The sequence below is a fragment of the Lytechinus variegatus genome, chromosome 6 (assembly GCF_018143015.1).
Source record: "Lytechinus variegatus isolate NC3 chromosome 6, Lvar_3.0, whole genome shotgun sequence".
Classification (NCBI taxonomy): Eukaryota; Metazoa; Echinodermata; class Echinoidea; order Temnopleuroida; family Toxopneustidae; genus Lytechinus; species Lytechinus variegatus.
The window spans coordinates 15281217-15404501 of record NC_054745.1 but is presented as its reverse complement, the minus strand read 5'-3'; the positions used below and the strand labels follow the sequence as shown (position 1 = coordinate 15404501).

The 123285-nt window shown below is 37.1% G+C and overlaps 3 protein-coding genes and 1 pseudogene across 3 annotated transcripts; 3 read left to right on the top strand and 1 right to left on the bottom strand.

Moving 5' to 3' along the window:
* Window positions 1-16196: 16196 nt before the first annotated feature.
* LOC121417081 lies at window positions 16197-18703 on the top strand (annotated as a pseudogene).
* Window positions 18704-31225: 12522 nt separating this feature from the next.
* LOC121417080 (autophagy-related protein 101-like) lies at window positions 31226-44637 on the bottom strand. The gene is made up of 8 exons (XM_041610646.1): window positions 44620-44637; window positions 39338-39416; window positions 38350-38427; window positions 36653-36736; window positions 35904-36002; window positions 34293-34407; window positions 32584-32750; window positions 31226-31931 (listed from the first exon to the last, which is right to left on the bottom strand). Exons 2-8 carry the CDS (start codon window positions 39365-39367, stop codon window positions 31848-31850), a joined length of 657 nt encoding a protein of 218 aa, XP_041466580.1. The 5' UTR covers window positions 39368-39416; window positions 44620-44637; the 3' UTR covers window positions 31226-31847.
* A 10824-nt stretch (window positions 44638-55461) lies between these two features.
* Window positions 55462-65535, top strand: LOC121417078 (calmodulin-like). The gene is made up of 6 exons (XM_041610645.1): window positions 55462-55568; window positions 59050-59083; window positions 59767-59910; window positions 61854-61974; window positions 63186-63301; window positions 64517-65535. Exons 1-6 carry the CDS (start codon window positions 55566-55568, stop codon window positions 64540-64542), a joined length of 444 nt encoding a protein of 147 aa, XP_041466579.1. The 5' UTR covers window positions 55462-55565; the 3' UTR covers window positions 64543-65535.
* A 15871-nt stretch (window positions 65536-81406) lies between these two features.
* Window positions 81407-102578, top strand: LOC121417077 (drebrin-like protein). The gene is made up of 8 exons (XM_041610644.1): window positions 81407-81633; window positions 90451-90582; window positions 92488-92643; window positions 95143-95298; window positions 96631-96762; window positions 98351-98512; window positions 99351-99509; window positions 102254-102578. Exons 2-8 carry the CDS (start codon window positions 90528-90530, stop codon window positions 102451-102453), a joined length of 1020 nt encoding a protein of 339 aa, XP_041466578.1. The 5' UTR covers window positions 81407-81633; window positions 90451-90527; the 3' UTR covers window positions 102454-102578.
* Window positions 102579-123285: the final 20707 nt, after the last annotated feature.

Sequence of the window (123285 nt, the reverse complement as noted above, 5' to 3'; positions counted from 1 at the left end):
TGGATTTTGCAGAATCCACCTTTGTGAATTCGGGCCATTATATCCGGGGGAGGGGGGCACTTACATTGACGAGTGGATACCATGCGCGACCCCCCAAAACAGGTAAAAAGGATGTCTTTTTCAAGATAGGGCCGCACGTACGTTATGTACGTAACTTGATAAGGGTGTCAAAAACACAAAAATAATGAAAAAAGGGTATCTATTTCGCTAGGAAAATTACGTGTTTAGGGTCGAATTTGCGGGGATGATAAAACAAAATTAAAATGTTTTATAAAGGATGTCCTTTTTGCCCCAACACTTCGTGTTTAGAGTCCGATTTGCGCGAGGTGTAGAAGGTGGGGTTGTACTAAACCAAATAAGGTAAAGCCGACGACCAAAGGACCCGTAACAATAGATCATTCCTGTACTTGTTTAGGGGTTCATTTCAGGGAACATTTACCAAGAGTATCGTTTTGTTTCCAAAACTGGTTAAGGGTAGGGTTTGACACGCCAATATTTGTTAAGGGGTGCATTTTCAGAATATGAAAATTACGTGTTTAGGGTGCTTTTCGAGACCCCATGGTCGCACATGGTATCCACTCGTGAATGGTAGTGCCCCCCCCCGGGCATTATATAAAATTCTGAAACTGAAATAGATAAATCAAAACAAATCAAATTAAAACGCGCAAATGTTGACTTTTTAAAGAAGATCCCCTCTCTTCTACCTTTATTTTTTTCACTCAGATGATAAAAAATAACACATGCATTTCTGGCCTTATGCATCATTAATTTTGTAGCAGTTAATTGTATCGGGTATCATTAGTTTCTGCTCCAGTTATTTTGCACACACCCATTGATCTGTATTACTAACAAAATACTAAAACATGAGTGCACATTCCTCTCCTCCCCTCCCCTTTTTTTCTAGTTCCCTGTTTATTGTTACTTCCTGGAATTGTATCTTATTTTAGAACCATATTCATAGAATGTCGGACTATAGAGAATTAATGAATATTTACCAAATGAATGTTTTTTGTTAAAGATGAAACAATAATTCTATGTGTTATTTTTTAAAAGAAAAGAAAATGATTAACAAATCTGAGTTTGAAGTATCAATACAGGTTTGCATTTGACGACTCCAAAAGGATCAACACCCCTATCATCGCTGTATATACGCAAGGTCCATTAGCTCAGTCTGTAGAGCATATAGTGCTATCCTATATGGAACAATAATGCATTTTTTCAGACACTAAATTCGTCCATTTGCCAACTCGTCTACTATCATTTGGTCTACCATCAGTTCGTCCACTCACCACATGGTCTACTTTCATTTATTCTGATGCCATTCCGTCTAATAACCTGTTGGTCCAATAGCCATTTAGTCCATGTAGCATTTGGTCTATTTAAACTAACGTGTTACTTGTGCAAGGAGTGAAAATGAAATGGGTATTAGACCCACTGGTTATTAGACGAAATGGTAATAGACGAAATGGTGATTAGACGAAGTGATGATTGGACCAAATGGTTGTTAGACGAAATGTTGATGGACATAATGGCATTAGATTAAATGAAGGCTGACCATGTGGCGAGTGGACGAGTTGGCAATTTACCATTGGAAGTGAGGTTCGGTGGAAAGAAATGAAATCTCAATAAACACACACACACACACACGCGTGTCCATGTAGTCATTCCACAATGACAAAGTGTGGCACTTTTCACTCCATGGTTTATTCATTGTGTGTAAGAACAACGTTCCAATTTGTCATAGTGAAATGACTTCGTGAACACAGTATCCGTAGAGGATTTAAAATGTGATAAAGTGAAAGTGGGGCACTTTTCAACTCTGTGGTAAAGTCGGATGAGTGAAAACTTTGTCCCCATTTACCACAGCGGAATGACTGTGAATCCGGCGTGATGAAACACCAATCAAATGTTCTTTTTCACACTGTGTCCATTAAGACATTCCACTGTGATAAAATGGGAGCACTTTTAAATTCTGCGTTTAAGTCAATGTGTGTGAAATCGTTCCGATTTATCAAAGCGCATTGATTTTGTGAACACGTAAGATGAAAAGAATCAAATTATCACTTTTCGTACGTGTTTTTAATCCACAGTCATTCCTCTGTGATGAAGTGGGGCACTCTTTTACTCTGTGTGAAAAGATGTCCCCCGATGTGGGATGACTATTTTAGTGTATAACACTGTGATTTGGGAATCCCATAGAAAAGGGATGTCTCTTTTTTCCAGCATGGACAAGCACACACACACACACGCACATACATCCACCCCACACCCACTCTCCATCCTTCCAACAACCCAAGAAAGTCTCTTCCTCCTACCATCCGCTATTTCATAGAAAACGAGGGATGTCCCCTTTTTTCCAGCATGGATGAGCACACAGACACACACGAATATAATATCAAGAAATTATCAACACACACACACACACCCTCCCTCACACACAAACACTCACCCGCACCGCACACACACTCACACCTTCCCTCACACACACATAGACACACCCTCTCTCTTCCCGTCTCTTTCCCACTTCAAGAGAAAGTTTCTTTTAATCAATATTGCTATCCCCTCATCTCGAAGTCATATTTCACATTCATATGATTCTTCATATCACACTTCTGTTCCACAAGTTATACCTTGTCTTGCTCACTCATTGTTTCATTCCGTTTCTTTGTTTCGTTCTTTCTCTCTCTATCTCTCCCCCTCTCTCCCTTTGTGTTTTGTTCTCCCTCTTTTTTTATTTCCCATCTCCCTCTATTGCTCTTTCCCTAACTCCAATCCATTTTCCTCCACCCTTCTCTCTTTCAGCCCCCTCTCTCTGTCACACACACCCACATGGCACACGCACACACGTGGATTCACCCTCCCATCTTTTTCTCCCACTCCAATTCCATATCTCCTCTGGCTGCTTTCCTTCTCATGTATACATCTCTCATTTCCTTACTGATAAAGCTATCACACACCATAAATGCTTTTAAAAGTTTTTTAAAGAATACAATGAACGATGGAAATTTAGTTTTGCATTAAAATAATTTAATCTTTACATTTAAATATTATTACATTTCAGATAACCAAACAGGGAATAATCTCCTCTTTACACTTATACATTTTTACCTTCAGATTAACAGAACATAATACGGAATCATAATAAAGTCATCTGATCCCGTTAAAACATAACCCATATAAAAATATATATATTCCATCTTAATGTTAGCATGAATTGCATATCTAAAAGCAAAATGATCATTTTCATTTCTGTGCTGTTGTTCAATTACTCCTACATAAAATGCAGTGAATAAGCTATGCTGGCATCACCTAATTTGTTTTCTGATTAAAAATGAACATGTGTATTGAATAAAGTATGGCCGTTAGAGGAAGTGGTTGGATCTATGGGTCCCAAAGTGATGCCGGAATCAACTATTTTTCTGAGGATCGCAGCCCCCGAATGAAAATTGTTGCATTCGCGTCACTGAGGGGACCATAGTTAAATCAAACCTCTGATTCAAGGATATATATATTTGGTTTATATACGTCATTGGTACATCATAATCATTAAAATACAATATAAAAAATGATCTGATTTCATTACGAACATAAAGGAATCCCAGCTTTTGAGTGAGAAATCGTTCAATAAAATTTGACAAAGTTGTGGTGATTGCATGTGTACACGCATGATGTTAGGATTCATGGCATTTTTGCCGAATTTGTGGCTGACATTTGTTGGAATTATCTTTGGTCACATGACTGGGTTTAGACCAATAACGTGTTTAGATTATTAGAATGACGGATATGATATACTTTATGAAATAGACCTAAGTATTCATATCTTTACAATTGACTCTTCATTCAATACCTACGAACATAATTCCTGTACCGTATCATTTCTTACATAATTATTTCAATACATGCTTTTCTGTAAAAATGTGAAATAATTAAAGATTTTGATATTATGAAGGAACAGAGAGAACAGGATTTGATTTCTTCAGCTCACACATTATCAAATAAGCCTTGTTATCATCAATATGTCTCTGAAAACCCCCCATAAAATTGATATCTCATACATATTGCACTGTACACAAATTAGCAAATATCATACACAATATCATGGTTCATAAAACTTTGAGTAAGAATTTACATACAATCACAAAAATAACAAATATTCTGCAAAAATGTACATTATCTATAATAGACATGGTTCCATTTCTCATAAAGCCGGCACATTGAACCAGCGCAGCGTTACGCCCTGAAGCCTTAGGTTATTTGGGAGTTATTTTTAGAGTGACCCATGAAAACATAAAATTACACCCAAAATCAGCCCAAAAAAAGTCTAATTTTGCCACAGGATTGACAGCCAAAGTGAGCAACCACACTGGCTGACAAGCCAAAGTAGATGGTATTTTATGAATAAGAAAACGTCCTCTTCTATCGGGGAGGGGTAATCCCCAAATTGCCTGCAAAAAAATAAAATAAAAGTACACAACCCCCATCCAACCCTGCACAACATTGATCTCAAATGTGCAACAATTATGCTAAATTGTATCAAATCATTCTTAGAATGGTAGATTCCTTACAAGAGGGGTAAACACCAGCTAATTCTGACAATTACTGTTTTACAAATAGTAAAATAGCATTCAGCATCTGTAACACCACGAAAAGTGGACGCGAACTCTGCATGTTCTATCCGTTAAGATTAATAACATTTGAAATTGTATAAGCTTTGGTAAGTGGTCAATAATGTGAATCATATACTGAATTAGATCAATGATAGCCAGTCTGAAATAACATTTAAGATTTAATGGAGACCTTACCCATATAATTCATTTTATCAATGATATTAAAAAGTAGTTATGTGTTCCTTTGTTATTTTGTTTGCCCCTCTTCCTTCATTGCACCTCATGAATTCCATATGATCATTATAATTGAGTATCATCTCACATTTCAATCATACAAGAGTGCATGCAGTGAAACAATCAATACTTGTCAATATTTGACTTTGATTTTTTTTAAATCTTGCACTCACTTTCGGTATTATTTTTCAATAAGTACTGAATAAACCCAAGGTAGTAAGAACTTCTATCCTTAAGCTGGAATATTTGGTGGACACACTGTTTCACTTCATAATATTGATACATCTGAGGACCCGATCAGCCCAGTGCTGTTCCAGTAAATAATGGATGAGATGTTGTGTAACATATTAAAATGGTGCCAGGGCCGAAATGGACAACGTTCTCATCGTTGGGAAGGTTTGAAGGTGCACAATCGGGTAACTGTTTCATACAGACTTGTTGTAATAACAATGCACAGCATCTATAACAAATGTACGATCAGCCAATCAGATTAAAGGATTTCAGTAGCTTATAACTGTTGTAAATTTGTTTAAAGACATGTATATCAAGTTTATGAAAGGAACTCTAGATCCTAGAGTAAGCTGTCATCAACTGAGTGTACTCTGAAGCTAGTCTTCAGCAAGTGTCAAACGGGCAATCAATGGTGAAGTTTGCAAGAAAACTTCTCTAAAGGAAAACCTCCTGAGAATGAAGATCATCATAAGAACAAAGAATAGGGGGGATGATGATATATGTTGTGCATAGGTCATTGTGACTGGTATAGCTAGGATTGAAAATGATGAACAATGGAATTCAATACAGCAGAGCAATGGAAAACAGGCAGAATATGCTAGACAATTACAGAGAGAGGCAAACATACCGAATATTACGAGGCGTTCATAATACTGAAGTGAGCCATCTTCGGCGTAAAATAATAAGGTTGAGATATGAAAAACGAAATTATGATTTCGGACTCGATAATTTCGGGCTTGGTGAATGACGTTGTGATGGAATGGACATGGGGGGTGATTTTGGAATACGCTGAGAGGAAAGAGATTGGTACCTAAGGACAGGTGGTGGAGAACTCGGGCATCTGCATTGCTTAACGGATTATTGAAACGGAATCAAGCTTGTCCTTGACTGTTTACACCCCATCGACTTAGAGCTTATAATACAAGTAAGACTATGCAAATTTTGTACTCCGCAGTTCTCGGTCACTAACGTGATTGATACACGTTACTCTATGAAAACTTCGTACTAAGCAGTTCTCGGTCCTTGAATTTGAGTTCATCAATTTAATTCAAATTTTACCGTGTCATAATGATTAACAAATCAATCTATGAGACCTGTTTTTTTTCTATGGTTCTGGAAACCCTGATGCATGGTTGGACTCATTTGAGTGTTATGCGAATTTCACAGAATGGAATCCGGACAAAAAGCTGAACGCTTTCAAAACGATGCTGCAGAACAGGGCAGCGAGATGGCTGGAGGATCGACCACCCAGGGAGGATGATGTAAACGAGGACTAATATGAGTGGTTAAAGGAACATTTTCTCGAAAAATTTCGCGCCTCGGGAGCGAGCCGATTCCGTCTGCATAACGAATTGATCTCCACCACTTGTCGCGAGGTACCAATCTCTTTCCTTTCAGCGCATTCCAAAATCACCCACCATGTCCATTCCATCACAACGTCATTCACCAAGCCCGAAATCATCGAGTCCGAAATCAAAATTTTGTTTTTCATATCTCAACCTTATTATTTTAAGCCAAAGATGGCTCACTTCATTATCATGAACGCCTCATAATACTTATAATAAATGTGGCATTGAGGAAATTAAAGGATTACAAAAATACAACCGAGTTGCAAAATTACAGAGTAATCGTCATTTCCAAAAAGAATTTGAACAGCATCAATTTGTTTGACCCAAGGACAAAGAAACATTCCCTGAAATACTTGTAATACAATTGCCAATTACCCCAGCGGCCTGTTGCAGAAAGAGTTGCGTTTAAACGCAAGTCAAAAAATCAAACGCAAGTCCCAATTGCGCGCTGTTGATTGGTTGAAAATCAAGTTGCGCATGATTTTTAGAGTTGCAATCGATTGCAACTCTTTCTGCAGCCGCCCCCAGAGCTGTTCCAGTGAATAATGGACAAGATGTTGTGTGAAAAAAAGGGCCAGTCTAGAGCAGCATTGGGCGACATTCTAATCGCTGGTAAGAATTTGAAGGCCCACATCACTCATATTCCTGGAGAAAGTTGTCCCCAAAGCCACTGAGTGTACTCTGAAGCAAGTCTTCAGCAAGTGTCAAACGGGCAATCAATGGTGAAGTTTGCAAGAAAACTTCTCTAAAGGAAAACCTCCTGAGAATTAAGATCATCATAAGAACAAAGAATAAGGGCAATGATGACATGTGTTGTGCATCAGCCATCGTGACTGGTATAGCTAGGATTGAAAATGATGAACAGTGGAATTCAATGCGGCAGAACTATGGAAAACAGGCAGAATATGCTAAACAACTACACAGAGAGGCAAACATACCTTACAAGAAATGTGGCATTGAGGAAATTCAAACTCAACTGTGAAATTACCAAGTAATCGTCATTTCCGATAAGACTTCAAACAGTATCATTTACGTTCGTCCAAAGGACCAGTTAGCATTCCCTTTAATTTCATTGGCACAATGATCACATGATCTTGTGAAATCACTAAGTGCCTTCTACAACAGATCATACTTCTGCACAAAGTGTCTGACAGTGACAGGAAACAATATCAACTAAAGTGCAAAAATGTGTGCAAGCTCTGGCACATTACAGACTGCACAGCACCTCAGAGGCGGCGGAACGTCAGGCTCATACAATGAAAGTGGAGGGGCACCTATTGTTTGGCAGACAAAACATGCCCCTCCACTTTTATTGTCCGAGCCTGGTGTTCCGCTGCCTCTGCTGCACCTGCCAAGAATGACAATCTTCAGCATTGCGATAGTCACAATGTGTCGCATAGTGTGGAGGTATACAGCTTCTGTGAGAGAATTAGTGATGGGAGAAGGAATTACATGACTGGATGGAGGAGCTTAGTATGACATGCACCTGAAACACCGTCCAGGCAAGAAACATGTCAATGCCGATGCTCTGTCTAGGGTCCAATTGCCCAAGGCTCTCTCTGAAGAGTATCCTTTGGGGTGTGATCTGCAGCAACTCCCATGCGGAGGCTCTGGGTACTGCTCCAGGCCCCAGAAAACTGGGCCACATTCAGCATGGTGGTGGACGATGTTGTGCCTTTCGCAGGCCGGGCTGCAAAGGTGGGATGTTACAGAAGTTGACCCCATCAAAAATTGCATCACCATCACGCAGCAGCATGAGGACTTAATGTTCAGCATAACTTCATGCCATACACCATCGGCTTGATTCCTTCCAGAGGTGAACCTTCACAGGACATGCAATCCAATATTGCAATAAGATTAGCTGATCTATGTTGGCCAACAAGAATATGCCTATATTCAACATGCTAGAAACAAAGGTGAGGAATGGGTTGGACTATATAAGGTGGGTGGGTTTTGGAGTGACAACAAAAGGTGTTTTTGGTATTACTGCTCAAAATGTTACCATAGCAACATACCCTGTCAATGTGGCAATGTAATGTAAATGTAATGTAATGTAAATATGTAATGTCATGACATGTCATGTTATGTAATTTAATGTAATATAATATGGTTTCAAGGGTGTAGGTGATCTACAATATAGATACTTGAAAAGAATTTCCAGAAGTGGATTACAGTGCCATATTCAAGACCAGAATCATTTAGAGTGGAAGGAATGCCACCCAACAAACCTTTAAAAAATCCTGGCCAATATGGGAAGGAGGCTCTTCTTACCATCCTTCAAAATATTGAAAACATATTTTTATTGGAGAATCATCGAGGATCACAATATATACAAACAATTTTTACATGATTAGAAAACAAAATCAATAAGGCAGAATAACAGCAAAATGGTGCATTGATCAAAAGCGAAGTTCCGAGACAGAAAAGGATGGCCAGTGATACAGACCTTAGTTTACAAACCTCCAGAAAGTCACTATTTCACTGACATCGAAGACCTACAAAAAACAGGTAAACAACGCGCAGCTATGGCCGGAATAAACAAAATCGAACGGCAGGGCGATTCACAAATGCAAATTTTTTATTACCAGAGTACAGAAACTGAGAAAAATCCAGTACGTTGACTTTAACATCTCTCTATCCCAGAATCAATAAGTGAAGGTTCTTATCCAGCAGGACATTCACACATCAATTCATATTCTCAGGGCAATTCTGAATTAGCTTTGCAAAACAGTTTTGAACATTTCACACAAGCCAGTGAACCTACAACCTAAAATGCATTGTATTGTATGAAGCTAACTTGATTCAATTGATGTTGAATTCATACCAGGAAAAGCATTTCCAGGAGGAAAGCACATGACAGTGCCTTATTCAAGACCAGAATCATTTACATTGGAAGGAATGCCACCCAACATCCCATTAAAAAATCCTGGGCAATATGGCAAGGAGGCTCTTCATACCATCCTTCAGAATATTGAAAACATACAATTCCAGTGGGCTTACAAATGCCAAGTTATATAAACAGTGTACGGAAAAGGAGAAAAATCCAGTACATTGACTTTAACATCTCTCTATCCGAGAATAATAAAGTAAGGTTCTTACCCAGTAGGACATCCACACGTCATCAATTCATATTCTCAGGGCAATTCTGAATTAGCTTTGCAAAACAGTTTTGAACATTTCAAACAAGCCAGTGAACCTACAACCTAAAATGCATTGTATTGTATGAAGCTAACTTGATTCAATTGTTGAATTCATACCAGGAAAACCATTTCCAGGAGGAAAGCAGATGACATTGCCTTATTCAAGACCAGAATCATTTACATTGGAAGGAATGCCACCCATCATCCCCTTAAAAACCCTGGCCAATGTGGCAAGGAGGCTCTTCTTACCATCCTTCAAAATATTGAAAACATACAATTCCAGGGTAAGGGGTTCTCACTTATTGCATAATACCTTTTACAGTGGGCTTACAAATGCATATTTTATATTACCAGTGTACAGGAAATGAGGAAAATCCAGTACATTGAATTTACATCTCTCTATCTCAGCATCCATAAGAAAGGTTCTTATCCAGTAGGACATCCACACGTCATCAATTCACATTATCAGGACAATTCTGAATTAGTTTTGCAAATAGTTTTTAACATTTCACACAAGCCAGTAAACCTACAACCTAAAATGCATTGTATTGTATGAAGCTAACTTGATTCAATTGTTGTTGAATTCATACCAGGAAAAGCATTTCCAGGAGGAAAGTGGATAACATTGCCTTATTCAAGACCAGAATCATTTACAGTGGAAGGAATGCCACCCAACATCCCCTTAAAAAACCCTGGCCAATGTGGCAAGGAGGCTCTTCTTACCATCCTTCAAAATATTGAAAACATACAATTCCAGAGTAAGAGGTTCTCACTCATTCCGTAATATGTTTTACAGTGGGCTTACAAATGCAATTTTTTGTTACCAGAGTACAGAAAATGAGAAAAATCCAGTACATTGACTTTAGACTCTCTATCCAAGAATCAATAAGTAAGGTTCTTACCCAGTAAATTTTCAGAATAATTCTGAACGCTATTGGTCAGTCCAAAGTCATATCAGCCATAATAAGGACATAGTAGGAGAGGAGGCCAGTAGGGCATATGATACTAGGAAGTTCTTTCAGCTAAGTGGGAATTCTATGTAATGTAATGTAATATATTTCCTGTAATGTTATGTAATATAATGTAGTTTCAAAGGTGTAGGTGATGATATGATTCTGTTGCTCCATGTATTTCATGATAGACACCTTGGGATTTCCAGTCAATTACTTTTAATTAAGTCCAATGTAATATCCCATGATAGACAATTTTTTCTGAAAATTACGAAAGGCCACAAAATCCTATGAAAATCTCATGTTATTTGAACTACATGTACCTGGTTATTTCACGCACTTTGGTGTTGTGTCTTGTTCACAATTTTCTTTCTCTTAGGAATAAGACTACGTGTTGAGGGCTTTGGCAAGTTTCTTGTATGTGGTAGTACAGTTATGGACTCCCATGCCAGATGTACCTTCAAGGAATTTACTCATTTTAATGGAAGTGTGGGGTGCCCCTACTGTCTTTCGCCAGGGGATACGATACATACAGCAGGAGGCGGTTATACCCATGCATATCCTTACAAAGCAAGTAATGCATCTGGTCACATCCTCGGAACCTGTGACCACGCCATCCAATTTGCATACAGTGCATGTACCAAACCCAGGGGAAAGGAAAGCCAGTTGGAGTTTCAAGGTCATGGTTGTTGAACTTTTTTTCTGTCCCAAAATTCGACATCATAAATAGCATTGCAGTAGACTACATACATGGGTTAAGTTTAGGTGTGACAAAATGTTTGGTATCATTGTGGTTTGACACTAGCTCCCATGCAGCAGAATTCTCCATTTCTAAGCTTGTAAAGAAAGTTGATAAGCGATTACAAAACATTCTACACCCAGCTGTATTTCCAGAATACCCAGGGCTCATTCTAGGAGTGACAAAAAAACTGTATCATTGTGGTTTGACACTAGCTATCATGCAGCAGAATTCTCTGTTTCTAAGCTTGTAAAGAAAGTTGATAAGCGATTACGAAACATTTCTACACCCAACTGTGTTTCCAGGTTACCCAGAAAGATCAAAACACACATCAAAGTTTGGAAAGCATCTGACTTAAGTTTGTTTTTACTACTTAACTCTTTGCCTTGTCTGTGAGGTATATTAACTGATGATTATTTGCAACATTTCTTGTCACTGTATGAATCTACATTTATTTCATTGTCTGATTCAATGTCAAGTGCATCTCTGTTACAGGCAGAGAGCATGTTGAAGCACTTTTGTCTTCAAATAGAGAGCCTCTATGGCAAAAGATATATGACACAGAATGTGCACAGCCTTCTCCGTTTTGTAGAGAATGTAAAGGCTTTTAGGACCACTTTGGGCCAACTCACGTTTTCCATTCAAAGATTTTCATGGGGATATCAAAAATATATTTCATGGTACAAGGGGCATTTGTCCACAGGTAGTCGATGCTGTTTGTTTACAGCAAATAATTCCCAACTTTGAAGCATCCTTTTCTGTAGGTTCAAGCGCTTTTGCCTTCGAATATAGAGAGCCTCTATAGCAAAAGACATGACCTGGAATGAGCACAGCCTTCTTGATTATGCAGAGAATGTAAAGGCTTTTAGGACCACTTTGGGCCAACTCAAGTTTTCCATTCGAAGATCGTAATGGGGATATCAAAATCAAAATTATATTTCATGGTACAAGGGGCATTTGTTCACATGTTTTCACTGCCGTATGTTTACAGCAAATAATTCCAAACTTTGAAGCATCCTTTTCTGTAGGTTCAAGCGCTTTTGCCTTCGAATAGAGTGCCTCTATGGCAAAAGACATATGACCTGGAATGACCACAGCCTTCTCGAATGTGTAGAGAATGTAAAGGCTTTTAGGACCACTTTGGGCCAACTCACGTTTTCCATTCGAAGATTTTCATGGGGATATCAAAAATATATTTCATGGTACAAGGGGCATTTGTCCACAGGTTGTCGATGCCGTTTGTTTACAGCAAATAATTCCCAACTTTGAAGCATCCTTTTCTGTAGGTTCAAGTGCTTTTGACCCATGAATTACAGCCTAAATTGGGTGATTATCTAGGAGAATTAACTGATGAGTTGGATGGTAGGCACATTTCTACATTTCTTTCAGGGAGACCCCAAAACAATACGTATCAATTAAACAATGGCAAGACTAGTTGTAGAGTAAAGGGGAATTGCACTCAATTATGACAATGGACAATAAATCGATTTCGATGCTATGAAAAAATGATCCCGACAATGGGGACAGATGATGAACACAAAATAACTGTCACCGATAAACTATCAAATAACAAAAGATGTGAAAAGGAAAACGATCGAGACAAAGGAATCCCATAAAGATTATGGGTAGAGTTTGACAAATCTTATGTCAGACTCTTTCACATGTTGGTACGCATGGTGTAGCATTTTCATCCATACAACTGTCCTTTTTTTTCTCACAGGGAGGGTTAAGTTTGCAAACATCTTCCATGCCCGTAAGGCCGTAACCATCCCAAGTATCAGGCCACAGAGATCGTGGAACTCTTCAACTACTCTCTGGTAAGGGAAGAGAGAGGCATGTACACCAGGGTATATCCCCTGATCATGTAGAGAACTACATGTACAGTGTAGTGAAGGAGGCAGTTTTGAAAAGGTATGACCTACTGCCAAGGCATATAGGGTAAAATTTAGGGATCACTATGTTAGGAAAGACGAGACGTACTTAGAATACTCAGTACAGCTGACCGACTTGTTTAGTAGGTAGCTGGAGGGTGCAAATGCCGCCTGGGATCAAAATAGGTTAAAACAAGAGATCCTCAAAGAGCAGATGCTCACAAAGGTCCCCTATGATCTAAAGGTATGGTTATTGGACCACGAACCTGATACTTTGGAGGAAATGGCTAGACTCGCTGACCAATAAATGACTAGTAGAAAGACTAAGTCAGGAGGGGGAAAACCAGGGGGTTGAAGTTTGACCACAACAGATGCATTCGAGGCTGCAATTTTACATCCGACCTCACTGTACATTGGTTGGCTGGAGTACACTGATCGATAGTAGCAAGCATTGAAGGGCGTCAACGATCGCAACAATGAGTAAGTTTAATCTATGTTCCATTATGACAAACCTAAAATATTACAAAATACATGAAGGTCAATAACAAATGGCACAGATTTGAATAAATTTGGAAACATGATTTAATATCACAAGTTCTGACCAATATTTCTTACTCCTTCATTGAATAATTGTGGGGCAGGCTGTGACGAAGCAATTCTCACAGTAAAATAATATTCTTTCTAAATGATAGGAGTGTACCTAAGATTGATTAAAGTCCTAATACAGTATCCCAGTCCACATGCCAGGATTTAAGTTTGTCGAAGGGGAAGATATTGATGTGTTTTTTCGGCCAGAAGAAATTTGGGCATACTAATTAGTCCCACTGCTCTCTGGTAAGGGAAGAGAGAGGCATGTACATCAGGGTATCCCCTGATCATGTAGAGAACTACAGTGTAGTAAAGGAGGCAGTTTTGAAAAGGTATGACCTCCCTGCCAAGGCATATAGGGTAAAATTTAGGGATCACTATGATAGGAAAGATGAGACGTACACTGTACTTAGAATACTCAGTACAGTTGATCGAATTGTTTAGTAGGTGGCTACAGGGGTGCAAATGCCGCCTTGGATCTAAATAGGCTAAAACAAGAGATCCTTAAAGAACAGATGCTAACAAAGGTCCCTTATCTAAAGGTATGGTTATTAGATCACGAACCTGTCACTTTGGAGGAAATGGCTAGACTTGCTGACCAATAAAAGACTAGTAGAAAGACTAAGTCAGGAGGGGGAAAACCAGGGGGTTTTCGCCCAATGAGAAATATTGGAAGACACATTTATTGCCTTTATAATAAGAGTAATGCAAGCAAACCCCGATGGTGCTGGAATATACAAGGGAACTGTGCTGCGAGTCCCGAGATTTACTGATTTTACCAATGTGTTCCAGTCACCCCTATTAAATGAGGAACTTATGAGGAACATATAACCATGGACAGGTTTTACACCTCACTGGCCCGCATTCTGAAGTCGGGTTTAACTTAGACTCAGGTTTAAAGTTGTGGTTTAGTATGGAGAGCCAATTGCTAAATAAATCGCTAACAGTAGAGAAATAATATTTCACCTCACTTTGGCTCTCAGATTATTCATAATTGTGTACATGTAGGAAGTATAAGTAGATGATTGTCTTTGCCATAGAAAAATCAGGAAAGAGCACAGTAAATATAAGAAACTGAATAGAAATTTTGCCACTTTTGGCTTTCCATAATTCAAGCACAGAGTCAGACCATGGTCTAAGTTAAACCTGACTTCAGAATACGGGCCACTGTCTTTAGCAGACTGGCTCTTCACCGAGGTCAACATGACGGTAGTGGGCACTATGATGATCAACAGAAAGGGCATACCTGATGACATCAAACCAACATCAGGGAGGGAAGAGTTCTCGGACGAAGCATACTGGAACGCAGAAAATCCACAAAAGAGTCTTCATTCGTACGTTGTGCGAACCAAAAACACCGGCCCCCGCAATGTACCTGTTCTGACTACCATGAAACAAATCCTTGGAACCACCAGTTCTATTATATAATTCTCATTCAATCTTATTCCAATCAATAAAACAAACATTGAATTTCTCCATGATTCTTTTTTATACATTCATTTTTTGGTCTTTTTTTCAAAATTTGAACTTGAACTGAAGAAGTAAGAAGGTAAAGAGGTGGATTCGTAGCCGCTATCGGCAGTTGTGATTTTTTTTTAGTTTTAGGTGAGTGTATTGTGCAAATATTCATGTCAATGTTACATTGACAATGAAAAAAAATGATCAAGACAACATGGAGAGATGATAAACACAAAATAACTGTCAATGATAACTATCAAACAACAAAAGATGTGAAAAGGAAAAACGAGACAAAGGAATCCGATACAGATCATCAGACAGAGTATGTCAAACAAATTTGTCGGACTCTTGCACATGTTCGTACGCAGGGTGCAGAATTTTTGTTCATACACCTGTCCTTTTTGTCTCTCACAGGGAGGGTCAAGTTTGTCAAAATCTTCCATGCCTGTAACCATAACAAGTATCAGGCCACAGAGATCATAAAACTTGAAATAATAAATGTATACGCTTTTTGAAGACTTCAGTTACCATACACTTTGTATTGTTTTCATATTTCTTTTTTTGGGGGTGGGGCAACCTGACTAACTTCTCAGAAAGTAATATTGTTTGTTCCACAAACATAATGTGCCAACAAATTACATTGTATTTTTCTATTTGAATTTTGCAGGAAATACTGATATGTTGCATATAGGAAAGTCGTACGATGGCGCTGGGGATACCTTGGGAAAGATATAAGAGTTCAAAAACCTGCCTGCATCCATTTGAGGATAATGCGAGCTTACCCTGCCGCAGCTGGGAGGTACAAAGGAACTGTGTTGAGTGTCTTGAGATGCTAGTTTCTTGATTCATGAACTTTTGCGGATGGAATGTTCAGAGAAACTGCACCTACAAGAAGAACTTGCAACAGAGAGGCAAGAACGATTATCTATTGAGGAGCGAGCTTATGCTTATAAGGGAGATGCCAAGAAGTTAATGACTGAGAAACGTAACCTACATATATATGGTACGTGTTGGTCCTTAAACCAATGAACAATGGAAAAAGTCAGAGACAAGCTACAAATATGAATTGAGAAAATCTACAAAACTGTCTGCAGAACTGCAAGAGGTTTCAAAATGGAAATCATGCGAGGTTTCAAAATGGAAATCATGCAAAGTTTCTCATAGACTTGTCACAAAAACATGGCATCTGAAGAGTGAAAAGGAAAAATCAAGTAAACTGAAAGCTCAAGTAGACAAATTAAGAGCATGTGCAAAAACTTAGTGAAAATCTAAAAGAAAAGAAGACAAACTAAGCATACCCTACTGGAGCTGGGAGGTACAAAGGAACTGTGTCGAGAATCCTGAGACGCTACTTTCCTTAAATCAGTGGGTGAAAATTCTGCACCCACCATCGGCACCGGATTCAAGGCCGAAGACTTCTGTGAGTCGAGTGCCCCGGTAGCGACTCCAGGAATTCCCAAATCATCGGACGGTTTTCCTGTGGGGATAATACCCCACCACTTTCTGAACCGTCCGGAGTTAATTTCAAGAATCCTGTGAATCACAGAACCTTGGAGACCCTGTGAAGCTCCATTTGATTTTATCACTTTGATTAATTACCCTATATCGATAATCATGACTTCATCCAACACCTCCCAACAAACCCTACAACAGACTGACTTCCTACCATCCCGTTTCTCGGGTGATAAGCTTGATAGGGACAACTCGACTGCGCACTTCTTGACTTTTGACGACTATCTAGATGCGCATGACATTAACAAAGCCGACCCCGACCAATTCCAGACAATACTGCGAACGTTTAGATGGACTTTACAAGGGCAGCCGCGACTTTGGATTGACGGACATCCATTTAATACATATAGCGACCTTAAGGATGGGTTCATAAGACGGTTTAGTTCGCTAAATTGTCATATAGCCATGTGACGGACTTCAAAAATATGACTATGACAAATGACGAGAGCGCAGACGCGTACTTGCAAAGGTTGAAAACAACAGCAGCCTACATCGATTATGGGGAAACCCAGATTAGGCATAAGTTGTCGGATTCTTTGCCGTCGGACTGCCGCGCGACCATACTGATGACCGCCCCCGACCTGACCTCAGAAGAAATAGCGGCAAAAGCCCAACTATACTTAGACCTCAATCACAGACAGACTAAGCCGACGAAAGAGTTATCATTTTCTGCTCAGGAGGAAATAGATCAATTAAAGGAGCAGGTACACTATTTAAACCTCAAAACAGACAGGGACAATGACAATAGGCCGAAATCCCCCCCCATGACCCCCAACCCCACGACAACGCAGTGCTAGTCGTAGTGCTGGTCACAGCGTAAGCCCCAAAAGACGACGTGACATCAGTCACCATAGACGAGACGACAGGCGCAATGACGTGCAAAATAGACGCGGTAGGAGCCCCTTATCAGTCGGACGGACAAACCGACCACCAACACTTCCTAGACTTACATCCAACTACTATGGTATCCCTGGTCATATTTGGCGAGAATGTCGAAAAAGACTTAGGGACATGACAACCCCACCACCCCCCTTCCCTGACTATCATGACTACTATGCCCCTGCATACGGTAGCTATGCCAACCATCAATACTACCCACCACACCAACAACAGCCCCAATATCAACAACCTCACCACCAACAACAACCTCACTACCAACAACAACCACGTCCACAGGATTTTTAAGACGGGAAAGAGCCAATAGCGCTCATTGTTCTTTCTCCCCGACTAAGAATAGGCCTGACAATGACATGACATCTACTCATTTAGGGATTGACGAAGTTGAGTTACAATTAACCGGAACGCAGCTTTACTAAGGGACGACTGCCAGATAGGACAACTGCACTGATTCTTTTTGACAGTGGTGCATCCAAATCCATCATATCCGGACGACTATTGAAATCCTCCCCCTATCTCTCTAAATGGACACCAACCAAAGTACCAGAGAAAGTTTGCCTATGTTCCTACAACCTTTAAGGTCCTCCGTGGAAAGAACGCGTTTACGAGCCGAACAACAGCTCATGGCCCTCAAATTCCTTGCGAGGGAGCTCATACAGAGTGACCAAATGTCCACCATCATGGAGTGGGTTAATAACATGACTGCCAAAGGAAGGCGGTATGAATGGAATCTTCCCGACCTTGTTCGGGAAGAGATAAGAAGTATGTGGTGCACAATGCAAGTGCCAGCTGGGATTCACCATCCACCGTTTTGGTAATATTCAATTCTCACATCGTCACATTATCCAACTGGCAACAGTCTTGAAAAAGGCTAAAGCAGAACTACTACCAACCATGTCATGTAGTCCCAAACAGAGCATTATAATTTACTCCTTTCTAGTTTGCTGTGCAAACCTTTCAATCAAGGAGAGTTGTGTTAATATGGTGCCTTCGGGAAGATTCCATTCATACCACCTTCCTTTGGCAGTCATGTTCTTAACCCACTCCATGATGGTGGACATAAAATACTTCTTCTCACTTGGAAAGTGTATAATGGTTTGGCACCAAAATATCTACAAGAGCTTGTCACGCCTTATGCACCAGCTAGAAGCCTGAGATCATCACACCAGCAACTTCTTAAGACTCCCAAGACACGTGTAGCATATGGTGCACGAGCTTTCTCTGCCTCAGCACCTTCTCTCTGGAATAATTTGCCATTAAATTTAAGAATTATACAATCACTGGAGACCTTTAAATCCAAACTGAAATCTTATCTTTTCTAACAGTATTAGTTATTGGCACTTTGACACTCATCCAAACTTTCTCTTTCTTTCTTTTCTTGTGCGCCTCGGAATAGAATATTTCTAGATAGATGGCGCTATATAAATGCCTATTATTATTATTATTAGAGTCTCTACCGTTGACTTAGAAGGTCCCTCTCATTTGAAGGTGAAATACAAGTTGTATGCGTGCTGTGAAGCACAACTTATTGATCGCAGTTTCACCCCCCTCCCTTTAGAGACAGCCGGCCAAATGACACAACCAGAACGTTCCATTCTGATTGAGGGGGTAATGCAGACAAGAAAAAGGATAAACAAAGTGTGTGGAGTCTATATCCTTACCAGTGGCAGTGGAAGAAGTTTTTTAAACAATTTTGATGACTCATGACCAACACACTTCATATCATAGATGCTGCAGATTGGGAGAATAGGGAGAGGAGATAGGTGAAATCATATTGTTATTATAAATTTCACTCTATTTCTAATCCATGGAGAAAAGGGATGACATAATCTTACTCTACAAATTTAACAGTATTTTTTTATTTTAATTTTTAGCCACATTTGAAACAATTCTGTATTCATTTATAGATTTTTAATTTTTATTATCATTATTTTTAGTATCACTATTATTAAAATTCTGATTATTACTATCATTATTATTTTTTCCTTTTTTTTTGGGGGGGGGGGTAGTATACTAAATCTAATAATAATCCTGAAGTGTAATTATCATTAGGTTACAGGCGAGATGTAAAAGAGGTCTAGTAGCACGGTAACAAAGCCTCTAGATTTCTACTTGTTTCTTTTCACTTGATTTTCTTCAAAGTTTAAGTCATTAATTTTTGGTCTTTCTTGTCATCTGCCACATGTTGTAGTCCTGAATTTGAATCATGATGATTTTCTTTCAGTTTAAGATGTCCACTTTGCCAGTGAGGAGGAGCACAAGGAGAATGAAAGAACATAATTTAACCGAAACTTGAGCAACAGCCAACAACTGACAACACATTGCTACAGAGGAAACTGTCAACTACAGAGCTGCATCCATTCGAAGTAAAAGTATCCAAGTACATAGATAAAAAAAATACTTGTTAAAGAACTTGACACTTGGGTTGAAGCCAGGAATATAGTTGATATTCCCAATTCATTTCTCAATGAAACAGAAGAACAAAAACAATAAATCATTGAACATTTGAAGATTGCAGACAAAGGAAGCTTACAGAGCCAGAGGAATGTGAAAAGTATTTTGAACACAGAACTTCCAAACCAGGAAAACATACATGTACTTGAAGAAAAAGCATCACTAGGATAAAAGAAGTTGGCCCTTAGAGTCCGCTATTGTTTCTCTATTAAAGGAGAATGTCATCTACATCATCAACATGCTTGAAGCAGACTTAAAGGGGAAGTTCACCCTGAAGAAAACTTTGTTGTGAAAATAGCAGAAAAACTAGTAAAAAATATTGGTGAAGGTTTGAGGAAAATCTGTTAAAGAGTAAGAAAGTTATTAGAGTTCGAAATTTTGGATTTGTGACGTCATAAACGAGCAGCTGCCCCATGTGTTATGTAATATAAAATGTATGAATTTCAAATTTTGTATGGTTCCAGATGACTTAATTTTGTTTTCTTTTCATGATCGGGTGTGAAATGATTTGTCTATTGATATACAAAAGTTACAGTGAAAACCATTTTCAATTTTCTGAGAAAATGACATTTCATTGATTTTTTACCATTCGCTATGTAGGAATGCTGTCTGACGTCACAAATCAAATAATTGAAATTCTAATAACTTTTTAATTGATGAATTTTTCTCAAACCTCCGGCAATATTTTCTATTATTTTTTCTGCTATTTTTACAATAAACTTTTTGTCAGGGTGAACTTCCCCTTTAAAGAGGATGGAGGAGAGGAACAATCCTCTACCTGTCAGTCTACAGGTTTTGAATGCTCTAAATTTTTTATGTGGTTTGCGAGCGATTGATTCTTATAATCCTAAATATTAATATCACCAAAAAGATAATTGTGCTTTAATAGCTGCATATTTTAAATGCTAATAAATCTTCCATAGACTTTTATCAAGTGCCATTAAGAAGCATTAATAAGAAAATTACTGTTGATAGAGTCATTTTTATTTCATTCTTCAAATCAAAACATGCACCAAAAAGATAATTGAGCTTTAATAGCTGTATATCTTAAATGCTAACAAATCTTCCATAGACTTTTATCAAGTGCCATTAAGAAGCATTTAAGAAAATTACTGTTGATAGAGTTATTTTTATTTCATTCTTCAAATCAAAACATGCAACACCATGACTGGTGTTGTACACTGTAAGGACTTTAGTGTCTTTTTGACACTGAAAGCACATTCAATCCTCTACAACTTGGACAGCACTAGTTTTCTTCTTGACAAAGAATACTACATGCTATACGAATCCAGTGAAGAAGCAGCACATGTACAATGGTGGAGTTGGTCAAGGTTCACTGTGCACGTTTGCGTACTTCAATTTCTAGTTAACAACCCCCTCCCAGCCAAAAAAAATAAATAAATCAAATATAAATGAGTCAAGCAGAGTAAAAGCAATAGATAGTTTGCTATCGATTAAGCTATCGTTTAAGCTATCGGTATCGTTTAAGATCGTTCAACACTTTTGACTTGCAAGACATCACATCAAAAAGAATATATGATATTCTTGTAAGTATGAAATCGGATATACCCCAAGCATTTAAAAAACTTGAGGAAAAATATAATATAACAAAAAAGGATATATCTGATATTTTTCTAAGACCACGAAAATCGACTCTGAACAGCAGACTCAGAGAATTTCAATTTAAAATATTACACAATATACTATACACAAAAAAATATTTATTTAAAATGACAACAGATGATTTATGTTCATTCTGCAGTAAAGAAGAAGAAACATATGATCATATATTCTTTTCATGTGATAAAATAAAAACTATATGGATAGAATGTGGGAACATGCTTCAACTCCCTATCATTACAAATATAGATAAAAAAGGTGTACACGTAGGCGTGGAAGGGTCAACTAAAGGAGAGGCTCAATTATTAAATCACATAATAATCCTCATAAAGTATATGATTTTAAAAAATAGTAGAAACACAAAAGATCCACCGACCCTTAACCATATTAAGGAAAAAATACAAGAAGATAGACTTGAAGAAAGAAAACTAGCTGAACAGAGAGGTCTATTAACAAACCATTTCAGAAAATGGGACAAGTTTATTTTCTAGGGATGCTGAGGCTAAGAAAGTTCAACCATACAGTTAGACTGAAATGGAGGGTAGGGTTAAGGGGAGGGAAGCAGGTCGCGCTTCCTGGGCTTGGATGGGATGTGGGGGGAGGGGCAGTTGGGATAGGAGGGCTTTACTTTGTTTTACTCATTCAGTTCAATTGCGTCACTATGAATTATTTTGTTATAACTATTTTGTTCCTGATGACGCGAATGTTATATTCTGTATTTTTTTTTGTACAATTCTTTTTTGTATTATGAATAATTATTTATTTGACTTTGTGAACAATGTTTTGTTAATTTACTATTGTATGTATGATTTTGAACTGAATGTTTTAATAAATACTACTTCAAAACAAAAAAAAACACTCGTTCAACACAAAAAAAAACACTCACGCGTGTTTCCCATAGGCTATGTAATATAGAGCTGTGCGTCTTGATAGTGCGTCTTGGCGAGAGCATAAATAGCGGTGTAGCACAGAGCGAGACATCATTTTGGTTCTAGCTCCATAACCGTGCAGACCGTTTGCTCTATGCCTCGCCAACTTGTACTTGAGTTTATCAATTATGCCTTTGGTTTTATATTGTGTCGGATGTTTCCCCATTGTGTTTCACTGTACCTCACAATCAGACAGCGTGTTATAAATTATTGGAGCAAAAGTTTAGCTTGGGTTATTATTGGTTTTATCTGTATATGCTAATTGGTAAGTCTAAATTTGAAAATAATTTTTTTGAGCGAGTGTCTGTTGAATAATGGGTTTGATTGAAGTTGCCAATTTTGATAGTGAAATTCATTTTGTAGACAATTGCATGTGGAAAAGTGACACTCGTGTGGAATATGAATTATGTGATGATAAATCTTATTGCATTCGTAGGGTTTTGCTTCGATTGGTAGAAAATTGGAGTGGGGATTATTGTCGCATATACTATACTCGTGAAAAAGCTTTTGGTTATTGTTGGGAACCTTATGGCATATGCAATTATGTTCAAAAAGAAGAAGATAATAAGGTGATTGTCTGTGAGCAATTGATGTTTACTGTTGGTCCCTGTGATGAAGAATAAAATATATGTTTTTTATTTTTGTGTTATAGCTTTGAGCAATCAACGCCATCTTGAATAGATCCAGCATTTAAACTTTTTTGGCTTTATATTTGTGAGATCTTTTATCGTAATGGATCGTGCTCGTTTGGATTTGTCATCCCCCTCTGTAAATAGGGTAGTTGTAAGACCCTGTGCAAGTTGCTTAGAGGCCCGAGAGAGGTATAATCGGTGGGAGTGTGTGGACCATGCTAATGGGCTAGTGAGTGAAGAAGAAGAGTGTACCCCTGGTCCTTCTGGAGCCCCTGGCCGAAAACTTTGCGTTCGAAACCAAAGTGGTCAGATTGTAAGCCTCGCTGAGGTTTTAAAGAACCCGGCTTTGAATGATGTTGCGAGTTCCCCTGCGAGCCCTACCCCTAGCACCAGCAGTGCAACAAGCAGTTATTTGTTTGAGATGGGGTCTCCCTCTAGGCATGATGATGATGTGAAGAAACTCATAGACGAGATGTTTTTTGACGGTGTTTCTAAAGAGGATGTTGTGATAGATGATAGTGGTGTTGACCATAAGAGATGTGGTGATGATGAGGTGCGATCAAACGATCCCTATAGAGAAGACTATGTCACTTTACAGCAAGCCCAGGATATGTTTGACGAGTGCTATGGGGTGAGCTATGTCGGTTTGTTTGAAAAGCTATCCGAAAAACCTGGGTTTCTGTCATGGGATAAGTACATTGCGGGGCAAATGGCACACTTAAAGGCCCGCCCTGAGAAGATGGATGAGTGCAAGAAACTTGAGGAAGAAATGGTTGAAAAGATAGAGAGCATGTTCCAGGGAATGAAAGATTGGACATGGTGGGAGGCTACATATGGAACAATCTATGACGTGGATGAACATCTTAGCAAGCGTGCCGAAGTTGTGAGAGAGGCCCAAGAGGTCATGGGGCGAATTGTAAGCCGTGGGGGTGATCTCCGGATGTTGCACGGTTACCTAAAGTACAAACCTAGAGCAGAATCCATTGCAAAAAAGATCGAAGCTCTAAACGTGAAAAATCCAGCAGAAAGAGATCTGCTTGTGGCGAACGTTGCCAAAGAAAGAGAAATCTCATATCTAAAAGGTGTGGTGGAAGATCTTAACGGTAAATACCGTACAATGAGCACCTTGCTAATCCCCACCCTATTGAACGTCATAAACAATCAAAACATGCTGGATAATGAAAAAGATCGGCAGCTCCAACTAAGTCGTCAGGATGACATCTGGCTGATGTTGGCGGTGATGCTGGAGGCTACACGACGTCATCACACCATCAGCATGAAAGAGAGGGATGAGTACAAGGCAAAGGTCACAGCTCAAGAGAAAGTGATAAACGACCTCGAACACCTAGTATACCGTCGGGACGACGACAACAACCCACCAGAATCCAGGCCGCTAGTAGAAAGATGTGATGATTGCAAACTTCTAAAACTGATCGAACATCCAGACATCGTTAACTTTTGGACGCCTCTTGCTGAACGTGGTGGGTAACAGTTAATTTTTTAATTATTTTGTTTAAGTATTTTGTTTGTAAAAACAGACACAGAGGTGACTTTTGTTTGTTTATTATGTGTTTTACAGAAGCCTCAAGGTCCGAAACGTCTGCCCCTCAACAGCCCCTACCTTACCCGAGGACATCCACCCCTGAAGCCGGGCGAGACACTTCGGAGCTTTGTTATGTCGAACCAGGTGCTCCAGCTGTCCCCATCATGTTAGAGTGTCCGGAGATCTACGAGGAATGGAATGTTGAGGAACCCGCCTTTCAAGGAATTCCGGCTCTAAACACACACCCTGAAGAAGAGGTTGGCATGAGTTTAGATGCCAGCGCAGAGAACATCGTGAGTTCTTCTACATCTCCACCTGTATCGACACCGCCCAGATCATCTACCAACCGTCCCCCTGTCGTACCCTGGTCCCCCTGTTACAACAGGCAAGACATACCTGAATCTCCAACCAGAGGAGAAGGATATTTGCTCAACACTCCTATGGTCGAAAGTGATGACGATGACATCATCTGCCTTGAAGGCTATACTCCACCATTCCAACGTAAGTAAACTTTGCGTAAAATGTGTGTTTGATCGAATGTCAAAAACATGATGATTATTTTGAGAGTAAAAAATGTATTTACAACAAATGTGATGATTTAAAATTTTTTATTTTGATCTTTTTATCTACAGAACAAACGTTTACCATTTCTCAGGAAGAGGTGAGAAACTCTCCAATACGAGCAAGACGAGACCTGTTGTCTAGATTTCGTCCAGACACCCCCTACCGCCGAAGACGGTCGAGCCGCCTGCTGAGGAAGAAGGACCCCATTTACCCCCGCTAAGGTAACTATTGATTTTTTGCGTTTATCTTTTTTTAAAAAAATACTTTGTTACTCTCATCATTTATTTGTGTTTATCATCAAATAAATAATTAATGATTGTTTTTTTATTTTTATTTGTTTACAGAAACTCATCTTGAAAGATGTCTGGATCATCTCCCACACCCGTTTCTCCTACCCAGAGGAGATTGCAAGCCCTCCAGTTCATCGAAGAGGTAAACATCCTCATCACCCAATTAAACGATTTTGCTCTACAGTCTACAAGCACAACACAGGATAAAGAAAAGGACTTGGATTGGATCAAGAAACTGAAGACTACTGTAATATATCCAATTTTAAACAATCACCAGTTATTAAATAGAAATTTAAAATCGATCTATGATACTATTACTCGCAAATTTGAAGCTTTACGTGTTGAGGCTGTAGATAGAAACCAATCACCCCCTTTTGTGGATTTATACGGTGATGGAAATCAATCACCCCCTTTTGTGGACTTATATGGTGATGGAAACCAATCACCACCCTTTGTAAATTTATATGGCGATGCAAATAACGAGTCGCCCCCCTTTGTTGAGTTGTATGGTGGTGGTGGTAACGAGTCTCCACCCTTTGTAAATTTATATGCTGATACCAGAAATGAATCGCCTCCCTTTGTTGAGCTGTATGGAAATAACAATGTAAATAATAATGTTGAAACTTATGACAATGTTGTACCCGAGCCTGATTTAGATGTTGAAGATAGAGAAAGGCGGGAGGAAATGTTAAACAAAGTTAGATGGTTGATAGATGCTTTGAGCGAAGAAAAAGATGATGGAAGAGAAAGGTTTACCTCTGAGGAAATTGATGAGATGATTGGGATGATGAGGGGTCAGATTGAATATCCTTTGGTCCAAAATCCTAACTTGATTGTAAGCGATGCAATGGTAGAGTTGTACAATGCGGTAGCCATTTTGTTTAATGGGGAAGAAATAGAAAGAAGAGAGGGGGAAGACTTGGAAGCTGCCATGAGAAGGGCTTGGCATTTTAGAGGAGATGAAGACATTTTAGATGAAATTTTAAGAGGTCCCATCTCTCCTACCAGGTTGGAAAGAGAAAGAGAAAGATTAGAAGAAGAATTGGGAGACCCTTTAGAGCAAATTGAGCGGGAAATATTTGAAAGAGAAGGTGTATCCCAATCCCCCTTGACCCCGCCCACTTATGATGACCCTTTGCAACAATTAGGTAGAGAGGTATTGGAAGAGCAAGATAGAATAGAAGATAGAATAGAAAATGAAAGAGGGTTAATGATAGAACAAGAAAGAAGAAGAGAGGAAGTCGATGAACTTGAAAATGAAATAGACGAGCTGTTGGCTCGCCCCGTGGACCCCCAAGATTTATTTGATCAAGTCAATCGGTTAAATGACATTTTAGATGGGCAGGAAAGGTTATTAGAAAGGGCCCAGGAAGTTCAGAGGGAGGGGTTGGCAGTGGGGCAAAGGGCCGCCAATTTAGCCCAAGAATATGAAAATTATAACGCCGAAATGGCCAATGCCCAGAGAGAAATTGAAATAAACAATGACATGTTAGATCAATTAAACATTGAAGATATTGTAGACGAGCATGCACGGTATCGAGATGAGTTAGATGGTATTTTAGAACAACCCCGGGATGAAGGAGAGGTGCAACGCCAGGTAGATGAGTTAATTCGAAATTTGCAACGTCACCAAGGAGATATCAACAGAATAGAAAACAGGGTCATCGAGGGTGTGGAACAGAACGAACAGGCTCTTGAACAAGTGCGTCAGGCACAAGAAGAAATACACCAAGGGTTGGGGGTTCGAGACCCTGTTGATCTTGAAGAATTGTTAGAGGCTTTACATCAAGAAATAGATGACATGGCCGATGTAGTCGATTTTAGAAACCAGGGTGAACAGTATGCCCGTTATTTGGAATTGCAGGAAAGATTGGAAAGGGTCATTGAAGAAATGCGTCAAGACATTGAAAGACGCAATATTGAATTGGCCCGCGCCGAAGAACTAGCCCAAGAAAGGCTGTTAGAAAGGCAGCAAGAAGAAGAAAATGTGATAAATGATATTTTGGATATGGAAAACGAAGCCTTGAATAGACCCCCAGACCATGACCAAATATTAAACAATATTCTTGACCTAGAAGATGAAATCAGACAAAGAGAAAATGAGATGGAGAACATTCTTCAAGATGTATTTGATCTTGAACAGGAAGTTGCAGAAAGAAACGAACGGCAGCGACGAGAAGCTCAAGAGGCGGCTCTTTTAGAAGAATTACAACGTCAACAACAGCAAGGGGCCGATGACGATGACGATGATCAACAACAAGATATTCCTCCAGATTTTGTATTAAACGAAGAAAATGTCAGAAGGTATTATCGTCTTGATAGGGTCCAACAAGGGGGACTTCCGGGAAGGTTTGGAGAACAAACTACTTTGTTTGGTCTAAGGGTGTTACCCCTTGATGACTTTTTGGACTTTTATGATGGGGACGAAGTGGTATCATTTATGATCCAGGACGCCATAGGGCGTTTTTTACCTCCCGAAGAAGAGAGGCGTCCCCAGGATTTAATCCACGTCCATGTTGCCCATCCCCGATTACGTCATGGTGATATCCGTCAACTGCGGAGGGTAGTTAATTGGAACATCAATGCTATCATGAACAACATTGGGGCCATCTTGCAATCGAATGAAGAGTGGATCATGGGTCTGGGAGATGGACAAGACGGGTTTAACATCAACATCATGTACATCAGAAGGCCTGGTCCTGTGGGAATGCACCCTACTTCTGTAAACATCGAAGACTATCTCAAGAAATCAAAATCGTTTTTGCAGGTAAAGGATCCTGGGGTGTTGTGTATTTCTGTTTCTTTGGCCATGGCCCATGCCAAAAAAGAGCATTGTTCTCAATCACTCAAACTATACAAACAGATGACTGCCAGTGAAAACAGGACACTTAGAAGAGAGGTAGCAACCAAGCTTTTAGAACAAAGCGGGGTCTCTCTGGAGGAAGTGGAAAAACAAGGAGGATGCCTGTTAAAAGACATCGAAACCATCGATAACTATATCAAACGCCGGTTTAAAGGTCACTATTATGTGACCGTCTACAGTTATGAAAACAGAAACGATGTGGTCTATCGAAAACAGCCCGAAAACAAGCCCGACTCTGTTGCTCTTAACTTGTACATGTACAAGAATCATTGTGGGGTTGTGACCAAATTAGAGGCGTTTTTTGGAGTAGGGTATCGATGCCCTCAGTGTGGACAACACTTTCACAAAAAGACCAAACATCAATGTACCAGGGTGTGTTCGGGTTGTAAAAAGGGTCATTGTGAACGGGTTTCAAGCAGCGAACACATCAAATGTGAACAGTGTAACCGATGGTTGTTGTCGCAAGAATGTTTTGTCAAACACCTTGAACAAGATTCTCAAGGTAGATCGACCTGCAAGACTTTGAAACGTTGCAAGGTGTGCAACGGGATGATCTCGTCAGAAAACGGTTCTCATAAATGCGGCATTGTCAATTGTAGACAATGCCATGTAGAGATGACCCAAGAAGAATGTGCCACCCACCAGTGTTATATGAGAAAGATAAAAAATGTCTTTCAAAGACGAGAAGAACAGACCAACCCCTCTGCCTCGGATGAAAAGAAAAAAAAAGGAACCAAATGGAGAAGAGGAAAAAAGAAGACCCCTGATGAGATTCCAACATGGGACCCTGACCGAAAAGAAGCGATTGTGCAATCGGAAGAGTTTATGTCTGCCGTCTGGAAGCATTTAAAGTTAGATGGGACGTGGAGAGTATTCCATCATACCGATCCCGTGCATGCTTGTCTACAAAATCTAGAAAGATTATGGAAAACAGTCCAAGAAAAAAGAGAAAACGAAAAAGATATCTTAAAAGAATGCGGGGTCTTTTTCAAAAATGTCATGGATGGCTATTGTGTGGGGACTTATCTATTTTATGATTCTGAGTGTCGGCAAGATGAACCTGTCAATGTGGAATTACACAAAAATGCCAAAAGCGGGAAACACAGGGACCGTACCAAAACACCCCGATGAAGACGATGAAGGGCATGGTATTTTGTTTAAGCATGTTCCTAATCTGGTTGTTGTTCATAGAGTCTGTGATTATTGTTGGAATCGACCTGTCGAAGAAACTTGCTTTTTGTGTCAACAAAGAGAATGGGTCTGGAAGGGGGATGGTTGTGAGGTACCTTTTTGTGATTGGCTCTTTGATAACTCTTGTTCAGATTTTATGGGTCGAAACCCTAACAAATATCGCACCGCCTTTGCTCACAACTTTAAAGGGTACGATGGGATGATTATCAAACAATATCTTTTTGAGAGAGGGGTGGCTATCGAAGGTATTGAATGTGGGAGTAAATTGATGAAATTATCTTACCAGACCATCTTGTTTTTAGATACACTGAACTTTTTACCCATGTCTCTCAATAAGATGGGTAAAACATTTGAATTGACCGTTAAAAAGGGTGATTTTCCACATTTTTTTAACACCAAAGAAAACCAAGACTACATAGGCCCTTTACCTGATCCCCAGTATTACGGGTTGGGATATCGAAAATCTGAAAAAGAAGTAAACGATTTTATGACATGGCACGAAGAAACAAAAAAGAAAGTAGGAAATACTTGGAATTTTCAGGACGAAATGTTGGCTTACTGTAAAAACGATGTGCTTGTTTTGTGTAGGGCTGCCATGACCTTTAAGAAAATGTACTATGAAATAACGGGAGTAGACCCGTTTGAGAGTGTTACCATTGCTGGGGCATGTATGAAAACGTTTCGTTCAAACCATCTACAACCAGAGACTGTTCCAATTATTCCCCCTCAGGGGTATGATCCAACACACCAGAGTCGATTAAAAGGGTTGATGTGGTTGCATGAAATGTTAAAATCAAGCGAAGACGAACAGTTTAAGTATAGTTATACCAAAGACAACATTATTTTAGGAGAGACAGGAACGGTCAAGGCCACGGGGTTGGGTAGTGATGGTAAAGTCTATGTATTTTGTAAATATGCAATAAGAGTTAAAAGCTACCGAAATCTTTCAATCTGATTGGCTGATAGTAAACTTGTTATAGAAACTGTGCATTTGTTATCATAACAAGTCTTTATCAAACAGGACCTTACATCTTACTCTGCAGATTTGCTGCTCGTCGAATCAAACAATCAACCATCGAAAATGATTCAAAATTCTTTTTTGCAAGATTGGAATATGAAAGGATTTTCTGGTATAATTCACATTATTGACCCTTGATACCTCAGCTTCTAGTCGGGCTACCATTACAATGTACAGGTCCTAACTATATAAACTCTTGCATGATCCTTTGGCCCGTATTCTGAAGTCGGGTTTAATCTAAACTCTGGTTTCAAGTTGTGGAAAGGCAGTTGTTACATGAATCTCTAATATTGGAGGTTCGATGCATCAGCTCACTTGACTCCCAAAACATTATTAACTGCCTGGGAAGGACAAGTATGACAATTGTCTTCACCATTAAATAATTAGTAAAGAGCACTGTAACATGAGAAGCATTCACTGTTAACAAAATTTTGAAATGTTTGGCTTCCCATAATTTTTGTTAGACCATGGTGTAAATTAAACCTGACTTCAGAATACAGGCCATAGTGTACACTGTACTTTTATTAGGTTGCTTCCTTTTATTTTTCTTCAATTATACGCATGCTTTCACAAAGGTGTTGTGCCATTAGTGGATTTCCTGCATTTCCCATTATATTGTCTTTTCATCATGGATAAAAAGAACAGAATGGCAAATGGAAAGCTGCTTGAATGATTGAGAAAAGACAGGAATCTGACCTTTGACACGGTGCGTAATGGAACTCCTTCCAATCTGGTAGAGTGGACACAGTGTACCAGTCGGCAATGGGTTCAAGCCATGAACATCCTTGAACTCCAACCCCGAACAGATCTCTTATAGCCGACTTATAGTGATATACCTACCCCATATCCCTCTGCAAATCAAATTACAGATTTTTACCTCCTGCGTGAAGAGTGGCAAGTAGAGATCAATGCCTTGCCTGAGGAACAAGCGCTGAAGGTGAAGTCAAGAGGTCCAGGGGCAACATGGTGTGTGTGGTCTATATCAACTGGCCGACTACAGATATTGCAAGTTCCCGCTGACTTTGACCACAAAAGTTCCAGTAAGAAACAAGATAGGTACATCTAGTTCATCAAGCACATGAAGCTCCATGCTTTTGTCTATAATCCACATGTCCAGGGGAATGCCTCTTCTATTCTCTGGCAGTTCTGGTAACAGTGGACGATTGTTCATAAAGCAAGTGTGTCTCTGACTAGTTTTCTCACCGCTGTTCCAACTGAAGCATTGGTTGGTCCAGAGTTCTGGTAGCTGATCTGAAAATAGCCATAAAGAATAAAAATAATAAACACTACAACACCAGGTACTTTTTCGGTTACTAATTCTACTACTGCAGTTACTACTGCTGCTGCTGCTGCTGCTGCTGCTGCTGCTGCTGCTGCTGCTGCTGCTGCTGCTGCTGCTGCTCCTCCTCCTCCTACTACTACTACTACTACTACTACTCCTACTACTACTACCAGCATCACTACTGCTCATACTATTACTAAAACCACTACTAATACTTCTACTTATACTACTTATACAACTATCACAGACTACTAATATTTCTACTAATGATTCTATTACTACTACTACAACTACTACTACAGTACTAGCACCACAACCACCACTATGATAGTAATAACGATTAGTTATATTGACCGGTCATGGTTTTGTGATGAGGATGGTTTCTCAAATTATAAAAAAACAAGGATCCATATCACTATCTTACAAACAAAATACAATACACATAATGTTTGCTCTGCAATATTACTCAAATTTGTTACCTCTGAAACAGTTCAAAGCTATGCCTCAGGTAAGCCGAGCTGTTCATAAAGCATCTTGTGGATTAATTCTTACCAATGCCCTCAATTATGTACATTATTTTATAGTAGTGCACAGAGAGAATATCAGTACATATATACATACCTTGAAAAGATATGGTTGAACATCAGAAAAGGATGTATTGAAGACTGTATCTAGCAGTGGTTGGTTTGGAGCCTTCGGTAAGTAGTCGTGTCTGTTCATAGCTTCTACTACGCACACCACCTTCTCACCAAGTAACTCGCCAAGCTTCTCACGGTAGGCTTGCCGCTCTGTGATCGTAATGATAAGATAATACAGTCAAACCTGTATTAGTGGCCACCTGCCTATAGTCAAGTAACCACTAAAACAGCTTCCCATGGACATAGATGTGTGTTTTAGAACAGCAGCCACCTGTCTATGAAGGCCACATTTTGTGTTTCCCTTGGGTGGTCGCTATAGACAGGTTTCACTGTACATGGTTATAAATGTGCTTACGACATACATTGTACGTACCTGATCAGTAAAAGTGGAGCGTCATGGCCCAGTGGATTCGTCTCCAGACTTCCAAACAGAGGGTCGTAGGTTCAAGTCCCAGCCATGATGTCATTTCCTTCCGCAAGGAATTCATCCACAGTGTACTGCACTCGACCCAGTGAGGGAAATGGGTACCGGCAGGAAGTAATTCCTCAAAAAGCTGTGTGCATCTGAATAGGTAGCCTAGCTTAGCCGGGTAATAATAATAGCAGGGCCCGCTGGGAGAACAGTTTTCAGAACTGAAGTGGCTACCCTGGGTAAATATACCGTTATCATCATTAAAAGATTATTATGGTCATCGGATTCAGTCAGTCATTATCGTGCACCATCTATGCACATCATCCACTCTCTGGAAGTATTCCAGCCTGTCGCCAGTGAGGCGCACACAAAACTAGACAAGCTACAATGACCTTCACATCCTATTTGGTAGTCCATCGCCCATTTCGCACCTAGGTTTCAAGTGGCGAATTGTGGATTGATAACTTGACAAAGGATGTAAGTCACAGTGGGATTAAAAAAAAAGACGCTCTGATTACGAAGCAACAGTGAGACCTACTACACCAAAGCTCCTCTCAATTATGCTGCAGTGCATCAGGGAGAAATACTATTATTCCCAAGCCTTGAAGACACAGTTGCACATCTGTAAACAACTAATAGTAGCAATAGTTTTGGCAATTACTATGATATTGAAGATTAAAGGGATGGTCTGGGCTGAAAACATTTATATCTTAATACATAGAGTTGAATTCACTGAGCAAAATTCCAAAAATTTCATCAAAATCGGATAACAAATAATAAAGTTATTGAAGTTTAAAATTTAGCAATATTTTGTGAAAACAGTCATCATGAATATTCATTAGGTGGCCTGATAATGTCACATCTCCACTTTCCGTTTTCTTATGCTATTACATAAAATCATGTTTTTTTCATTATTTCATACTTGTGTGAATAATATGTCTCCCTTGAAATAAGTTGCAGCAATAAATATCTAATGCACTAAATCAGTTGTCAATCCAATTTTTCTATTTCTTGAAGGAAAAAATTTGAATAAACCTAATCTCATATAGTTAGATACAAAAGAACAAGTGGAGATGTGACATCATCAGCCCACCTAATGAATATTTATGACGACTGTTTTCCTAAAATATTGCAAATCTTTAAAATTCAATAACTCTATTTGTTATCCGATTTTGATGAAATTTTCGGCATTTTGCTCAGTGAATTCTACTCTATTTATCAAGCTATACATACTTTCAGCCCGGACCATCCCTTAGAGTTAAAATAAGTAATTTTCTCACCATGCTCATTTGTAAGAGTAACTACATTGATGACTAACGTCCAAACTTCCCATGGGATACTCTCATCTGGAAACGGCCAACGATTCTTTTTCTTCTCGTAAAACTCTAACGAAATCTAGGAAACATTGAGTAAAAAATATCTTAAAATTGAACAAGAATTAAGAGGACAAAGAATAGACAAAGATTATATTTTCCTTTAAGACATAATGGCCCGTATTCTGAAGTCGGGTTCAATTTAAACTTGGGCTTAAAGTTGTGGTTTGAATACAGCCAATTGTTACATATATCACTAACAGTAGAGTTATGATATTTCAGCTCATTTGGCTCTCCAGTTATTCATAATTGTCTATAAAGTATACATAGATGATCATCTTCACCATTAAAGAATCGCGAAAGAGCATAGTAAACATAAAACTTAATAAAATTCTGACACTTTTGGCTTTCCATAATTTTAGCACAGAGTTAGACCATGGACTCAATTAAACCTGACTTCAGAATACGGGCCGTGGTATTTATCCTGTTCATTGTTGTTTCTGTTTACTTGCCACGTATTGTAATGTGCAGTTGAGAATATACAGATATAAATTTACAATTATCGTTATTATGAAAGATACAATAAATAAGGGAAGGTTGGTACGAGTATGGTGGAAGGTAAGAAGAGAAAGAATGAAGAACAGAATGTTAACTATTCATTTCATGGAAAATGGAAACTGAAATAAATGATGAAAACGCAAACCTACTAAACACAATTTTTCTTTTTTTTTGAAATCTTGGATGAACAAAAATAACATATTGTAGTAATTTCAATACCAATATTAAACACAAAAAGTTAGCCACTCATACATAATTTGTAACAATAAACATCTCTTGTTTCATTTGCTCAACTCTTCATGCGTTACGTTCGCATTATTGCACATCCGTAGGCGTGTTTCGTTCGCATTTTTGCACAACCACACATTTCCCATAGACGTCCCCTGTCCCATTGTTTTTGGAACAATTGCATGCCCCGGAGCGTGACTAGCTTTTTTGTATAGCCTGGCGTTTGTGTATACCGTACATGTGTAGCGATCGATAAATCGCGCGTGCGACATAAGTTTAGTGTTCGACGGATTATCGCAGTTTTCAAATCACAGAATCGTTGAGTTTTCCCAAAAAATCAATACATCCTGATCACAGCCAGGAAGTTCATTGAAAAAGGAGAGGAGAAAATCAATAAAAACCCTTCTCACAAACAATACCATGGCCAGGTTTATTGTTAGGAGTCTGTGACTCATGGCACGAATTTTGTTGGAAGTATTAGGAGAAAGCATTTAGAAAATGTAAATTACTATACATTTTTCCATAATTTATCCAATAAATTTATATACAATAAGAAATCCCAGGAAACACTCTACAAGTTTGCTACAAAACATTTTCTTTCAAAATGATCAGATAAAAAGTTACGACACTGTAAATAAGAGAGTGTATTATACTGCATAGAGGGGATCACGCTAAAATAATGCAACACACAGGGAGTTTACAGGTGAACACATGAAGAGTTAAACATAGGAATAGATTCTTTTTCTTCAACAAACAATAAAATGGCTGACAGTGTAAACAAGTTCCTCTTACCTGTCCACTATGTAACCCATCGTTTGATTTTAAGATGTCTCGGAAACCAGAGACCTCTTTCTTCAGATAAGCATCCAACTCTGCTGAGTCACATCGGATCTGCAAGAGGAAATTTATTTCAAATTATGTCATTACCAATAAAGGGGCTATCAAGCCTGGAAAACATCGCCAACATATTCTGAAATGACTGCCATCTGATCGTTTTATCCTTATCCTTGATTTTTAAGAACTAATTGTGTGTTGTATGCTGAAAGAAGGGACAGACAGACATATTTCTTTTCTAAGCTCATTTACATGAAGAGAATACAGTACTTTAACGATGGCAGTTAAGTTGATGGTCATTTCTGAAGTATCCTGAGATACTGCTAACCGTAATTGAAAACATAGTCTGTCAGGCATATATCTTTATAGTGATTACATCTAATACAACTCCTGTATTTCATGGCATTTTGAAAAGATATGTAGGTTTTTTTTCATTTAAGCTCATATTTTATGAAGATTTTCCTTTTACACAAAAAAATGTGACAATGTGAAAATACATTTAACTTGAATTCCCTTTCCTTATGCCAATGCAATGCGAGTCTTAGTGAAATGCAAGTAATAATTCAGAAAAGATAGAGATGAAAAGGAGGGGGGAAAAACACAAAGAATAAATAAGAAATAGATGAGGAGGAAGAGCAACAATGACAAGAATGAGAAGAGGAAGGAAGAAAAAGGAAGAAAGACTACAGTGAGCGAGAAATACTTACATAGCTGAAGTCAGTATAGTCACAGTCTAGTTCCACCATTCCTATCGTACCAATAGAGTATGTCCCTTCCTGCTTGTACTGAAACTGAATGTAAATAAAAGGCACAACATAACAACAAAAAAATAAAATCATCACTGCAGGCAGTGGCACCAGAAATTTCTGGGCAAACAAAGACTTGGTAGGGTGGGCTATTGTGTGCTTACAATGGCCAGACCCAACCATTCAGAGCTCCCTACACCACTGAATACAACAACATAATATAGTGAAAAAAGGAAAGGGAGTAAATCTTAACTGTCAAAGTATCTCTCATAAGTGCCATGAGTCATATAAACTGTAACAATGAATCTGACCAAGGTATTACGATGGAAAAATAAATCTTTTCATCAGGGGAGCGTTTCATGAAAGGACTTGTCGGACGTTTTATCCGACAAGTCCTGTTTTAACCGACAGTTACTATAGTAACAGTGCTTATCAACCAATCAGAATCCAGGAAAGTTGTCAGATCTGACAACTTGTCGGACAAAAATATTGATGAAACACCCCCCAGGACTTACTCTGATTGAAACAGAGAACAGTTCATAAGAGCTGAAGAAGCGTCCCGGATCGGACGTGAAACTGTTCTCTGTTTCAACCAAAGTAAGTCCAGATGAAGATTTATTTTTCCATCCTAATTTGACTTCTCCTGGTTGAATCAATCTTTTGACCATGGTATTGTTTGTGCAGAGGGTTGATTGATTTCCTCCTCTCCTTTTTTTTAATAAGAACCTTCCTGGGTTTGCTGAAGGATGTATTGACTTTTGTTTACTTGTAAAGAAGGTAGATAACTCTCCCATGGTCACATTTGCTCTACGGCGGCTGTACGGCGAGTCGAAAACAGCCGTTTTATTCATTTTTATTCAAACCACCTATATTTAGCTGGTACAAAAATTTAAAAATGGCTGTTTTTGACTCGCCGTACAGCCGCCGTAGAACTAATGTGACCATGGTAGATAACTCTCCCAAAAGGTTTTGAAAGAGAAAACAAAGCATAGCTATGAAAACCACAAAACTCTATGGGATAAAGGGGCATCAATAGGGAAATACATGGTTGTGCAAAAATGCAGATTGGACCATGGGCAGTCAGAACAGAGGATTATCTTCTGTATGGGGGGGGGGGTGCAACTATAGATGTCCCCTCTCCAAATGAACACATGACAATCCTCTGCGCTGAAGCCCATAGATGAGTGACATAAACAGGTGTGTATTACTGCAAACAAAACAAAGAGTTCAGAATAAAACAAACAATATCCTATTTTGGATCCCTCTCCCTACCTCATACTACTACTAGCAGTGCACTCAACAAGTTCAACTTGATGCAAATTTATCAACCCAAAACGCTCCTGTCTCATGCACCTAGTTATTTCAAGATTCCATGCAGGTGTACAAGTTTCTAAACTATTATTCCTACTACAGCTTCTCCCCAGTCCCCAGTTATAAACTCCCATGTGTCGATTGAAATCTATTGATCAGAACCTGAATATAATCATGATCAAACTGCATGAAGCATGTCTTATGTACGACTTGTCCTGTATTAAAACTGGAAGATTATTTACATGTATTTCGGATAATATTGCCTTCATAGGGCTGATCTCCGAAAGCAACAGAGGGAGAAAACCAGGAAGAAGGTTGCAGAAAAAAAATGTATCTATTAGCCTTACCTTTCCAGTTGTTCTATGAAAGAGGAGTGTGTGAAAGAGACTGAGAACAACCTCTTCTATCTGCCTCCCTTCGACAGTCTGTAAGATATAAATAATTATACTTGCTTATATAGCACTTAATGCTTACTTTGTCAGAAGTCTCTAAGCGCTCTACAACATATGCAGCATAATTAACCTGGCTTTAGCAGTGCAGCTGTTACGCGCGCTGCGTTTCAAGGAATAAATTCCTGCCAGGTACCCATTAACCTCACCTGGGTTGAGTGCAGCACATTGTGGATCAATTTCGTGCTGAAGGAAATTACGCCATGGTTGGGATTCGAACCCACGACCCTCTGTTTCAGAGTCCGGAGACTAATCCTCTGGGCCACAAAGAAGCCACAATGAACCAAAGTATACAAAGTCAGTCACAGGAAATAATTAGAAGTACAAAGTTTTCATAGGGCAATGGTTAATCTGCTTCAATCCTCAAATTGGCAATAAGCATTATTTTCTATTCATGAGCATACTCTGAACAAAAATAGACTTGGATGTAACAATCCGAGTCAAAATATCAAAAATTTAACACATTGGCAAATGGCAATCGTTTCAAAAAGGAATTTTGTTTGTTCTCTTTTTTTTTCTCTTTACGTTTTAATTACACATTGATACATGAAGGGCCTGCAAAAATCAGGCATTTTTATATAGGCCTTGTTAAGAAAGGTGTCATCACAATATGAAAAAAATTGTGCTGAGTCTCTTGCTTCACAGATATAGAATGATCACTCTTTATAAAAATGACATATAACATGAACCTTCTTGTAATGCATTCCAATATCTAAAGCTCCTTTTTTATATTTGCTGTGAATTACATCTTTCTACAGAACACAGGAGTACATGTAGGACTCAAGACCTCTAATTTTGAAAATACATTTACAATGTATTTGCCAATTTTGTACATTCAATGTGAATATCTACTGTATCTTTCTACAAAAGAATTTTAATACTTTACCAATTCAAATGTTTGTGATCGAGCATTCATGGTTGGTTGGATCTGTATAGTTCCTTCGTAAGCTGATGGAACCCCTGCTCTACAATGACATGAATAAAACCAATGAATAAACATATATTTTGTTTCTTCTACTTCTAATATTGCAATGCAGAGATGCCAAGTTCAAAGACCAGCTATGCGTGAGATTTCTGTGAATCTGAGTGAGATCACAGACATTGTGTATGGGGAAAGGCTGTGATAGTTGCGTGAGACAGAGATTTGAGGGGATGAACAAGAGTCCAAAATGCTTGAGTCTCACGTAGCTCTGGCAATGACAATATTTAAATCTCTTCTTTGAATGACAAGAATATCATATCATTAAATAAGGTCAGTTCATATATTTATGACAGGCATCATATATATGCAACAACAAAAAATCATATTTTGAAAATTTCCCCCAAATGGGGGGGGGGGGCCACTTCCATTCCCGAGTGGATACCATGCGCGACCATGGGGTCTGAAAAGCACCCTAAACACGTAACTTCCATATTCTGAAAATACTTCCCTTAACAAGTATTGGCGTGTGAAACCCTACCCTTAAGCAAGGCTCCACATTAACTTTTTTTGGTGGTGGCCCGTTAGTAAAGTTTGGTGGCCCGAAAAATATAAAGAAAAACAATAATTAAAAATGAATAAAACAAATTTCTGAAATATTAATTCTGCAACCACTACCACTAAGTTACTTCCACTTTGCATCTTGTATGTAAATCGTGCTTGCAGTTATTTTACTTTGCTTATTGATTTGTGGTAATATATAAATTGTTCTATCATTGTAAATATGAAATGATTGAAAGAGAACAAAAGAATTGTATTGTTCCCAGGTATTATTATAGCAGGAGAAAATCACAGAAAAATATGCTGAAAAATTAGAACAATGCATAAAAGGGGGAAACAAATATAATTTTTAGAATTGTATATTGAAAAAAAGAAAACAAAAATTATAAAATAAATAAGTGAAATACAATGGAAAGAACAGGAAAAAAAAGAAAATAAAAGAAAAATGAATAAGACAAAATTAGTAAAAAAAAATGGGGAAAATTGTTTTTATTATTATTCAGTAGAAACATATTATTTAATCAGGCATATTCAATGGGAAGGGGTATAAATGGTTTAGTCACTATAAAACAAAATGAAAGAAAAAAAATAAGAAAACGGCAAAAGTTATATCTGGAAAAACAGTGAGAAAAGTCCTTCCAATATTTGACAAAATGATGGAAAACTCACATTTCATATCAATGAAATGCCTTCCCAAAATATTTACTTCCTTTAAGAGTGGTTTAAGAAGTCATTTATAAACAAAAAAGAAAGAAGCTGTCTGTTTATTTTTGGCTAGAAACGACACAGCTTCAAAAGAAACAAAATATCAACATACATACAAATGCACACGTGGGACTGTGATGTACTCACCTATGAGTTTTATGTGTATTAATGCATTTGGAAATCGGACTTTTTGAGTCAAAAGAGAGGTCATAATTCCTCTTTTTAATGCTTGCTAATAATCAGGATTTAGTAATATGGACTGTAGAAGGGCATTTCATTGGTGTAAAATGTGACTTTGACGTAGATTTTCAAAGTTCTGTGGAAGATTTCTTAGCAGTAACATTTTGTATCGCAGAGCTCTGAATAGTCTGCTGGCGCACAGCTAGCTACATGTAACTAGCTAGCTGCAGTGGTTTCATGCATGCAAGCTCACGTACGCCAGACGGCCGGTATATACTGTATGCTGCAGTAGTGCAGTGGTAGGCCTCCATACTGTCATGACTATGCAATGTTTGTGTGTGTGTATTTGTGTGTAGATTGACAAAAATGGCGCATGACGAATTGGCTTGCAATTTCAACTGTAGAAAGTTGATAAATGCGTGCAAAATCGGGAGAAAAATTGCGCTACTTTGAAAATTATTGGTTGCCCGATTCGGGCCACCAAAACTTAACATTTTTTCAATAATGGTTGCCCGAGGTGAATTTTTGGTGGCCCCGGGCCACCGCTAATGTCGAGCCTTGCATTAAGTATTGGAAACAAAATGATACTCTTGGCAAATATTCCCTGAAATGAACCCCTAAAGTAGTACAGGAATGTTTTATTGTTACAGGTCCTTCGGTCGTCGGCTTTGCCTTTATTTGGTTTGATACGAGCCCACCTTCTACACCTCGCGCAAATAGGACTCTAAACACGTAGTGTTGGGGCAAAAACGACATCCTTTATAAAACATTTTAACTTTGTCATCCCCGCAAATTCGACCCTAAACACGTAATTTTCCTCGCGAAATAGATACGGTACCCTTTTTTCATTATATTTGTGTTTTGGACACCCTTATCACGTTACGTATAACGTGCCCTATCGTGAAAAGGACATCCTTTTTACATTTTTTTGGTCGCGCATGGTATCCACTCGTCAATGTAACTGGCCCCCCCCCCCCCCCCCCGGCCCCAAAATGAGAATCCCATTTCAAAGCACCACTACTGGGTGTTGCAACAAAATATTTACAATCAATTACAAATTCTATGCAAATTTCAAGATTATTTTCAGCTGGACCTACATGTTATTAAAATCAAATCATTTTATACTATTCAGCGCAAGAGGCAGATCATCATCAGTTAATTGCAATGTTGGGACCTAAATTTGACTAGCCATCAAGTGCAAGATTTTTCAGTGGAGGTGCTGGTCCAAAAATTGGAACTGTCCCAGAAGACAAGGATATCCTCATAAACCAAGACAAATCATGTCTTGATAAATTGAGACTGTCCTTGTTTATGGGGACACTTTTTTTCACTTACCCAAGCGGGACAAAGACTGATAGACAGCAAATACAGGGAATGAGATTGCTCAAAATAAATTTGGTGACCTCAATTCCCCCTAGTTCGCTGTCTATTTTTGACTATCAACTTGCCTCATCCAATATTATATAATCTTGTTATGAAACCTGATATGTTTACATTGACTAGTGCACTTGATTGGTGTCGGCACTTGACAGGTGAATGAACTTTCCTAAATTTCTTGGGTGGAGATATCTTTGAAAACAGAGACGCTCCCTGTAAACTGGGACGATCCCAATTTTCTGACCAGCACCTTTACTGTTCTCAGCAACAGTCAAGAGGAATTTCAGAGAGATATATCTATAGGCAAAGTCAGAGCTTTCCTTTGGTTGTGTCAAGACTAACTTTTCTACGAAAATCATGATTTTAAAATGCCAAAAAACATCTAAAATAAATACTTTCCAAAGGTAAAACTAAGGTTCTGGATAGAGGTCTAGGATATGTTTTTTGGGGGGAAGAGTAAGAGCAAATTTATTAGTGGTGGGGATATCTACTCGAAGTCGGCCGCGCCGGTTCAAAACTGCATGCTACATATTTTTAGATCTCTAGTGCCAGCCGCTTTAGTCATGCAGTAGTCGGGCAAGTGGCATGCGATAATGCAAATCAATTGCAATCCAACTGCGATGAAGCTCACCAAAATTAGGGGCTGAGCTAGACTGATAAATCCAACGTTTCAGAGTTTTTCAACATTTTCTGATTTTTTTTCCTTCTACAAAGACAGATGATGGCCATTGGGCTCATGTTGGTGAAGCAAATAACTGCCGCTTGCTTGAGCTCAGCATCTATGGAGAAAGGGCGAGCTTTTGCACCCTCCTCACTACTCCTAAATTTTATTTTTGATGGCCGGGGAAAAAGAAATAATATAAATTTATATCAAATACAATCAGCTTACCACCTTTCTGAAAAATATGCTGGAAAATAGTAAATTTTGATGACAGATTGGGATGGCAGGTTCTTCTTTGATTACCATCAGCTACAGCTGAGCGGACACGTGCCTGCGGAATGGCCGACACGTTCATACGCTCAACTGTAGCTGCGCTGAGGACGATCAAAGAAGAAATGACTGATCCTGACCTGTTCGTCATTAAAATTCGCTATTTTCTTGGATAATAAAGGTGGTAAGCTGAATCACTTAATATAGATCTTAATTTATCTTTGACTAATATCTTTTCCCTTTTACCTGTCAAAAAGTGTTTTATTTTTAAATGTAGCCTTAGGAAACGGGTCAGGAGTACAGTAATCGAGGGTGCACCAGCCCACCCTTTCTCCATCTCAAAGGCATAGACGCTGTAGTTAGACGGTTAAATGCACCACCATCACATCAGACCAATAGTTTACGAGCCCAGTGCAGCGGCCGTCATCGGTCCAGGGCTGAGCTAAATTAGCCCGGGGACCTCGCTACTTCAGTGCATGGTAAGATGGTAAGGGGCCCGTAAAGCTACGCACCACACATGCAGTTTCTAATGGCAAATGCGCAGTGTGTGTATAACTGTGACTGCAGTGACGAACGATTCCTATTGAATCATTTGTTTTCTAGAGGCTGCACTAAATTAAATAATGCAGAGAAAACCACAAGTCACAACTGTTTGGAATTTTGGAGTTATATTGGCTTTAATTTCATATTTTCCTGAATTAATAATATGAACACATTTTGTTTTAGAAATTGAGGCACAGGAAATGCTATTTCTTTATGCATGATAAATTAAAGAAATTTCCTGTGCCTCATTGATTGAGTGCTGGGCATGCTTGGCTTGAAAATTTAATTTAGGATCCCTTCTACATTCTACAATCATGACAATTGGGCAGCGAAATCGAGCGGTGTTTGGAAAACACAGCAGGATAATTTGTATAAGGGAGTTAGGTGACATTTTCTTCTTCGATTCAAAGTCAAGTACCGTATTCATAATGATCTTCAGAACAGAAGTTCAGTTCAGAAGAAGTTCACTTAAGTCTTCAGGAAGTTAAGCTCGAAGCTCGGAATGTTTGCCACAAAAAAGTGAAACTTGAAAGATAATTTGTTCAACATGCATGACATGTTCAAAAATTAAAAGTGGCAGTTTGTTTTCATCGTTTGTAAACAAAGTGCGTAGCTATAATATATAGCTTTAGGTCCCCCCCCCCCCCCCCATCATTTACTACTGTGTTCAGCCAGGGAATTGGTTTGCTTGCGCGCGCGCGCTGGGCCTCCTCTCCTGCTATTAATTCCAGTACCAGCCCAGGCATTCCACGTTAACGTTGCACTTGCAGCGCAGCTAGCTAGCTTCTCGTTATGATCAGTCACCCCGACTCGATATCCACTCAGTCTCCAACTTATTTCACGTACAGCACTATAACCAGCAGGAATTCCTTCTGAACTACGTTTATAGCAGATTCACAAGAGATTTTTTGATTGAATTTTAAGAACAATTTTAAGACAGACGCAGACGTACCGTAATTAAATTTCTGTTGATGACGAATCGTAGTATTAGTATTACTGATAATTAGACGCGATGAAATGGCGGCCGCGGCGAAGTACGTGTATCGTCGACAGAGCAAAATAAAAAGAAAAAACGCCTTCCATGATTTACATTTCTCAAGACATATGTACAGCGCCATGTTATCAAGCTGCTGCAAGCAGTGACTTTTACCATGCTGTACTGCAACTAATAGTCTGGTCAGTTAGCGAAATTATGTGGACACGGTGGACAAAAGCGTGATTTTTTTCTCCAGACCTTTGTTTATGTATAAGAATTAAGAATGGGGTATGCTCCAAAAAATCTGGCTGCAGGAACAGTGAAAAAATGGGTGAAAATGTCAGAATTTATGAGTTCAGATTTGTCTGATATATAGACTAGCGCTAGTGCAAAACTCAATAGCAGTGCATTATTTTGCATTGGATTAGTTCTTGAATTCAGACCCTTTTTGAACAGATCTTCTGTTTGTCCTCGCACCTCAATGCACCAAATATCTGAATGAAGATGCTAACCAAGCCGAAGGGTGACGGTGGAGGGGGTTGAATGTTGGTGTGTATGTACATATTTTGGTCTTGGGGGAAAGGTGTGCAAGACACATTTTTTGCATGTGTTGGAAATTGTGTTGCCATGGTAACAGTGTATTATTGCAAAAAATAAGGTAAAAATCTTGCAGTTAGAACCACTTCCTCTGTTTTTAACCGATTCTCATGAAATTTGGCACACACATTGGTCTTGAGGTGAAGATGTCTAAGACACACTTTTGTGTGTCTTTCAGAAATCTTGTTGCCATGGTAACAACATATTATATGGTGAAAATTGGAAAAAAACTTACAATTCAAACTGCTTCATCAGTTTTCAATCAATTCTCATGAAATTTGGCACACACATTGGTATTGAAGTAAAGATGTACAAGGCACTTTTTGTGTGTGTTTCAGAAACTGTGTTGTCATGGTAACAAAATATCATATGGCAAATTTAGGTAAAAAACTTGCAATTTTAACTACTTCATCAGTTTTGAACCAATTCTCGTGAAATTTGGTTCACACGTTGGCCTTAGGGTAAAGATGTGCAAGAACCTTTTTTTTCTTTTGCATTTGGCAGAGAGTGCATTACCAGGGTAGCCACAAATGATAGCCAGAAATGTAGGAAAACTTATTGTGGATCAAACTTCTTCCCCTGTTTTTAGTCAGTGCTCATAAAAATTGGAAGAAATATTCTTCTTAGGGTAAAGATTCATATTAAATTCTAAATGTCTTCTCTGCATTAAAATGTGGGGGGCTTCATTAATATTTCTGGGTTTGGGGGGAAGGGGCAGGATTAGTCCTTTACATCTGACATCAAAGAAGGTTAAAGGCAGTGGCCATTAGAAACATAAAAATGATAAACACTCTTAAAAAATGCATCCCCTTAAGGGCATATAGGCTGGAGGTACACTAGGTGAATATGAAACCTTCCGCTGAAGCAGAGGAGTTCCAACACTGGCAAGCAAAACAAAATGTGTACCCCTTCTACTTTCAACAGCTGATTTTCCAAACCTTAGTTCCACCTCCCCAAGATGTGCACCCCTTCCCATACCACTTTTAGTTCTACTTCCCCATGCTCAAACCAGTCTATACACCTTTGTCCCTCAGGGGTCAATGCATTTTTAAAGCTAGACATTACTCTTTTTTGGGGGAGGGGGGGGATGGGTCTTTAGAAAATGACCTCATAAAAATTACAGTTAAAGGATTATGACTAGGAACTTAACCCCCCCCCCCGAAAAAATAGGGGGCTGATATACTTTTTAGTAGAAAATGCCCCCCCCTTCAAAGGTAAGAAGAGTCCTTTGCACTTCAGACCATTCATTTGAAGTTTAATGCATTCTGATTTGATAAAAAAAATTGTTTACAGTACCCAATTAACCATTGTTTATTTATATTCTCCTACTCAGTCTTTTATTCATATTCATATTCCGTTCCTACTCTTTCTTTTTAACTTTCACATCACTCTTGATTTTGAGCTTCACCATGCCATCTCCTTCTGTTTCCTGTCTCTAAGTATATTTTTTCTGACATATTTTAAAGTGTACCTTTAATCATGCAACTAATTATAGAAATATAAATATATACAAAAATCTCTGCACTTGTTTTAGAAATTCACTTGCAAATCCATGACTCGGTAACATACCATATCAAAAATATATCTATGTGCACAATAGATTTTAGCCTTATATTTTCTTTCATTTATTTTTTTCAGTATATTTCTGTGACAGCCCCTGCTTCATGCTTCAAATAAAACATTGATTAATTGGAGGCTTTAAATATTTGAGGCTTTAAATTAATATGCTGAAGTGTAAAGGATTCCCCCCCTTTTTTTTGGGGGGGGGGGTTAAGTTCTTAGTCGTTATAATTTCATTTTAATCTTTATGTGGCAATTTTCTAAAGCCCCCCCCCCTCCAAATAAAAAATGTAAGGGGTGTTTTTTAAGAGTGTTTAAGTTCCTCATGGTCATGGCCTTTAACCTTCTATATTTTTATGTTGTCAGTTTTTAAGGACCTTCTCCGCCCCCCCCCCAAAAAAAGCCTATAAATATTATTGAAGGTGATTAATACCCTGCGCTATTATATGACGTTATAAAGGGGAATCAAACCCAAATAACACTTGTTTTTAGAGGAAAATGAAAAATCAGACAAGTTTATAGGTCAAAGTTTGAACAATATCGGACAAACCATAACAAAGTTGTGAACATATTAAAGTTATAAACATTGGTAATCACTATACCCATGAAGACTTCAAATTGACCGCATATGTGATGTCATAGTGATGTAAGAAGGCAAGGACCACTCTTCCATGTACTGGAATAATTAATTAGCTAAAATTTCTTTTTTTCAAAAGTTTTACTTCAAATTATATCTTTCTTTCATGAGGACATAAAACATACTACCGGGTTTATATTACGGCCCCAATGGAATAGGGATTTAGGAGAAAACCAAAAATCCTGAAAACTACTAGTCTTATGGGAAAGTTGTCCTTGTGGCCTCACCCCTTGTCATAATTTACTTACCCAGTTGCCAATTTGAATTCTACATACTAGTAGCCTTAGAGATCTTAATTTTAAAGCAGCCATAACTTTATTTTGCTTGTCCGATTTCTTTAAAACTTTCACCATTCTTATTTTTCTCCTTTTCCATGCACACAACATTATGACCAAGGCTTGATTCCCTTTTAATACTGAATATGTAGTTCAAATTGCAAGGTTTTTACCTAAATTTTGCCATATAATATGTTGTTCCCATGGCAACACAATTTTGGAAACACACACAAAAAGTGCCTTGTACATCTTTACTTCAATACCAATGTGTGTGCCAAATTTCATGAGAATTGATTGAAAACTGATGAAGCAGTTTGAATTGTAAGTTTTTTTTCCAATTTTCACCATATAATATGTTGTTACCATGGCAACAAGATTTCTGAAAGACACACAAAAGTGTGTCTTAGACATCTTCACCTCAAGACCAATGTGTGTGCCAAATTTCATGAGAATCGGTTAAAAACAGAGGAAGTGGTTCTAACTGCAAGATTTTTACCTTATTTTTTGCAATAATACACTGTTACCATGGCAACACAATTTCCAACACATGCAAAAAATGTGTCTTGCACACCTTTCCCCCAAGACCAAAACATGTACATACACACCAACATTCAACCCCCTCCACCGTCACCCTTCGGCTTGGTTAGCATCTTCATTCAGATATTTGGTGCATTGAGGTGCGAGGACAAACAGAAGATCTGTTCAAAAAGGGTCTGAATTCAAGAACTAATCCAATGCAAAATAATGCACTGCTATTGAGTTTTGCACTAGCGCTAGTCTATATATCAGACAAATCTGAACTCATAAATTCTGACATTTTCAACCATTTTTTCACTGTTCCTGCAGCCAGATTTTTTGGAGCATACCCCATTCTTAATTCTTATACATAAACAAAGGTCTGGAGAAAAAATCATGCTTTTGTCCACCGTGTCCACAAGTAGGGCATTTTTAACGCTAACAGACCAGACTATAAAGGCTTGCCGTTCTCTAGTCCTTTGTCAGGACTGTTGTGTGTGTGTTTTTTTTTACTCTGGCCCCTATACTACACAATCGACCTCTACGCCCTAAATATAAACAACCCCTCGAATTATCCTTCCCCGTGAAAAATAGGGAATATCGCGATCAATGGGGTTTGGTACATGGTGGAGAATGAAGAGAGGGGGGAGAGAAATGAACTACCAACGGATAGAATCTAGACTAGCCGTTCTCCGCTGAACGGAGGAATTCAACACAGAAGAAGAAGATCCACAGGCACAGATCATCATCATCCCCAGGTTGACCAGATGTCCCGCATTCCCAGGATTGTCCCGTATTTTGCTCCTTTGTCCCGGCGTCCCGACAAACCCTTCCCGGGACGCCTATTTGTCCCGTATATCAGAATATTGAAATAAAAATGTAGTAAATACATTTACAAGTGACGAATTTCCATTAAATAAGCAACAGATGACGAAGCAGGGACAACAATTAAATCGATAACTGTAAACTTTTGCAAGTTCTGCGGTGATTTTCTTGCTAACCCAATACATTGCAAACGAACTGGCCTCCTGCCTGTGTGTGACAGGCTACTATAGCTATAGGCATGTAGGATCGGAGCAAATTCTCAGTGGTGCAAACAATCTCACGTGATAAATATTTTTTTCCACCAAAATAATCATAAATTCGGGGGAATATTCTTATCATTGTACTATGGATTCTCAGATTAATTATTTGGAGATGTAGTTTTCATAACTAGAATCTAGATCTAGTTAATTGTTTCAGCTTTCAATTGACAATAATATTTCAATTTGAAAAATTTTATTCATTTCTAAAACATTTACTTTTTGAAATTTTTAAAATACATTAAAAAAAACACCAAATAAAATCATGAATTTTATCAAATGATTGGATTTTTTTGGTTTACTTGAAGTTTGAACTTTTTCCCTTTTCTTTCTTTTCCACTTCCTGCATGCCCTTTTTTGTTCCTCTAACTTTATTTCCTATCTTTCTTGCCAAAGCATTTTCCTTTTCCCCGGGGGGGGGGGGCACTTACATTGACGAGTGGATACCACGCACGACCAAAAAAAACGTAAAAAGGATGTCTTTTCACGATAGGGCACGTTACGTACGTAACGTGATAAGGGTGTCAAAAACACAAAAATAATGAAAAAAGGGTATCTATTTTGATAGGAAAATTACGTGTTTAGGGTCGAATTTGCGGGGATGATAAAACAAAATTAAAATGTATTATGAAGGATGTCCTTTTTGCCCCAACACTTCGGGTTTAGAGTCCGATTTGCGCGCGGTGTAGAAGGTGGGGTCGTACTAAGATAAAGCCGACGACCGAAGGACCCGTAACAATGAAACATTCCTGTACTTGTTTAGGGGTTCATTTCAGGGAATATTTGCCAAGAGTATCGTTTTGTTTCCAATACTTGTTAAGGGTAGGGTTTCACACGCCAATACTTGTTAAGGGGTGCATTTTCAGAATATGGAAATTACGTGTTTAGGGTGCTTTTCGAGACCCAATGGTCGCGCATGGTATCTACTCGTGAATGGAAGTGCCCCCCCCGGGCCTTTTTCTCTCTGTTCATGTTTCTTTCTTTCCTTCTTTCTCTTACTTTCTTCTTTATCAAACATCCTTATTCCCTTCTTTCCTTGGCTTCCTTCTCTCTTTATTTTCGTTCTTTCTCTCCTTCCATTATTTTCTCTGTTTTCGTTCTCTCCTCGATCCCTTCATTTTCCCTCCCTCTCTTTCTTGCTTTTTTTGTTTTATGTCCTTATTTTCCCCCTTATTCTTTCTTTTCCTTCCTGTTTCTTTTTTTTCTTTCGAAGAATGAACTAAACATGTTTCTTTCCTATTTCTTTTTCTTACCTTTTTTCCCTCTAATTATCTCCTTTTTGTCTTTCACACATATATTCACCTGCCTTTCTTTCTCTTTCTTTATTCATTTCAAAGAATGACGGAAAACTTTTTTAATCTCTTTTATTCTTTCATCCTTTTATTCTAATTATCTGCTGTTTTTTATTTTTTCCTTTATTTTCTTTCCTTCTCAATTATTCATCTCTTTCATTTTCTCCTTCATTCTTTCGTTCACCTTCCCTTCGATCTAATCCTTGATATTTTTTTCACAAGTCTAACATTTTGTGTGGGCTTCTTTGTTGATCTTTTGTCAATATTATTGTCCCTTATTTCATTTTGTGAAATCTGATCACCCCCCCCCCAGAAGAAAGTTAAAGGACAAGTCCATCCCAACAAAAGTTGATTTGAATAAGAAGAGAAAAATCAAACAAGCATTACACTGAACATTTCATCAAAATCGGATGTAAAATAAGTAAGTTATGACATTTTGAAATTCACCAAAACAGGGTTAAATGCCCGTAGCAGGGGCCGCGGAACGGTTTTCAAAGTGCGGGGGGGGGGGGGGCTTACCATCCTATGGTAATCACGTTTTTGTACACCCTGCTTCTGCAGCCATTGCCTAGGAGACTGATGACATCGATCATCCACTCACTATTTTTCTTGTATTTTATTACATGAAATATGAAATATTCTTATTTTCGTAAGTGAAACAATTTACCAAGTTAAAGATAAATTCCAGTTTTGGTAACGATCTCAAAATGATCGACTTTTGACAGAATCTAATATAATGACCACCCAAGTGTCTGCTTGTATGAATCAAAAATATGTGCCAAAGGATTCTGGAAGAAAGTTTGTAATTGCTGAGAAACAATAAGCGCGGATTCGGTCACTTTCGTCAGGTCTTTATTCCAGCAATATTATTACACTTTCCCACGTGTGCCTATCTGTGTTGGTGATCTTCAGTGTGAACATTTTTCAGCGTAGTTTTCAAGATTTCACAAAGTTCAGTTTATGTAACTGTACCAGATCTAGATCCTCGATGATATTCTGACAATTAAGCCTGGTTTTACAGACTTTCTCATGAAATCAGTGTTTACTGCAACTACTGGCATTTCTCTTTAATTCCTCTCAGTGTGGATCGAATTAGTAATGTGTAATACTATATGGTTTGTTCAAATACATTGTCAAATCTGTGAAAAATAGAATTATTGTAGGCCTATACATGGGCGGAAATCCCAGGGGGGGCGTGTCCCCCCTAATCAAAATAGTAGGGGGATTATTTTGGGTCTTTGGTGATGCTAAGAAATATATAACTCAAAATGGGAATAAAACGTGCGTTTTGGTACGAGATTTTTTTTTTTTTGCTTGTCAAATAGGGGCCTATATTTTTGTCGAAATGACCTTAAATTCTAGGTAATAGCCTTTTTTTTTGCTTGTCAAATTTTCCAGACCCTTGTCTCCCCTACCTTTTGGGAGAGATTTCCGCCCCTGGGCGCCTATATAAAACAAAAGAAATAGTGAGCGAGGGACATCATCAACTGTCTATGTTGCTGAGTTAGGCACATCACTATTTTGTGAAAAATAAGCGAAATTTTAAAATGTCATAACTTTCTTATTTCACATCCGATTTTGATGAAATCTTCAGCGTTATGCTATAGTTGATTTTTCACTATCTATTCAAATCAACATATTTCTGGGGTGGACTTGACATTTAAAAGTTCAAGTTGGGAGTAAATGGATATGCCTACGGTCATGAGTGTCCACTGGCGGATCCAGGAGGGGGGGGGCTACAATTAATTTTTGCCACAATTAAAATTTGAAAATGCCGTTAAAACTGAAGTGTGCCCCCCTCTCTAAAGTAAAGACCCTTTTTTGAACACTAAAGTGGCAAAATTGTCTTCCTTTTGATGCAAAAGTCAAATTTTGTAATGGATTTTGACATATTAAAGAAATACATATATATAAAATGTCACCTTTTTCTATATGGCCCAGCCCCAAATCTGAACCCTGTCGAGGGCGGGGAAGTCCTTACAGACGACAGTTTAAAGTACAAGTTAGCTCTCTTTCTACAAGACTATATACTATACGTACAGTGGCGTTCCGTGGGCCACGGCTTTGGGGGGGGGGGGACCAGCAAAAAAATCGAGTCACTTAGGGAGCGCGCTGTTTTTTTCTATGTGTTTCAAACAATATCTGATATAGGAATACAGGATATTCAGAGAGAAAAAAAGGCGTGTATATATGACAGTAAACGTTACCATTACTCTTCTTATCATGATAAATACTTTTTATTTATGATTCACCATAAATATTATGATGTTCGACAGCAAATTATTAGTGGGGGGGGGGTGATAACACACGCTACTCCCACTTGAAACGGGGGTGATATATCCCCCCTCCGGTGGTTGATACCGATGAATGACTATTTTGTTTATGGAAACATCCAAATAATTATGATAACCTTCACTACCATCATCATGATAATCATTATCATCATTATAGTGATGATGATGATGATGATGATGATACTACTAAGATAATAGTAATAATAATAATGATAATGATAATAATAATAACAATAATAATGGTGATGATAATAATAATTATAATGATAATAATAATAATAATAATGATAATAATAATAACAGTAATAATAATGATAATAATATATAACCATTACTATCATGATCATACTTGTCATAATTATGATTCATCATATCAGAATAGGATCTTCGATCTCAAATTAAATGAATGACTGAATGAATCAATAAATGATGTGAGTAAATGAAGAAATAAATAAATGGATAACATAAGCGAATAATAAACAGATTTTGTTTATACAAAATTTATTATAATTTCATACAAAGTTTATGCAAAATCTAAATCAAAAGAAAAATGATAACTGATAATGATAAAATTGATTACACTGAAACCAACCAATTAGTCAGATAATGGATAACAAATACAATCTGTCTAGACTGAACTGCCATTATTTTGTCTACAGCAACAAATTACAAAATGGAATATGCGCGCTGCATGCAACATCTCAAAGACCACGTCATACAAGTAGTTAAGATTGATCCATCATCATCATAATATATCACCGTCACCCTCAGCTTTATCATCTTCGTCTTCATACTAAAAATATTGCATGAACTGATGTTTCGTATTTGAAAATATATGCCCATTCTGCTTTATAAATGTATAAATTAATTCAATTAGTTTTCGTTTGGGATTGTCATTTTTTCAAGCAATCTGCTATTATGTTGAAAATCCTTCTCCTGCAAATTGTGAATATCTAATAATAATTTGGTAGTTCATCATTTTTGTCTGGAATTTTTTTTTAGTTCACTTTATTTATGATTCATGCAAAAAAAAGAATGCCAACATATTATTTTTTATTATGTTATGGAAAATGTATTATACGAATGTTATGAATGCAGAAGAAAACAATAAATCAATCATCATTCGTAAATCCAATCAATAATGGAAATCCAACGCAGTGTCATAATTTTTTCTACAAGAAATTTGCAAAATGTTCTTTTAAACAAGGAGATCACACCAAATTGTCAAGAAATCATTGAATTCATGGATATACATTCATATCAAGAATTTGTTTGAACAAATTAACATGCATTTTATAAATTTATGTTGACTCTGCTGGCTTTCCATAGTTGCGATTGACCGGATCCGTCGCAACTCTTTGTAAACGGGCCCCCTAAGATCCCCTCCCTTTCCTAATTTACGCTTTTTTTTATCATTCTTAGTGCAGACCAGTTGGTGAAGACCCCTTAGACCCCTTTACAGTATCCTAATTGGTGAAGCATGCACTCAACTGCTCCAAGAAAATAAAGCCCTGTCGTCGTTTTTGTAAAATTTCTGGTATTCAATGTAAGCTTACCGCATTTTGATCTATCTATCTATCTCATATCTATCAGTCTATCTATCTATCTATCTATCTCACTATCTATCTATCTATCTATCTCTCTCTCTCTCTCTTTCTCTCTCTCTCTCTCTCTCTATCTATCTATCTATCTATTTATCTATCTATCATGCTTATATATAAGCATGTTGGTATCATTATTATTATCTATCTATCTATATGTTGAGCGTTGTGGCCCAGTGGGTTAGTCTTCGGACTTTGAAACAGAGGGTCATGAGTTCAAATCCCAGCCATGGCGTAATTTCCTTCGGCAAGAAATTTATCCACATTGTGCTGCACACGACCCGGGTGAGGTAAATGGCGACTTTGAAGACCCGTAGAAACAAAATAAGCACATGAAGCTGTACTATATTATTGTTTGCATTTTCATAATGCATATATACCAAAGTAACTAAAAATTTGGTGAAAATGACTTCATTTTAATTGTGGAACGTCCTTAAGCATGTTGGTATCATTATTATTGTCTATCTTTCTCTATCTATCTATCTATCTATCTATCTCTATCTATCTATCCATTTCCATCCCATCCCATCCATCTCCATTCATTGTTAGGATTCTATTTCATTTTATTTTATTCATGAATGTTTTATTAATGGTATATATTTGCTAAACTGTTCACTGAAATGATGTTAAGATAATAATATTTCTAATAAGTCACTTAATAGAGTGGGGTGGGACATCCATTGATAAATGAGTTTCCCGCCTTCCTTATGACAGGGAAGGAGTCAAACAAAGAACAATTTTGATTAGTGAGTTGCTCTTAATCAGTTAATCTACACTCGACATTCTGCATTCTTTATAATGATGTAGCGTCATAATGCTCATATCACACGTCACCGGAGTAAATAATTACGTCATAATAGTTAATAATTACAGAGCTGAATAAAAGGGGCTCAAATACTCTATCAACACACGGATTTAATGTGTTAGTCATTAACCGTGCAAATGATGACTGTTTGGGCGAATGCGGAGTTTCGCTATCAAATTCGAATCACTCCGCTGTCAGCACACAACCGAAGCGCATCATTCCATTCGTCCATCCTCGCTTAGTTGATCAATAAAACTGCAACCATGGTAAGTTGAATGAGCTTTCATATATATTTTTATTAGTCATTCTGAATTTGATGACATAAACTTTTAAAAAAATATCTGATCATAGCAGGTGTGGATGGGTTTTGTTTGGAGAAAGAGGGAGCCCGAGTCTAAACTATTGGGAAGCAAATGAAACAGCTCATTATTTTCTAAAATTTTGACTTTTTAATATGTATTTGATGTTTGGAAAATGAACCTATGACCGAATTTTGCAGATTTCGCCTGGCCTGTGTGGCGTTCCAATTCAAAACTTAGTGAAATATTTGGAATGAAGATGATTGGCATATTATTTTGCACATTTCCTTCATAATGAGGAAAATTCATTTAAAGTTTTTCGGAAAATACGAGCGAGCAAAATTTTCTGTTAATCTTTTTAGATAGATCTTGACACTAAATATTGGAAAATTAATGTATATATAATTATATCACACTCCCTTTCCTATTCCTTTTCATTTCTTGGTCGTAAAACTTTTTTTACGGGGGGGGGGCTGACCCCAAGCTGCACCCATGCACCACCACCACTGGTCAGTTTATCGATGATCTGCAACAGGGTGTTCTGATATATGGCCTCATAGTTACACACTGCAAAACTCCGGTGTTGATATAACACCAAACCCGGACTCTATTTATATCCGCTCAAGATAAGTGTTAAACAACACCAGTATTGGTATTGGTATACCACCAGATAGTTATTTATACAACACAAATTAGTATTAAACAGCATAGGTTTGATTCCAAAATGGTGTTGTTTCAATACTTCTCTGGTGTTGATATAAATTCCGGGCTGCATGGTGTTCAATCGGACCTTCTCTTTTGACACTCTTCGTTAACCCAATCCTTTTTATTTTTTTTTGTGGGGGTGGGGGTCTCCACCGGTTGGGTCACCCCTTAACAGTAATGATGCTCTAAATTCGATATGAAACAAAAATTGCTATTATAAAGCTTGCAGCTTCCTTATATCAGAAGGGCGGCTCTTCGTAAGGCTGGAATTAAGTTTCGTTTTTCATCCGAATGCCCATTTATCACAAAATAACCAGCTCTTTATAGTCACGATAATCAATAATATCGGTTCAGCAAAGTGAAGGGTGGAATTCAGAATCGATACTCATTTTAAACTTTGTTCATATATAATTGCTTTAACGAAAGAAAAGCGCGGCAAGCGCCTTTTAATATTTGCACCGGTCCTCTCATTTATTTCTTCCATAATATGATTATATTTCTTTACTCGATTTTTGTTACAATTAAAATAGAGCATTTTAGTTTTTACAAGGAACAATCAAAGTAAAAAGAAAATATGGGGCTATTTCTTTGAGAACTTATGGGGGTAACGGAGGGTGAGGGACTGCTAAAAGCTAACCCGAATGCACTTCTGTTTAATCATTTTTTTTATAGGAATGATTGACCTCAAGCCCAAATATATTCTGTGTCGGGGGGGGGGGGGGGGGTGTACACAGTTAAAAAAATAAATAGCGCATTGTTAAAGCCTTTCATTCTTAAAAAAAGGTGTTTTAACTTTTTTGGTAATTGTTTGAATCTTTAAACAACTTTTTGAAAAAGTTGGAACAGTTGTTTAAAAACTTTAAACAGAGTGACGGGCTTAAACAATTAAACGTGCTTTAAACAGCATGATATTTTTTACAGTGTATTTTTTTTTCAACGGTCTTGGTGAAATAGGGTTGAAAATTGGGAGGGGGGGGGGCAACAGCTACGGCGTTGGGTTTGATGAGCCAATCCCTCCCCTGACCCGCCCACACCAAGTTCCAACATTCGATGTCGTTATCTCGCACGCACCTTGTAATACTATTTGTGTTTGCGATAGATGTACGTACCAGACGATGATTAAAGAAATTAATCCTGAAGTATCTATTAATCATTCACCAACCCCACCTCCAGATGTACGTGGATGATGAACACGTGATGTTAAGATGTCTAACTACGCTACCAATTATAGAGATGAAAATAATTATGGCCCGTTTTTAAAATGGATTTTTGTCGAGACCATGTCGTGGGTGTGTATGGGGGGCACCCTTCTGTCTATATACTACCAAATTAATATATATTTACAGAAAGCAAAACTGCAAGCACTTAATTTGTGTAATCATTATTTCATTACTATATGACTCTAAATATTTTAACTTTAGGAAGAGCACTCTTGTTTTTATTTATCAAGAAATTGAAATAAATGTACAAAAATGTCATTTGGATCACTATATATACTTATTATCTATCTATCTATCTGTCTACATTATTTTGTATATCATAGATCTATCTATCTATATATATTTCATGTCTGTCTACATGTAATATTTTCCCTTTATTATTTTCAATCTATTCGAACACGTTTAATTTCCTTTCAAATCGTCCAATGAATGAAGAATACGTGCAGATGAATCGACCGTCAGTTTATAAAATATTGAACCAAATGTAAGGGCGGCATAGGGGGCACTCTAAAAAATATTGGGTAAAAATGCTCCATGAATTACATTGGGCATTTCTCTTGGGTCTTTTGATTTATCCAGTGTGATGAAAATCTTGCCCATTCTAAAGTAATTGCTGCTTATTTTTTTTTAACCTTATATACTGGACAATATGCTTCCCGCATTGTGTAAAAAACTGCTCCAGATTTGTTGGACACATATTTACCCTCGTGTTGGTTATAATTTTACCCAATATTCTATAACAGTGTATTACTTTTTAAGTGGTGAAACATAGAGGAAGGGGAAAAACGAGGCAGAAATGTGGTAAAAGAAGGAAGTATAGAGTATAAAAATGAGAGGAATTATCGCTGTTATATGCAACTGAGAAAATACATATACATTTAAGTATTTGTCTCCCGTCAAAATGCTCTAGCATCGCCCTTGCTGATATGAAAAATGATTAAACATTGAGATCAGTGGCGTAACAAACCAAATATTTTGAAGGGGTCAGATATGGTGCATGAAATTCGACATCTTTATTACAAAAAAGGTGTTAGATTTGGACATGATATTAACAAAATAGAATAATACTTCACCCTTCTCTCTCTTTCATTTCCTCTCTTTTTTTCTTGGTCGTGATTTTTTTTTTTTTTGGGGGGGGGGGTGGAGGCAAGCTCCCCAAAGCCCCTACCTGTGCGCCACTGATTAGGATCTTTGGGAGATTTTGCGTAGGCTAGCTGCTAATGGGTCCCATGAGCAAATATGGTTATGATTACTGGCGAAGGTAATTGGACAACTACGGTTGATAAAGCACTCCATTAGCACGTATTTTCTGCCCAGCTCTGTTTAAGGAGAGACAAAAATATATTGCAAACCAATTTCATTAAAACAATCGTTTAATCATTCTAGTATATTCATATACATTTCATTGCTCATTACTTTCTTGATGGTTTAATATAGCTACATGATCAAAATGATTTTAGTACGTACTTATATCTAGGCTTTGGGCTGAAATAAATCATTGTTTCTATTTTCTCCTTTTTTAGGTTCTTGAGAAGCTTACCGACGAACAAATGGCACGTGAGTGGATTGTCATTGTTTCAAAATTGTCTATAATCTTGAATTATAAATTATATTGACACCGACGTTTCGGTTTTTAGTAGCTTTTAACTGTTATTTCCGATTTGATTATGTATACATAAACAAATTAACTGTTGTTTCCGATTTGTTTATGTATACATAAAAAAATCGGAAATAACAGTTAAAAGCTACTAAAAACCGAAACGTAGCAAGTTATTGAAATGGACACCAATTTAAAATCAAACTAATGTTTTAACATTTATCCAGTATTTCACTTAAATTTGATATTAGACCTCCTTTTCTTTCTAACACCTCTAACGAAAGTAAACATTTGCTTGAATTGAATTCGATATACTTGTATTTTTTTCTGTTTATTATGAAATAAACGTTTCTTTTTAATCGCATATGTTCATAGTGTTTTTTCTCTTTTTAACGAAATGATTTTTTTTATTCAATTGGACATGCCTTTTTTTCTTTGTAGTGACTGTTAACTGAAATTAGGTATGTGTTTTTCTCTTTGTAACGAATTGAGCAGTAACTGTAAACTTCTCTCTGTATCGAAAAAAAAATCATTTTCTTGTAAAGGATATGTGATTTCGCTCTCTAACAAAAATATACATATTTTCTCTTTGTATACCGAAAATAATCCTTTTTAAATCAAATCTTTGGTTTACTCTTTTTAGGCTTCAAGGAAGCTTTTGCCGTCTTTGACAAGAACGGAGATGGAACCATTACATGTGCAGAGTTGGGCGAAGCATTGAAATCAGCCGGCTGGACCGTACCTGATGAAGAAATCAAAGAATTAATCAAACAGGTTGATCTCGATGGTAAGAATATATAATTCGAGCAATATCACATAGAAAAAATATAATATAGTGCTAGGGCCCGTTCATAAAGCTTTTCGTAAGTTAAGAGCGACTTTAAGAACGACTGGTGAACCTTTCTTACGCTCTAAACCATCGCCAATGGTGTATACCATTTACCAAAAGGAAGGATCACCAGTCGTTCTTAAAGTCGCTCTTTTCTTGCGAACAGCTTTATGAAACACCCACCTGAATACTTTATCATGGTTATTGGGAATGAGCAGATTGTCACGCTTATATCGATGAAGGCTAGGGGCATAATGGGCAAAATCTGCGAGCGAGCGAAGGGAGCCAGCCGAAATTTTGACATTTTTATTACAAATGTCACATTTTGGAATAGATTTTGACATAATATTCAGAAAAACTATCATATTTCACCCCTCTCTGTTTAAATTCTTTCCCTTTCTCTTTTTTGGCAGTGTTTTTTTTTTTTTTTGGGGGGGGGACCAAGCCCCCTATTTATACGCCACTGATTAAGACAGCGTATTGTAAAGCTTTATATTAATTAATTCCTGAATTCATTGTAGAGTGCTTATAATTTTTTGATAGATAATATTATAGGAGCTACATAAGGAAATATAATTATTATTCTTCTTTTTTAGTTTTAAGGCGTACATGAACAGGCCCCAAGCTGAAAATACCAATAAACGGTATTTTGAGGCAAATAGCCTGTATTTAACATATTGTTGAACATTGACTTTTGTGAAGGTCAGCTCACATGTACATAAAGTGCACTGTAAAAACTGTGGTGTTAAAACTGACACCAATTGGTGTTAATAGAGGACCACACCCTGATGTGTTAAAATTACACCCTAGAGATTAAACATAACACCAAAGAGTGTAAATGTAACAACACAAGGTGTAATAACACCTATAGGTGTAAAACTAACACCACAAATTTAACACCGGTGTAAAAGAACTGGTGTGGTCCTCTACACCGGTTAACACCACAGTTTTTGCTGTTTGGCTAATGAGGACGTGTCTATGTAAATAAACCTATAGGATTCCAGTATTCATATACATAAATATTCTTTCCTATAGAATAATACCAACACCCAATCAAAGACAGAAAGGAGTTCAATAACAAGCCTCTAAAACCAGTACAAAAAAAAAATGCGTGACATGAGGGTAGGCAGATTTTAACCATACGGTATCGTAGTCTCAATACACTTCTAAAATATCACATTTCATTATCTAGTTTCTCAGCATTTTATAGTACAGTACAAGCTTTTTTGGGGGAAGATGTTTTTTTTAGACAATAAACGTGAAGACAATGAGACAATAAACTTGTGTGTATGACTTTTGTGCCCAAATATTAAAAACAAATTGCCCACTTTTGATAAATTATATACTTGTCAAATTGTATCCGACGTTGATTACATATTTTTTTTTTTTGAATAATCTCAATTCACGCATGAGGTCCTACACCATCTTCTCTCTCTCTATCACTCTCTCTATCTATCTATCTATCTATCTATCTGTCTGTCTGTCTGTCTGTCTGTCTGTCTGTCTGTCTATCTATCTATCTATCTATCTTTCTTTCTTATTTTGAGTTGAACATTTAAGACATTTTTATTACTTCATTAAGGCATTTTCGCAGCCAATTCACAGACACTTTCTGGTACGTTGAAAATTCCCGTCAAATCCCATGAAAATAATTAAAGGTCATTGTCGAAAGTTCGTGAACCGGGACAATACATCGTCAAAAGATTCGGAACGGACGAACGGCTACATGTAATTACGTTATTTCTTTACGGTCCAGGTCTGGACGACACTGACATTTCAATTGACCGATTTTCGACAAAGGCTACTTTACCATGACAATAGATATTCAACGTTCCAGAAAGCGTATGCGTAGTGTTTGCAAAATGCCCTAAAAACATTTGATGTCCTTTTTTTTATAAAAGGAAATGGATCAGTCAGCTTCGATGAGTTCGTGAAGGTGGTCGTCCAGGCTCTTCAGAGGCTAGAGGCCGAGGTTCGAGCTGCATTCCAGGCTATGGATAAGGATGGCAGCGGTTCACTGAGGTAACATAATTATTTTTTTGAAAGACACCACATCAATAGGCTCCCTATTCTCCATGACAGTTGATACCTTTTCTAAGAAAGAAATATTTCAGCTTGAATAATTACTGAAATTGTTTTAATTAAATAAGGAAATCCAGAAAAAGTAAATGTTTTTTTTCAATTTTCATTTATTTATCAATTTGTCTATCTCATTATCTTATTTTTCAATGAATTTCTTTGAATTGTGTTTATGTATCTTCTTAAAAATATATATTCCATATCGATTAGTATTTTCTCCATTCAATCAATTGATAAAAGAATCAATTCATCAAACGATTGACCGTAAATTGACACATATTCTATCATTTCATTAATTCATAAGTATACAATGAATTCAGTTAATCTATTATAAACATGATAGTGCAGTCAGTGATTTCTCTTAAATAAGGCATCCAACCAATCAGTGCACAATGTGTTTGATCTACTAATCAACTAATCAATTAATACAAATATTTGTAAAGCATTCAATCAATCAACAAGCATATGTTGCAAACAGTAGCGAACCTAGGATTTTTCACAGGGGGGCGGGGCAAAATCGTCCGCCAAAAAAATTGACAAGCAAAAAAAAGGTCTTCAAATTCAAAGGAGGGTGGCTCGTCAGGGATCACTTGTGACTCGTCAGGGGGGGGGGATACGCGTCCCTTGCATGGGTTGTGACTCGTTAAGGGGGGGGGGGAGTCTGCCCCCCCATAGGTATACGCTAGTGATTGCAAGCAATTAATATATTTTCTTTCCAATCATGATCAGGCATTCAGTAAAAGCACAAATTGTTCAATTAATCATCAACCAATCAATAAACCAATGATCAAGAAATCAATCCATTAATCAATCAATTCAATCATCCATTAGTTCAACCAACCAACCAATCAATCAATCAATCACTTAGTCAATCAATCAATCAATCAATCAATCAGTCAGTCAGTCAGTCAATCATCCATTCGTTCAACCAACCAACCAACAAACCAATCAATCAACCAATCAACCAACCACCAACCAATCAATCAATCAACCGATCAATCACTCAATCAATCAATCAATCAATCAATCAATCAATCAATCAATCACTAACCATTGGTTAATCAATCATTCAATCAACCAATAAACCAACCATCAATCAGTCAATTAGCCAATAAACTAACCATGAATTACTCTCTTAAATTTGATTGCTGTAGCCATGCTGAGGTCAAACAGGTCTTTGCTGACTTCGGTGAGAAGCTGAGTGATAAGGATGTCGATGCACTGATCAAGGAAGCTGATAAAGATGGTGATGGGACAGTGAATTATGATGGTGAGTCTACCCCCCCCCCCGATCCACCCCTCCCCCTCCATCCTACTAGAAAGAAGACAGAGTCCCACAGTGTGAGCCACAATGTGGTCATGCAGAACACGACGTGAAATCGCCTTCACACTGCTAAATTTGAGCATTTTAACTGTGTGGGTCACAAATTCACATAGTCGACCATGTGAACACGCTGTGAACAGTCACACTGTGGAAGTGTCCACAGTGTGAAAATATCTTCACACTGTTGAACTTCAGCATTTTAGCAGTGTGCATACTATTTCCACAAAGTCCACTGTGACAGGGTGTTCTCAATTTCGAGCGGAGCAAGATTTCTTAACACCTTAAGAAATAAATGATTGGTCAAAATAACCAAATGTTGGTAAATGAATAATATGTGTCCGACTCCGACGTGTAAAAATGGTCAGAGTCAACTCATTTATTATATTTTGGAAGCAGTAGCCATATATAAGAATAATGATACATGTGGATTTTAGGGTTTCATTTTATACACAGTCATCAAAGACACATGCAAGTAACAATTTTGGTTCCTCAAATCTCATATTAAAAAAATAAATCCATTCAATGTTTGTAATTCATTTTAGTATCAGTCAATTAAATTTTACAACATATATTACAGGTGCTTGCCAACGAGAACAACCCTTAAACAAAAATCCCAAACAAAGTGAAACGGTATTCTGGGATCCCGCAACATTTATTCATTATATCAGATCCTGAATGTTTAATGTTTGGAAAAAAATATATGTTCCTGATGATAATTTACAAGATTCTGTCATAAACTACTTCATGAATAAAATATTTTTTTCATAAATAGTATTTTTCAAGCAAATTTACCTTTTATCGTAAAATCTGAGAATAGAGATCACAGATTTTTTCAACGAGATACGCCACAATAATCGATAACAACAATATTAATTGTTAAAGAAAATGATCATTTCATTGACACTAAAGAAGAAAAACAAAATTAATATCTTTATCATTGAATAGGCAGTTGTATCATTATTCAAATGAATTGATAGTTAATCGTCTATTTCTTTTTTCTTCTTCTTCTTTTTCTTCTTCATCTTCTTCTATCTTTTCTACGTCTTCTTTTTTTCTTCTCCTTCTCCTCCTCTTTCTCCTAATTATGTTCCTTCTTAATCTTGTTCTTCCTTTTCTTCTTCTTCTTTTTCTTCTTCTCAAATCTAATTATTCCTTTAACAGAATTCGTTGCGATGCTGTTGAAGTAAACTCAGCCCGATCAACTATCATCATCTTCATAATGTGGCGATATTGTCTTCATTCCAGTGTAATACATTTTCTATTTTGATACATCTTAAGTTATTATTTAGAAGTAAATACAGTGAATATTAAACAAACGTGCCTGGTACGTATACGCCATCCCATTCACTATACGTCATCGGCCATATTTCACTGGGCTCGTCATCCTCAGTCCAAGAGACTAGCCAATCAGCGTGAATGATTGGGGTACTCGTGCTTCTCCGTTTTCTTCTCTTTTAGGTTCATATATACACAGCACTTTGAGTTTACTCGTTTTTTTTTTCTAAATAGGAATTAATGAATAAAACCATTTAACATGTCCTGTGATATCTAGTGATGATATTGAAAGGTGCAGACTGTCAGAAATCTATTCGACCATCTTTCTTAATACATTTACACTGTAAAAAAAAACAATTTAAACAACGCTGTTTAATACGTGATTAGCATATTAGTTTAACCATTTTAAACAAGTGTTTAAAATCTCAAACAACAAAGTTTGAATTCAAATATTTAATGATCAATGAATTAAGCATGGTTGTTTAAGATTGTAAAGACTTGTTTAAGCTGTTTAAACAATTACTGTGAGATTCACAGAGTAAACAGCGCCGTGTTTTAATTATTTTAACAACGATAAAGACTGTCTAAGGCATGTTCACCGACCATTATTTTGTAGCTCAAACACTATCCACGCACCAGTCTGATCACTGACGAAATGGCCATGCGGCCCATTTACTAAAAATAAGATCAGTTGATTACCTTCGTGTGATCACCATCTGACCCCAGAAGCTTTAAGGTAACTTAAATGGGCAAACTCTACATATCAAATCAAATATCGTTTTAACTCTGTCTTCTCTAACCTGATTTTCTTTGTTGAATTCTGCTCATTAAGGAACGAATATAGATTTGTGTCCTTTGTGAATAAAATTAATGTCTGTGAAAATGTGAATAAATGATAAAGATGAGGTGATTGTGTGACTATTGTTTTCATTCTGTACAGTTTTGAAATTCCTTTACACATGCACTGTAAAAACTGTGGTGTTAAAACCGACATCAATTGGTGTTAATAGAGGACCACACCCTGAGGTGTTAAAATTACACCCTAGACATTGAACATAACACCTATAGTGTAAATGTAACAACAAAAGATGTTGTAATAACATCTATAGGTGTAAAACTAACACCACCAATTTAACACCAGTGTAAAGTAACTGGTGTGGTCCTGTATGTACATCGGTTAACACCATAGTTTTTGCTGTGTAGTATTTCATCCGTTAAAATAATAAACTAGGTGTGGTTTTGATTAGCAAATACAATGTAAAAGGTTTGTATCAGCTCACATTAACAAAAAAATCCTTCTTTTTTGCAATTAATCAAGCACTCTTCCCAATTATATCAAAAGCTTAAAACACTTTGACTACGAACAAATGCATATGAGAACAAGACTTTAAAGATCGCGTACATCATTACTCTCGCTAATAAAAAGAAATGCACCATTTTACGCCCAAAAGAACGTTCACAGGAAAAACTGTGGTGTTAACCGGTGTACATTTTTTTTACACCGGTGTTAAATTGGTGGTGTTGGGGGTACATCTGTAGGTGTTATTACAACACTTTTTTTGTTACATTTACACTCTTTGTTGTTATGTTTAATCTCTAGGGTGTAATTCTAACACTTCAGGGTGTGGTCCTCTATTAACACCAATTGGTGTCAGTTTTAACACCGCAGTTTTTTCAGTGTACCTTTAAAAATAACAACACCTGACTCACAGTTTTACAGTGAGGATAGTAATGGAGCCTTTGGTTCAGAATGTTGTAAAGATTAAATCAGAGTAATTGTCACCGGAGCCCCGGGCCGGAGAAAAATGTCATAAACTGTAAAAATTGTGGTGTTAAAACTGACACCAATTGGTCTTAATAGAGGACCACACCCCGAGGTGTTAAAATAACACCCTAGAGATTGGACATAACACCAACGAGTGTAAATGTAACAACCATAGGTGTTGCAACAACACCTATAGGTGTAAAACTAATACCACCAATTTAACAAAATAACTGGTGTGGTCCTCTATGTACACCGGTTAACACCACAGTTTGGGTCCCATGTATGTGACCCAGGGTCTTCAGAACGATTATAATGAGGTTGCTGATGTACATTTGAAAAGGAACAAAAAAAAAGAAAAGAGAAAGGTTCTCAATAGACGAAATGAAAGGTGATTTTCTTCCCGAAAAAAAATAGAAAAGCAAAAAAAAAAAAGGGGGGGGGGGTTCTTAAGTTACTCATTTCCGTCCGAGAAATTTGAAAAGAAAAAGAAAAAAACGGTTTAACTACAAAATGTAGGTCATTTTCGGGTTCAGAGAAATTCAAAAGCAAAAAAAAGGACAAAATGATGGTCATTTTTTTAATATTTTTTCACACTTTCCAGAATTCCGGGGGGGGGGGGGGGTGCTGCCTATGGAGAATAATACACGCAACACCCCTCTTCCCAGGGACGCGATGGAACCATTCAAACTGCCCTCAAATTAACGAAGCTTTGAATAAAATGTGACGGGCCTGTATAATATTCACCCTCTATACATAAGGTACCATTTGGGTATTTACTTGGATAGAGGATTGGTGGAGAGATGTTTGGGTGGGGGTGGGGTGTGCGCATGATATGGGCCGAGGGTGGGGGGGGGGTAAGTGAGGATGTGCATATATCATGAGAGAAATAAAGTGAGGAGAGAGTGGGGGGTGGGAGGGGTAGGGAGGGAGATAGGGAGAGAGTATTCCAAAATATACAATAGATTATTGAGGGTGCGACGTTCATGAGAGAAGTATATAGAGTGGGGGGGGGGGGGGTAGGGAGATATTATGGAACAATAAGAAAGAAGCAAAATCTATCACGAAGTTAAAAGTGAAGAAGTAAGTGTAAGGTGGGGCAGCGGAGGAAGACACGATATGACATTATTTTTATGATTATCATCATTATCATTATTATCATTTAATATATTATCATTTATTTATTTTCAGAAATAAACAATTTAAAGACATATACCTCGATCTCGTTTTATTGACACATATGCTCCGGTCTTAATAACTGAGAGATCATGGCATTATCCGACAAGTCCTGTTATATCCTACTGTTAACATAGTAACATTGCTTCTCAGCCAATCAAAATCAAAGAAAGATGTCAGACCTGACAACTTGTCGCACAAAAATGTTGATGAAATGCTCTCCTGATTGTAAAAGAGTTTTTGGTTCACAGCATTGTATGTAGAACCTAAATATATATGAAATCGGATTACTCCATGAGTTTTGATATTTAGCTTTGGAGGTTATAGCTTTTATATCTTGCTCAAGTGACAATTGCCATGGAACTGTTTTATCAATATCCCAAACTGTTTTACAATTTGGAGATTATTATTATCATTAATATTATTATTAACAAGTGCACACCTAGTTACCAACAATACACAGCATTTCCATTTATTTGAAAGCAGGATATAAAAAAGCAATGTAGATGAAATGCCTTGCTCACGCCGAGGCCGGGGATCGAACCCCGGACTTTCCATGTAAAGCCAGGCGCCTTATACCACTCAGCCACGGCACCTCCATCATTATCTTTAAACCTCAATATCTTTTATAATGACACCCTATTACGTACTCCTACGTTATGTAAAATTGAAAAGAAAGGGATGCAAAGAGAGAGAAATAAAAAGGAAGAGAAATTATTTATCTAAAAATGCCTATTTATCTCGAGGAGAAAGACACTTATTTAGATTGGTAGCCAAAGAGAGCAGGGAGAAGCGAGAGAGCAAACATGTCACTTCATTGTATTTATAAAGCAATACTTATTAAAAAAAAGGAAATGAGATAATCGATTACAAAATATGGAATTTTAATTTTCTCCATTTATACATTTGTCATAATTGTGCATCAACGAAAATTTGTTGTACCTTCTTACCGTCTCATCCTTAAAAATTATAATTTTTTGATAAAAAATTTTGAAATACAGAAAAAAAGGTTTTTTTTACATAAAAAGGATTGATAAATATATGCTAACCTACAAAATTATGTATTTAAAAAAAAATAATTATTACAACGTTTCTTCAAAGTTGACTAAGATTCGTTAAACGAAAGTTTATAATTATCATTTTGGCCAGACACCTGCCGAGTTTGTCCGGTGTCTTAATTCATTCTTTTCCCAGGAGTAAAGAGTTATTCCACACAAAGATAACAAGGGAAGATCAAACACTACATAGAACGCGATATGAACACGGGAAGAGCGCCATGCCAGGCGCCTTATACCACTCAGCCACGGCACCTCCATCATTATCTTTAAACCTCAATATCTTTTATAATGACATCCTAATACGTACTCCTACGTTATGTAAAATTGAAAAGAAAGGGATGAAAATTGAAGTAAGGGATGCAAAGAGAGAGAAATGAAAAGGAAGAGAAATTTTTTATCGAAAAATGCCTATTTATCGCGAGGAGAAAGACACTTATTTAGATTGGTAGCCAAAGAGAGCAGGTAGAAGCGATAGAGCAAACATGTCACTTCATTGTATTCATAAAGTAACACTTAAAGGACAAGTCCACCCCAACAAAAACTTGATTTGAATAAAAAGAGAAAAATTCAACAAGCATAACACTGAAAATTTCATCAAAATCGGATGTAAAATAAGAAAGTTATGGCATTTTAAATTTTCGCTTATTTTCAACAAAATAGTTATATGAACGAGCCAGTTACATCCAAATGAGAGAGTTGATGACATCACTCACTCACTATTTCTTTTGTATTTTATTATATGAAATATGAAATATTGTTATTTTCTCGTCATTGTCATGTGAAATGAAGTTTCATTCCTCCCTGAACACGTGGAATTCCATTATTTTAACATTTCGTGCTTCAGGCAAGGAGGTCCTAATCGTCAAATTCGTAAAAATTGAAATATTGTATCATTCAAACAATAGAAAACAAAAGAAATAGTGACTGAGTGACATCATCGACTCTCTCATTTGGATGTAACTGGTTCGTTCATTAAACTATTTTGTTGAAAATAAGCGAAATTTTGAAATGTCATAACTTTCTTATTTTACATCCGATTTTGATGAAATTTTCAGCTTTGTGCTTGTCTAATTTTTCTCTATTGATTCAAATCAACATTTTTCTGAGGTTGACTTGACCTTACAGGAATAAGATAATCGATTACAAAATAGGGAATTTTAATTTTCTCTTTTTATGTTGTTATATTTTTGCGTCAGCGGAAATTCGTTCGTACCTTTTTCCTTTTGCAATAGTATTTTTTTGATAAATTTTTTGAAATACAAAAAAATAAGCATTTATTCCACTTAAAAATGATTGATTAATATATACTAACCTATAAAATTATGTGTTAAAAAAGGTATTATGAAAAATATATTATTCCAAACCATTCTTTTTGTCCAAACGCCTGCACAGTTTGTACGGTGTCTCTATTCACTGCAGCAGGGGGGTTCAGACAGTAGGGGAAGGCGGGGTAAGTTGTGACAGTTTTTGCTTTTTGCATGTTAGAATTGATATGATTAATAATCTTGTCAAAATAAGTACCTTGCCTTGAAATTTAATTCTTCTGAAATATTTTCCACCTATACATAACTTTCTACCCCCACACTGAAAGTCATTGTGACCTTTGAAAAAAACGATGTCAAATGGCTCAACTTGCCCCATATATGGGGTAAGTTTGAGCCGCCTTCTGGGGTAAGTTGAGCCACAAAAACTATGTACAAAATGTATAAGGGGAGAACCAGCATGTCAATTTTTTGTTTAAAGTCTTTTCACTTGCTCATTCTCTATAAATACTAGTATCCTTTGAAAGGAAAAGAGCAATCATGTAAATTTGCTCCTTTCAGCCAGCATTTCAATCGATTTTTATGGTTTGTTTGTTTTTTAAGATACATTACCATAGGAATTACCATGGCTCAACTTGCCCCATGCTGTTTGGCTCAACTTACCCCAGTCCGAACTTAGTGCGATAATTTTGTATCCACACATTTATTATGCATCCATCATATAAAAGACTATGACAAGAATGAAGATCCATACCTGGACTAATAATGTTGTTATCATGTCTTTATTATATTTAAAGACGTGTGTGTTCATAAAGCACTTATCTATTTCACACACTTTTTTACTTTTTTGGCTGAAATTCATATTTTTCCCTCTAAAAAACTACTTTTTGTTTCAAAGTTGAAAACAATGTGGTGGGGTTAGGGGTTATGCTATGGGTCATCAATATATGACACCACCACAATGTCTGACCCATTCATTATTGGCCTGGGGCTGGTGGCTCAACTTGCCCCTATGCTCAACTTACCCCGCCTTCCCCTACAGCTCAACGTTGCCGGAACTAGCATAGTTATGCTTTCTGGCATAATTACGACCCTTCCAGCATAATTCATTATGCCTGGCATAGTTTGGCCTAATTAGACTTTTTTTAAAGCAAATAATCTTGCATAATAATATGTCCCCCACATGTTGTTTTTCATTCTCCGCATTTCATTGAAGATTGAAGACTTTTTTTTTTGCTTGTCAATTTTTTTCTGGTACGAAATCCTTTATTTGTGATTAAAGACCTTTTTTTGCTGGTCAATTTTTTGGGTGGACGGTTTTGCTCCCCCCCCCCCCTCCTGTGGAAAATCCTAGGTACGTGCTCAGGGTCCAAAACGGTTTGGCATCATTTTTCGCGATTTAGCATAATTTCGCTGCTTCTCTGGCATAATTACCCGTAAGCATTTATCGAGCGTTTCAAAAGATTGCCGAAGTGTCCGATCTTCCTTACCCCTGTAGTATCTCTGTTTCGCAATAGTACATAGACGGGAAATATATCAGGGAGTCAGCTTTGTCTAGCTTTGATCTCTCTTCGTTTCCTCTAACATCTTGCAGCCCCTCGTCGATTTTCAGCACTTGAAAAATCAAAACCCTTTCACGCTGGATACCTCTGAGTTCACAATATTGTAAATTAAACATAATTATTAATGAAGAGGTAAAGGGGAGGGTGCATGGGGGGCAGCGGAGGATGACAAAATATGACATTATTATTATTTAACATTCTATTATTGTTCTATTTTTGGCACATAAAACATAATTACGTCATCATCTTCATCATCTTCATCATCATCTTCATCATCATTTTCATCATCTTCATTATCATAATCATCATCATTATCATTATCATCATCATCATTATTATCATCATTATCATCCATTTCATCATCATCATTATCATCATCATTATCATCATCTTCATCATCATCATTATCATCATCATTATTATCATCATTATCATCATCTTCATCATCATTATTATCATTATCATCATCTTCATCATCATTATTATCATCATTATCATCATCTTCATCATCATTATTATCATTATCATCATCTTCATCATCTTCATTATCATCATCATTATCATTATCATTATTATCATCATTATCATCATCATTATCATCATCTTCATCATCATTATTATCATCATTATCATCATCTTCATCATTATCATCATCATTATTATCATCATTATCATCATCATCATTATCATCATCATTATTATCATCATTATCATCATCTTCATCATCATTATCATCATCTTCATCATCATTATTATCATCATTATCATCATCTTCATCATCATTATTATCATCATTATCATCATCTTCATCATTATTATCATCATTATCATCATCTTCATCATCATTATTATCATCATTATCATCATCTTCATCATCATTATTATCATCATTATCATCATCTTCATCATCATTATTATCATCATCATCATCATCATTATCATCATCATTATTATCATCATTATCATCATTATCATCATCTTCATCATCATTATTATCATCATCATCATCATCTTCATTATGATGATCATCATCATCATCATTATCATCATCATTATTATCATTATCATCATCTTCATCATCATTATTATCATCATTATCATCATCTTCATCATCATTATTATCATCATTATCATCTTCATCATCATTATTATCATCATCATCATCATCTTCATTATGATGATCATCATCATCATTATCATCATCATTATTATCATTATCATCATCTTCATCATCATTATTATCATCATTATCATCATCTTCATCATCATTATTATCATCATTATCATCATCATCACCATCATCATCTTCATCATCATCATCATCATCTTCATCATCTTCATCATCATCATCGTCTTCATCATTATTATCATCATCATTTTCATTACTATTATTATTTACTAAAACATGAGGATATGGAGTGAAGGGGAGGATGGGGCAGTGGCACAAAATAAAACATGACATGATTATTATTATTGTTATTATTATTTATCTATTTATTTATTTTTTAGAAATAAACAATTTAAAGACCTATACCTCGATCTCGCTTTATTGACACATTTCCTCCGGTCTTAATAACTGAGAGATCTTTTCTAGTTTGCTCAAGTAACATTTGCCATGGAACAGTTTTATCAATATCCCATTTAAACTGTTTTACAATATGGAGATTATCATTATTATTTTTTTTAATTTAAACAAGTGCACACTTCGTTACTAATAATGCACATAGCATTTCCATTTATTTGAAAGCAGGATAAAAGAGCAATGTCATAGGTGCCGCGGTCGGGGATCGAACCCCGGATTTTCCCCGGCGCCTTAGACCACTCGACCACGGCACCTCCATCATTATCTTTAAACCTCGATATCTTTTTAATGACATCCTATTACGTACTCCTACGTTATGTAAAACGCACTGAAAATTGAAGAAAGGGATGAAAAAGAGGGAGAAATGAAAAGGAAGAAAATTAATTATATCCAAAAATGCCTATTTATCTCGAGGAGAAAGACACTTATGTAAATTGGTAGCGAAAGAGAGCAGGGAGAAGCGAAAGCGCAATCATGTCACTTCATTGTATTTATAAAGCAATACTTATTTTAAAAAAAGGAAATGAGATAATCGATTACAAAATATGGAATTTTAATTTTCTCTATTTATATATTTGTCATAATTGTGCATCAACGAAAATTTGTTGTACCTTCTTACCTTCTTATCCTTAAAAATTTTAATTTTTGATAATTTTTTTTTGAAATACAGAAAAAAGTATTTTGTTTTACATAAAAAGGATTGATAAATATAAACTAACCTATAAAATTATGTATTTAAAAAAAATAATTATTACAACGTATATTCGAAAGTTGGCGAAGATTCCTTAAATTAAAGTTCACAATTATCTTTTTGGCCAGACACCTGCCGAATTAGGCCGGTGTCTTAATTCATTCTTTTCCCCGGAGTATAGAGTTATTCCACACAAAGATAACAAGTGAAGATCAAACACTACACAGAACGCAAAATGAACACGGGAAGAGCCCCATGCCAGGCGCCTTATACCACTCAGCCACGGCACCTCCATCATTATCTTTAAACCTCAATATCTTTTATAATGACATCCTAATACGTACTCCTACGTTATGTAAACTAAATTGAAAAGAAAGGGATGAAAATTGAAGGGGTGAAAAAGAGAGAGAAATGAAAAGGAAGAGAAATTTTTCATCAAAAAATGCCTATTTATCGCGAGGAGAAAGACACTTATTTAGATTGGTAGCCAAAGAGAGCAGGTAGAAGCGAGAGAGCAAACATGTCACTTCATTGTATTCATAAAGCGATACTTAAAATGGAAAATGAGATAATCGATTACAAATAATGAATTTTTATTTTCTTTATTTATATTTGTCGTATTTTTGCATCAACGAAAATTTGTTGGTACCTTCTTACCTTTTTATTCTTTGAAATTGTATTTTTTCATAAAAAAATTAAAATACAGGAAAAACATTTTGTTCCACATAAAAACGATTAATTAATATAAACTAACCCACAAAATTATGTATTTTTAAGAAATAAGTATTACAACACATATATTACTGGCGAATAATCGTTGAAATCTAAGTTAACAATTCTCTTTTTGTCCAGACACCTGCTGCGTTAGTCAGGTGTCTCCAATTCATTCTTGTCCAAGGAATATGGAGTTATTCCACACAAAGATAACAGGTGAAGATCAGACAGTACATAGAACGCGTAATGAAACGACCGGGAAAAACGCACAATAGCGTTGAGTAAGTAACGACCTTTGCGTATCGCGATATCACTGTGTAGAAAACATTTGGGAGAAATGGTAAAGGAATAGACGATTTTTACATTTTGTATACATTTTTAAATATATTTTTTCATTTCAGTTATTTTTTCTTAAATAAAAATGAATAGAGGTTTTGGGGGTAATTAGTAGAATTAGTTTCATTCGCCGCCCTTGAGCCCTCTCCAAAATCCCCTCTCTGTTGTTGTTGTTGTTTTGAATAGTCAAACTAGTCAGTTTTGACTATCACTATTGTTGCCTTATAAATATGCTTTTCTTTTTTTTCAAAAATATGATAATTTCTTTGTTCAAATTATGTCAGTTAGAAAAGTAAAAGAAAGAAAGGAAAGAAAAGTTCTCAGGAAATCGTGCAAGACCACCTCTCCCGCCCTGTATTAGTACGTTATCCTGACAAGCCCGCTCGAGGTGCATTTCGAGGGCGTCTCAGGAGTACAAAAAATTGTATTCCCTATGTCTCTCAAACGTGAGCAGGGGGCGCTCTATCCAATACCTCGTAGAACTTGTTTCATATCCCCTATATCTTTTATACACAGCAGCGTACCGGTGTGTGATGGTTTACTTAAGTTCAAGTTTTTATTTTCCATTTCCATTATCAACATAAGCAAATACAAATCAAACATACATTATAAATATAAACAAATACAAATGAAATATGATAACAATGATTACAAATCAATTACAAGTTATTTGTAAAATAGTAAATTCTGTTTTAACAGAATATGATATGGAAATGGAAAAGTGGAAAAACCGGTTTTTTGACAAGCAAAACAAAAAGTTATCAACCTAAATTTTTGGGGCGAAATGTGAAAAATGCCAGAAAGCATAATTATGCTAGTTTTGGCAACGTTGCACCCGCACAGATAGCTAGGGGCCGATTGCATGAAAGGGTCTTTCCAAGGGTCGTCTTTTGTGTCGCCCATCTTTTATGATACGCTATAAGCGGAGTGTTTCTAAAATTTATAATAAAAAATAAGATTCGTTAGCTTGTTCTTAAATCAAATTTTATACAATTTCATGATATATTACATCATTTTATAAACAAATATTCTGTTTATTTTAACGGATGAATAGAATATGTTTGCAGATGATTGGTTTCACATGGCGCATCATAAAAGATGGGCGACACGAAAGACGGTCCTTGCAAAGACCCTTTCGAGCAATCGGCCCCTGGTGTCTTGATTCAATCGTTGGTTGAGTTTAGTGTGGAGGTGGCGCTATCCATCGATATCCGATGATTTCCGCTGTATTCGTTGTCATACTTGTGAATTAAAGGTAATAATTTCCCAGAATTATGTAGTTATTAACAGGGGAAGTTCTTTGTCTCGATTGTATTACCGGACACTATCATATTTCCGGACGCGCATATTACTGCGTACAAAAATCAATTTCGTACCGTAAAACTTCCGCAGTTCAATTTCACAGATCAATTCAATGAACAATATTGCAAAAACAAGGCGAACAAATCCAACTTTTACCATATTTTCTATAAAATGACATAGAACATAGTTTCGCATTAACGATTGATCTATTTTCTGATGGAAATACGGACCTGAGTTTCCGAATTTCAATCTCGTCCGCTCCATCGATCAGATCGTCGACGGCTAGTTCTCAAGATACCCCATGAGGTATTTGGTACCCCGGCCGTGCGCGAGGTTTACCGTGATAGAGAGCCGTCGACGATCGACAGCGCATCGATTTAGCAAACAAATTTATTACAAAGATCTGCTCAGAATCGATATAAGAAAGCAAATTTTTGTATTTGGAAAATTTCTCTTGTGTTTTTTATTTGACACTGGAAAAAAAAAATCAATGTATTGGAATTTTCTGTAGAAGTTTCTTCTTGATGCATATAATAATCATCAATGTTATTTATAATTATGTATTGAAAGATGTCTGACATTGTGTTTTATTGTAACATTCATGAAAATATTATGTGTCAAAGTTCTATTTGTTATATATATTTTATTTCGTATACATGTATGAATTGAAATTGTCAATAAAAACTACTCAATGCAAAAAAAAAACACAAAAACTTAGAATTTACTCATGAGATGATATATCATGAAAAAAAATACACCAACTCCTTCTTACATCATTATAATCAAGAATATTTTTACCTGTCCAGCGCGCGTCCGGAATTATGTTGTACTTTGTCAAGCACGAAAATAATTGTTTTTCGCGGAGGAGTACGCGGCAAGTGCGGTGCAAAAAAAAAACGGTTGGATTTGGCAAAGTATTTCATCATATTAATAATTTTCAGAATATTTGGAATAGCCAGTGATAATTTTTCTCGAGTGTATTTCCTCTAGTTGTCATTTTCAAAGCACTGAAATAAAGGTGTCCGGCAATATGAGGATACACTGCCATGCGTAAACCGCGTAATGAAACGCTGGGGATGAGCGCCCAACAGCGTCTAGTTAGTAACGACCTTTACCCTTTGCGTATCGCTATATCGCTGTGTCGAAAACATTTGGGAGAAATTGTCGAAAACATTTGGGAGAAATTGTGAAGGGGTGAAGGAATAGACGATTTTAACATTATATATATAATGGTTTTGGAACGATGAAGAGCGTAATCTATGTACATAGGTCCATAGGGAAAGTCAGTAATCGATTGTAATCGATTATGTAGGTATTTCCTGAAAAATATATGTAAGCACTATTTCCTGAAAAATAACGATATTTACAATTGTATGTTCATGTTAGAAATGTATCTTTAATTGTTTTTCACTGTTTACTTATAAATAGTAGTGACAATCACCATAGTTGTTGTTAAATGGCTTTATTTCATTACTTTAAGTTAGTTTTAAAAGATGATTAATTTTTAAGGCCTGGCAATCTCCCTCCAGGATTGTTGAGTATATTCAAGCTCCATGCTCAAACATGGGCCAGGCGATATGCTTGGTAGTAAGAGATTTCAGAACGAAATTCTGTTCAATTAGAATGGAACCTGCTGCGTCAGGATGAGCTTGATTTCTCCTCAGTAAAGCTAAAAGAACTGAATGCCTCCAAAATCCTCTCTCTCATTTCCCCCATATATTTTATTCACAGCAGCTTGCCGATGTGTGATGGTATAGTCAACGCTTGTTTCAAAAGATCTTCCGATCTTCCTTCCCCTTGCTGTGTATGTATCTTTGTTTCACAATAGTTATCGTTGTCTTCGTGCAATTTTGGTGTAAAAAATTGCATAAGACTCGAAAGTAAAAAGTCAGCGAGCGGCGCGATAAAAAACTTCAGCGGCGGATTTATCGCAAAAAAAATGTGGAGGGGAAGGCTGAATCAGCTCCCAAATTTAGGGTTAAACCTCAATATATTTTTATGACATCCTATTACATACTCATTCATAATTTAAAACGCAACGAAATAAAAGAAAGGGATGAAAAAAAGGAGAAATCATCTATCCCATAATGCCTGTTTATCTCAAGGAGGAAACACGCATGTAAATTGATAGCTAAAAAAAGCATGGAGAAGCGAGAGAGAGCAATGCCACTTTATTGTATTCATAAAGCAATACTTTATTATATAATCGATTACAAAAAGCACACCAGTTTTCTATTTTTTAATAGGTGCTATATTATTTACCTAAAAAATATTACGGTTTACTTTTAAATATTACAAATACAATCAATTATATATTTTTGGAACTACCAACATAATTAGGCAAATTTTGAAAGGAAAACAATTAGTAAATAAAAACTAACCTGTTAAATTTTGTGCTATTATACAATCACCACTTGAACATACTTCAATATTCTAGTATCCAGATAATAGTCTAAATTGGACTTTTTGCCGAGGCACTTGCACAGTCTGTGAGGTGCCTCCATTTTGACACACTGATGAGTCGAATGTCATTATCTCCCAAATTACACAATACTTTAAACATAGGAAGTATCGATGTATATAAGAAAGCCGTCCTTGTCTAGCTTTGATCTCGCTTCGTTTCCTCTTCCATCTTGCAGTCCCTCGTCGATTTTCAGCAAATCAAAACCCTTTGTGTCTCACGATGGATACCACTGAGTTCACAATATTGTAAATAAAACATAATTATATAAATAAAGGGGAGGGTGCATGGGGGTAGCGGAGGAAGACAAAATATGTCTTCAAAATATGACACCAATTCTCTGTATTGTTTTTTCTGTGTTTTTATTTATTATGTTTTGTACTGTTAGAAAAAATAAAAGAAGTTCCTGCAGCAGAGTCTCGAGAACACCTGTAATCTTACCGAATTGCGTAATAATCATTCTGTAAATTCATAAAACAAGAATTTTTCTGCAATTTAACAGAACAGGTCTGTTTGAAAAAGGGGAAAAGGGTGTTTTATTCAAGGAAATTTGTAAGATTCCATACATCAAATACCAATTTCCTGTAAGATTACGCAATTCGGTAAGATTACAGGTGTTCTCGAGACTCTGCTGCAGGAACTTCTTCTATTTTTTCTAACAGTGTGTGGCTTTGTCTCTCGTATGTATACATTTGCCTCACTCTCCCTATTTATTCTTTTAATTAAGATTTTCCCATTTCCTTAAATGAAGAGACATCTTACCTCTACCTAGCGCCAGCCTTCTTTCTTCTCATTCTGCTTCTTTAAATTTCCTTTTAATTTCATCCATGGTTATAAGTGCACCCTTTTCCCTCCCTTTGAAGATAGTGATTGATTAAGCGTTCCTTTCCTTCGACCTTTAATTCTACACCTACAAGAATTTCCTCCCAGCTTAAATTACCCGTAGAAATAAAACCAAACATCTCCTTACAATTATCCCAAACCAGACAATAATAATAATATAGGGTATTTATATTGCGCACATATCCACCTTGTTAGGTGCTCAAGGCGCTCCTATATTACCCGGCTAAGCTAGGCGTTCATAGCGCACACAGCTTTTTAAGGAATTACTTCCTACCGGTACCCATTCACCTCACCTGGGTTGAGTGCAGCACATTGTGGATCAGTTTCTTGCTGAAGGAAATTACGCCATGGCTGGGATTCGAACCCACGACCCTCTGTTTCAAAGTCCGAAGACTAATCCACTGGGCCACAACGCTCCATATTCACAGACAAGCATATTCACATTCCAAAAAAAGATGGCGATATGTTTCCTCCTCTTTTTTACAATAACAACAAAGGTTATTTTGTGAGATTTTGAAACGGAACAAGTGATGATTCGTATAAGCAATGCCGTGCAACATTTTGAACTGAAATTCTCTTAATCTACTGTTCAGAGTACATTTTCTTGGTCTCATAAAAATGTGTTCGATCTTTTCACAAGAGAAACTATATATTTTTTTATTTTTTAACCTTTCGGAAACATCAGGTATTGAGAAGTTACATTTCATAAAAATTTGCATAAACGTTTTTATATACTAACTCCTCTATTGACAAAATTCTTTTTCCAGATACTTTATTACATAATCGATTATAGAATGTAGAATACCAGTTTTCTATTTTTTAATAGGTGCCATATTAACAAAAAAATCTTACGGTTTACCTTTAAATATTACAAATGCAATCAATTTTATATGTTTTTGGAACTACAAAAGGAATTGGGCCATTTTAAAAAGGAAAACAATTAATAAATAGAAACTAACCTGTTAAATTATGTGCTATAATACATTAAATGCTTGAATCTACGAATCTATGATAATCCAAGTAATAATCCAAATAAGACTTTTTGACGAGGCACTTGCACAGCCTGTTCGGTGTCTCTATTTTGACGCACTTATTAGTCTAATACCATGACCTCACACATTTCACAATACTTTAAAATGGGATACATCAAAGTATATATGAAACTCGTCCTTGTCTAGCTTAGATCTCGCTTCGTTTCCTCTTCCATCTTTCAGCCCCTCGTCGGTTTTCAGCACTTGAAAAATCAAAATCCGTATCTCACGATGGATACCTCTGAGTTCACAATATTGCAGATAAAACATAATTATTAATGAAGAGGTGAAGGGGGGGGGGGTGCATGGGGGCAGCGGAGGATGACAAAATATGACATCATTATTGTTTCACATTTTATTATAGACCTTATCGCAAATAGCATCTGTCGCTTGAGGGCGTCTGTCATCGCAGAGGATCACGGGATGCGAAAGGGGGCAAACGCAGAATCGGCTTTTGGGAAGCCATACAACGCCATATGTTTTGTGCAGCGTCACTCAAAATCCAGGCTTTTTTAAAAATCTGATTTCTTCGTATTTAAATTACTTTGGATACTTGAATGTGGATTTTTAGAACAATCTATGTATCATGATTGCCCAGTGAAAGTATGAACTCAATACTCACCATATTTTCGAAGTTTTATGGGGCTAAACTTGGGAAGATTTTGTGGGAAAAGTGAGACGGCGATTGCGGGTCAATGCCGATCGACTTTAGAAAAGAGCTATCATCATTATTATCGTTATTATTATTTCCATTATTTTGTTGATAGCCACCCCCACCTATATATATTATATATATAAATTTTTTTTTGCTAGTCAAATTTATATGACGTACGTAACGACGTAAAATTTTTGGTGAAGACCTTTTTTTTTGGGGGGGGGGGGAATGGGTAGGAAACGACCTAAAATTGGTGATGAAGACCTTTTTTTTAGGTTGTCAACATTTCCTTTAGCTTCGACCCCCTCCCCCCGACCTTCTGTTCCTTCCATCTCTACTTTTAATGATTATTTGCCCAGCGGTAAAATGAAAATAATCATATTATTACTTCCTACATACGGTAATATGTACGGAATTTGCCAATGTGATTTTTCCTTGGGATTTTGTTCTCCGCAAATACCATACGGCATCCTCCAATTCCTTCTATGACTGTGGATGAACTTTACAACTGTAAAAAGTTGTTCCGGAGTCGGCGAATCAATGATTTTGTATCTGTATGGCTGATCTGGTGAGTTGATCTTCGCATAAATTAATCAAGGCTTAACGAACTGTTACTTAAAAAAACAGACAAAAGCTCTGTTTCACTTTTTATACTTCAACTTTCAAGGAAGTTGCGCCGCACTCAGCTCGGAACCCCGCTCAGCTCCGCACCAACCAGGCCGGCGCGGCGCACACCGACGTCGTCAGCCGGTGCAGGTTTTCTTGAATTGTGTCGGTGCTAATAAAAAAGTAATGCAGTTTCGCACTGGCCTAGCCCACCCATGGTTTCCAATCGTCTCGTGTGTGAAGGATTCATATGCACCTGGTGCACGCGAATCTTTCACACCATTTTTACTAAAATAACTATAGCTATGAATTCTACTTTTTCTATAACACTTACCGAACCATATGGATCGTTTGTTGAATTCTCTTTGCTGTTTTTTTAATAAAATAAGAGCATTTTTCGTGATCTTCACGTAGATGCCTCTTGATCAGCGTTGATATCAACTTTTGCCTAAAGAGGGCGCGCGATATTATTCACCAAGCCGGTAGGCACTTAAGAACCAAGTTTGAAAGGATACTCGTAAAATTATGTCACTCTCGCGATGAATGAATATTCATTAGATCGTGGTCGTGCGTGTTCAATACACACTGAGTGCATGCATGCAGAGAGTTTGTATTGAACACGCACGACCACGATCTAATGAATATTCATCGCGAGAGTGACGTAATTTTACGAGTGTCCTTTCAAACTTGGTTCTTAAGTGCCTACCGTACCTTTGTTTACGGTGTTGCAAGCTAGCTGCATTCTAGGCGATCAGCATTATTTTCTTGCTCGTTCAATTCACTTTCATCATCATCTTGTCAAAAGATGGCGTACTTTACCAATAAGTATATACATGAGATGCAACCTGTTGATTTTTGGTAATTTCCTATTACGCGCTGACGACTTGAATTGAGAATGTTCGATACGAAAAATTGCTTTTCGATTGTTGTTTGCGTACTTTCCACCGCAGTATTAAGGACGGATCGAACGGAGTATCCTGGTTGAGACTTGGAGGTAAGCGATAAAAACACTTTTATAAATAATTTCCAATTCATTTTTAAAACAGTTTTAAACCATTAAAAAAGAAATCATTAGTGGAGAAATACTGAAACGTTTGGCGTTTTTCATTCCCTCACATTCGTGTGATGAATGAAAACGTCAAAGTCCACTATGAAACCACATGCGTTGTGCGAGGTTAGTATTACTAACCTCGCTTGCTGTGTGAGTGGGCCTAGACAGAAATAACCGTCGTTTCTGGGGATTTATTCAACAATTTCTGACATTTTACTACAATCCCCATTTACCGACGGCAATGTGTCAGTACGAGCCTTCATGTGTAATCTGGTCCGAAAATTCGGCGGACGGGTTTTGTCCAGATTTGTTACTTCTTTTAGATTCTAAATGACATTATATTATCTTGGACGAAGGTCCACTATTTTCGTTAGACTCTAATCTTTCTATTGATATATAAATTTTATAATATTTTGAAAATATACGTTACCGATGAGTTATTCCCCGGGTTATTCCTTATTTTTTTACTTTCTTCCGGAGAGGAAAATATGACAGCCGTCAACGAGTTGTGCTTTTATCAAGGCTTTCCGGTTAAATTTTTGATATCTTGGCCAATCAATGTGAGCGACAAGTTCCAAACGCACGCAAATCAATATGTCCAAGCGCAGCGCAAAGCAGCGGCACAAATCGCGATAGGTAGCGACTGGTAAATACGTCTGTAATGATGATGACGTCATCCAAGATGGCAACTTACCTTGACCAACGAAAGGATCGAAGATGACGATGTTTCGATCATCATTTCAAAAGAATTAGCGGTAACTGAGGTCTAAGGTACGATATTTCTGAATTTTAAACATTTTTTCGTAAATATGGATGTGATTTCTTTTTCATAATATGACATTTTATGTACAAAAAAACGATCGGAAAATTGGGTTCCCGCTGTTCGATCTAACGTTACTGCTAAAATACGTTGTCTGTACGTACGCACTCCTAGTACCAATGAGGTCCAAACATTAACATGTATGGACCTCATAGGCGACATTACCCAAAAATATGGGTTAGACAATGCTGTTCTGATTTCCAACCCAAGACTTTGGTAAATGTACGCCTTAATACAAATTGGAGTTAAGTGATATGACTTTCATTTGGTGGGGGGAGACATTAAAAGTATTAATTAAGTAGTTCAAATTAAAATAGATTATCATTAAACTTACATTTCAGGCCCTTTTTGTTGATTTTCGGTGAGCGTTTCACACAGCTGCGACGAGTGATCAACTCCGAAGTGATACGCGAACTGGTCAGCTGATCGGTCAGGTGATCGGTAGATTATCTTTTTGTCAGACGTTCATAATTTATGTAAAGCGTATCAATCTTCAGTATCTTGATTCCAAAGTATCAGTATTGCAGATAAATGTCATTATTGATTGGAATCAGTGGCGGATCGGGGGGGTGGGGGTGAGCATTTCTGCCCGATCCCCCTATTGAGATTTGTAGTAAATATTTTGGAATTAAATACGTTGTTCATACTAGTTATGCGACCCCTCCCTTATGATGATCACAGCATTATTTGTAATGGGGATATTTCGTTCATAATTATTCTTCAGATGTTGTTTGAAGGTTTGCATGGTGGCATGTACAATTGCTGATGTGGTTTACGGTACACCATGTGGAGTGTTATAGAAGCAGTGGATAGAAGAAGAGAAGGAAGTGGATAGGCGAGAAAGTCGCCTATCCACTTCCTTCTCTTCTTCTATCCACTGCTTCTATAACACTCAACATGGTGTACCGTAAACCACATCAGCAATAATTATTCTTGTCTCTTCTTTCTCTTTTTTAGCCTTTTTTTGCTTGTTAAAACCTTTTTTCCTTTTTTTTTTTGGGGGGGGGGCTCGCCAAATTTTACGTGGGTCAAAATTACCTTCATTTTTTTAGTGACAATCTTTTTTCCACTTGTCCAGTTCTACGCGAGACAAAATTACCTTTGATCATTATTATAGTTAAAAACTTTTTTTTATTTTTTTTTAATTTATTTTTTTTTGGGGGGGGGGAGGTTGCCAAATATCACGCGAACGTTTTTCAGCTTTTACTGTTTTATTCGACTTATAATCAAATATTAAATGGGGCTTACCACAGTTTTTTTTAAAGTCAATTCATAAGAATATTCCTCCTCGGGATTTGAGCTTTCTTTCATGAAATATCAATTTTTTTCATGATTACCAAAAATACTTAAAATTTTTTATCGGTGTATGCCTATAAAGCTTTAGCTCATGCGTTGCGCCTGCCATATTTTAATGCTGATCAACTTTATGCTTTTAATGAATTCCTAAAAACAATAAATTCTCAGATCATCAATTTTGTCGCAATCGAATAATTCGATTGCGTCTCTCTATCAGTTTTGAATATTCATAAAAAATATCAGCTCGTGCTTTTTGCTCATAATATTTTGATTAGTAAATTCTTCTCTTATATAATCGAGTCGGATAGATAGATAGATAACTAGAGAGAGAGAGTTGGGGGGGGGGTCCCTCAGCTACTTGTCCTCGCTTATTTGTTATTATTTGTTATTATGCTCATGTTGTGAGAGCTTTGTGTTTTCACATTTTTTTCTTTTTCAACCTTTTTATTGTCTCGGAGCTTCCCTCTATTTCTTTACACTATATAATGTAGTCCTTTTTACCTCATTGTTTCAATCATTGGCGGCGGAAGCCCCAAATTTTAGGAGGGGACAACCTAAAAAATTTTGACAAGCAAAAAAAAAAGGCTCTCAACCCAAACATTTTAGGGGGGACGTAGGAAAATAAATTGACAAGCAAAAAAAAAAAAGGTCAACAACAAATTTAGGGGGGAACGTCCCCGCTTCCGCTGCCTATGGTTTCAATTCTTTTTTTGTTCTCATTTCAATGAAAACATCATTATTAAACTGACGTAGAAGACTTTATTACGAAATTTTGACATTGTTTTGTTTCATTTGTTTGGCTTTCTTTTTTTCTTCTCATCTTCTTTTTCTTCTTACTTTTTCCCTTTCCTTATTTTCTCTTCAGTATTTCATTCAGGTATCCGCCAATTTATACAACACCAAGCATATAGAGGCGGATAATCAGTGAGGGAGCATGACGGTGTGCCGCTCTAAAAAAAAGGAGGAATATTGGAAGAAAAAAAAAGAAGGGATGGGGAAAAAATAAAGAAAAAAAAAAGATGATGATGGCAATGACGATGATGAAAATTATCTTGGTGATGATGATGGTTGTGGTGACGGTTGTGGTGATGATGATGGTGATGCTAATGATAGTGGTGATGATGATGATGACGAGATGTAATTTTGTTATTTTGTCTTTGAAAAAATTAAGTAGTGCAAAGTTGAATTCATTTAAAGTTTATTATGAAAATAGCAGAAAAAAAATTGGTATGCGTTCGAGGAAAATCCATCCCCCACCAATCTTTTTCAAAGGTAAGATTTTTTTTTGCCCGGGGGGGGGCCACTTCCATTCACGAGTGGATACCATGCGCGACCATGGGGTCTCGAAAAGCACCCTAAACACGTAATTTCCATATTCTGAAAATGCACCCCTTAACAAGTATTGGCGTGTGAAACCCTACCCTTAACAAGTATTGGAAACAAAACGATACTCTTGGCAAATATTCCCTGAAATGAACCCCTAAACAAGTACAGGAATGTTTTATTGTTACGGGTCCTTCGGTCGTCGGCTTTACCTTATTTGGTTTAGTACGACCCCACCTTCTACACCTCGCGCAAATCGGACTCTAAACACGAAGTGTTGGAGCAAAAAGGACATCCTTTATAAAACATTTTGATTTTGTTTTATCATCCCCGCAAATTAGACCCTAAACACGACGGTTTTCCTAGCGAATTAATAGATACCCTTTTTTCGTTATTTTTGTGTTTTTGACACCCTTATCACGTTACGTAGGTAACATGCCCTATCGTGAAAAGGACATCCTTTTTACGTTTTTTTTTGGTCGCGCATGGTATCCACTCGTCAATGTAAGTGGCCCCCCCCCCCCCCCCCCGGGTTTTTTTGTGACGGCGTAGGCCTTTGCAAGCAGCTATTATTATGGTAAAAAAGTAAATGAAATGTCAAGAAATACATGATAATGATTTTTATGGTACATTTTAGTAGGCCTATATCAATTCATACTTGTTATCAAAAAGAAAAAAGTGGGTCGTTACGGACCATTAAAAATGGGAAATTTGGGCATTTTATATTTAGGATAGAGCAACTGCTCGTTATAGACGTCACAATAAATCAAGCATTCTAAATTCTATCAACTCCATTTTTTGTCAAATAACACCTTCATCGATATTTTGAAATGATTTTTCTCATATTTTCATCATCTTTTTATCAGGGTGAAATTCCCCTTTAATTTACAAAACAGATTCGCAAACAATATCAAGAGTAGTGTGAGGCAAGGGTGGAAATCTAAGGTAGGGGACCAGGGGCTGGAAAACAGGCAAAAAAAAACAAAAAAAAACTAACAAAAAAAAAAAAAAGGAAGGTTTATCACCCCCAAAAGAAGGTCGTCTCGTCCAAAATACATGTTTTACTTCGATTTAAATGATGTAGGCCTATTTTTTTCCATCATATATAAGAGAACAAAAATAGTAGGGGGACATTTGATAATGTGCCCCTACTATTTTGGGTTAGGGGGAAGTGTCCCCCTGGGATTTGCGCCCATGTGGGTGGGGGTGTTGCACCTCCTTTCGGAATCATTATGGAACAGTGTGAATAGTCGCTGTGATTTCGATCTCATACCTATCTCCTACGGCCATGGCCGTCGATGCTCCCATTACTGGCCGTCATGCCCTTCTTCTCTTTGCTAAAAGTTACGGCCACTAAAAATGTGCCCTTTTTTATATGGCCGTGGTGCCCTTTTTCTCATAAATGTGCCCTTTTTCTGATATATAATGTGCCCCTTTTGAAAGTCTGCACCTTTTTTTCTGAGCGAGGAAAACTTTTCTCCGATCTCAAAAAGTATTCACTACCTTAGCTTTACCAGCAACGTCCAGTGCATGTATGCAGTCTAGTCCACTGATCTCTATTTTTTATAGAGATCAGTGGTCTAGTCTGAAGCCGCACCGAACGATGAGCTAGCTATATATATACACAGCTGGCCGGCCGGCCGCTAGCGCGCTTTACATATGCTATGTAAGCTGCAGCATAAGAATGGACGAGCGCGAGCTCCGTATGTGTACTACACAAATGTCGCACGCGCTGTACTGTCCTGGCGAGCGCGCGCGATGCGTAAGTACATGTACTTTGAATGGGAGCTGTTTCATAAAGCTGTTTGTCAGTTAAGAACAACTTACGAACGACTGGTGATACTTTCTTGGGTGCTAATCAGATTCACATTTAATTACATGTAGCTCAAGAAGGTATCACCAATCGTGCGTAAAGTCGTTCGTAACTTGGCATGCCATGAGGTAATTTGGATAAAGAATTAGATGAAATTAATTTACTTCTACCAGAGGTACTTCTACTTGATTTGTTAATATGTACATGTTGGATGTCAAATTCAAGGCTCAAAGCAATGCAATGATGTGTTATCCTGTCTTGAAGTGATTCTGAAGAATAATGAAACTTTCTTTTAAAACCTTATACAGTGAGTGTTGTCAGACTTTTTTCTTAGGTAAATAATGTGGTTTGGTAATGAATCTGATGTACATGTATAACATCGACTATGGAAAGAAAAAAAGTGACTTACTTCGGCTTTCGTGCAACTTCACTTCCCTGTTTTTCCGAACTAGACATAAACATATGGCTATTGAGTCCCTGTACAGATGAAGCTAGAACTTCGGTCTCTGTATTTGATGAGTGGAGCCAACAGTGTTCAGCGGAACAGCCAACATAACAGAGACCAAAGCTTTTGGTCTAATTTACACCCTGCACGTACTTATGTAGACAGCTGGCAGACGTCTGTTTCAAGGAGTTTTTTAACATTTTGATTTTTTTTAAATTTCTCCTCGTACACAGACGGCTTGCTATCGTGCAGCCACCATTAGGAGGTTAACAATGCAAATTCCCCCTGATGGGGCTCATCGATTTTTGTCTTTATTTCATGAAAATATTTAAAAATTCTGGACCAAAATAAAAATTATTATTCCATTTTTTTTGCCTGAAATGCACCAAAACTGGAAACAAATTTACTAAGGGGGAAAAACAGTTAATTCAGCTGTCGCGCAATTCCCACTTCCCTGGTTGATCGGAACTTGATACATAAACATATGGCTATTGAGTCCCTGTACAGATCGAGTTAGAACTTCGGTTCTAAGCCAACAGAGTACAGCGGAACAACCAACATAACAGAGACCAAATCTTTTGGTCTAATACTAATGGTGCATGTATTTATTCATATTTATCATGAAAAAATGTGAATAATTGATTGTCGCTATCTTGCCGTCTTTGTTATGGTAGCCTAGCTACAAGATGTGTATATAGGGCGACAATATTATGAGCAGTGCCAAGGTCCTAGATAGGAAAATACTTGCATCAGCCGATGAATATCATGAATCGTAGAATACTTGCATCGGCCGATAAATATGATCATGAATTGACTTCATTAACATTTGTTACGCAAAATGGGACAATTGCTCCTCTGACGTTTGCTCCGTAAAATGCAACAAATGTTCCACAGAATTTGGATCTGGAATTCACTGCTTATTGTCTCACCTGCATAGCAGAGTGAGACCATAGGCGCCGCTTTTCCGACGGCGGCAGCGGCGGCGGCGTCAACATCAAATCTTAACCTGAGGTTAAGTTTTTGAAATGACATCATAACTTAGAAATTATATGGACCTAGTTCATGAAACTTGGCCATAAGGTTAATCAAGTATTACTGAACATCCTATTAGAGTTTCATGTCACATGACCAAGGTCAAAGGTCATTTAGGGTCAATGAACTTAGACCATGTTGGAGGAATCAACATCAAAATCTTTATCTGAGGTTAAGTTTTTGAAATGTCATCATAACTTAGAAAATATATGGACCTAGTTCATGAAACTTGAACATAAGGTTAATCAAGTATCACCAAACATCCTGCATGAGTTTTATGTCACATGACCAAGGTCAAAGGTCATTTAGGGTCAATGAACTGGCCGAATTGGGGGTATCTGTTGAATTCCTATCATAACTTTGAAAGTTTATGGATCTGATTCATGAAACTTGGACATAATAGTAATCAAGCATCACTGAACATTTTGTGCAAGTTTCAGGTCTCATGATTAAGGTAAAAGGTCATTTAGGGTCAATGAACTTTGGCCGAATTGGGGGTATCTGTTGAATTACCATCATAACTTTGAAAGTTTATTGGTCTAGTTTGTTAAACTTGGACATTGGAATAATCAAGTATCACTGAACATTCTGTGCGCATTTCAGGTCACATGACCAAGGTCAAAGGTCAATGAACTTTGGCCATTTTGGGTTTTTTTGTTGAATAACCATTATATCTCTGTAAGTTTATTGGTCTAGTTCATAAAAAGTGGACATAAGAGTAACCATGTATCACTGAACATCTTGTGCGAGTTAGAGTAGTTTTCAAAGTCAGCACTGCTGCTATATTGAACTGCGTGATGCAGATGAGATGGCCAGAGGCATTCCACTTGTTTTGCTTATTTCTCAGCTCTTGCAAATTCTTTTCTAGAGCCATCTGGCACATATTTTTTATTTATGCATAAAAACACATGGGATATCATTTTATCGGATTCTATTCAAACTCATTTTGAGATCGTTACCACAACTGGTTTTTATCTTAAAATATATTTTCCACCACAGGTACTGGTACTACTCTTGATATTTCCCATCCCAAATGAAGTGTTATAAGATGATGAAAGGAGGGAATTATCAATGGTATGGCAGAGAATTTTAGGAGGAGGTTCAGCTTCAGACACCTAAGTTTCAGGAAGGGTAAGAACTTTCGAAAGAAAACAATTCACAGCTTAAAGGTCAAGTCCACCCCAACCAAAAGTTGATTTGAATCAAGAGAGAAACATCCAACATAGCACTGAATATTTCATCAAAATCGGATGTAAAATAAGAAAGTTATGACATTTTAAAGTTTCGCTTAATTTTATAAAAAAGTTATATGGTCAGTATGCAAATGAGGAGACTGATCACGTCACCCACTCACTATTTCTTGTGTATTTTATTATATGAAATATTCTAATTTTCCCCTCATTGAAACAACAATTAATTCCTCCCTGAACATGTTGAATTAGCATTATTTGATATGGTTCATTCAAGTTGTTCCTTATTGTCAAATCTGTACAAAATGAAACATTTTGTAATTCAAACAATAAAAAACAAAAGAAACAGTGAGTGATGGACATTATCGACTGACTCATCTGCATTTCACTGAGTTGTGCATATCACTGTTTTGTGAAAAATAAGGGAAACTTTAAAATGTCATAACTTTAATTATTCTACAATCCGATTTTGATGAAATTTTCAGCATTCTGCTAGTTTGATTTTTCTCTAGTCAAATCAACATTTATCTGGGGTGGACTTGTCCTTTAAACCTTTGCCTTTTACATGTAGTACTGTCCTTGATGATGAGGTCTTACAAAAAATGACATGTTGACTTACTTGATAAAACTATATATAGTGAGTGATTGTATTAGTATACTGATTGGCCTTGTAGTCGTATTACCAAACGCATGCACCATACGCGTCAGAAATAATTCAATTCTGTCAAAACGTAGCAACATCCTTGCAAAGGGAACCTTAATGGCGAGATGATGAAAAATGGTCAGAAGCACATTTTCAAAGTCTCTATATTCTCAAAATAATAAGATATGGTAAAAATAACTCACGAGTGGTTTTCTTGTTTTCTCAACTTTTCCCACAGGAAACAAACGTCATGGTAATCCGATAGCATCGACGATAGCATTTTCAAGCGGCCCAAATATTTCACATGGGGTTCGATCCGAGGCTGATTTTGAAAAAAAAGAAAGATTATTTCAGCAAAATTGTACAATTAAATATTCTGCACATATACATATTTGTGTACATGAATGGTGGAAGTTTTATTGAATTTTGTGAGAATATTGTGTTTGATATGATTGAATTTATGAAGTGTTTGGTAATACGATTCACTACCCGACATCTTCAGTCCAGTAAAATATAAAATAGATTTATTAACCATTTGCACATTATGAATATTGCAAAATTTCACACAGTTGTTAATGTTTAGTTGAATTAAAGTGCATTTCTCCATCATTGATGAAGCGAAGCTCATATATTAACTCTTCAGTATTATGTATCGATGATACGTTGAGGACGGCAAAGTTCAAAGAAAAACTTGAAAGAACAATCTAATATATCCCTTTGGAAATAATTGAGCATGCAAAGATTTTTAAAACAACGGAAGAACTCATGGGATGTCTTATAGAATAGGGCTAGTATGAACCCCTAGAGACAACAATTATCATGCAAATTCAAAGTAAAGATTTTGTTCATATGAAATTTGAGATATATTGATTGAACTTGAACTTGTGGGACAAGAGGGTGATAATAGTGAATGCTTTGTATCCTCCGGCAAAAAGCACTATGTAATTAAACTCAGCTATTATTTTTATTGTTTTGACAAGAATAAGGAATTCACGTAACATGATCCATAATGGAACGGAAATTAGAGTAATTTTAAAAATTTTCCACTCTTTTCCACAGCCAAAAATTGATCTCATTGACCACAATGAATTCCAATAGAATTATGCCCTATGTTAAAAAAAAATGAAGGTACCTTTAAAATTCCTGTGGCTCAATGGGAATGAAAAATAGTATTTTAATGATTTTCCACTCTCTTTTTCACAGCAAAAAAGCAACCTGACCGACCCAAATCAATTCATGTCACAGAACCCCAAGCAGATTTGAGAAGAACGACTTCTTCTAGGCAACCGAAGACAACAGGGGATGCTGTACGTGCATCGAATTTGAAGAGATTAGCTCCCAAGAGGCCTTCCTCCCCAGGTAATGTCATAGCGCCCTCCCTCAGAGGATATATGAATATGCAGAAATAGAGTCAGAGATGTGCCAGCTGCAGATCACCAACATATATTTATAATCCCATAGCACCCTCCCTCAGAGTATATAGGAATGGCATGTGATAATATGAACATATTTCGTTGTCATCAATACCCCCAAAAGGTTGAACAATGTAAATACTTTGATCTGTGGTATTAAAGTGATCAGATTCAGAATTTATGGAATTGTAGTTTTGAGACATAAAAGGGAAAGAGAGTCTTTAATAATATGAGAAATAGATCAAAGTTTTAAAAAAAGTTTTAGTATAAAAGAGAAGAATGTTAACAAAAGAACATTTTTCTTTCAATTAAAAAATTAGAATTATACAACGGAATGTATCGCACCACGTGTATACTCATTTTACATGAATCGGTTCATTTCTTTTCCGAATGACCTTTTTCATGCATTTCCTACTCGTAGTGGCAAGCAACACAATCATGTGGCCATAGGAGGTCCCAGCTTCTTTGACCTTGTCATGGTTTTTAGCTTGCCACAAGCGATCGTTGTTGTAAGGTGTCAGGGCTTGGCCAATGTATTACCGGTTCCTCTTAATCGCCTCCTGGCACACAGAACTGCAGAGCACTTGCAGTGTGTACAGAATTTTACAATCATCACCCACGATTACGGTTTCCTCTTGGCTGTAGCGCCCTCAACGTTTGATGTGTTCTCATCAGAGCTGGAAGAGTCCTGCACCCCGGCAGCGCGATGCGATCTGTCCAAGCCATCTGTTGATCGTGGCACACCCAGTCGTTCCGTGGTAATACGGCATATCAATTCTGCGGTTTTCTCATCTTTGTTATCAGTTATCCCGTAGAGTCGCTAACAATTCCGACGCGAGTACTGTTACATCTCATTCATCTCAAGTTGGGGATTCTTGATTGTCGAGGCTTGATCATAGAGCATTCTATCGAGGCCTCCAATTTCTTTGACCTGAGACTCAATTTGGGCTTCTGAGTCCATTATCATTCCACCATTGTACTCAACATGCTCTGGTAGGCCAGATTGGCCACCCTCTAATCGCTCAATTTGCTTTAGAACAACTTGTTCAATTGCTTATTGATTCCTTTTACAATAGCTTCTTCAACAGCTTTGAAAAATGCATCACTCTCTAAGTATTCCTCGACTGCTTGAATGACAATGGTTTTCTGCATTCGACTTGGCTCGAGTCGTCATGATGAAGTGTTAGGTCATAAAATTTTACACCTTGGAAAATCACATGAAAAAGTAATGTACAGTGTAGTTACGTAGCAAATTGAAACAAAATGCAGAATTAGGTTAGGAGATTTATTGATATAAAGATCCGTTGAATTCTGTTAATGTTAATTATTGCAGAGAAGATACAATAATAAGTCAATTTTCAGAAATAAGGCTGTCTTATCACATAACCCCCCCCCCCCCGGCGAGCCACAACTGATCCCTGGCCCGCTCCTTTGAACTCGAAAAACTTTTTTGTTGCTTGTCAATTTTGTTTTCGGGTACGAAATCCCTTTATTTGTAGTCAAGACCTTTTTTTTTTTTCTTGTCAAATATGTTTTCTGGTACGAAATCCTTTATTTGTAGTCAAGACCTTTTTTTTCTGCTTGTCAAATTTTTTGGCGGAATAATTGGCCCCCCTGTGGAAAATCGTAGGTAGATCACTGTCCAGTAGTGCAAAGGATAATTATAGAGCTGAAAACATATTCGGCAATGACGAGATGATAGTGTATATTAAAGAGTAGATATTTTCTCTCAGATAATTTCAAAAGTTACAAATTAAAAGAAATATGAAAGACAATCAGGCTGTACTTGGTAATTGCAATCATGGCTGATAGAGCTTCGTCAATCGAAGTTCCGGTTCCTGGACGAAATATGTTATAGTACGTATCATGGAGAAGATTGTAGACACATACAACAGGTGAAGATAGAACATTCCAGAACAAATTGGAAGTGCAATTCAGAATGTATAGAAGACCGGATTCATGCTAAAACTATCACAATCATGTCAGTAAACAGTGAAAGAAGCTGTATGTACAATCTTTTTAGACGATATTAATGTGGTATGGGACTAAAATTTGAAGTAAAAAAAGATTGGCATTGTATGTTCCTCAAATTGCCAGTTTTCTGTGCCTGGAGTGAAAAACATGGATTCATTTCTTAATGCAATGGATAAAGTTATCATTACTGTTTCGCCATAATTCCTTGTGGATATATCGTACAGAAAAATATTGCCGATTTGAAACGTTAAGATATTCATAGCATAATAAAATTCCTTTATTTCAGAGTGATTAAATAATAATTTCTGTACTTTAGTTACACATGCCCTGTTTTTTTTACGGACAATCTTGATGAAAATTTGTAATTTTTCCTCCTAACTTTCAAATCTTGATTCATTCAAATTAGCTTGATCTTATTTCTGCCCTTTTAATGATTAATGATGTTCTTCTTCTTTTTCCCCCCTTTTCACAGCTAAAAAGCAATCTGATCCTCCGAAATCAATTCATGTCACAGACTCTCAATCAGATATCAGATCGATATCTGCGCGCCAATCACCAAATAGACAGGGAGGAGGTTTTTCTACATCAAATGTAAAGAGGGTTGCCCCAAGCAGACCCTCAACAACAGGTAATCACTGTCCTCTTGGTCAATGTTCTTAAAGATAAATGCCAGTAGTTGCAGTAAACACTGATTTCATGAGAAAGTCTGTAAAACCAGGCTTAATTGTCAGTATATCGATCTAGATCTGGTACAGTTACATAAATTGAACTTTGTGAAATCTTGAAACCTACGCTGAAAAATGTTCACACTGAAGATCCCCAACACGGATAAGCGTATGTGGGACAGTGTACAATTATTGTTTTGAATGTCGGCCTGATTCTTGACCTTAATCCCGTGCTTATTTGCTAATTTCTCAGCAATTACACAATTTCTTCCAGAATCCTTTGGCACATATTTTTTATTTATACAAATAGACACTTGGGTGGTCATTTCATTGGATTCTGTTCGAACTCATTTTGAAATCGTTACCACAACTGGCAGTTATTTTTGAAACAGAAAATGAAACTTGTTGCCTACATCTTTTGCAGCATTTTTGTTATTGATATTTTCATTATTCATTCTTCTGGATAATCAGCCTCAATCAATGATGAGTTGTATTGATTTTAAAATGGAATTTGATCGATGGCATCAAGCTCCAGGAGTCCAGGCCCCGTCTTACAAAGAGTCAGATTGATCCGATCAATCACAACTACGGAAAGCCAGCAAGATCAACATAAAGCGCAGGCTTATTCAAATGTGTTCTAGATATGTTATATATTCATACATTCGTTGTTTTCTTGATCATTCTGTATGCTTCTACAATGGACATTGTGCAATTTCCTGTCATAGAAATTATGACATTGATGGATTTCCATGTAGTTGGGGTTAATCTGATCAATTGTAACTCTTTGGAAGATGGGGGGCCTGGTGCATATGCAGGTATGGCAAAACCGATTTCATCGATAAACATGCAATAAACTGCATAACAATGTAAAGAAGAGGATATCGGCGGTGCCGTTTTGTGTACAATATGATGGACAGTACAGTTTAGCAGGTACTAACTTGAGTTATACTCCCATAAATTCTTAGAAACCTTTCGTTGTACTAGTCTTAGGGAGTGTTGCAAGAAAATATTTGAAGTGAATTGCAAACTAATATTTAAATTTTGCAATCGATGTCTAGAGCAAGTTGATTTTTTTTCTTCTTGTTTCAAGAATTAGACCAGCAATCTAGTGCAAATTAGCAATTAATTTAAAAAAAAAAACTCAATTTTTTTATCCAAAATTGACTTGTGATTGAGATTTTCTTGCAATGCCCTGGTTATTACATAATTATTCCCCATTAATTTAAAGTCTTTTTCATTTTTCGAAATGACGCTTTATCAGAAGTAATCTTCATATTTTTTTCATATTTCCACAGCCCAAAAGCAACCTGATCTGCCTAAGTCTAAAGAGGCCACTGGATCCTGTATAGAATTAAAGAGATGCAATTCATCAGGTCAAAGTTTATCTAATGTAAAGAGACTTGCTCCAGGGAGACTATCTACTCCAGGTATTTATCTTATATTGGATAGCTCAGTAAGGAATACCAGGTGGGTGTTTCATAAAGCTGTTGGTAAAGTTAGGCACAACTTTACGCACGACTGTCATAAATCAAATATATAGAGATATCATATAGCACAAGAAAGGATTACCAGTCGTGAGTAAAGTCATTCTTATCTTATGAACAGCTTTATGGAGCACCCTTCAGAAATATTCCAGGAGCTTGGGCAAATATTCCATGAATTGCAGATTAGTGGAATATTTGTTATTTAATGAAATAAAGCCATCCAGTATCATTATTTTATCTATCACACCCCCCCCCCCCCTGTGTGACCTTTATCCCTCAATTTTTTTCCAAAACTGTACAAAAACATAAAGAAATGACTACCTGACTGTGATTTTTGCATGGGCAGCCCCCCACTTTCAAAACCGCTCTGCGGCCCCTGAGAAATGCAACTTACATGTAGATTATTATGACATCATTGAGTCTGCGCAGCACATCAGATTACTTTCATCATTGTACGCATGTATCTTTCACAAATTCACACATGCGCAATTATCTGTTGAATACAGTCTCATAATGAACCGCAAGTTTTGTACTGGAGCCTAAAGGATACTCGTCGGATTTCAGCCTTTTTTCGGAATACTCTCTCATATCGGAAAGGCGATAGATGCAGACCAAATTGCAAGTTTTTGGTGCATTGAAAAAAGACTGTATAAGGCACACATGAGTATTACAGACCCCCATTCACTCACGTGTTATATCATAGCTCATCAAAAAATCATTAAAAATCAATCCCTCGATAGATTTTGCTTTAATTCACTGACATTAGTCACAATTAACAGTACATTAAGACTTGATATGTTAATCAGGTACTTGCCCAGCTCAATCAAAAGTTAAACTGCCTGAAATAAGACTAACCATAATTTCGGCCAGTTCGTTGCCAGAAAAACCAGAACTGCATTGTGGGTAATAATAATTAAAATGACATACAAAAATGCAGTCTAGCCTCCCCAAACGCCTTAATTATGAAAGAGTATGAACGTAGCATTTTCTCTATCGTTTTTCTTTTGATATGCAAACATTTAATCAATTTTTAATGAATTATTTTAATAAATAAAGTCATGTGATCTTTACTTAGGCCTGTCCGGCATGCTTTGCGCGCAGATGAATTACTCTCGTGTGCCCTATAGATAATAATAACCTTTATTTCACTGAGCTTTATTATACCGTGAAAATACAGGTGGAGGGGGGGGGTCGGCATCGCCCAATTGATCTCATAGACGCAATTTCCGAAGAACTTGACAAATTGCATGAAGATAGATCTTTACATGCTGACTCTTACTGTGTGATTTTTAAAAATCAATTTTGCCAATATTTTTTAATAATTAGCTTATTGATTATCCACAGCACATATTTTATGCATTTTTAGGATATTTTCATAATTTCAACCTAAGCACGTTGAAAAGCACATGGAAATTGAATAGTAATGAAGAATAATGTTTCCCGAATTTGAAATACATCAATTTTGATCAATTTATCAGAATTTGTTGTATTTTTGAAAGAGTTTTTTTCTCTCTCTTGATTTTTTCTCTAGTGATAGCCAAGAAGCAATGTGATCAATCTGAATCGAATCATGTCACTGATTCGCAAACAGAGTTACAAGGAACAACACCTGCAGAAGAAGCCAGTACTTCAGGGGAGTGTCCAGGTGTATCAACTAAGAAGAGGATAGCTCCCAGAAGACCATCTATTCCGGGTAAGGATTTTTTTTTCAGTCTTGGGAATATTTCGCGAAACACATAGTCGGTGATTTTCACTGACTATTGGGGTGTTGCAAGAAACTTGCGATCAATTGCATGTCTATTTTTGGTCCCTAAATCAATCATGTGTCTTGCAGTTAATTGCAAATTAGTGATTGACTGCTAATTTGCTCCTTGAAATAAGAAGTTTAATCTGATTTGCTGTGACTAACATTGATTTATCAGTTGTAAAATTGCAACAGAATATTTGCAACTGATCGCAATTTTTTTCTTGCAACACCCCCTATTTTCTGATTTGCTCTGAGCAGATCTGTTTGTGAAAGTCATTTATAAGATACTCCATGAAAGACTCCTTTGGAGAGAGGGAACAGGGGAGTATTTCACAATCAGTGATTTTAAATGAAAACTGTTATAAGCCACTGAAATCCTAGAATCTGATTGGCTGAGAGTTCAATGTCCCCTAGACTTTGCAAAAACATTGGTCTTGGAGTAAAGATTTGCAATATTTTATTTGAATATATATGCTGGATAATGCATTTTCTTGCTTATGTTTTAGAGGCAATATGGAATCGTCATTTAATGAAATTTTCATTGATGTTTTGCTCATATTATGTCTTGATGGTGTAGTAGTAACAGGAAGTGAGAAAATTTGCAGGAAATAATAACTTCTTTCCCTTGGTTTTTGTTAAACTTTTTCATTGCCTGCTTTCTATATGATAATGCCTAATTTGACTGCGTACAAAGTTCCTTTTTCTTTATATCATAAAAAGAAAAACACAATATTTTTTCAAACTTGAACGAGATTTATGTTGAAATATCTCCTCATATTTACAGTGGAGAAGCAACCTAACCAGCATAGACCATCGTTTGACGCCACAGATTCTAAAGGTGGCTTGAAGAGATCTAAGTCTGTGAACCCAGGATGTATATCAAGAAAGAGTTCGGGCACAGCTAATGGGAGGAAAGACCTTACCAAAAGAGCATCAGTATCAGGTATGACCACCAACCGTCCCCTGCCAAGAGGCAATTTTTTTCTGTGCACTTGTATGTATTCTAATTTCAGATCCCATGGCCAATCTAAAGCCTGATTTTAAATAGAAATTCCAGTAGTTGCAGTAAACACTGATTTCATAAGAAAGTATGTAAAACAAGGCTTAATTGTCAGTATATCATCGAGGATCTATATTTGGTACAAATACATAAACTGAACTTTGTGAAATCTTGAAATCTACGCTGAAAAATGTTCAGACTGAAGATCCCCAACACAGATAAGCGCACGAGGGACAGTGTATAATTATTGCTTTAATGTCAGGCCCGACGCTCTACCCGAATCCTGTGCTTATTTGCTGATTTCTCAGCAATTACACAGTTTCTTCCAGAATCCTTTGGCACATATTTTTTATTTATACAAACAGACACTTTGGTGGTCATTATATTAGATTCTGTGCGAACTCATTTTGATATCATTACCACAACTGGCTTTTACCTTTAACACAATCAAGGTCCATTTCTGTGATAGCCAAACATGACATGGACCTGTTAGATTTGACTTTCTATTTGTCAGCACTGCAAAGTCAAACCATTGAAAGTATTCCAGCAATGATACTGATAATTAAAGGAGAATGAAACCTTTTGAACAGGATAGCTTGTGTGAAAACAGAAAAATCAAAGAAACAGATCAACGAAAGTTTGAGAAAAAATCTGACAAATAATGAGAAAGATATGAGCATTTGAATATTGCGATCACTAATGCTATGGAGATCCTCAAATTGGCAATGCGACAAAGATGTGTGATGTCACTTGTGAACAACTTTCCCCATTACTTAAGTATATATTTCCCTTAAATTGCCTCTTTTATCACATCTATCAGTAGATCATGTGTTCTTTCTATAGAAGGGCGTGTAATACATATTTTAAAGAATACATCATGGATAAAGAGTTTGTATCACGACAAGAAAAAGCAGAAAGAGACATTTTGAGGGTATTTTATAGTCCATCAAAGGGAAAGTTGTTCACATGTGACATCACACATCCTTGTCACATTGCCAATGGGAGGATCTCCATAGCGTTAGTGATTGCAATATTCAAACGTTCATAACTATCTCATTATTTGTGTGATTTTTCAAAAACTTTCTTTGTTCTTATTCTTTGATTTTTCTGTTTCGACACAAGCCTACTTATTCCAAAAGTTTCATTCCCCTTTAAAGTATCCACAAAATTTATACTCTTCAGCAATGATACTGATAATTGAAGTATCCACAAAATTTATACTTTTAGCACTGACTTACAGGTAGGCTATAGCTTGAGTTCAACCAGAGATTTGAATGCAGGCTCATATTTTGGAAGTGAAGAAAAGCAATGTAGATTAAATACTTTGATCATGGATCTGAGTCCAGTAGCAGGAATTAATCCATATTTGTTGCATCTGTAGGCATGTGGTGCTGTATCCCTGAAAAGACTTGAATATTTGGATGGCCATCCAGTCCATGGGGGGGGGGGGGGTAAATTGCCAACTCGTCCACTCACCATCTGGTCTAACTTCATTTAGTCTAATGCCGTTCCGTCCATCAACATTTCGTCTAACAGCAATTGGTCCATTAGCCTTCATTAGCCATCATCACTTCGTCTGTGACCATTTCGTCTCATAACCAGTTGGTCTAAAATCTGTTTTATTTTCATTAATTTTGCCCAATTAACACCGAGTCCAAATAGGCCAAACGGTATATGGACTATTAAAAGTGGCTATTGGACCAACTGGTTATTAGACAAATTTGTGAATAGAAATGGCAATTAGACCATGTGGATATTAAAGGACTCAATAGGCGGTTTGAGACCGCCTCGAAGTTCGCCAGTTCCAGGTATTCTCTGATCGGGAAATTTACCCCGATCAGAAAATACCAGGTATTTTGGTAATGTGAAAGCAAACTACGCGTAATTTCCCCGAAAGAAAATACCCGCTAAATAGTGGGTACTTGGCGAAATTACGAGAACTTTCGTGGGGATTTTTCCAAGGTCGCAGGTATTTTGGCGATGTGAAAGCAAATTACGGGAACTTTTATCCCAGCGTGTCGTTGGGCGCGGCGGCGTGGGTGGCTGCTGGGCTAGTGATTTTGAATCTCCCGCCTTGCCTGCTTATCAGACCACACTGCGCATGGTCGTAACTTCGGGAACTTATCCCGAAGGATGTGTTTCGGGGCGGTGTGAATGCAGGAATAATTAACGGGTATTTTTTAGCCTTAAAAAGTTCTCGTAATTTAACGGGGATTCTTGTGATCGAGGCGGTTTGAAACCACCTGATGATAGTGGACTAGTTGGCAATGAGACAAGTTGTCATTGGACAAAATGAAAACAAAAACCATGGGGGGGGAATGATTTCCATGATTGCAACAAAAATTACCATTACAAGCAACATAACCTACAAATCTTGAAAGCCAAATTTACTTATAATGGACAAAAAGGGTTGTTTTTCATAATTCAAGAATGGTTGATTGTCGTTCCCAAATAAAAAGGTTGCTTATCGTAAAAATGGACGAGTCAGAGTAGTGATCATAAGTGTTCTTTCTGATTATGTTCAGCTACCCTCTTCGTTGTTTATGAACAGCAACCCTCTTCTTCCAATTATGACTAGCGACCCTCATCTCATATGAATTGCAGGACATATGATGAAAGGCGCTTATGATCTAATGTGCATAAACTATTTCATATTTTGATGCATCCATTTCCTCCTCCATATACAGATTGGAATGATGTATGGAACAAGCCCACCATCGGGCAAGCCTTGCAATCCTTTACGGCCATTCTTCGCTGCGACTTGACCTTTGAAGCCGGCGATCAGATTGAAGTTCTTACCCAAACGAGCAAGCAGTTTGATTGGTGGGAGGGGTCGGCGCGAGGTCACACGGGGATCTTCCCAGCCAATTACATTGAACTCCTTTAATGAAAGCAGGGCCCTGTTTTACAAAGGGGCAGGGTTGATCAGGGCCCGCTCACAAAGAGTTGCAATTGATTCGATCAATCCCAACTTTCTGGAAATCCATCATTGTCATAATTTTTCATACCAGAAATTTGCGCAATGTCCTTTGTAAACATAGGGGATCACACCAAATTTTCAAGAAATCAATGAATTTATAGATATACATTCATATCTAGAATTTTTTCAACAGACATGTATTTCATTTATTGACGTTGCTGGCTTTCCATAGTTGCAATTGATTTGATCAATCACAACTATATGGAAATCCATCATCGTCATAATTTTTCATACCAGAAATTTGTGCAATGTCCTTTGTAAACAAAGGAGAACACACCAAATTTTTAAGAAATCAATGAATTAATAGATATACATTCATATCTAGAATTTTGTTAACAAACATGAACTAGTATTTCATATATTGACTTTGCTGGCTTTCCATAGTTGCGATTGACTCAATCATTCACAACTATATGGGAATCCATCATTGTCATAATTTTCATACCAGAAATATGCGCAATGTCCTTTGTAAACAAAGGAGAACACACCAAATTTTCAAGAAATCAATGAATTTATAGATATACATTCATATCTAGAATTTTTTAACAAACATGTATTTTATATATTGACTTTGCTGGCTTTCCATAGTTGCGATTGACTCAATCATTCACAACTATATGGGAATCCATCATTGTCATAAGTTTTGTACCAGAAATTTGCGCTAAGTTCTTTGTAAACAAATCAGAAGCACACTGAAGTCTGAAGACAACGATGAATATATGAGTATACATCGTATCTAGAAAATATTTTTTAAAAACGTGTATTTCAGATGTTGATGTCTTTCCATAGTTGTGCTTGATAGGATCAATGCGCTTTGTAAGACTGGGCCCTGGAGAGTGTTCAGAGATATTAATGAAAACTATGCATCTAATACCCCTTTCATAGTGAGAGCCGAAGTGGAGTTAGTCCGGAGTCCAGGAGGAGTTACTCCACTTTGGAGGGCAATATGAAAATGCTGAGATTAGTTCGATCCGGATTCAAAGCGGAGTACTCAACCCACTTCGAGAAGAGGGTTACAAACGGAGTTACTCCGCACCGGAAATGCGGTATGTGCTTATCGCTGTGATCTCGCCACACGTATGGCGCGAACTCGCTTGGAAACCATGGCAAGCGTATAAACTCAATCCGGAGTTATTCTGGAGTCACTCCACTTCGCCTTCAGTATGAAAACGGTACAAGTTACTTGTACTTGAACATTGATCGGAGTCATTGTTTGCTGCGATTTTGATTGAGAATCCAACTCAGCGTCTTTCTCTTTGCAATCCTTTGATTTGGAACTGACAGAACGGTGTGGATCAGAAAGCTGCCTGCAGACTCAATAATCCACTTTCACTATTTCAAACTATGAAGTCCCACTCAGTGCCTTTACTCTTCTGACACTCTGCTTCTTGTATTGGCAAAATATTTTAGGATTTGGTAAGCCATTATGAAATCCTGTATGCGTGCAGGTATAGGCTAAGGGTGCATATTTAACTGCAGCTAGTAGTGAGAATAACTCAGCACCTTTTTCTTTTTCAATCTTATTTGTGTACTGTCACTTCTTGACGGATTGGGAAAAGCTTCTGTGAAATATTCATGTTTTAAAATGGTATATACAACTCATTTTTATGTTATGTGTCAAGTCCTTTCATGAAGGTTTTTTTGTTCACGGATACATGTTTTAAACTACTGAAATCCTTAAATCCTATTGGCTGAGAGCAAATTTGTAGGTAAAAATCTAGAACAAGATTCTTTTTTGTAACGGGGGGGGGGGTTGAATAATTTTTAAATTCATATTGGGGACATTCATCAAATCTACGTGTAAATTTATTTGTGACTTACTGTATAAATTACATTGCAATGAAGACCCAAATGCAAATCTCAATCATTTGAAATTAAATCGTTCTATAAGCCAACATTGAAATACAGGTATGCATTATTACACTTGAAATATGCAAGTGCCATTAAGTGCCAACTATGAATACAAAACCTTTTCAAAGGCACCATTATATAGGTTTTATACATGTAGTACATGTATATCGCTTACCAGATTTCAGAAAACAAAGCATTTTATTGCTAACACATCATAGAAATTATAGGTCAATGCAATATATGAGTATCATCTGTTGCCATTTGGTATGTCCCATGTAAGCAATAATGCGAATGTCAACCAGTACTCTTTCTTTACATTATTTGTATTTTGTATTTTAAATGTCTAGTTATGGGGAGGGGGTAGGGGACATTGGGTCAAAAATAGAAAAATAGGTCTACTTCAGACGTGCCAACCGTTTCCTTTTTAGAGTATTTGTTCCTCTGTTTTGCTAAAATACACCAATACTTTTTGTATGATTTCTTACTTTTTTTTAAATTTCTGATCATGGAGTATGTATTATACACAGCGCGTGACACTAGCGCCGGTCTGACAGTCCCAGACCGGTAAAATCACTGTCGGGCCAGTAACTTGTTGCATGAAAAGAACAAGTAAATTCTTGCCTACAACACATGTTTAAAAGGATGGTTTATCAACTTTTCAAGTAGAGTCATTTCTCATGTTTTTTTTCATTGATCTCACTACAACAGGCTGGCGAATGTTACGTTGTGACAATTTTTTAAAAATACTCTCTTTTTTTGTCAATTGTTTTTTTTTTCCCTTACAAGAATACTTTTTTATTGGTTTAAGAAGGTTGGCATGTCTGCAGTACTTCAATTTTTTTTTAATATGAAGTGCTACCTTCTTTTTTTTAAAAAGTTTTTATTGGGTTTTCATAATTTTGTATAACAAATCACATACAATTAATAAAAGTGATTTAAAATATAACAATAAATAAATAAGAAAAAAAAGCAGCATACACACTAGTTTACATTAGAAGTACAGCTTATCAACAGATAATAATTGATAAATATGTAGTGAAAGCAGTCACTTTGTCTCTATTCCTCATCCCCTATAGTATAGTAAAGGCAAGAATGTAATAACAGGGATTTAAAATCAGGTGATTCACCTATTATTAAAGATTAACAAAATTCCATCCTCAGAAGGCATATTAAGATTTTCTTCAGTTACAAAAATTGATAGAATATAGTGCTACCTTCTTTGTTGCCTTGCCGTCCCACAGGGTCATGTCTTTCTTATAACATTCCATTTTCTTTTTGCAAGGTAAAACGCTATTTCTTGTCTTCCAAACCACTTGAAATACATATATAACAATTTTATTTTTGTTCCTTTTAGTGAGGACAGGAGTGTACATAACAATTGTAAAGAAATGATCGCCTGTAAATAAATGCGATGAGGTGTTATATATACTTTTTTATGTCGCAGCGAAAAGGACTATATTTAGACTTTGTATTATATTGTTTATATGAGATATGCACTTATAAACAAGTGCAGTTAATGTAAATACATGCGAGTAATAGGATACCAAAGTGTGACATAAATTTTCACTTTTTGCATTCCAGCATTTTTTGATACCATATTTTAGTAGAGCATAATGAGAAACCCCCACAACCCAAATATGATGGGAATCGGTCAGTGGGGCCCCAAGATGTGACCTCATGAATGCATAATTATCACCATTGAAGTCAATTTATTATCGGCCGTTAGGAACCAGGCCAATAATACACTGACTTCAATGGGGCTAATAAGCGTTCATGAGGTCAGATCTGAAGCCCCCATGGACCGATTCTCACCAAATTTTGATAGTGGGGGTTTTCATCATGCTCTACCAAAATATGGTATCAAAAATGCTGAAATGATATAAAAAAGTTTTTTGTGACATCACTTTGATACTCTGTATAACTAAGAATGGATATGTCTGCTATGCAATATTAATTGTACTTAATCGATCAGTAGTCCGTTTTGCAGAGAATTAGCCGTGAATGATATATAGAATCATACACAACTCTTATTTGGGATTTTAGCTAATATGTGATCCCATACATTGTATGCATGATGGTGTCTGAGTGTTGCGTAACACCATCGGACATAAAAGTTTCTATTGTGACTCCACTTAGAGGAGATGTCTCCTTGATCCTAGTATCACCATGGAGATATCATCTCTTTGGTATTACAAAGTTAAAAATTAAAATGATAAAATGCTCCAATTAAGACAAAAATGGCAAAAACAGGTGTTAGGAAACTGTTTTCTGACTTTTTTTGTTTCGATTATTGTCATAACTCTAAAATACAGCTTTTTATGACCTGTCATCAAATTTTAGATTTAGAGGTGTTTGGTCTCACCAAAAATGTCTTCTCTAAGCATGACTTTGATAAACGAATGGGGGGGGGGAGAGATTAATTAATCAGAGACCCATCTTACAAAGATTTGCTATTGATCCGGTCAATCTCAACTATGGAAAACCAGCAACGTCAACATCTGAAAAGCATGTTTGTTCAACATATTTTTCTAGAAATGACGTAAATTCATGCATTCACTGCTTTCTTGACAATCAATATACTTCTCTTTGTTTTGAATGGACATTGAGCAAATCTCCTAAAGAACCTAAAGAACGAATTATGATATTGATGAATTTCCAAACTGGAGATTGATCAAATCAATCGACACTTTTTTCAGACGGGACTCAGATGAACAACCAAAGTCATTGGTTGGTATTCTTAATGTGGGTTTAATTGTGAGATCTCACTCAGAAATAAATTTTTACATTTTTATATTTTTGCAATGATAATGAGATGAGCTAAAAGAGATATGATTGTAATGTGCATTGTGAAGTCTAATATTGAACCATTTTTTGTACTTGTGGTATGTTATTGATACGGATGTCATCTGTAGTCGGGGGCCTTCTTCATGAAACTTGTTATAATAGTAACAAATATGCAATTACAGTTAAAAGCCACTGAAATCAACCGATTTGAATGGCTGGTTTTGGTATAACACACATGTTTATGTGTTAATTGATACAGTAAAAAGTATGAAACTTGACCAGAGTCCAGCTTGATATAAATGATATATTTTTTTCTTCAAATATTGAATTAGAATGGTTACTTCCAAGTCTGTCATTTTTTACTAAGCAATGGTACTAAATTTCAAGTAACAGAAGCATATTTCTAATTTTGTTTATATTTTTTTAGTGAAATGTTAATAGAGATATGAAATAACTAGTGAGAGCAAGACTGATGGTGTATGTGCATTAAATATGAGTGATTGGGTTAAGTGTGGATGTGTGTGTGCTCTTGTTAATAGAGATATGAAACAATTAGTGAGAGCAAGACTGATGGTGTATGTGCATTAAATATGAGTGATTGGGTTAAGTGTGGATGTGTGTGTGCTCCTGTTAATAGAGATATGAAACAATTAGTGAGAGCAAGACTGATGGTGTATGTGCATTAAATATGAGTGATTGGGTTAAGTGTGGATGTATGTGTGCTCCTGTTAATAGAGATATGAAACAATTAGTGAGAGCAAGACTGATGGTGTGTGCATTAAATATGAGTGATTGGGTTAAGTGTGGATGTATGTGTGCTCCTGTTAATAGAGATATGAAACAATTAGTGAGAGCAAGACTGATGGTGTGTGCATTAAATATGAGTGATTGGGTTAAGTGTGGATGTATGTGTGCTCCTGTTAATAGAGATATGAAACAATTAGTGAGAGCAAGACTGATGGTGTGTGCATTAAATATGAGTGATGGGCTGAAGTGTGGATGTGTGTGTGCTTTTGTTAATAGAGATATGAAATAACTAGTGAGAGCAAGACTGATGGTGTATGTGCATTAAATATGAGTGATTGGGTGAAGTGTGGATGTGTGTGTGCTTTTGTTAATAGAGATATGAAATAACTAGTGAGAGCAAGACTGATGTGTGTTAAAAGGATGATGCGGAATCTGTTGATGTAGAGGAGAGTACTGATGTCTGGTTAGCTGAAATCTTTTTCAAGGATCTGAATGGGGGTAGTGTTGAAGGCTCTGTTGCTAATAATGATAGTTTATTTAGTAAATCCTCCCTTGTACAGGCACAACAGGCAAACCCAGAATTGAAAAGCTTGTCACAGAAAGCATGTTCTGAGGCTGAGAAGGTTCCTGAGTGCTTTTATGTCAAAGATGACATTTTGATGAGGAAGTGGAGACCTCCCCGGAGACCAGCTGATGAAAATTGGTGTATAATTCACCAGGTTGTAGTTCCTCCCTGTTACCGCACAGATATTCTGAAAATGGCTCATTACTTACCTATGGCAGGTCATGTCGGTATTCGGAAGACATAAAATAGAATTATGAGGCATTTCTATTGGCCCAAGATGCACAAGATGTTGTGCATTTCTGTAAGACATGTCATACATGTCAGATATTGGTAAGGCACAGCCTTTTATCAAGCCTGCTCCATTGATACCCATTCCTGCATTTGATGCAGGCATCATGCCACCAGCTCTGGTCGCAATGTTCATGAAAAATAGTGACATACATAAGTATTATACACGAAATGCTTCTGCATTCCACTTACCAAAGTTACATACAAGTTTTGCTTTTAGGACAGTTGTAAATACAGGACCCAGGTTCTGGAACTCTCTCAATTCAAATATTAAAAAATCTGTAAGCATTTATACTTTTCAGCGTGTACTTAAAGGTTATCTTCTTAATTGTTATTTGTGAGTTGCTTTAGGTTAAGATATGCTTTTATATACTATGTTATTTTTTAATTTTGGAGCCTATAAAAAACTGTATATAAGACTGGAGAATGTTATGATATATCAATATTTATTTATTTTGTATCTTGTCTAACTGGATTCTTCTGCAGAGGGTCAGCCCATGTTTTTTTTTTTTTTTTTTTTTTTTTTTTTTACTTTACTATTTTTACATACGATCTTCCTCTTTTTTTCATGCCATGTTATCCATACTTATTCCTTGTTCCATCATATATACCTTAATTATATCATATTGTTGTTAGTTTATTAGACTTCATAATTGTACATTCAAGCAATGTATTCTATTTTTTGGTGTGTTTTTGTCATTGATTAGTTTTAGTTTTTCTTTTTTGTATGTGTTTTATTGTTGTTGCTTTTTTTTTAGTTGTTTTGTTTCTCTTGTATTTTTAAGGATATTACATGTACACACTGAATACTATTTAGTCATGTACTTGAAACAAAGGAGACCCTAGCCTTACAAGCCTTGCTTTTTCAGGGGTTCTCCTTGTCTTTCTCTCAATACGTAATTAGTTATTTGCTGTGTTTCTTTTTTTTTCTCTACTGTAACAATGATTTATGGTTAATTGATTTTCATTTGTAGAATGTGAAATCACACTTGTAAGATAAATGTATGTGCAGACAGAAAGACGAATAAATATCTTATCTTATGAACTTTTATTACTAGGGTTCTTGTTGATTGTGTCGGACCCCCACCAGAATGCGGTCGGGTCACAGATTTCTCCTGACGATTATCGACTTGTCTACACGTTTTCCAGAGGCGATATCTTTGAGGAGTATCACTGCCAAGACAGTGGTACAGGTGTTAGTGCAGTTTTTCACTCGGTATGGTCTGCCTAAAGAAATTCAGTCGGACCAAGGGTCAAATTTCATGTCAGGAATGTTTCAGCAAGTTATGAAGGAGTTGGGAATAAAGCAGATCAAGTCCTCTGCTTATCACCCACAGTCCCAAGGAGCGTTAGAACGCTATCATCAGACTTTGAAGACCATGATTAGGGCTTATTGTGAAGACTATCCCGATGACTGGGATAAAGGGATCTCATTCCTATTGTTTGCAACTAGGGATTCCCCAAATGAGTCCACAGGTTTTAGTCCATTTGAACTGGTCTATGGTTATGAGGTTAGGGGTCCCCTAAAGCTGATCAAAGAGAGGTTTGTGGTTCAGAATGATGATGTAAACCTTCTAGACTATGTGTCAAAGTTTAGAGAAAGGCCCTCAAGAGCTTGTGATGTGGCTAAGGAACACTTGAAAGTGTCGCAGGGAAAAATGAAAGCTCAAGCTGACAAAAATGCAAAAGAGCGAAGTTTCAAGCCTGGAGACAAAGTGTTAGTGTTGTTGCCTTTGCAAGGTGAGCCCGTGAAAGCTAGGTTTAGTGGTCCCTACATAGTCAAAAAGAAATTGAATGATGTCAACTATGTGATCAGTACTTGCCCCTATATGCTCAACTTACCCCGCCTGCGCGCGCGTTTCCGTTTTACACCCTGGCGAAGGCATTTTCCGGAAAAGTAGCCAAAAAGCGACTAGTGAAGAGTCTACACACGTCGCTGGTTGCATGCAGCGTGCGACCAAGGAGATCCTTGGTGCGACACAGGCGAGTCCACCACCGCATGCAATTTGCACAGTTACTGATCAGAGCACAGAGTTCCTCGGCACTTCATGTACAGAGAGAGCGGCAGTCAGAAGTGAAATCCAGTGAAATCCGAACATGCTTTTGCAGTCGCGTTGTTTATGATAGTTTTTTTTTAAATAAATTATTAACTAAATGAATAGAATGACAGACAAAATCAAAATAAACAGATACTTATAATGGAAAGACAAATTGAAGTTTGATGGATTGATACACTCAGAAGCTGCCGAAAGATAGATATAGAAGACTGATAAATAGATAGAGACAAGATAGACAGACAGATAGATAGATAGAAATAGAGAGAGGGACAGAGAGAGGGAGAGAGGTGGATAGATAGAAAGAGAGAGAAAGGTTAGAGATGGATGAATAGATATATAAATAGAGAGAGGGGGAGAGACAGAGAGGTCGATATATAGAGGGAGAGGGGGGGGGGGGAGAGATGTTAATATGGACGGACAAAGAGAAAGAGAGAAAAAAGACAGACAGATGCTAGAGAAGGAGAGAGATAGAGAATTTGAGAGACAGATAGTTAGATAGATAGAAAGATAAAGAATGAGAGAGACAGAGAAGATAGACAAATTAACAGATAGATAGATACATAGATAGATAGATATATATAGAGAGAGAAATAGAGAAAGACAGATGGATAGATAGAGGATTTGAGAGATAGATAGATGAGAGATAGATAGATGTTAGATAGATAAAGAGGGAGAGAGACAAAGAATATTAACAAATTAACAGATAGATAGTTAAAAAATAGATAGATAAATAGATAGAGAGAAATAGAGAAAGACAGACAGATGGATGGATAGATAGAGAGTGAGAGAATTCGAGATGTTAGATAAAGAATGAGAGAGACAGAGAAGATTATTAGATAGATACTGCAGTTACATAGATAGATAGATAGAGATAGAATTTGAGAGATAGATATATAGACAGATAGAGAGAAAGACAGACATCAGCAAATCGGCAAGGCAAATGATCAAGGCAAACATTCGTATTGAACCTGGAAAGTATAAGCTCAGCTGCATTTACGGTATGTTCTGCGGATAACTTCGGTGCGGACTTTGGATCGCGCGCCCAGCTGATGATGTAAACAAACGTAGACGTAGACTCTTCACTAGTCGCTTTTTGGCTACTTTTCCGGAAAATGCCTTCGCCAGGGTGTAAAACGGAAACGCGCACCCCGCCTTCCCCTACCATTAATACCGTAGGGGAAGGCGGGGTACTGAGCATAGGGGCAAGTTGAACCTCCACCCCCTGGCCAATAATGAATGAGTCAGACATTGTGATGTTGTCATGTATTGATGACCCATTACATAACCCTTTACCCCACCACATTGTTTTCAACTTTGAACAAAGAATATTTTTTTAGAGGGAAAAATACAAATTTCAGCCAAAAAAGTAAAAACAGGTGTGAAATAGATAAGCGGTTTTTACCTGCAAACGTCTTTAAATATAATAAAGGAATGAGAACAATATTGTTAGTCTAGGCATGGATTCTCATTCTTGTCATAGTCTTTTACATGATAGATGCATAAGAAATGCGTGGATATGAAAATATTGCATTAAGTTTTTTTTTTTTTTTTTTTTTTTTGGGGGGGGGGGGTATTTGAGCCAGCCAGCATGGGACAAGTTGAGCCATAGTAATTCTTATGGTAATATATAATAATAATGATAAAAACCTTGAAAACACATTGAAATGCAGGCAGAAATTAGCAAATTCACATGACAGTTCTTTCACATTCAGAAGATGTTAGTTTTTATAGAGAATTAGCAAGTGAAAAGACTTTAAATAAAAAATTGGCATGCTGATTCTTCCGGCATACATTTTGTTCATAGTTTTTGTAGCTCAACTTACCCCAGAAGGTGGCACAATTTACCCCACAGATGGGGCAAGTTGAGCCATTTGACATCATTTTTTTCAAAGGTCTTAACAATTTTCAGTGTGGGGGTAGAAAGTTATATATAGGTCCGGGATATAGGTCCAAAAAAAGTGCCAGGAAAAAATGGCAAAGGTAAAAATGGCAGAGGTAAAAATGGCAGAGGTAAAAATTGCAGAGGTAATAATGGCAGCGGTAAAATGGCAGAGGTAAAAATGGCAGAGGTAATAATGGCAGAGGTAAAAATGGCAGAGGTAAAGATGATAAAGATAGGCTACATCATAATAATTACCAACCATGACCGGACTCTTGTCGACGAAATGGGCTATAAAAACTGATCAAATATTATGATGTTTTTCGCCATTTAAGATCTACACTCTGTCATTTATATGACTAAACTCAAGAATTTTCTTGTCAAAACGCTTAATATACAAACCCAACGATTTTTTAAAATGTAAACACCAATGTGTGCAGCCACTGACCCTCTGAAACGAACAAGTTCGGGTCTACGTCGAACTACTTTCATAATTTAAACTGGATAATAAAACCCTGAACATTCTGTCATAAAAGTGTGTTATATTGATGTTACTGGCGGATCCATGGGGCACAGCTAGCCCGTGCCCCCCTTTCAGAGGTACAATTAAAATCTTAGCAAATATGCTAACTCTTGTGTGCCCCCCTTTTTAAAGCGAGACCCTTTTCTGCTTGCTTATTATTTTTGTGGACGAGTTAGTAGGCGGAAACACTTTTTTGCGTGTCATTTTTCAGGAAAATGTGCCCCCCCTTAGAAAATCCTGGATCTGCCCCTGCTTAATGTGAAACGTTAAATGTAAATGATACAATTATTGTTCAGTCTTTAGAGCAATACCTCAATGCAGCTAGTCCAAGTGGATGCCATGCTGGCTCCCAAAGGGTTTGACGGCATATATGGGGAAGCTGCCCCATGACATTTTTACGCACTAAAAATGGTTCATAATTGTTTTTTAAAAAATATTTCAGGAGCGTGAGTGAAATGATTTGTCTCTTGATATATACTGAAGAAAAAAAAACATTTCGATTTTTTTCTAGAAATTACATTTCATTAATATTTTCTATACACCAAATATGGGAAAGCTGCTCGCAAATGACGTCATCATTAAAACATAAAAGTATAACTTTTTAAATCTTTGATTGATTTCCTATATCCCTCACTAATATCATTTTATTTTTTTCTGCTATTCTACAATGACTTTTAACTGAGGTTGAACTTCCCCTGTAATGAATTATGTACAACTGCGATCAAGAGTGTGCTTCAAATTTGAATACTAATACAGCGATTTGACATGAGAAGGCAGTCCATGAGAGTCCAGAAAAAAAGATATTCTAGCCAAAAGATTATCAATGTGGTGCAGACGATCTATCTATGATTTTAAGATTGTCACCCTTTCCATCATTTTTTATTTTCTTAGAAACTATCTTAGTTAATCTAGGTAGGGTTTACATGCGGGGGTTGTTTGATTTTTTTCATGGCGGTTTAAGACTCTTTTTACCTATACCATTATGACCTCTGCCATTATTACCTCTGCCATTATTACCTCTGCCATGTTTACCTCTGCCATTATTACCTCTGCCATTTTTACCTCTGCCATTTTTACATTTGCCATTTTTACCTCTGCCATTTTTACCTCTGCCATTTTTGCCTCTGCCATTTTTACCTCTGCCATTATTACCTCTGCCATGTTAACCTCTGCCATTATTACCTCTGCCATTGTTACCTTTACCATTTTTGCCTCTGCCATTTTTACACCGAGCCGAAAAATATTTCTCAAGAATCAAATCTAAAGGCTAGGTTCTTATTTCTACAATATTATTAGTCATATCAATTCTAACATGCAAAATGCAAAAAATGTCACAACTTACCCCGCCTTCCCCTATACTTCTATGTGAACTCGGTCTCATTGACGACGGAATACGACAGGATCATGATCTGATCATTCAGAGGACAATGTCATTCAAATGTTAGTAAAGTTAAAGGTATTGTTTAACTTTGTGAGCAGCCGATTTAAAAAAATTCTCAACCCAAGATGAAACATGTGTACAAGTGCATGTATTAGAACTAATAAACCCTGAAAACAACCATCATTGAGAATGAAAGCTAAAACTACAAGGCAAACCCCGATTTTGTAAATAAGGCGTCTTATAGACACCTAAATAGTACACATAAGTGTATGGGATGAAAAGATGGTGTTTCCGGTCACTTTATTTTTCAATTTTAGTTACACTAAATAATCATTTTCGAACGCAATTTTTTCTGGGCTTCATTTTTGGAACATATCACAGACACAGGTGACAAGTGTGACCTTCTAGCTCAGATTTTTTAAAAAGTCTAACCAATGTTAACCAATCACTTTAATCATCTTTCGATGAATGCTTCCCAGGGTCGTGGTAATCCAAGCGTAGTGTTCACAAACCAGGCACTCGACGGAGGCAAAATTATAATTATGATAGACTTGTGGAACCTGAGAAGGCATGCTTATTGTCATTTAAGTATTCAAGAGCAGACGATATACAAACAAGGGCAAAGTATTTAACCAAAATCTTTGGTGACAACAGAACGCCCTTTCACACATTAAAAATAATCGTAATTCGAGTGATGATTCCAATGAAAAATAAGCTCAGGCTAATGACGGATTTTTAGCACGGATCGTGCGAAACCAAACTAGAACGAACGCCTGAAATCATCATTACAGTGTGCTTTTTCACACGAGAATCTTGACTCGAAAACTGTGATTTGAATTCGAATAAATGAGCGAAGGCGGTACTGTGTCCTTGGTTACTTGTCAATCAAACCCAATAAAAACACTGCATCGCAAAAAAGAAACTACGATGAGCGCATGTCAATTGTAATATATACAGAAGTGCTTGAAAGGTCACGTAAGCTCCGCCCCTCAAAAGATGTTTCGGAGGGCAACCTTTTCAGACGTGAAATTGGTACCGTAATTTGAGTGAAACTTAACTGTTTGTCACATGGACATATTCAAATAAGACTCAGCCAAACCTGTGCCATTCAATATCAAACTATATTTACAGTTTATTTCAGTGGAATTTGTTAACAAAATTAGAAATAAAAAAATGTTTCCTTCCAATGAAGACCATGAGAAAACAAAATACATTGTAAGTTCTCACAACTATATTACTCGTTCCAACCTCAAATAATCCTGTCTCGATACACCCAAAATAAATGCAATTCTTCACAACTGAATAATCGTTTGATTAACCTATTTCAACGTTTCATTTTTCTATTTCCACCATATAAAACAAAAAAAAACCTGGTTTATCTTTCCATATCAATACTTCTTCCTTATGAAGGATCCTGTACTGATCGAAATTCGTCATTAGAATTATTTTTCACTGGAATCATCATTCAATTGCGACTTTGGTACCGTGGGAATGGGCGGAATGACTATTCAAGATTTACGTGTAAATATGCCCACAGATTGCAAAGCTTTCTCATCTCTTCTCTCTAATATTGTTCCCGCCTCCTTTTTCCCTCTCCCAAATCTCTCATTGTATACCCCATTTTTTTTAGCGCTAAACCTGATAAAGCTTTTGATCAAAAGAAAGGAATGTTTCAAAAAGATGAGAAGGGTGCAGTTTCATTGACTTTTGAATGAAGAAAATATCTGCCCTTTGATTTCATTTGAAAAGCCTTTACGGTACAACGCCGCCAAATTCATAAATAGCATTGTAACAGGCAGATAGAGAAATAATGATATGATAAAATGCCTAACCGTGCACTACGCTGCAGGCAATTTTAATACTTAAAAGTCCATGAATTGGACCTCATTTCGCTTTTTCTATATTTAAGAAGAAACCAAAACGATGTTTTAAAAAATCATAAATTCTCTCGGCTGAAAAAAAAAACTATAAGTGAATGATTGCTATTAAAGCTTGATTAAGGCATGGTCACACCGCCCGAGCGTTGTTGGAGCGGTCGTGGAGCGGAGAGAAAACAAAAATCATCACCGCTCGCTACCGTTTGCCATTTTCGATTTCGATTGTTGTTTTTTTGTTTTCGATTTCCCCCCCAATTTTGAGAGCGAAATTTGACCCTCTTTCCCTACCGCTCCACAACCGCTCCAAGAACGCTCAGGCGGTGTGACCAGGGGCCGTATTCTGAAAAGTCTCGTAAGTTTCCACTTAAATATCCTTTTAAGTTACCCATTTAATAGAGCGCTAATGTACCTCCAAATTCGTATTCTGAAAACTCTATTAGCGCTCAATTAAGTCCTTTTAGGCCACTCCCCTACTGAGCCGAATTAACCAATCAAATGCGCTCTTACAACGTAAATTTTTCTCCTAGCGCGCAGTGTCTCTTCACTTTGCTGCCTTGCAGCGCAGCGCCCGGCTGCTGCAGGTGCACTGCACCACGATCTTGATACAAAGAATTTTTGCTGAAAAATAATAAGCACATTTGCATCGGAGATTAGAGGTTCGTTGTGTTGTTGAAATTAACTGTTTTCTTTTCCCTTTCTCTCTCATTTATTGTACCTTTGTGCTTTTCTCTTTTTTTCGAACGCGTTCTGATTTTCACAACCCCCTATCCATTGAATCCATTTGTAGCTTTCTTTTTCTTTTTCTTTTTTTTTTACAATATTTTATTTGCCTCTATCTCGGGGCCATGATAGGGGGGAGGGGGGTCTTCTTTAACTTAATTCCTACTTATTCTAAAAACTATATTTATATGAGAAATCTTCTCCAACAAAATTTGAATAAACATATTTTACAAATCAAACAAGCATGATTTAAAAAAAGCCGAAATTTTATTGAAATTTGATGTACAAACGTTCTGACATAGGTTTTTATAGGTGGAGAAAACGATGGCATCACTTCACTATTTTTTTTCTTTTGTATTTTATTCTATATTCGTTTAAATACTAAAGGGGTCTATGCTTATTTTTTCATTGTCAGAAACAAGGTTTAATTCACTCCTGCACATTGCTGCATCTGCCGTGATTTGGCAATTTCATTATTGTCAAATAAAGTGTGCAAAAACAAAATAGTTTATGATGCTAATAATAAAAGAAAATATAGAAAAATAATAGTCATGTTTTCCCTATAAGTACACAAATATTTCTGTCTCCCTTTTCCTCCTTTTCTAATTTATTTAATACCAAATATAGTCACTAGGCCCTATTCCTTATTTTACTTGTTTCTATACACCACCTTTCCCCCCCCCCCTTTATTCTATTCCCTTTTTAGCTCTCCTTTATTCTCTTCCTTCCTCCTAGTATTAAACCGATTTGATGATATTTATACGAAATGAAAGCAACATTTAGCAATATATGGTGAGACTTAATGGACCTCTTATCACCATTATCTTTCCCCACTGGAAAGTCCGCTAATTGAGCGCTATGAGACTTTTCAGAATACCAAAAGTCTCGTAACTACTCAATTAAGTCTTCGCGCGGTCATAACGCGTAGTATTGCAAGTGCGCGCAACGCAACACTGCCAAATAAGGAAAGGGGCACTTAAGTGACTTTTCAGAATACCAAAATGCTAATTGAGCGCTAATTGACCGCTAATTGAGCTTTCAGAATACCGCCCCAGGACTTAAAGATCCACGTTATATATATAGTGTTGTCCATAATCTCGCCAACTTCAGAATAATTAGACGTAACGATGGTGTGAATAGAAAAGCTGACCAAGTAGCTGGGGCGTGGCGTGTCATCCAAAAGTGATGCATCACCATAATTGTTTAAAATATAGGCCTAACGTATCATGTGTTTGCAATCAATTTTTTCATAATATTGAAGATAGATGGTAAAGAAAGAGCAAAGATAATAATTAGATGTCCAAATCTGAAATTAACCTTCATTTATAGGCCTATTTGCTTCATTGATTTTTGTGTTATTTTGATTGATTACATAATATATACATCATCTTTTCCCCTATAAATTTATTTTTTCTTTTAAAGGTAACGATTGTGTTCACCATGCGAACCCATTACGAGAATGACACATTGGGTCAGATGCATAAACGTACCAATTGCTTTTGCTATAGGCTTTGTTACAACCGATACTTGGGACCTTTCGCAATCCTCACGGACGCTAGCATTAGGGTCCCCTAACACAAAAGTTAACGCTTAATCATACACTTGATTTTTAAGATTGATTGTGCATTACAGTCAATAGAATCAAACGTAGAAAACTGCTCTACGATCAATGCTAAGCTTTGTGTAACAGGGGGGTTACAGGCCCTACAAATCTGCTTTTCGTGTGCAAAATCCCTTTCCGCGACACCCATACCATACATGCATGTACGACTGATGGCTGGAGATATTCAAAATGCAGGACCTAAAATAGATTATGACATGGATAAGAAAGTGGTTTTTCAAACAAATCGAGAACATATTGAGTGAGGAAAAACTTACTGAATGAAGGCTTAAATATAGATCATTACAGTCCATCGAATCGATATTACATTTAATGTGGATTATTGGTGGGTCACTGGCAATTGATTTCATGGATCAGATCAACCTCTCCAGCCGAACATTTCGCATGCGTTGATATGTACACATCATATGCGATATCTTTGAACTCGTTTCCTTTTGTTTCTTTGTTTCTTTTGTTTACTCCTTATACACAAACGATATGCCTCTCGCACACGATGTGAGAGGCATTATGTTTTACATTCCCCAGAAATGGGGATTAGATTCAAATTCCGGAGGGACCACTTCCATTGATGATACCAGGCACGACCATGGGGTTTCGAAAAGTACCCTAAACAAGGGAAGCAATTCTTTTCCAGATTATGAAAATGCATCTCTTAACAAGTATTTGGCTTGTGAAACCCTACAAGTATTGGATATATATCCCTTTTTTCAGCATTTTAAACATCGTTTTGACACCCTTATAACGTTACATAGGCCTATATACGTAACGTACCTGCCCACTCTGTCCCCTTTTACGGGTGGTCGCTACTGGTATCCACTAATCAATGGAATTGGGCCCCCCGGGCGGCCTCTCGAGCTCTAGGAGGAGTCAAATGTGGCTTTGGAAAGTCGTCCTCAATCGGATAAATCGCTGTTACCATAGTAGTAACCAGAATTTGCACACGAAACGCATATTGAATATTTCCGTCGCAGATGCGAAACGAAAAAAAAAATCTCATGTCACACAATTTGCATTGCAGGACTGAGTTTTACGACCATGAAACGAAAGGTCGGGATTGTCCCCGGGGGGGCCACTTACATTGACGAGTGGATACCATGCGCGACCAAAAAAACACGTAAAAAGGATGTCCTTTTCACGATCGGGCACGTTACGTACGTAACGTGATAAGGGTGTCAAAAACACAAAAATAATGAAAAAAGGGTATCTATTTCGCTAGGAAAATTACGTGTTTAGGGTCGAATTTGCAGGGATGATAAAACAAAATTAAAATGTTTTATAAAGGATGTCCTTTTGCCCCAATACTACGTGTTTAGAGTCCTATTTGCGCGAGGTGTAGAAGGTGAGGTCGTACTAAACCAAATAAGGTAAAGCCGACGACCAAAGGACCCGTAACAATAAAATATTCCTGTACTTGTTTAGGGGTTCATTTCAGGGAATATTTGCCAAGAGTATCGTTTTGTTTCCAATACTTGTTAAGGGTAGTGTTTCACACGCCAATACTTGTTAAGGGGTGCATTTTCAGAATATGGAAATTACGTGTTTAGGGTGCTTTTTGAGACCCCATGGTCGCGCATGGTATCCACTCGTGAATGGAAGTGGCCCCCCCGGGGGATTGTCGCACCAACGCATAATGTCGTAGCGGTATTTTCTTCAGGACTCGAACTACAGATAAGATATAAAATATGCTTTCACTAAGTATTTTGAGACACGAGAAAGAGAATTAAGTGATTTGGAAATCAGGATTACTGTTTGTATGGATTTTTATCGGTTTTTCCATTTCGTCTACTGCCTTTTCTCACTATCGCATGGTCTGATATCAATTTGCCTACCATTAGTTAGTCAACTATGAACAAAGTCCGATAATCATTTCGTCTAATCACTATCTCGCTTAATAGCCAGCTTTTGAGCCGTTTTGTCAATTATCATTTAGTCTAATTGTATTTTTTTTCAATTTGTCCAATATCCACTTTGTTCAATATCTTTACGTCTATTACCTTTTGGCCTAATAGCCAATTGGTCTAACAAACTTGGTCTACTCTCATCCACGTTCCATTTGGTCTAACTTCAGTTGGTTCGTTATCACTTTGTCGAAACCCATTTCGGCTAACAATCATTTGGTATCGTTGTCATGGGTCCAATCACCAATAGGTCCAATCACCGGTATTTTCTTCGGTTTACTGATGGATGGTCCATCATCACTTGGTCTAATCATCAGATTGGCTAAACCCACTTAGTCCTATTCTATTTTGGTCTAGTGACCACTTAGTCTAATAGCCAATTAGTCTAATGACCACTTGGTCTAATGGCAAATTAGTCTAATGACCACTTGGTCTAATAGCCGATTGGTTTAATTACTACTTGATCTAATGGCCACTTGGTCTAATTGCCAGTTGGATTAATCGCCACTTGAACTAATTTTCATTTGGTATAATTGCCATTTCGTCTAATGGTTTTTATTTTCACGTGGTCTAATTGCATTTGGTCTAATACCAGTTCGTCTAAAGGTCGGTTGGTCCATCATTCATTTGGTCTATAATGCAGTCGGTCTAATCCTCACTTGGTCCATTATTCAGTTGGTCTAATGTGCAGTTGGTCTAATTTCCATTTTGGCTAATTTCCACTTGGTCTAATTTCCACTTCCGCTAATTTCCACTTGGTCTAGATTCCAGATAGTCTAACATTCATTTCGTCTACATGCCACTTGGTCTAATATGTAAAGTTCGCATGGTGACTTGTTTTCTGGTGTAATTTTAAAGTTACTTTCCGCGCGCCGGCTTCGAATCTTCACCCGTGCGCCCCTCGATATTTGAGTACAGTTAGAGTGACTATATTTCCATCCCCAATTTTGTAAAAATATGAGGATTTTCAAAAGCCTGTGGAGATGATTATTTCATATCCCAGTCCAAAAAGGGGTAGATTTAAGCACTTTTTCAAGCAGTATGCATGAAAATTCTGAAGTGGATGTGGATGAGAGCGCGAAGCGCGATCGAAAATTATAGCCTTTATAGTACATGGTGTTTTTTTTTACCTAGTTGCTAAGAAAACATGAATGCTTGTAAGCAAGCAGCCAGAGGACCGACGGCTTAATGTCCTCTCCAAGGGACCAAGGGGTACTAACGCACCAATTAGGAATCAAATCCTGGCCACCGCAATCAACCCCGCTCTAACGACTAAGCGATCGCGCCACTGTTGAGACAGATTTGTGTTTTATTTTCCAAGTCTTCACCTCATCCTATTTTATTCACTCTTCTGTCTCCTCTTATTTTCCATAATTTTCCCTCCTCTCTTTCCCCTTCTTTTTCCTTTTCTTTCGATCCCGTTCATTTTTTATGGGGGGGGGGGAGCCGGGCCTTTCCCTGGATCCGCCTATGCCCTGTCGGCGGAAGGTAAAGGTTTTTTTTTGCGTTCGCGAGCTGATCTGAACCACAAATCAGGAGTAGTACTGCAACAAGTCGGCAATGATACATAGAATCACCGTAGAGGCCTAGTACCAGTAGACCATTAAGATTAAATGGATATGCCTCTTGGACCAAATGATGATTGGACGAGATGGGGATTGGACCCATGGCAACGATACCAAATGATTGTTAGCCGAAATGGGTTTAGACAAAGTGATAGTGAAACAACTTAAGTTAGACCAAATGGAACATTGACGAAATGAGAGTAGACCAAGTGGTTATTAGACCAATTGGCTATTAGACCAAAAGGTAACAGAAGTAATGATATCGGACAAAGTGGATATTGGACTGATTGAAAAAAATGCAATTAGACTATATGATAATAAAGAAACGGCTATTAGACCAACTGGCTATTAGACGAAATGGTTATAGCACTTTGTTGATAGTTGACTTACTTATGGTAGACGAAATGATATCAAAACCTGCGATAGTGGGGGGAAATGGCAGTAGGCGAAATGGCAATAAACCGATAAATATCCATAAAAAGAGTAATCCTGATTTCCAAATCACTTAATTCTCTTTCGCGTGTCTCAAAATACTTAATGAAAGCATGTTTTATATCTTATCTGTAACTCGAGTCCTGAAGAAAATACCGCTGTGACATTATTCGTAGCGACGTGTGACGTTATGCGTTGACAATTTGCTGCGACATTATGCGTTGCGACATGTGACGTTATGCGTTAAGCCCCTTTCACAATTGACGTACGACCATTTCCGACCTTTTGATCGTGCGACAGCTAGGCTGCAACAGGCATCAATCGCTAGTCATCTCATAAGATCGCACAGATGCTTTCACAGTTGCAACAGCTGTCGTACAATAAAAACAACTAGTAAACCCCGTTGCACGAGTAAGTTGCATGTGCTCTTATTGTGCTCGTGCGATCACATGCGAGTGTTGCAAGAGTGATTGCGAGTGGAACGGTCGCATAAATGCGAATGAAACGATATAGCAAAGTTGTAAGCCGTTGCGATTGGTCTTGCAACAGTC

Bases quoted from the DNA above. Each gene is read 5' to 3' on its own strand.
- LOC121417080 (XM_041610646.1), bottom strand. From the start codon at position 39,367: ATGAATGCTCGATCACAAACATTTGAATTG. The intron at 38,428-39,337 runs GTAAAGTATTAA...TATATCTTACAG, and splicing joins GATCACAAACATTTGAATTG to ACTGTCGAAGGGAGGCAGAT. The intron at 36,003-36,652 runs GTAAGTATTTCT...TTCCTCTTGCAG, and splicing joins ACTATACTGACTTCAGCTAT to ATCCGATGTGACTCAGCAGA.
- LOC121417077 (XM_041610644.1), top strand. From the start codon at position 90,528: ATGGCAGAGAATTTTAGGAGGAGGTTCAGCTTCAGACACCTAAGTTTC. The intron at 90,583-92,487 runs GTAAGAACTTTC...TCTTTTTCACAG, and splicing joins ACACCTAAGTTTCAGGAAGG to CAAAAAAGCAACCTGACCGA. The intron at 95,299-96,630 runs GTAATCACTGTC...ATATTTCCACAG, and splicing joins AAGCAGACCCTCAACAACAG to CCCAAAAGCAACCTGATCTG.
- LOC121417078 (XM_041610645.1), top strand. The intron at 59,911-61,853 runs GTAAGAATATAT...TTTTTATAAAAG, and splicing joins CAAACAGGTTGATCTCGATG to GAAATGGATCAGTCAGCTTC. The intron at 61,975-63,185 runs GTAACATAATTA...TGATTGCTGTAG, and splicing joins GATGGCAGCGGTTCACTGAG to CCATGCTGAGGTCAAACAGG.